General features: G+C 40.0%; 3 protein-coding genes across 3 annotated transcripts; all 3 read left to right on the top strand.

The window, feature by feature from the left end:
- Nucleotides 1-47,637: 47,637 nt before the first annotated feature.
- On the top strand, nt 47,638-52,972 carry fpr1 (formyl peptide receptor 1). The gene is made up of 2 exons (XM_036593573.1): nt 47,638-47,776; nt 50,572-52,972. The coding sequence occupies exon 2, from the start codon at nt 50,584-50,586 to the stop codon at nt 51,754-51,756; it is 1,173 nt and encodes a 390-aa protein (XP_036449466.1). The 5' UTR covers nt 47,638-47,776; nt 50,572-50,583; the 3' UTR covers nt 51,757-52,972.
- A 12,909-nt stretch (nt 52,973-65,881) lies between these two features.
- Nucleotides 65,882-96,255, top strand: si:dkeyp-84f3.5 (uncharacterized protein LOC334144 homolog). The gene is made up of 3 exons (XM_036593599.1): nt 65,882-66,086; nt 70,095-70,176; nt 89,872-96,255. The coding sequence occupies exon 3, from the start codon at nt 90,318-90,320 to the stop codon at nt 92,160-92,162; it is 1,845 nt and encodes a 614-aa protein (XP_036449492.1). The 5' UTR covers nt 65,882-66,086; nt 70,095-70,176; nt 89,872-90,317; the 3' UTR covers nt 92,163-96,255.
- Nucleotides 96,256-97,807: 1,552 nt separating this feature from the next.
- On the top strand, nt 97,808-121,268 carry znf1035 (zinc finger protein 1035). Its single transcript, XM_036593585.1, has 4 exons — nt 97,808-99,396; nt 100,796-100,875; nt 112,240-112,298; nt 112,388-121,268. The coding sequence occupies exon 4, from the start codon at nt 112,435-112,437 to the stop codon at nt 120,397-120,399; it is 7,965 nt and encodes a 2,654-aa protein (XP_036449478.1). The 5' UTR covers nt 97,808-99,396; nt 100,796-100,875; nt 112,240-112,298; nt 112,388-112,434; the 3' UTR covers nt 120,400-121,268.
- The last annotated feature ends 4,389 nt before the right edge of the window (nt 121,269-125,657 follow it).

Here is a 125,657-nt window from a genome sequence, read left to right on the forward strand (position 1 = left end):
GGCAACTCACAACTTGCAAGTAGTTGCATGAAAGTTTCACCGTGAAGCCAGTCTTAGATCTGTTGCTGTTAGTAAGGTCACAGCGAAGAATCTAATCCAATATCAGCACACAAACATTAAAAGGACTGGTCAATATGAGTCCTGGTTCTAATCAGATTCCTGGATTGAAGTCCCAGCAACGTCTAGTGAACATAAGGTGGGTAGAAAGGCACAGTTTGGGTGCTTCTGATCAGATTACTTTATATTTTGTTGATTTTCTTAGTGACTGTAAGTACACATCCTCTACAGTGAACACACTTTACTGTTTTACAATTACTGTTTATTTGCTGAGTTTAAAATATTGGGGGAGAAAAAATCCTGTATTGTGCAGAAGTTCTAGAACATCTAAATTGGTGAGCTCAGCAAATAAATAGAAATTGTCCACAAAAATGTCATATTTAAGTTTGTTCTCTGTATAGGACACAATGACAAAACACGTCATTGGAGCAGGGGTGTTCAAACTTTTGCGTGCTACACTGCAAAAAATGGTATCTTGTCAAGTGGAATGATCTTAAATCTAGTCGATATATCTTAACATTTCCCATTTTGAGATGGTTGTGCACTTATTATACGACTATCTAACTTATTACCAGATTTTTTACTTGTTTTAGGTCATTTTATTAAGTAAAATTATCTCACTATACTGGCAGATAACGTTGCTGGTTTCAAGATTATCAAGCAAGATTATCTGCCAATATAGTGAGATCATTTTATTTAATACAATCACTTAAAACAAGTAAAAAAAAAGTCTAGAAATAATACAAATTCTTTTAAATTAAGCTTACAACAAGGTTGGCAGGAGAAATGTTTGATTTTTTGCCTAAATTGAACATAATTTTGCTTGACAAGATACCATTTTTGCAGTGTACTGTATTTCTCAGGAGTTCAGTGATTTTTGGTTGCCTGATGTATGACGGTTAAGAATCCTTTATCTTTTTTTATTTCTCCACACGTTGATGGATCACTGTGGGTGCTTGTATTACGGCAGTTCTGCAACCTTGCCAGAGTTTCTTTGGCCTAGTCATGGTTAAACATTCTATATTTAGGGGAGGGGCTTGGTGAAAAGTGCACTATGATTGGTTTGAATTATTTGTGAAAGTCCATCATATTCTTTCGTATATTATGGAAGATCTACATTTGTTTTTTTTTACTTGCGGAAAGTAGTGGAGTAAAAAACAGGACATTTTACTGTGAAATGTAGTTGAGTGAAAGTATTTTACTTTCTTTCAAAAATGAAAATACTTTCTAAAAAATAAATTTACTTAAAAAGAAGAAACTACAGCAATTAAGTACATGATGTACACTACTGACTACGAATCACTATGTTTTCAGAACATTCCTGACACCAGCAGGGGTGCAAATTCATTCTGACAAGTTAGGGGGTGTGGGGGGGGGCAACATCAAGAGGTTAAAGCTTAAGTGCAGTACAGTAAGTACAGTATATAAATGTAATAACACACTTTTTTTCATTGTGTCACTAAAATTGTGACCTGAATATTACTGTATGTTACTATATACTACTAAATATTTCAGCAAAATACCCAATAACGATAAATATGATAGTAATCAGACACTCTCAGAAAAAAAAGCATGAAACTTTCACTGGGGCAGTCCCCCTCTTGTCAGTGGGGTGGTCACCTAAAGGGTACATCTCAGTACCTTTAGTCAGGGAACATAACTGTACCATAATCCATTGAAATGATATTTTGTAAGCTGTACTGACTGCACACACCCCGTCTCGTCTCCAGGCTTTTATTTTACTGTTCTGTTTTAAAACATTCGGTTATGAAAAGGAACAAACATATTTTTCACCTGGAAAAACTTATTTAAGGTACACAACTGGACCTTAAAACCACTGTTGTACCTTCGAGGGAACATTTACATTGTTTGTACCTTGATGAATGAAAAATGTACCAGCACAGAACCTTTATTTCTAACAGTGGAAAGAAATAAGAATGAACCATGTAGAACTGTAATGGAATAAGACAACAAAAAGTACAAAAAAGATGTGTTGAAAACAATTCCAGGACAAGTTAGTGCCGCCTTCTTTTGCTGCTAACTAAGCAAAACAACCATCTATTTCATAGTATAAACAGTTTTTGAATGTTATATTGACAGCTATATCATAGCTGATATCTGACAGCTCCTTTGCAACTCAGCCATGTACTTTTATCAACAAACGTCCCCAAATCTTACATAATTTCAAAAAGTGGAGGGGATATGCCCCCCCACCCCCCCATGCACTAGCACTAGTGGACACCTGGCCTAATTTTGTTTCACTTGTCCTTGGGTCATTTTGAATACTATACAAAAAATGTCTTCTTTCAACATTTCAGACCAGTCTGTCAGTCTAATTTTGATCCAAATAGTTAGCATTTATTGTGTCAATAAACAAAGAGTCCCGTCCATTTGGTGACAACATTATACTGATTGGCTGACTTTGTATTTGTAATGCCTTTCTGTGACGTCTTGAGTGTTTTAGGCTCTTTTGCACAGGTGATACAGTGTTGTGAGAAATGCTTCCACTGTGCTCATAATTAAATGACTGTTTTAGGCATCTAAGACCATGACAATGATCATCTACATGACCTACATGCTATTTTCGTGTATAGAGCTCCCCCTTCTGCTTGAACTGTGACGTTGCCACAGCACATATTAAAACCTACTCTCACTCTAGTATACAAAGATCATCCACAATGAAACGTGCATGCAGGAATACTAATGCTAGATCCTTGCCTTTTAAATATCAATTGCATATTAAATCTATACACCAAATCAGAATGTATGTAAACATGAAGGTTGGCTATACTTCCAGATGGCTAACTCACATCCAATTAGTGGAGGAAGCAACTTGAAACAGAACAGACTGAACCAAAACAGCAACAATAACAGTAAAATGTTGTGTTCGGTTCTTCAGATTGATGGAGATTGTGCTGTAGATGATTCTATATAGGAGCTTTCTAAAAAAGGGTTCTATATCGCACCAAAAAGGGTTCTTCTATTATTACAGGCTTGACATGGTAAAAGTAGAAGAACCCCTTTTGGAGCTATATAGAATCCATTTCAGTAAGGTACTATACACTCTTAAAAAGATGTTTCTTTAGTAAAGATCATGGTTCCATATAGAACCATAAACACTCGAAGAACCCGTTTGCATGACTAAAGAGTTCTTTCCATCATGAAAGCGTTCTTCAGATTGATTGAGAATGTGCTGGAGGTGGTTCTATACAGAAGCTTTTTTGAAAAGGGCTCTATTTAGCACCCAAAAGGGTTCTTCTATTGTTACAATGTCAAGCCTGCAACAATAGAACAACCCGTTTGGGTGCTATATAGAACCCTGTTCAAAAAGGTGTTGTACACTCCAGTCACCAGCTCATGTTTATAGTACAATTGTGTTGTGATGTCTCTAATCAGAACACAGCGGTCAGAACACAGTGTAGAGCTGCGGAGCGGTTTAAAATATAGACACCAGAACTTTTACTTTGTTTCATGTGCAGCCTCTCATTTCTTTTAGCACCCTGTAGGGGGAGTTTAGCACCCTGTAGGGGGGGTCAGCAATGGTGTAGTGAAGTACCATGAACAGACATCACTATCCTATGTGCTACATGAGTAAAGAAGCTAAATCTGATCTAAAGGTCACTGTAAACAAAGGTCAACATAAACATAATTCAGTATAATATTAACATTATACCCACGCGGTGGGTAGTACTCTGACCTCACCGCAAGAAGGGCCTGGGTTTGATTCTTCGGCCGGGCAACCAGGGTCCTTTTTGTGTGGGGTTTGCATGTTCTCCCCGTGTCTGTGTGGGTTTCCTCTGGGTGCTCTGGTTTCCTCCCACAGTCCAAAGACATGCCAACTGGACACGCTAAATTGCCCCTTGGTTTATGTCTGTGAGTTTGTCCGGCAATGGACTGGCGACCTGTCCAGGGTGTTTTTGCCTTCCTCCAGATGAATGCTGGGAGAGGATAAACAGAGTTGAAGATGGATGAATGGATATTATAAATGTATCTCTGGCCACATTTATGTGTGTATATGGTAAATCATATCAGTCTTCTGCATGCACTCACCACCATACTAGTGCTGGTCAATCCATCAGTCAGCTGACATCAGCATTTCCTACACTGCCAAAAATGAAAGTAAGCTCAACTTAAAGTTGTAAGGTAACCGATTACACTGCTTTTCTTGAGTTAACTTAAACTTGAGGATGCTAGAGTTTAACTAACACCGCTTAGTTTGGTTCTCTTAATTCTCATTTGTTCTGCGTCTCAGTTTGGTAAAGAATACAGAACGTATGTTTTTGAACAATTTTTGACATCAGACAGACAATCCTACCAGGTGTTCAATCCACTTGGGTGCCCAGTTGTGGATGGCGATGGCACCACTGGGGTTCAAACTCACAACCTCCTGGTGGGGATGGGTGCTTCGTCCTTTGTACCACTTGCAAGCTCCTGAAACTAATTTCTGTGTTCTTAAATGTTTAATAAACTGTTAAAAAAAAACTGTTAACATCGAAAAGCAATGTAGTAACAAAAACCAGACAAATTACATTAAAAACACCCAAAAAGTACAAATCAAAAACAATCTAAGGTCGTTCTAAATATATTAAGGAAAATACATCATGTAACCAACATGATTTCTATAATCAGATTCTGGGTACATTAATCCTTCATGTCTTGCTTTCCAAAATTTGCAGATGTGTTAAAGTTGTTTCTAGATGGCACTGATGGTCTTTTAAACAAATGTGTTTATCACTTTGAGCCACTGCTGGAATTATTGCACCACTCTTGGGCAATGGCATGGAAATTTCTCCACCTGCGCATTCTTTATCTTTTTAGTTCTTTTTTATTATTATATTATTATAGTTATTCTAAAACATGATTTAAGAAAAGCAACAATGAGTGTGTTTACATGCACTTAATAATCCGATAACTGCAGAAAATCAGATTTTGTCAGTAATCCGGTCAACGCATTTACATACACTTGAGTAATCAGGTAATGGGGAAACTCCAGGTCTACGTCAGTCCGGCAGTAATCAGATTTCTGCTTTGCAACCAGCCAATAAACTCACAGAAGAAGACGTGACGTAAACGTAATGTAAAACTCAAACTTCATGTCAAGGCTTTTTTTAAACATCACGCCCTTTACCTTAAAATATGAACAAACATCGTCTAGAAGATGAAGAATATTTAAATCCTTCATTTCGTCACGCACGTTTGGTTTCAGCGTCGCACCAAAAGCTGGTATCGCCGTCTGTTTCACACATGCACAGACTGAGAAATCCGAAAGAAATCAGAGTAAGAGTTTACATGCAGTGAAAAATCTGATTACTGAATCCAGCTCTCTTTATCAGATCTAAGAAATCAGAGTATACTGTTTACATAACCATTTGTATAATCAGATAACTGCATTCCAATTATGATTAGATTACTGAGTGCATGTAAACGCACGTAATGTTTAGTAATGCTCTGGCTCAAGAAAGTATTGACTCATTAAGGCCTGGTGTTATTAAAATTAGTTGTGCATTTTTGCACATGGCGTTCGTGGAAGGGGAATGCAGCTTTTGCTGGCATCGGGTTAAGTGGAGCTGCCGTAGCATGTTCATTTAGCTATGTTTCTGTTTCCATGCTTGTGTGATTTTAGAGCAAAAAACATTCAGGATTTACCAGCCTCCATAGGCATTATTTAAATTCCAGCTGCTGTGAGTGGGATTTAAATCCATACTGTGGATCCTGGTCGGTGTGTTTAGTTTGGCACTGCTCCAAGCCTGTTCCGAGGCAGAAAGACAACTGATGAACAAGGTCTGTTCATAGGCCTGTGTTTATATACGTGGATTTGGACCATTGTACCAAATGAGTTCAAACTGCAGTCCCACAGCAAAAAGATATACACCGATCAGGCATAACTTTATGACCACCTCCTTGTTTCTACGCTCATTGTCCATTTTATCAGCTCCACTTACTATATAGGTGCACTTTGTAGTTCTACAATTACAGACTGTAGTCCATCTGTTTCTCTGCATACTTTGTTAGCCCCCTTTTACCCTGTTCTTCAGTGGTCAGGACCCCCATGGACCCTCACAGAGCAGGTACTATTTGGGTGCAGTAACACTGACGTGGTGGTAGTGTATTAGTGTGTGTTGTGCTGGTCTGAGTGGATCAGACACAGTAGTTTTTAAACACTTCCGTTTCACTGCTGGACTGAGAATAGTCCACCAACCAAAAATATCCAGCCAACAACAGCATCCTGTTTGCAGCTTCCTGTGACCGCTGATGAGGAACTAGACGATGACCAACACAAACTGTGCAGCAGCAGATGAGCTATCGTCTCTGACTTTACATCTACAAGGTGGACTGACAAGGTAGGAGTGTCTAATAGAGTGGACAGTGAGTGGACACAGTGTTTAAAAACTCCAGCAGCACTGCTGTGTCTGATCCACTCGCACCAGCACAACACACACTAACACACCACCACCACGTCAGTGTTACTGCAGTGCTGAGAATGATCCACCACCCAAAAGTATAGTCCAGAGGCGGAGGCTTATTTTAAAGCAGGAAGTGAGACTGCATCCCTGTCCCTCATGGCCACATGGTGCAAGGTTAGAACCCATTTTCTTTTAATAAATGTGTCCCTAAGTCTGAAAATCAGTGTGTAACATAAAGTCTCTACCGAAACACATACAATTAAGAAAACTTTTTTTTTCAACACCGTGATCTGTGGGGCCCTATTCTTGCAATACGCGATGTGTATCAGTGAACACAAAATATAAGCAGAATATTGGTGCGAGTGGGCAGTTGAAAGGTCAGGTGTGTTTAGAGGCAAAGGGCAAAAAAATTGAAGCTGCCTTTGTGCACTGTTATTGTGGTGCTTGTATTAGTGTTATTAACTGTCTGAAAACTTTTTATGTTTCTTTTTTATTGTTAAGTCAATTCTTTTTGCCATCACAGGCCCACTACGGACCACTTGCCCCCTTCAGTATAGGTCCAAGGATCACCAAGGGGTGCTTGGCGGCCCACTTGTGGTCCTCGGCCCAGTGGTTGAGAAACCCCGGAACAGATCATAGTATAAGCCTTAAATGTCTAAGGTCTGAAAATGTAATTGTTTTAATAGTTTTTATTGTAGGAATGCAGTTTGAACTGGAAGAAACTTCTCCAAAAGAATAGAAATGTTTCAGCATAGGATGAAGGTGATCAGTCAGTATAATATTGTACTGATTTGCAGTGACCCTTCCCTCCTGGGCGATAAATGGACCCAGAGCATGCCATCTCACAGCATAACAGAGCGTCATAACCACCTCACTGTAGGGGTCAACCATTCAGGCCTGCACCATTCTCTTTGAATGCTGCAAATACACTGACCCAATTGTGGAGAACATGGTGAAGGATGACTCATTTGACAATCTCACTTCTTTCCACACCTCTTCTTAGTTATCTCTGTAGATCAGTGTCAGTGGTTTCTATACCACTGATAGAGCACTATGCATTTATCCTTGTAATGAGGGTTTTGTCATTTTGCTAAATTTTGCAACTTGTTGCGTTTCAAGGTACTACACGGATGATTCTATCAAACTGGTTCACAGATGGCTGAACAAGTGACCAAAGAAGCCCACAAATGTGTGTATTTTCTCTGTGAAAAACTATGGTAACCATCGTATTATCTTAGTTTGATTTCGTTTCAGTGTATTATACTCCTTTTCTTTATAAGTAGTAGTTTGCTGATGTCTCGGTAGCTAGCTAGCTAAATTTCCCGTTCCACCTTAAATGGCAGTTATATTCTGGCGCCTCAGGCTTCAGAACTGCTGCACCGTTTAAGATGGGACAGAAAAAATTGAACAGGAAGCTGGCGAATAGCTGACTTCAGCTTCATATCACTGAAGGTATATGACGCCCTAAATGTGCAGAGTCTGTAGCCTGTTAATGAAGCAATACTCTTTTTTATTTGAGGGTCCCATTTCATAGGGAAGATGTCAATCACTACCCCTTGTAAATCAGGTCTGAGGGGCAAGGTGACACTCAAAAACAGGGGATGGGGTAAAAATACGAAAATGGGATTGGTCCTTGGTGTATGCTGCAAATGCTCTCGCTCTGTTGTGGAGAACATGCTGAAAGGGTGTTTCATCTGATAAGATCACTTCTTTCCACATCTCTTGGTAAGTGCTAGTGGTTTTCACACCTCTGATGCACAGTACTTGACTTTGTGATGTGTTATGTGTTTATGCATGCAACCCCACTGTAATATCTGACACAGTCAGCACAGTTTAAGCTAAATGTGAACATACCTCAAAAACACTAGCCAGTACCTGACTAGCAAACACGGCTTTAAACAGGTGTGCACATATAAAGTCATGATATTATCATTAAAACACAAAAAAATTCATTAATGTAGCCATTTGAGGGCAGGGATGCAAGCTCACTTCCTGCTCTAAAAGGCAGGGATATGGCAAAAATCAAGCTCTGCCTACTGACTAAAACTCTACTAAAACACTTTGTGTTATGGTACTGACATAAACTGGATACATCAAAATCTACTTCACTTTTAAACAAAAAGACCCTTACAAATTTGAGTATCACCTTTAACACCTTGTAGTGGTTGAAATCTTCCCCTTTGAAACGGGACAAATAAAAAAGAACATTGCTTCATTAACAGCTATTAGTGCTGCTCTGTCTGCAGTGATAGCAGAGGAGGGTAAAGTTCAGCAACCTCACTGCTGGGCTTTAGTTACATTTAGGACATCATAGAACTTCAAAGAGGGGGGATGTGATAATTATTTATTATCGCCCACCTCTAATTCTTAGGGTCCCCAGAATCGCAGACGACCCTGTCCCCCCGCAACTTCTTCCAGCTCATTCCGGGGTACCCCAGGCTGCTCCCAGGCCAACTTCGAGATATAATCCCTCCAGTGGGTCCTAGGACGACCCCAGGGTCTCGTCCCAGTAGGCCGTGCCTGGAACACCCCCACCGGGAGGTGTCCAGGGGGCACCCTGATCAGATGCCCGAACCACCTCAACTGGCTCCTCTCAATGCGGAGGAGTAGTGGCTCTTCTCTGAGACCCAGAGATACTTAAACTCCTCCACCTGGGTCCTTTCCTCTTACCTGGAGTGGACATGCCATCCTTTTTCCGGGCTATCAGAACATGTTATATAAAAAGGAGAAGGAAAAAACATATTTTACCTTTAATGCAAGTAATTTTGGTTCGGTTTTTTTTTTTTGGTCCATTCATCATGAAGTTTAAACACACTATATAAAGAGCAACAGGTACTGCTGTAACTCATTTGGTAGAATGGTACATACAGCTTTTTGCTATACTTGCATTTTTATTTCTATGTCTAAGACACAGTATGCTCTACACCTGGACTTTACAATCTAGCTATTTGGTAGCCTAGTCCTGTAGTCCTGTGTTTTGTTTACCTCTGGAATTTGCCTGATTATATATCTCACATCATCATTATCTTGATGGAATGCTAGTCTTGTGTACAGTCAAAGCCTTTGCATCATACCACAGCACAATGTGTGCTTGAACTGATACTCCGACATGGTCGACGCACCTCATTCGATAATGCGTCTTAGTAATGGTGGTTGACTTACCGAGACGGCACTCTGTTAAGACGTGCGCTGTGTACGTCGCTCGCGCACTTGCTAGAATGAGGTGTTTATCAGACCCAGACAGAAAACACAGTCGAACGTAAGGGTACATTTAGCGTACCCTGTGATTATGTGTGCTTAAGAGTTATATATAACGCATTCCCATTGCGCATAAGGCCTCTTCTCTTCACTCCCTGTCGCAGTTGGCTGACTTTTATTTGTTGAACTTCAAAGTCAATGAAAAATAGCTTTTCCATCCAGGCATCATGAGGAAAATGAACACGATGCATGACTTTTTTTTTTCATGACTTTTGGTGCATAGTAACAGCTGAAACAGCTGAATTTCAAGCAGGGTTATTTGGAATTATTTTGGTCCAATGCAAAAAGAATGGTCCACTTAGTTCTGAGCGCATGAAGGCTAAACTCATGAAAGTTGCTACAGTTATGTGTTACTTTGCCCAGAATCCCCAAATAACAGGGTAACTGTAATGCTATTGACAAAATCTGCCTGCTTCTTCCTCAACAGCTTTCATTGTGCTATTTTGAGTCGCCCAGTTGTAGCTAGAAATGAATACACACCATCCATGTGACCCAACTTTTACACTGAAGATATGTGGCAATATTTTATGCAAAACGGAACCATGCTAAGAATACCTCTTCCTCTCACATATCATGTGAAAAAGTGTTATTTCTCTGAATTACTTAGCGTACTTCAATGCTGCAATGGCCCTTGAAGCTCACTAACACATTAAATGTAATGTGGAAACAAATGAAACTGATATACTTAAGTGAAATGAGCCAATTTTGGATTAACACAAAAGCACAAACAGATGTTTACAGTTCAGTTAATCCCACTGTAGGCAGCATTTTACAGGTCTGGCTTTGTGAAACCTTTGAAACTCTTGCTGCTCATAAATTCTATTGATTTTAAAGGGAATTCCGCCTATTTTTCTCAATTTCTGCAGAATTAAACTGTTTAGATGTAAACAAAGTCATTCAGAGTGATTTGATGTGAAATGGTTCACTGTAGAGAAACTTACTATCTCGGATTTCTTTACAGCAGTGGAGATAAAAGCCAAGAGTTATGATGTGTACAACACAATTACAGCCATTTTAGAGAACCTACACATGTCTTCTGAGTTTTTATATATAATGTTGATAGTGAAATAATGGTGAATCTGATATAATACGTTTTCTTTGGGGAATATTTTGGTTTACCACACCATGCGTGTACACTATATGGCCAAAAGTATATAATCACCTGACCTTCACACTTATATGAGCTTGTTGGACATTCCACTCGGCAGTAATATGGTGCAGGTTTTATAGCTTCCATTCTTCTGTCCACAAGATTTTGGAGTCTGTTTGTGGCAATTTGTGCCCATTCAGTCAAAATGGCATTGATGTTGGGTAAGAAGGCTTGGCTCATTCCAATTCCTTCCTAAGGTGTTCAGTGGGGTTGAGGTCCAGGCCACTGGAGTTCCTCCACACCAGACTCGTCGAACTTTATGGGCCTCGGTTTGTGCACAGGGACACAGTCGTGCTGGAGCATCCTTAAGTTCGTGCCACAAGGCTGGAAGCATATAATTGTCTAAAATGTCTTTGTATGCTGTGACAATAACATTACCTTTAGGGGAACTAAGGGGCCCAAACCCTGAAAAACAGCCCCAGATCATTATCCCTCCTCCACCAAACTTTACTGTTGGCACTAAGCATTCCAGGGGGTAGCATTCTCCTGGCATCTGCCAAGCCTAGATTCATCCATCAGACTGCCAGATAGTGAAATGTGATTCATAACTCCAGACAACATTTCCACTGCTCCAGAGTCCAGTGGCAGCGTGCATTACACCACTCCAGCCGACACTTGGCATTGCGCATAGTGATCTTAGGCTTGTGCGCAGGTGTTCAGCCATGGAAACCCGTTTCATGAAGCTTCCGACGCACAGTTCTTGGGCTGATGTAGCAGTGAGTGATGCAACAGAGGACGGTTTCTATAAAGAATGCATGGCTATATGCTTAATTTTATACACCTGTTAGCAATAAGTATGGCTAAAAACCCTGAACTCGATAATTAGGAGGGGTGTCCACATAGGTCATGCATGTGTTTTAAAAAACAGGTTTTAGGCCAAAATCGTATCTCGAAATATCACAAAGCAATGCCTCAGGCATCAGGGAGTGTATTTTTAACCATTTTTAATAGCAATAGTTTTCTGTGATATAGCTTTAAGGGGCATTAAATCCCTCAGACGTCTGGTTCCTATCACCACCAGTGTGAACAATTCTGAAGTGTTTCACTTGTCTGGAGTGTCTGGAGTGTTTCACTTCAAGAAGATTTGAAAAATTGGTGGAATTCTTGTTTTACCCTCATTGTTTCTCTTAAGGAAGTGCTGGAAAATTGCTGTTGTCTTAATGCAGTTCAAAGTGACTTTGTGGTGAGGGTTTGTATTTTTCGTTTAAGTATGTTACAGATATACAGAAGTATGTTTGTCCCTCCTAACATGTGCTGTTTGTCAGAGCCCAGTCTTAGCCTTGCAGATGTCTCTGTGTAAAAGTCTATTTTAAACATGTGAAGTGGAAATGGAGCTCAGTCCTAGAAACTGCACCATGTGCCTAGCAGATGCCTGCTCCCTCAAAGATGATGAAATAGTGTTTGGGTAAATGTGGTCATGCAGGGAAAAAAAATAAAGTGGGAAGACAGAAGTTTCAGGCTTCTCTTCTGAGCACTGTAAGGGATATTGACCTTGTCTGTGTGCCAATCTAGACACCCACCTACCCCCAACAGTGCACATGTTCAGATCTTCTGTGGTTTCTTCACTGACAAAACAATGACTCCTTATTCTTCCCTCCAGGTTCACTACAAGAGTCCCCTGTCTCCTGCACCTCTCCCAAGATGCACCGCTGTGCTAAGCAGAACCCCTCACATCTTTTCTTCCTGTAAGCAGTACAAGCAGTCACATTGGGCACCAGGGGGCCCCATGAGTATATCGTCTTTTAGGGGTGTGAAGCAGCTTGTAACTCACTCACTCACTCATGTTTAGCAGGCTGAAGGCTCTCCACAAGAGGGTGCGCTCAAGCAAACTTTGGTGTTTCACATCAAAGACACCGAGTAAACCCTTATGTGCCTGCTTGCACTCACCGCTGGTGGGTGTGTCTATGTCATTATGGAAATAAAGAAACTGTATTGAACAGATCTGAGGCAGTAAACAATCTGATATGCTGTTTGCTGTTGCACTGAGGTTTACAAAATGTATGCTTTTATCATTTTTAGAATGAATCGGTTTTCAACACAAGCAAAAAAAGTTAGCTCGCTCAATATCAGTAGCAAGCTAGCTACCTTAGCAAGTTATTTACAAGCTCCGGTTTAAATCTTGCCTTCCCACTTAACCATGTAAACTACGCCCAAACAAACGTCTTTCCTTCAAATCCTCATTGTCAAAAGTTACCAGGTATTTCCTTTATCATGTAAAACTGTCATGGATTCAAAGAAAAGAAAGAGAGCCACAGCTATCCGTGGCCAGGCTTTATTGGCCTTGCTCTCTCTGGGTGGGTAGGATAGCCTGTGTTGGCTAATGTAACATTAGTACTCATAGGAAGCTCATGCTAACCTTCATTCTCCATTCTCAGAAAACCTTGTATCTCTATTTTTGTCGTTTTCAGTTTTTGGCGTTGGCGTTTACATCGTGTGTACATTTCATGATGAATTTACCAAAAGAAACATCCCAAAATGACGAGGAAAAAAAATCTGGTTCCTTTGACTTACATTAAACGTAAAGTAGTTTTTTTCCTTTTCCTGTTAAGTTACCATTTTGGAGATACGAGTTTTTTTCCAACAACAGCAATATGCTAGTTTTGCTGGTGACCAGCATTTTAACTTCCATTGCTGCTGACCAGTATACCAGCATCCAAAACACAACATACGCTGGTTTTGCTGGTGACCAGCCATGCTGGTCTGCACTGGTCTTTCTAGCAGGACAGGAGAAATAGGTCCAAAAGCACAGGTAAAAAAAAAAAAAACTAGCTACATTTAATATTTTTGTCCATTTTCTTGCTCCTAAGCTTTGTTGTAGTTCAAAGGAAAAACTTGGCTAGTATCTTGGCTCAGTAAGTTGCTAGCTAGCTAACTAGCAACTTTCTGTGAAAACTCGTAGCTTAATGTTCAGGTGTATCATGTCTGTTTGATCAAACAGTGAAATTTGCCTTTTTGCACTCTAGGGTGTAAATCTTGTCCTGACAGTTTAACCATTTCCTGACGTTCACTGTTGAATTTTAAGTAAACAGCCGAGTCAATGCTATGATCTTTTGTTAGTGAGGTAACTGTAGTGAGGGAGGTAATTCCACTCTTTTTTCAGGTGCTATATGGACAGATTTGGGGTATCTTTAGAGCCAACTGAAGGGAATTCAGGTACAGTTTCCTTTTAAATAGCCAAATTCTTCTCAGTCATGTCTACATAATTTTAGAAAGGTTTACAGCTAGCTAATATGCTAGCATTACTGCCGTACAGTATTTTAATGCTGTAAAGTCCTATGAACGTCACATGATTATATAGGTTCTAGTTAAAAGTAGATAAAAGTTTTATTACATCAACTTAAGTTTTTCCAAAACTCTTTCTCTGATCAAAATGAATCAATGAAGCATTCATTTTTGTGCATTCATGCATACAAAATAATATGACTGGTGTGGGTGGGGGGGGGCCCAAGTAGGATGTCGCTAATGGCCCCAAATGTCCAGAAATAGTCTTTTTTGCTGGTATTTTGCATTTATTTATCCGGCAAGACTTTGCGGTTGAGGCTGAGTAGAGAGGAAGTGGGTATAGCTGTGAGCCCCAGCTTTATGTTGGTGTTGTGGTGGACTTGCTTTAGCAGCGTTCGGAGAAGGGGGGGGGTGAGTTTTGACTCAGTAACAAAATTCCTGACCTCTCCACAGCCGTGACACATCAGAGTGTAACTCTGCCATCTGCACGGCCACAACCTGATCAACAAAACTCCCGAGGTTAGCACGGATGGGAGATTTCCTCTCTTCCAGTCAGCTCTGGCGCATTACCCCTTTACAGTGGTTACAGTGGGTTCACGATCACGTCTTTATCTTTAGTATTTTCCTGCTTGTTTGCTGGGCTCCTTCTGTCAGAGTTTAATCACCATCACACTTGATTTAGCTGCTAAATGGACAGACTGTTGTTCATCTGTTTTTAAAAACACTTCTCAGAGTAAACTAATAAAATGTTCAGAAGCCTAAGAAGCCTTTGGGAGAGTCTAGTCTCAAGATCAGATGCTCCACCAGAAACATTATAAAGGAGGAGACAGTTCACTGGTTGACAAAAGGAATGGAAAGGTTGTATCGCTCAGCATTAACATCTGTTAACGAGGAAAATCTCGACCTTCAATAAAATGAGCCAATCGGCTTGCTGGTAAAGCCGCAAGTGGAAAGAGCTCCCCCTCATTGTGGAGGTCTGTATATGCACAGTAGCCAAAACAACCCCCAAAAAACTTTTTTGTGCATTATTTGAGCCAAACACTAAAAACCATTTATGAGAAATTCGTTGGATTTGAAATGTTTGAAATGAGCAATTTGAAATGTTTCTGAAACAGTAATGTGGCATTAGGTTTTAAGTTTTTAGGCCTCTCAAAATTACCAGAGATGGAAGCTTGGTCTTGTATGACTGGAAAATAAATATCTAGCGACGTTGGTAAAATGGCCGCAGAGTGGACAGACCTTCCTATAAGGACTTTGGCTCCACCCTTAATGCCAAAATGGCCCCAAACTAGCCACTGTCTAACTTTCAGAATCTTGTTTACTATACTGCTTTTATGATTAATTGGGAACTCAAACTTTTCCAACTCGAAACTTCTTACTTCCCACTTCAGTGCATTTACACAACCTGTTTTGAAAAAGTAACCTAGCACTTGTTTGTTGCAGCTTGATCAAGAGTCTTCTATGGAAAGGGGGTGCAGATTTGGTCTGACAAGAGTGGAAGACCAATGTCAGGAGGCTATAGCTTACATCACAATTCAAACCTAAAACTGGGTAAACAAATTATGTCTATAATAGCAAGTATGCTTTATATATTAATATTAAAACACAAATACAAAAAATGGTAGTTTTTACTCTGATCTGCACATTTTATATATATTTTTGCAAAATACACCATTAACAATAAAAAAGTGATAACTGAGAAAAAAGTAAGGACCATTAACAACTGTTATCACAATACCAGGGTAGAATTCTTTCTTTTTGCCATTACTGACTATAACTAAACAAAAAAAACAACTTATTTTGGGTGGGAATTACGAGTTGGTGGACCGTTCAAGTAGATTTTTCCTATGCATGTGTACACAGTACTGTGCACCAGTTTTCACAGACATATAAAGGTAAATGCTATCCAGTCACCAGTAGCAAGCATTTGCCTGCTCTGCACATGGTGAGCCTTTTAAGAGCAGGATATAGTCTCTGGTTTGAAGAAAGTTCAAGTTCAAGTCATCCTTTCAGTTCTTAATTTGGTGTCACCAACACAGCATGACACAGTGACCACTTTGTTTCTTAAAAGTCTATTGTAGTTGTAGCAGAGTTTTGAAATCATCTGCCCCTATGGGGCTCAAAATGGTCTGTGGTTGGCCATTTTGCATGTCAGTAAAATTTAAATTAGGCAGTTTTTGGTCACATTGAGCTATGAAACCATATGTGACCCAAGCCAGGCTTCTGGTTTGTGAGACGAGAAAGACTCAAAAAAGTTCATTTTAGAAATTAAAAAACGAGATTACACAGAAAACAGAGAGGAACCCTCAAAGCCTTCAGAGAAGGCCTAATGATTTCTAGGAACTGAAAAAATACATCTTTGTCATTTTTAGTTCATTTGTATTCAGCAGAATCGTGGTTATATTTAAACTCTGGAAGTAATATAGCACGACTCTTGTTTCTTTGTTAAATTTTGGATGGAAACCAAAATGTTAAGTTCTTGGACAGGCCAGCACAAAATTGACCAATCAGCAATTGTTGTTCTCTGTGGATTCCTGGTAGATGCTAAGAACTAAAAGCTAATAAGCAGCTGTAACTTGTTAGATTATCCATCAGCATAATGGTGAAGTGACAGACAAGTCAACCAACTGTATTTTGAATTACCATAGGTGGGACCAGTGTCGTGAGATACAACATTCCTCTAGGCCTTCTGGAAGTTTCAGTTACATCACTGACTGTGAATACAAGCGGCAGCCCGAGTTGTTAGATATGGAAAACAGCCCTATAAGAGGCCACTCTACTGAAAGTGTCACTGTGAAAGTGCTGCAAGGTAAAACATATGTTAATAAGTCTTTTAGAAGCTTCAAATGTTTGTGTTTAATTTGGAATAGCCATTAACTTAGTGCTGAAAAGCTACTAGAGTCCCATTGGGCCACTAGCAGAAACATGCATTATCCTAGAGGTGGGTTTTTCTCTTTTTTTTTTTTTGACCAAGTTTTGACATGTATGGCTCGGATCGAAGGCCTAGCTTTAACATATGTGGTTCACCACAATGAGTACATGAGGCCTGTCAGCCCCCCTGTCCTCATTCGTGATGCTGTTGTGATGTTTTTGCTGTCCCGGTAAAGGCAAAGAGGAGAAAAACAAGCTGGTGCCGCTTGTTCCTCAACAGCTAGGAAAACACCGGGTGGGTTTTTCAGTGTAGTGTGTTATTAGATTTTTTTTCACTAGCCAGAAACGAGAGCAGGTTCATGAGTGCTTAAAAATTTGGCCTCACTCTTTTCACTACCACACCCATCTGCGCAAAAGAATCCATCCCAACCGAGTCTCTGTCCCTGACTCAAACCTTCTCTCAGTGCCACAGTCCCACTGGTTGTTTTACACACCCAAATTGGTATTTATGTTGGACGGCCAAATTGCAAGTTGGGCTTGGCAATCAAGAAGTGCGGTGAAAACTCGGGTCTGTTGAAACTGCCCTCAAACTATAACCTTGAATCATCTATTAATATCCTTCCCAGACACCATTATTTTGAATGACTCATAACAACTTCACGGCACAACTCTTGGGCAATTAAAACAGCAAAAAACTAATGTGAACGAGTTGAATTAAATGAGAGTTTTAATGCGGCACGCACTGTTAACATAACTGTCATGCCTGGCAGTATATTTGAGCAGAATTCCAGGACAGTTTTGTGTCAGCAGGTAATTGCAAAGATAAACCTAAGTATGGGCTAAGTGAAATGTGGTTATGCTCAAAATGCTCAACACAATATTTATGGTTGAATCATCCACTTGAGGGGATCACTTGGGATTTTGCCTTTGACTTCCTCCCTGGGGGAAACATAACTTTCAAGTCTCTCCACCTCCCCAAAATGTGAATATTAACAATTTATTTCAAACAAAAGCATAGTGGGTGAGGAAATCCTGCCACATACGTGCTGGGATGCAGCTATGTGAGTAACGGCTGCACTCACTTACTCTGGCTTCTGCTTCTTTTTCCTTTCCAACCCCCCTCCACCCCCCCCACCCCTTCTTCCTGTTTCCACTCCCCTCATTGACTTTTATTTCTCCACACATCTGCCTGGTTCACAGCGTACAGTGCACTGAGACTGAACTGCGTACTGCTTTATTCTCCTCCTCTGCTTTGCAGAACCCATATCCTACGTTTGATTTTGTTCCCTTGAGATCCACTTACATCTGCGCACAAAAACAGTCATAATTCATTTTAAGATTTTTACTATTTTCAAGCCTCTCTATACACCGATCAGGCATAACATTATGACCACCTGCTTGTTTCTACACTCATTGTCCATTTTATCAGCTCCACTTACTATATAGGTGCACTTTGTAGTTCTACAATTACAGACTGTAGTCCATCTGTTTCTCTGCATACTTTGTTACCCTGTTCTTCAATGCTCAGGACCCCCATGGACCCTCACAGAGCAGGTACTATTTGGGTGGTGGATCATTCTCAGCACTGCAGTAAACAACTTTTAGTCCACCAACCAAAAATATCCAGCCAACAGCATCCTGTGGGCAGCGTCCTGTGACCACTGATGAAGGACTAGAGGATGGCCAACACAAACTGTGCAGCAGCAGATGAGCTATCGTCTCTGACTTTACATCTACAAGGTGGACTGACAAGGTAGGAGTGTCTAATAGAGTGGACAGTGAGTGGACACAGTGTTTAAAAACTCCAGCAGCACTGCTGTGTCTGATCCACCCATACCAGCACAACACACACTAACACATCACCACCACGTCAGTGTTACTGCAGTGCTGAGAATGATCCACCACCCAAATAGTACCTGCTCTGTGAGGGTCCATGGGGGTCCTGACCACTGAAGAACAGGATAAAAGGGGGCTAACAAAGTATGCAGAGAAACAGATGGACTACAGTCTGTAATTGTAGAACTACAAAGTGCACCTATATAGTAAGTGGAGCTGATAAAATGGACAATGAGTGTAGAAACGAGGAGGTGGTCATAATGTTATGTCTGATCGGTGTATACTCTAGAATTAAACATGCTGTGCATCCTACCAAATTCATTCTACCAAACAGGTTCAAAGTCAGTGTTAAAAACCCATCACAGACTTTACACTAAAATCGTTTTGCTTTGAGTCGATCATAACACTACCGAAACTTTATTAAATGTTTCGGTGGTGACTGCTTTCTGAACCAAACAACATGCAATGTGCTCGTCAGTATATGGAGCTTTGAACAAGCCGGGATGCCCCTGCATTGGTGCGATGAGGTAGGCGCCAGACAACCATCATGGCATTTAACCTCCATTTGCAACTTTCCGGTGCATAGCCCCGTACCCCTTCATGGCAGAAAACGGACATCACTTCCAGCATTGCATGTAATGCAATCGACTACACATACGTCAAAGGTATGTAGCATATTTTTTTGCTTTAGATTGCTTCATCATAACAGGAGTTATCTGCCCCATATATATATATATATATGTGTGTGTGTATATAAGCGATCAGGTTTTTAAACTCACAAGGACTGATCTGAATAGCCCCTCACACACATACTCTACACTCACACACACACACCTCTTTTGGAGGTGGAACATTGCTGCTAACACTGTGTTTACACTATTTACTCTAGTACTACCTCAGTAACTGCTGTGTTTATGTATGTTATCTGTTAAACTCACAGATCACAACATGTTAAATATGTCTGCACCTTATTCCACCACCTCATGTCCAGAAATGAGTGCTGTGTCGGTGCTGCACTGTCCTGTCTGTTTACTGTCTGTTTAATTTATCGTATTTATTGTATTGTTTCTAGTTTGATTTTTTGTTTGCACACTTTTGTCTGCACATGTACATGTACATAGATAGAATGACAATAAAAGCCTCTTGACTTGACACTGCCCACAGGACACTTTTGGGTGTTTATGTTAGGTTGGTATGCGATACTCTGAGCAGCAGTGACACTTAGGTGTTTAAAACTCTGTGTCTGATCCACTCAGACCTGCGCAACACACACTAACACACCACCACCACATCAGTGTTACTGTAGTGCTGAGAATGATCCACCACCCAAATAATGCTCTGTGAGGGGATTCTGACCATTGAGGAACAACATAAAAGGGGCTAACAAAGTATGCAGAGAAACAGATGGACTACAGTCTGTAACTGTAGAACTACAAAGTGCTCCTATGTAGTAAGTGGAGCTGATAAAATGGACAATGAGTGTAGAAACAAGGAGATACATTTATTGATGTGGTTGGACGTAAAAGCACAGACAAGGAAGCATAAACAAACTGTAAATCAGAAGCCTCATCATAAAGGGGTACAAAAGACAGTGCTCTACAGAATGTATGGCTTACCATTATCCAGTAAAAACCAGCCAAGACTACCATGGCTGGTCACCTGGCTGGTCGCAAAACAAGCATATTTTGTGTGTTGAATGCTGGTGTGCTGGTCAGCAGCAATGAAAGCTGATATATTGATCACCAGCAAAACGAGCATATGTTGTATTTTGGATGCTGGCATGCTGGTCAACCAGCATGACTATACCAGGTGACCAGCTAAACCAGCACCAGCACTAGGCCAGCATTAACCAGCATAGACCTTGGCTAACAAACATTAATTTGTAGCATATAAACTCTCATGATTATGTCACAGTAGACAAAATCTGTCTCCAGTTTTCATTGTATCACTGCTAGTGAGTCAGTTTGATTATCTCACAACAGCAAATGAGAAATTAGGTTTTCAGGATTTCAGAAAGACCTCTTAGCTTAGCTAACACAGTGGTTAACTAGCAGTAATCTGCTACTCTGATTAATTATTTGTTAGATAGTAAAAATACAAACAAAATAGAACCAGTTAGGGTTATCTACACATTTACATACAGTTTACTCAGTGGTGAACCCTGACTGTTAGAGCTAGGCCTCCAATTTGAGCTATAAATGTCAAAACTTGATCAAACAATCAAAAAAAACACCTCTATTAAAATGCTATTTTTTGCATCGGTATGGGATTCTGGTAAAGGGGTTCTAAAGGATTCAAGGTACATTTTTGGCCGTTCAAGATTAAACACAGACACTTGAAGACTGTAAAAGACATTCCATGTTTTACTTGAAGGTTGTGACAGACATATTCACATGCATTTTGCCTTGTATCAGTTTCACAGTAACTCTTTCAGTCGTGAGCTCTAGTATAGAGCTGCTGCTGCTGTTTTCCATTTCTAACAGCCCACTGATTAGGCAGTTGTTCGTATTCACAGTCAGTGATGTATTTGGGTCGTTCTACAGAAACGTCCACTTTTCTGTCTGTCCATAGGAGTCACTGGTGTTACTGATCCTCATTGGTGTTACACATAAGAAAAGTAACACCAGAGACATTTTTAATGAAAAATGCATTTTACAAAATGGCTGCTAAAGAGCATCAAACCACAAGTTGTCAGTCATGGAATATCCACTAAAATATGTCATTTTATTCATTTGTATTCTATTTTTCCACAATTACCTAAGAATAAAGTCGGTCACACCAGTGACTTCAGCTAAAAGCTTCATATGAAATCATGAGCTAAATGAGAAAATGTCTGATAACTGAAAGACACAGTGGACTCACCATGTGCTTTTCTTCATAGATCCTCAGAAAACAGGTAAAAGGAAGTCAAGTGACGTTATCAGTGTGATTTTTATTTAAAAAAAAAGATTTTTTTTGTTACGCGGTAACACCAGTGACACGATTCCTGGGACCACGACTTTCATTATATATTTTATAATATTTATTTGGCATTTATTTTTTTTATGCCATTCCATAGTCATGTATAGATTATTGCAGTTAACATTGCAGAAAAAAATGTTTTTTACCTTAATATTAATATGGCACTTTACACATGACTGTGGGGATGAGCACTTCTGTGGTGCTTGGAATTCTAGACAATTGATTTAAAAAACAATATTGCTAAATTGAGGCTCAAGAAGGTGGAATTGTTAAAATAATATACAGTTTTATTTAAAAATATAAATAAATTTTTACCCTAACGTTTGTTATAAGTGTAAACCAGTGTAATATATCTGTACATGCTAGGGACACAAAAATGGACATTTCTGTAGAATGACCCATAGAGGACTTCCAGAAGGCCTGCAGTGATGTTTTTTCTCACAAAATTGATCCCACCTATTGGAAATCAAAATGTGAATTGTTGATTATTCTGTCACTTTGCAATTTTGCTGATAGTTATTGTAACACGTTTGACCTGCTCAGTCCTGTTCCTGGAGCTCTACCACCCTGCCAAGTTGGACTCCAACCCTAATCTTGCACACTTGATCCAGATAATGAAGGCCTTCATCCGAATATTAGAGCCAGGTATGTTGGATCTGAACTCCCAGGTGGTAGAGCTCTAGGACAAGGATTAGCCCCCCCATCCTAAACAATAGAAGAGCTCACTTAACTATATCTACCTAGATACCACAGTCAAAACAATAGATGGGCCAATTTTCTGCTTGGAGTTAATTCCAGAACTTAACAATTAAACAAGCATAGTGCAATACTTGCAGAGTTTAACAAAAAGGACTCTGTTGAAGACAAATGAACTAAGATGTAATGATGTGTATTTTTAAGCTCCTGGATACCACAAGGCCTTCTCTGAGGGTCTAGAAGGCCCTGGAAGTCCCCACTGTGGTTTTACTATATCAGTGTGATGACAATTTGCATACTCTTAAAATGAGAAGTGCCAACAATATTTGGTCAGTGCAGTGCCATAGAAGAAACACTTTAAGCTCCCCAAAGAACCTGTCAGTGCATGGTTCTTTTCAAGAAACTTGTGTAAATTAGATGTGCAAGTGTGAAGAACCATTAAAGAACCTCCATATAATGTAAAGGTTTTTCCTAAAACTCTGTATTCAAGCCAAGAACAATTAAGGAACTTTCTTTTTAAGAGTGCTTGCTTGCATTCAAGCAAAGGTTGCTATCATCTTATAAACTGTAGATGACCACCAGAGAGATACTTTGGCCAGCTGTGTTACTTCTGTGTCCTAGATTTCCTCCAAAACCACTTCACTATGTTCCTTTCTCACAGCTCCTTTCGCCAGTTCTTGATTGTTCACTTTGAACTTGCAGTTTGGAGCTAATGGAAAGATCGCTAAGCCTTTTTGCCAATTTTAACAACCCACTGCCCTAAAATATGCGTGTCTCTGCTTTGTGGGTGTATAATAAATGAAAGTAGATGTGTGTGGGGGCGGGGTGCACGTAGGCGGAACTGGGCGCAGTGTTGGTCCTTCCCTTTCCCTGCTGGTTTGGTGGGGCTGTGGGACAAATATCTGTTCAGCTGTTCCGAGCAACAGGCAAAGGAGAACTATAAGAAAGACAAGAAAACTCTAAATCTCCAAAGCTTTTAGCCACCCACACAATCCACTTACACAGCTTGGACTGATTAGAGCTTTCCCAAGAGCTTCGCCTCCATAGCCACAGCTTTCAGGTTTTGGCAGAATGGACACATGTATGTTCAGAGTCCTAAGGCAAGCTTTTTGTGCTCAAATTTATCTTGTATTTGAATGAACGTTTGTTTGACAAATGTTTTGAAATGTTATCATTAACCCAATGTCTTTCATTGTATTGTAATACTTGGAATATGCATAAAGCATTTGCTAATGAATGCATCTCTCTGGCATGCCAGCCATTGCATTCTACAATGGCTGACCCTGATAAATGATGTGTGATTTTGCTATGAATAAATATTTATTTTGTTTCATTAAAGGTTTAATAGTCAGATCCAACGTTTCTATTGATGGGTCAATGAATGCTGTTGTTGAATATGGGAAAACGAATCAAATTCATCTTGTAACCATGCCCACAAGATCAGTAGTAGGCAGTTTAGATGGCTCAGTAACTTCATTATTATGGCTTGCAAGTCAGTGAAATTTGCAATTAAAAGAAATTCTTAACAACTTAAAATGGATCAGTTTGCAGTACCTAGAATTAATATGTGACCTGAAGTTTGTCAGCCAGTTAGCTAACTAAGTGAAATATCATATCTCAAAAGAGAGAACTACACCAATCAGGCTAACATTATGACCACCTCTTTATTCCTACGCTCATTGTCCATTTTATCAGCTCCACTTACTATATAGGTGCACTTTGTAGTTCTACAGTTACAGACTGTAGTCCATCTGTTTCTCTGATACTTTGTTAGCCCCCTTTTACCTTGTTCTTCAGTGGTCAGGACACCCATGGACCCTCACAGAGCAGGTACTATTTGGTTGGTGGATTAGACTCAGCACTGCAGTAACACTGATGTGGTGGTGGTGTGTTAGTGGGTGTTGTGCTGGTACGAGTGGATCAGACACAGCAGTGCTGCTGGAGTTTTTAAACACTGTGTCCACTCACTGTCCACTCTATTAGACACTCCTACCTTGTCAGTCCACCTTGTAGATGTAAAGTCAGAGACGATAGCTCATCTGCTGCTGCACAGTTTGTGTTGGTCATCCTCTAGTCCTTCATCAGTGGTCACAGGACGCTGCCCACAGGACGCTGTTGGCTGGATGTTTTTGGTTGGTGGACTATTCTCAGTCCAGCAGCGACACTGAGGTGTTTAAAAACTCCAGCAGCACTGCTGTGTCTGATCCACTCGTACCAGCGCAACACACACTAACACACCACCACCACATCAGTGTCACTGCAGTGCTGAGAATGATCCACCACCCAAATAGTACCTGCTCTGTGAGGGTTCATGGGGGTCCTGACCACTAAGGAAAGGGGGCTAACAAAGTATACAGAGAAACAGATGGACTACAGTCTGTAACTGTAGAACTACAAAGTGCACCTATATAGTAAGTGGAGCTGATAAAATGGACAATGAGCGTAGAAACAAGGAGGTGGTCATAATGTTATGCCTGATCGGTGTAACTAGGTTGCTAGCAAACGTAAAAAAGCTAAGTTGAAGGTTTAGGATCAGTGAGTCACTGATTACCTAATACTGTCATCTTCGGAGTTTAGTTTAGCAGAAAATCAAATACTAAAGTTAGCCAGCTAATATCAAGGACTTCGTAACATCCAGCTTAATAAACTACCTAGCAGGATGTTAGCTACCAGAATAACAATGTAACTTAGCTAAAGCGTCACTCTGCAAATGCAGCAATCTCACAAATTGAAAGTATCTTAGTAAGATCTTGGGCCACCACAAACCACCGGAACAGTTTCAATGCACCAAGGCATAGATTAGACATGTCTCTGGAACTGTACTGGAGGGCTGGAACAAAAGATATTCCCTCCAATCCTTGATGATGGTGGTGAAGAGTGCTGTCTCACACTTCAGTCCAAAATCTCCCACAGCCGTTCATTTGAGTTGTGCTCTGGTGATTGTAAAGGCCATATCATATGATTTATATGATTTTCATACTCATAAAACCATTCAGTGACCTCTCGTTCCCTGTGGACGGGGACATTGTCATCCTGAGAGACCACTCCCATCAGGACAGAAATGTTTCATCATAGGATAAAGGTGATCAGTCAGAATAACTTTCTAATGATTTGCAGTGACCCTTTCCTCTTATAGGACAAGTGGACCTAAAACACACCAGAAAAATGCCCAGTAGCATAATAGAGCCACCAGACCCCTTCACTGAAGGGGTCAAGGAGTCAGGCCTGTACTGTTATGTTGGTTTACACCACACGTGCACTCGCCCACTTGCGGAGAACATGGAGAAGGATGTCTCATCTGACCATATGACTTTTTTCCACGTCTCTGTAGACCAGTGCTTTTGGTTTTTCACCACTGAACTCCCAAATGGTCATTCATCTTTGTAATAAGCAGTTTATGCACTGCAACCTTATTATAATATCCCTCTCTATGTAGTTGTGGACGGACTCTTCTTCTCTTCCGCTCTTTTGTTTTTTTTCTTTACATTGCACTCTCATGCACGAGCATCCACGGTCAGTGAATATGCACTTTTGACCACAGTTGCCAACCTTATTTACTGATTTCTCTCCCACAGATCTAAATGCAGATGTCACTTTGGCTATGTTCACATTACAAGCCTCATTCCTCAAATCCGATTTTTTGCTCAAATCCGATCTCTCTGACACGATGGTTCACACACGTTTAGGTAAGTGATTCAAATCTGTCATTAATGTGAACGAACCAGCGTCCTGAAATGACCCTCATGCGCACATCCTACTTAGTAACGTCACGTGAATGAACCACATGTATCATCAGCAGACTAACGGTCAGAACGAGCTTCGCTGTGAAGATAATTAACTCTGATCAGCTCTCAGCTGTTCTTTATTAGAGCGAGACGAAGGTGAAAAAGGTGAGATGTGCTGCATTTCCACCATTTACAGGCTTTAACTTCTGTTTGGCGCTGCTGCCATGGTAGCACTGAATGATGGTGCATGTGCAGTGGAAAAAAAGCACATGAATTCCCGTCTCATGGCCACAAATTGGATACGTATCCTATCTAAGACCACATATGAAAGTGGCTCAGGTCGGATTTGAAAAGATCAGATTTGTGTGTCCACACAGCCCTGAAAACATCAGATCTGAGTCACATTAGGGCAAAAAATCAGATTTGTGCCACTTCAACCTGGTAATGTGAACGTAATCTTTAGTTACTTTTCCTACTGAAACAATCACCTGTTGAGCAACCTTTGTGATGAGTTCTTGCCAATCTGTACCCCAGTAATGAACCCACTTTCGGAGTCACTTAGATCTTTTTTTTTCTTGGCTTGTTGATCCAAAATCGAGGTCATCTGGGGCTGTTCAGCATTTTTGTGTATATGTCGTGGAAATGTATAATTGCACTAAATGTGTGGAAGAACATTTTGTAACATGGGTTGTGCTCTGGAACCCTTCCCCAAGGAGATGAATCTGATCATTGCAAGCGCGTTGAAAGAGTATTTAAAGAGAACTCAGTCAAAACTTGGCAAACGTGTAAGTGAATTATCTACTATTGTCATCATATTGTCATCAGTGTAATGCTGATTTTGTGTGAGGTTAATATGCAAAAAATGTATGATGTTGCCTGAACTCCCACCATATGATGTCATTGCAGGCTTTACAGGGCAGATCATAGCATACACACTATATTTTAGCAGCTTAGAAGTTTTGAAAGTGAAATCTTAAATACTCAATGACTCAAAACCACACTGAACACAAATGCCAATTCTGATCTCATGATAGAGGAAGTGATGGCATCCACAGAGCTTAGTCATTTTCATCCGTGACAAACAAAGAATTCCTACAGCTCAAACAAGAGCATTTCAGAGACTTCATTTCAGACTAGAATTTGATTACATCATTAAGAATGCCCTTCCGCCATTTTGGTAGGTAAGCTGTAACTCGGACTGTGCTCTGATGGAGCTTGTTTCATCACCATTGCTGCAGCTGCAACCCATAAGAGGATGAAGAGCAAACAAAATAGACCAGAATGACCGTGAAAAATATGTGGATGCTTAGGTGCAGATCCAGAAAATGCAAAATGAACAGATTAGCTTGACTGGTAGACTGGATCTGTACAACCTGCACAAGTCAAGAACATTCCAATGTATGAGATTCAACAGAAACCAATAAAAATCCCTACTAAAGCCCAATTAAGTTATGGTTGGACCCAATCCCATTTCACCTTTCGCCCTTATCACTTAGCCCTTACCCCTCTGTTCTGCGATGTCACGCCTAGGGCGTCCCGATTTTTGTTGAAATAGAGGGGTAGGGCGAAGTGTTAGGGCTACATGGCCCTCCAAACGGAGGTTTTTCAGAGATACACCCCAAACAGTGTTGTGAGAAAAAAAGAAAAACCTGCAAGATGGCTGCACAAGCGACCAAACAAACCCACAAATGTGAGAATTTTCTCCATTAAAAATCACAATAATAATAATAATAATATTAATAATATCTTAGTTTAATGTTGTTTCAATATATTATGCTCTTTTTCTTCATAACAAGCACAAAAATCGCTACTAGTATTCTGACGTCTTGGTAGCTTGCTAGCTAAATTTTCCGTTCCACCTTTAATGACACTCTTGACACCTCAGGTGTCAGAACTGCTGCACCATTTAAGGTGGAATGGGAAACCTCAAACAAGAAGCTAGTGACTATCTGACTTCAGCTTAATCTCACCAAAGAATTAGGGGTGGGAGATAATAAATAATAGTCATCCCACCTCTATGAAGACATATGATGCCCTAACTGTAACTAAAGCCCTGCAGTGAGGTTGCTGAACTTTACCCTCCTCTGCTATCACTGCAGACCGGCAGGGTCGCCTACAGAGCACCGCAAGTAGCCTGTTAATGAAGTAATGCTCTTCTTTATTTGAGGGTCTCATTTCATAGGGAAAGTTTTTACCCACTAACTCAGTTCCAAGGGACATAGTGACACTCGAAAAAAAGGGGTGGGGGGATTTGGCCTTTGTGTCTTATTTGCCGACTAAGTGACTGAAACTAGCCCACCTCCACCCACCTCTGTTAATTACTAATTATATATTACAGTAGTGGTGGTGATTACTTGCTTTTGTGTTGGAGAAACCGTGGGCAACTTAGTTTAGCAACAGTACAATAGAAAAGGGCAATTATTGCTTCCCTCCGTACAAATATCAAAATATATCAATCTATCTAGTATGTCATAAACAGTCAGAAACCACCTAAGCACATCTATCTGAGAGTACTTAACAGCATGGTTTGAGGTGGATGATGATTTAGGCCTGCAGCTTGCACAATGCTAACCACAATGCTAAAAGCTTCCATTACTTGTTAGCTACATTAGCCTCGCATCTCCAGTGCAAAATGAACGCAGACAACAGAGAACACTGTGATTTTGCAAAGACACAGTTTGAGGATGTTGTCTAATAAAAAGCTGCTGAGGCAATCAAACTGCAGTACCGTGACATCGTCTTAGCCTGAGATGGCCACACTTGTGTGAGCTCAAACTGCTTTGTAGACCAGTGTATTCCTTGCATAGGTGCCAAAATAAGCAAAGAACAAAAATGTCTCTGTCTGGTCATGTCTGTGTTGAACTTGGCTGTTCTGATTTCAGTAATAGCCTGTTTTTTGTGCATGCTTAAGTGGCAATGAGGCTCCCTTTTGTGTAGCCTAGTTCCTCAAATATAAAGTGATGATGCAGACCAATTGCTAAATCTTTGTTCAGCAACTTTATGATCTTATAGTAGCCAAATCTCACACTAAACTTCCCCTTATGGACCAATTCTTGCTTTCAGTTAGCAGTGGACGCAGTGAGGGCGTCGCCCTGGTACTTAGCGCAGCTGTAACCACACTGGATTGCTGGCAGATGCTGTCACATATTGGCTTTTTGAGAGGAACATAAAATATATTTAAACAGTTGTGCAGGGCTTTGCATGTTAAATCCGGTGCTCATCAAGGAGCAAACGCTTTAAACTCAAGCAAACATGAGCCCTGTCACTGTCATGTAAAGCTATGTAACAAATCAAGTGGATAAGTGGAGTCAGAGGTTATGAGAGTCATTCACTACAAAGTTCATAGAGAAGCTTTTTTTTTGTTTAAACTTTACTGTAGGGCAGTGTTCATAAGGCTACATGACTCCTACATAAGCCCTTCAGAACAAATGTTATATATTCCCTCCAGAATTACTGGCAACCTTCATAAAAATTAGCCCTCCAGAATTACTGGCAACCTTCATAAAAATTAGCAAACATTAATATATCATCGCTGTAGTATCTCCAAAATGGTAACTTTACAGGAGAAGCCCAAAACATTCTCTCCTTTAATGTAAGTTAATATAAAGAGATTTTATTAATTTTTGAGCATTTCTGTCTGTCCATTCACCATGACATTTTCACACGGTGTAAACGTGCGCAAATTATGTTTAAAATTAATAATTGACAAAAATGGAGATACATGTGTTCTTTTGGAGGGCAATAATATAATAAACTACTCATGCTAAAATTGTTATTTCGGGCTTAAACAAATAGTAAGCTGCATATTTTGATACACATGTTTTGAAACCAAAAAAAAGTTTTCTTTAGTAACATAGGTTTCACAAATATTTGCATTCCTATTATCCATATGTGCTGAAGCCTCCCCAGGCAAGATTAACGGCACTGAGCTCCTCCTCCACAGGTTCTCCTCCATGTAGAACATTTCCATTTCCTCGATATTCTTAGGTCTTCTCGCTTGGACAAAGCTCTCTTTAATATACACCATAGACTTTCAGTTGGGTTCAAATCTGGAGACCGAGAGGGCAACTGCAAAACTCTAATTTTGTATTCCTGCAACCATTTCTGTGTGTATTTTAATGTGTGTTTGGGGTCATTATCTTTCTGAAAGATCCATTCACAGCCAAGTTTCAGCCTTCTGACTCATTCAGACAGACTTTGGGCTTAAATATTCTGGTTTTAGTGGAATTCATTGTGCACATTCAGTTTCTCAAGAGCAAGAGTTTTTATCTCATCTGACCACATTCCACAATTCTATCTGTAGTTCCAGTGACCTTTTGCAAAGTTCAGTTGCAGCATTCAGTGGCTTGTTCTTATGGCTTCTTTCGTATGGGGTTAATTTTGTGCCAAATGTTTCAAATAAAATTATAATGTCTACAAGCAAAATATTAAGTTTCAAAATTTGTTGCAGATACAAATAATTTTTGCATTTTGACAGTTTTTGCTTTATTTTTTTTTCTGATACACTTTTTGCCTCTGGAATCAATTTTTGCTTCTCCTTTTTGGTACTTTTTAATGGGGGGTGGGTCTTAGAAGAGGGCGTTCACCTGCACTCTCTATATACCACCTGCTTTAGAGTGACAGGTCTTCTGAACATGTAGCCATTCAGTATGAACTGCCCTCAACATAGTGGAACACGTTGTACTTAGCACTGCCATGGGTGCAGCGTTGTACCGGCATACCCAACATGAGCAATGTATGTCATATTTCTATCAAATTATCAATGTAACACATGTTTATGGGTCCTGTGAAAAACAATAAAACTTATTTTGGACGCAGAAGATAAACATATTTATAAATGAACAAAAATATACCACCTTTCGGGTTTGTAGATGCTAGTGCTAGCTAGCCTAGCAGTGTGTGCTAAAGAGCTAACTAGGCAAGCCATACTTGACGAACTAACCTGCTTAAATACGTAAAGTTAGTTCACTGTATTGATGTTAAAACACTGATTACAGTGACTGACACTAAGGTGCTGAATGTGAAGCTGAAGCTGGAAAATTTGAAGCTGAAATATTGTGTTTGTGTAATATTTTAACTGTTCAAGCGAGTGATGGCTTATGGGAAGAAGCTACACTGTAGCCTAGATGTCCTGATCCTCATCTGGCTGAAGCGCTGGCCTGAGGGAAGGAGCCAGAATAGGTGGTGTCCGGGGTGGGACAAGTCAGTGGAGATCTTCTCTGCACATTCTGGAGGCATGCAGTTCCAGCAATGTGGGCAACTTAACCCCAATTGTCCTCTCTGCAGTCTGTGGAGGTCATGCTTGGTGGCTAAACTGCCCCACACTGTGATGGACGTGGTGATGACAGACTGTATGATGGCTGTGTAGAACCGCACCATCAGCTCCTGAGGCAGGTTGAACTTCCTCAGCTGACAGCAGGAAGTACATCCTCTGCTGGGCTCTCTTGATGATAGAGCTGGTGTTGCTGTCCCACTTCAGGTCCCTGGTGATTGTTGTGCCCAGGAACTTGCAGGACTCTACTGCCACCACAGTTCTGTCCAGGGTGGTGAGTGCTGGCAGCCTTGGAGGGCTCCTCCTGAAGTCCACTGTCATCTCCACTGTTTTTGTTGTATTGAGCACCAGGTTGTTGTGGCTGTTGTTGTGACCACCTGATCAACCACCTGTCTGTAAGCAGACTCGTCACCGTCTCGGAAGAGACCAATGACTGTAGTGTCATTTGCATACTTTGACTGAGGGGTCTGTGAAGGTACAGTCGTTAGTGTACAGTGAGAAGAGCACTGGTGAGAGTACACAACCCTGTGGAGCGCCTGTACTGATGATCTGGGTGTTTGAGGTGAACTGCAGGAGGTCTAGCAGAGGATCTGTGATGTTCTTCAGATGGGAGAGCACCAGTCTGTCAAAGGATTTCATGACTACAGATGTCAAAGCAACGGGTCTGTAGCCATTCAATCCTGTGATGGTTGCTTTCTTGGGAACTGGTATTATGGTGAAATGTTTGAAGCAGGAAGGTATGACACACAGCTCCAGTGATTTGTTAAAGAGTGCTGTAAAGACTGCTGGTCGGCGCAGGCGCAGGCCCTCAGACAACCATGACAGGTCATCTTTATTCCCTTTGCAGTGACACAACCTTTTATCAGCTAACTTACGGCAGCAGTAATTCGTAGCTGCCAGTAGTATGTGGTGTTTTCCACTCTTAACTAAGTTTATGCCAGTGCTACATTATTTCCCTCGACCCACAGCACCTCAGATTCAACGATTTTCCTGACCCAGCACACCTGATCCAGCTCACGAATGGCTCAGTGATCAGTCAGTTGGATCAGTTTTAAGGTACAGAATAGTTAAAGGTACAGAATAGTTAGCCCTTTAGGCTAGTTAGCACTAGCAGTTGCAAACCCCGAAAGGTGATACAGCATTGTTCGACATCTGTGTTTACATATAATAATTCTGGGTGTATTTTAATGTGTGTTTGGGGTCATCTGAAAGATCCATTCACAGCCATGTTTCAGCCTTCTGAATCATTCATGCAGACTTTGGGCCTAAATCTTCTGGTTTTAGTGGAATTCATTGTGCACATTCAGTTTCTCAAGAGCCCCATGAGAGTTTTTATCTCATCTGACCACATCGTAAGATTTTGTCTGTAGTTCCAGTGACCTTTTGCAAAGTTCAGTTGCTTGTTTTTAGAAGTGGTTTCTTTCGTATGGGGTTAATTTTAGCTGGCAGTAGTCTGCAGTGTTTTCCACTCTTAACTGGGTTAAGAGCAGAGGAAGCTCCTCTGTAGCTCTGTAAAAATATGTATATTACGACACAGGACTCTGAGTGTGTGTTATATTAATAAATATGACAAACATTGCTGATAAGGTCGGGCATGCCAGCGCAATCCTCTCTGGAAATACTACACTCAGTACGAAGTGTTCAGTAATGTTTGAGGCAGATCATAGCATGACATAACATGTGGGTGTGACCACATGTTCAGAAGTCCTGCCACTCCAAATCAGCTGGCCAATTGAAAGTGCATGTAAACATTTGTCCCTGTCAAAACTGTTCATTCAAAAGCAAAAGTAAAAATTCCGGAAGCAAAAAAATATATCAGCAAAATCAGCACATGAGTCATAAATTTATGTCTGAATGAGAGAAATTAGTTTTACATAACTCTCATTATTTGTATTTGCAATGTACACCGATCGGGCATAACATTAGGACCACCTCCTTGTTTCTACTATATAGGTGCACTTTGTAGTTCTACAATTACAGACTGTAGTCCATCTGTTTCTCTGCATACTTTGTTAGCCCCCTTTTAACCAGTTCTTCAGTGGTCAGGACCCCCATGGACCCTCACAGAGCAGGTACTATTTGGGTGGTGGATCATTCTCAGCACTGCAGTAACACTGACGTGGTGGTGGTGTGTTAGTGTGTGTTGTGCTGGTCTGAGTGGATCAGACACAGCAGTGCTGCTGGAGTTTTTAAACACTGTGTCCACTCACTGTCCACTCTATTAGACACTCCTACCTTGTCAGTCCACCTTGTAGATGTGAAGTCAGAGACGACAGCTCATCTGCTGCTGCACAGTTTGTGTTGGCCATCCTCTAGTCCTTCATCAGTGGTCACAGGACGCTGCCCACAGGACGCTGTTGGCTGGATATTTTTGGTTGGTGGACTATTCTCAGTCCAGCAGCGACACTGAGGTGTTTAAAAACTCCAGCAGCACTGCTGTGTCTGATCCACTCGTACCAGCGCAACACACACTAACACACCACCACCACATCAGTGTTACTGCAGTGCTGAGAATGATCCTCCTGTTCCTTGAGGGTCCATGGGGGGTCCTGACCACTGAAGAACAGGGTAAAAGGGGGCTATCAAAGTATGCAGAGAAACAGATGGACTACAGTCTGTAACTGTAGAACTACAAAGTGCACCTATATAAAATGGACAATGAGCGTAGAAACAAGGAGGTGGTCATAATGTTATGCCTGATCGGTGTATTTTGGACATTTTGATACCCAAAATTTTGCTTGTGGATTTTATTTTTCTTTATTTAGAACTAAACTCCAACACAACTTTCTCAGAACTCTTCCAAAAAGCTTCTAGACGTGGAGGTGACTTCTGACATTTGAAAACCTCAAGATTCTATGAAGTTGTGAAGCTCCGAAACTGTGGCTTCCTTTGGGTTCCTCTTTGTCTTTTCACTGAACGGGGTGGGAAGTGGGCTTACACAACCTCTTTCTGGCAAATTTTTAACTATTTCCTAATTTGTTTAGGTCTTCCACCTTCTGTCTCATTAGACTTGAAAGATCGTTGGTTTTAGAATGGCAACCTGTCCAGGGAGTTTCTTCTGCCTTCTGCCTGATGAACACTGGGATAGGCTCCACCACCCTCCGCAACCAAGAAGGATAAGCGGCTCAGAAGAAGATTAAAACCTTGGTTTTTATTCATGTTGATGGAAGACAAGAGGATTTTACATGTGTGTAATCACATATGTATGTTCCAGTGAAACAGGCAAATGATCATAGACAACATTGAGTTCCTGGAGACTAGTTTCCCCAAAGATGCACATTTCATTCATTGTTTCATTCAAAATATTCTTTAGGGTAGCAATAAATTTGCCCCATATATTCTTGAAAGAATACACTACTCTTAAAATAAAACAAGACTCTTGTAGTAGTGATTTCTATTATATACATAGTAAGCAATTTCTCCAAAGATATGTAAGAATCGTTTAAATCATTATATGGTCTGATTATTGAGTTTAGGTGTTTCAGCCACACCCAATGCAATCTGGTACATAAAATCAATCACATAGCCATGCAATCTTCACAGACAAACCATGGCAATATATTGGATCATACTGAAGAGCTCAGTGACTAACTGCCATAGGATGTTGCCACTAGTCAGCTTGTAAATTTTCTGCCTTGCTAGATCTGCCCTGGCCAACTGTAAGTGCTATTATTGTGAAATTGGAGCATCTAGGAGCAACAACAGCTCAGCCATGAAGCAGTAAACCATGAGAAGGGTAGAAATTGCCTATCCTAAGGAACATTGGCACAAGAAGTGTGCATCAGGGGCTTCATGAAATGAGTTTCCATGACCAGCTGCACACAAGCCTAAGGCTACGTTCACATTACCAGGTTGAAGTGGCACAAATCCGATTTTTTGCCCTAATGCGACTCAGATCTGATGTTTTCAGGGCTGTGTGGACAGGCAAATCTGATCTTTTCAAATCCGACCCGAGTCACTTTTATTCGTGGTCTTAGATTGGATACTTGTCCGATTTGTGGCCAGGCGACCTTAATGTGACGGAATTCATGTGCTTTTTTCCACTGCGTGTGCGCCATCATTCAGCGTTACCATGGCAGCAGTGCCGAACAGAAGTTAAGGCCTGTAAATGATGTAAAAGAAACACACTCACCTTTTTGACCTTCGTCTCGCTCTAATAATGAACAGCTGAGAGCTGATCACAGTTAATTATCTTCACAGTGAAGCTCGTTCTGCTTGTTAGTTTGTGCTGAAGATGCACGTGATTCATTCACGTGATGTTACTGAGTAGGATGTGCGCATGCGGGTCATTTCAGGACGCCGGCTCGTTCACATTAATGACAGATTTGAATCACTTCCCTAAATGAGTGTGAACCATCCTGTCAGAGAGATCGGATTAGAGAAAAAAATCTGATTTGAGCAATGAGGCTTGTAATGTGAACGTAGCTCAAGATCACATGTGCAATGCCCAGCGTCGACTGGAGTGGTGTAAAGCACACAGCCACTGGACTTTAGAGCGTAATGGTGTAATGAATAACGCTTCACTATCTGGTAGTATAAAGGACAAATGTGGATTTGGCGGATGCCAGGAGAATGCTGCCTACTGGAACGCATAGTGCCAACAGTAAAGTTTGGCGGAGGAGGGATAATGAGCTGGGGTTGTTTTTCAGGCCGCTTAGTTCCACTGAAGAGAAATGTTATTGCTACAGAACAGTAGACAGTTATATGCTTCTAACTTTGTGGTAGCAGTTTGGGGAAGGCCCTTTCCTCACCATCTCACTATGTGCGAAGAGAGGTCCATAAAGGCATGTTTTGATGAGTTTGGTATGGAGGAACCCCAGTGGCCTGCACAGAGTTCTGACCTCAGCCCCACTGAACATCTTTGGAATGAACTGGAATGTTGATTGTGAGCCAGGCCTTCTTGGCCAACATCAGTGCCTGACCTCACAAATGCTCTTTTGACTGAATGGACACAAATTCCCACAGACACACAAATTCTTGCAGAAAGCGTTTCCAGGAGAGTGAAGTGGGGCCAACTCCATACTCCAAATTCCAGCTGTTGGTGAAATTTGCGTCTGCTTATTTTATGATATACCAATAATTAAGGACCAATGTGTTTATTTTGATGTGTCCATTCAATGGACAGATTGTAATATCCATTTGATTTTTTATATATATATAATTTAAAATATGTGTAGTTAAAAAGGGGCCAGATCTGGTTTGATCTACATCATAGTCTAATGCAGTTCCTTCCTCTTAAGATTAAGTGGATATGCAATTGTGTAGATATTGAAATGCCTATTCTACTAGCAGTTTTGCATTGTTTTAGTGACACTTCTTTTCATACTTATGTGTTTGTTAGAAACAAACAACCATTTTCATATTACATTATTGCTTCATTAAATTTGCTGCGTTAATAAATCAGCCTCAGTCAACAAACCCATTCTCATCATTCGATTAATTTAGTTTACATGCTTTCCACAAACTTCAACCTCTTAGCCAGATGTCCAGAATGGAGGAAATTGTTGTCCTGCAATAAAGTCCTGTAGGTATTCTGATCAGTGCTTTCCTTGCCCTGTGTTTTTTAGTTATTTTTCCTAAGTAACATCTGGTCTTCTCTTAATTCTGTTGGTTGGAAGGTCACATTAAAGATAGACTGATACAAATGACTTAGACACTGCAACCTCAAGGATTTAAACATTTCACAGTTGCTGTTAGAATAAAAGGCCAACATTTCATTGCACTGAGATAACAGGTAAAGCACTGAGCCTCTAACAAGTCGAGCACCAACATTGTAAAGTGTGCAGGGCCTGACTATTTGCATACATTTGTATTAGGCCAACAGCAAAGCATTTAACAGAACACAAACCCATTTGAAGTTAAGACCAACCGCCCACCTTCTATTCAGAGTTGGCCCAGCCTGCAGGAACACATACTTGGATAATATGACATAGCTTGCCAAGTCAGACTGCTTGAACAAAAGCCAGGAGTTCTCAACCTTTTCTACCTCAAGGTTAGACCTGTCTTGCAGAGACAGCAAATCGAAAAAAGCTAATCATTTTGCATGATGTCATCATTCATATCACATATATGCTGCTTACAATTTTAGCACCCGCAACTTAAAAGACCTTCCTGCATCCCTCAATATAAGTTTGTTTCATACCAGTTTTCCGGCAGAAATGCTTGCAAAGTAAGCAACATTTTTCACTTACAAATGGGCGATTCAAAATGTGGGCAGGAGAGGTGTGGACTCACAAATTTGTCACAAATTTGATGACTTTAGACTTGACTCAAGAAAATCGAGAAAATCTTGCAACTCAACTTGGACTTAAACACCAATGACTTGGACTCGGACTTGAGCGTCATGACTCGGAAAGACTCGAGACTGGAGAGTCTGACTGCCGATTCTATTTCGTGTGAATGAATTCGTTTCCTGCTGTAAATTGAATAAATAGCTACATCATCAAATGTCTGTTACTGTGTTTATGCTCGGTTTATTTAATTTTGGAAGTTCGCCTCCAGCATCAATGCGCCCTTACTCAGTGCTTAAACTCTTACTCGAGAATCTCACCAGGCAAACTGACCATTATCTTCATGGTAGCAAAACAAAAGAAACACAGCTTTGTCTGTTTGACTGATTGTAACAGCTTCTGCAGGTAAAACAAGTGCAACATTCACCACGAGTCTGAAGTTGACCCTTTGTTCCCCAGCTTCATATTGGAATTTGTCGTTCCACCTTAAATGGTGCAGCAGTGAGGTGCTGAAATGTAACTGCTGCACCATTTAAGGTGGAACGAAAAATTCAAAATAAGAAGCTGCTGGCAAAAAAAGTCAGCTTCGTACATTCACCAACATTTTGCCGTCTTTTTTTCTGTAAACTTTGTTTAGCTTGGTCGTTTCGGTTTCTGTTGTCGTATAAATTCAATCTAAATTGTCTAAATTTAAACTTGCGATTGTTTTTAGTTGGCTGAGCTAGTTTTTATTTTAATCCTGTGCACCTAATGTTTCCAAAAATCATCAAAAATTATTGTCAAATATAACGTTTTTTTTTTTTAAGTTCAGTAGTACTTTTAAAATTATTTTCATATGTAGTGCACTATTCTTTGTGTATACCAGTATGCCTATCATGGTTATCTGTGTACCTTGGATTTGTATTTTAGTTGGAAGCGTTAAAAAAAAAACAATATTAAAAAATTCATATACAGCCATACAGTGCTAATGTGCAGTCATTAAAAGGCTATAGTACTGTTACCAGTATTCAGTGTTATTAGCTGAAAAATACAGACTGACTTGTTTAGGACTGGAAGAATAGGACTATTGAATTGGGACTTGACTTGAGATTGACTGAAACCGACTCGATGAATCAAGACTCGACTGTCTTGACTCGGGACTTGAGCGTTAAGACATGAGACTTACTTGCTGCTTGCACCTTAGTGACTTGTTCTCACCTCAGTGTTAAAAATAAATGAAGCTGCTTTGTGCACTATTGTTGCATGACTTGCAGTAATATTTACAGTTTGAAAACCTTTGGTATTTATTTCATCAGATATTTTTCACTGATTTATATGAAAAAGTGCCATCGCCGGCACACTACGGACCACTGGCTCCTCTTCAGAACTGGCCTGAGGACCACCAGAGGGTGCTTTGAAGCCCACTTGTGGTCCATGGCCCAGTGGTTGGGCACTACGCTACAAAGTCAGTTTTTATAATATGCTGTAATTTCGCCCAAATAACTGTCCTGACGCAACCCAATAGCAGAAAAAGATCACCTAGCTGTCACCTGACAAAGGTGTTACATCGAAGTTACAAAAGCAGCCTTTATGACAGAAAACACCTATTGGACAAATCCTATAGAAATGTTTACAAAGGTTTAAGTTGTCACAGTTGACTAAGGTAGGTGTCAAGCATCCTTATTAACACCATATATAGTATAATGTGGTTTTTCTTCGGCGAGCTTTTTTTAACAACTGGAAACAGAATAACAAACAAACGCATACCAAAAAAAGACAGTGTTTATTTTCATGCTGCATGGATGACATCAGTAACAGGTCCCCACCAAGTTCCTGCCAAAACCACTCGTGTAGAGCATAAACCTTATTCACAGATTGGTTCAAAGATTGCCACATACAAACCCAATTCCACAAGGTGGGGTCAGTAGGAAAAATGTAAATAAAAACAGACAGCATTGGTTTGAAAAGCCTTTTTGATCTGTATTGAATTGAAAACTGTACAAAGACAAGATATTTAATGTTTCAACTAATTAACTTTATTGTTTATATATATATATATATATATATATATATATATCCTTATATCTTAATTTGATGCATGCAATATTTTTAAAAAAAAGCATATTTATGGCAGTGTTGCATCACATTTCCTTTTAATAATGTTCAATAATAATTTGAACACCAATTGTTGTAGTTGTGAAAGTGAAATTGTTTCCCATCCTTGCTTGATATAACATATATTCTGTCTAGCACTTGCACTCTCCTACTATGAAGCTCTGCTGTTGTAACACGTGCAGAATATGGCTTGACACTGTCTTGCTAAAAAAAAGCAGGGACATCCATGAAAAAGATGTAGTCTAGATGACTACAATGTGGCAGTAAAATGTGCATGTGCTGCTCAACATTAATGAGGCCTTCACACATATGCAAGATGCCCATGCCATTGGCACTAACACACCCCCATACATACAGATGCTGGCTTTCGAACTTTGTTGGTTGGTCACCATTGGGATGAGAAAGGTAGACTCGTCAGGCCACAGCACACGCTTCCACTTTGTGTCAGTCCATCTCAGATGAACTTCAGCCCAGAGAAGTCGGCGGTGTTTCTGGATGTTGTATATGGCTTCGACTTTGCATAGTTATATTTTAACTTGCATTTGCAGATGCAGTGACAAAACGTCGCTTTACTGACCAGGGTTTTCTGAAGAAGCATCAGAAGCATCGTTTCTGAAGAAATCATTAGAGAAGGACGTCAGTTTTTGATGCAGTGCAGTCTAAGGGATCAAAGATCACAGGCACTCAATGTTGTAGGTTTGCTCTTTAAGCACAGAGATTTCTTTGGATTTTCTGAATCTTTTAATAATAGTAAATTTATTATAATTAAATAAAACAGTAGATGGTGAAATCCCTAAATTTCTTGCAATCGTGTGTTGAGTAACATTGTTGTTAAATATGTCACATAGTTTTGCAAAGTGGTGACAGAGCCTTCTGTTAATGCTTTTAAAGTACTCAATCATGATAGTATCACCTGTTACCAAGGAGGGTTATTTTAAAGTGCATTCCATTACAGATTACTGTTGAAAAATGTACTTGTAACCTAACCCAAAGGATTACTATATTAAAGTAATGTAATCTGATTACTTTCAATTAATTTTGGAATTACTTTTCCTTTTAAAGTCATATAATTAAAGAAAGAGAAAAATCATTTTCATAAGACTGTAGCTTAACACAAGCCAAGCACATAAACTGCACTGTTCTATGAAACAGGATGATAGATTTTGACATAAATTACATAAATGACATAAATATTGTGCCTCACAGAAATGGCCACTGAGCTCATATTTAGTGAAACAGCCAAATATAAGTGAAGAGTATACATGTGTAACCCAGGCTCCCTCACAGCCTCACTCTGCGTTGTGTTTAATGAAACAGGACCACGACGGAATCTGCGTCGGCTTATTCTGCACAAGAGTTTTTACAAAGAAAAGCAGACAGCATGAGATCAGCAATCGCCCCGCAGATCTACCTGCCGATTAAAGTCAATATGCTTTTCACTCTATATGCTCTGGTTACGGTATAAATGAACTTACAGTGTGCACAAAGGTTGCAAAATAACGTTTTGAACACTATACATGAAATAACAATAGGCATCACATATTGTCTAGCTAACATGACTTTCTGTTGCTGCCGCATGCAGGGCTGTATTGTACGCAGCCTCTAAGGAGTTCTAGTTAATGATATTGTGTTCCCTCGCAAAAGTTTTGCATTCCCTCGCAAATGTTTTGCGTTCCCTCGCAAAGGTTTTACGTTCCCTCGCAAATGTTTTGCGTTCTCTCACAAAAAAGTATGCGTTTCCTCGCAAATGTTTTGCATTACGATGCAAACAGTTTGCATTCACTTGCAAAAGCTGTGCTTTGCTTAAGCTCAGACATGGAGCAGCTCATTGAAATTTACGTTGATCTTGGATTGAAATATAAAGACGTGTCGCTTCTCAAAATCAAACATGATTATGCTGAAACGTTGAGATCGAGTGTCCTCGTACAGTAAAAGCTACATTAACAGAGATTGCAGAGAACAATTGCTGAATAAACTCAGCATAGACTGGTGAAACTGGAAAAACAGCTTTTAGCGTTAGCTATGCTAAAAACAAAGCTCTAATGTAGGTAATGTCATTGGGCACCTCTGGTCCTACATTTGCTTGCTGTCTGACGAGCATATATTTTGTGAGGGAATGCAAGGCGACCCTGCCAGTCTGCAGTGATAGCAGAGGAGGGTAAAACCACTAATTCTTCAGTGATATGAAGCTGAAGTCAGCTATTCACCAGCTTCTTGTCTAATTTTCCCATTCCACCTTAAATGGAGCAGCAGTTACATTCTGGCGCTTCAGGCGTCAATACTGCTGGACTATTTAAGGTGGAACGGGAAATTTAGCTAGCTATCTACCGAGACATTAGCATGCTATTAGCGATTTTTTATGCTTGTTATGAAGAAACGACCATAGTACATTGAAACGACATTAAACCAAGATAATACAATGGTTATCGTAATTTTTTAACAGAGAAAATCCTCACATTTATGGGTTTCTTTGGTTGCTCACTCAGCCATCTTGCCAGTGTTTCTTTTTTCTCATAACACTCTGTTTAGAGTGCTTCTGAAAAACCTCTGTGTGGAGGGCCACGTAGCCCTAACACTTTGCCCTACCCCTCTATCTCAACAGAAATTGGGACACCTAACCCTAGATGTGCAAAACAGAGGGCTAGGGCTAAGTGGTAGGGGCAGGGGGTGAAATGGGATTGGGCCTAAAACACAGGGAAATAAGTAAATGGTGTAAAATGATTCAGTACATTGGATCACATGCAACATGGTTAAATGGTAGGCTGCTCTCTTTATTTGCCTTATTTGTTAAAAATCTGTTGTTCATCATGTCAAAAGATCAGTCTAGAGGAAATCTTCTTTTGAGCTCCCTAATCAACAATGATCAAAAAACAGGCCATCCTAAGAAGTCAGACTGGCCATAATTTGTGTTCTATCTGCTAAAAAGTCTGTAGTTCCTAAAGTTTCTAATGTGTCATATTTATAGTATTCGATTATGTCATTAAGAACACCCCGCCATCATTTTCGTAGGCCATGAAAAAAGCTGAAACGATAAGTGAACACTTTAAATGTAGTCTCCAGAAAAAGCTAGGAGGAGAAGATTAAATTAATTGGTGGACTGGACCCGTATATGGGCAGGGAAGTGAATGGTACATTTTGAAACTTTAACTATTGCTGTGTATTACTTCAATATTCACTCCAAAAAAAAAGCAAAGGAAATTCGGTTTTCCGTTCTGGGACTCTTTAATAAATGGGGTGGGGGGACACAGTGGCATGTACTATCCACAGAGGGATGGGAGCCTTAAAAAGTTTGAGATCTGTTTGATTGATTTACACCAATATATAAAACATTGTTCTTTTTTGACTGAAAACAATGTTTTCCAGTGGCCTCCTGATCCTTGATTCAGTGTGGAACAGTATCATGGGGCACATCCTGGCTCTCAAACAAGCTGTCCAGACAGTTCTAATAGCTCAAAGGACCTTTATTACATCTCCACTGGATAATCATACCTGTCCTCAGAGCTACACACCCTACAGCTGTGCCATTTTCCAGATTCCTGGACGTCACCTTAACCCTAAGGGCCATTGCTAATGCTAGTGGGCAGTGCATATGTTTTTTCACTTGGCTGTGGTTCTTAAAGATGCAATTTGGCCGAAAGGAAAACTGTAACCATTGCTACATCTGTTGTAAACATGCTTCCTCGCCTCCTACGTGGATGCCTAAAGTAATTTTATCTGATTTAAAGACTAGGAAACCCCCTTCTGTCAGAGGCAGGCTGTTTAAAATGTGCTTCTCCTGCTAGCTGGCTAAAGGAGGAATCCAGCAAGGCTGCAACAACTAATCAACATTATCAATAATGCTGATAATCTGCAATTTCCCTTCGGGGTCAATAAAGTTCTATCTATCTATAACAAAAAATTATATTTGGTTATGGTATTGGGAAGTAAATACGGTTAGCAGACTCCATTTTTGTCTAAACTGAATAGCAATACAATACTTATTGCAGTTGCTCAAGTGCTAATGCACACAGACCTGCTTGTTCTCATGGAAATGGAATTTTTTTGAAAGCATACTTTTTTCTCACACTATTGATCTCCCGCTTGCATGAAAACAGTGTTTTAGGCCATTGAAAACCATACTGTTGGGAGACGCTCTACTTGGTGGTTATAAGCTCATTTTTCTGTGTTATTATGATGACAGATATTTTTGAACATGATAATATCACACACATATTTACTGCTGTTTGACCATTAACATACTTTATGGTCCTACATGTCATGGCTAATAACTGGGCGGCGACACACCTTCATTAATTTATCTTTGCATTATTGTTAAAGTAGAAATAATTTGAAAAGCAATGCATGATTCTTGTAGAATCAAATTTCCATAAAAGAACTTGGCCTGCCATGTAAGTTTTGTAGCTTTTTCATGTATTGTACCTTTCGTGTGTCTGCTCCTCTGAAATAGCATTTCTGAGGTCAAAGAAGAAGACCCCTTGATTTTAATAAAAGTAGAATACAAATATGATTTATATATTGATTTACAAGAGTAGATTTAGAGAATAAAATTACAGCTAGGAAGACTAATCTCACCTGTATTAGTATCTACAACAGTGACTATGCTAGCAGTCAGGATTTCTTCATCGCTAACAGAAGATGAATATAGATAGCTAACATTACTGCTAGGAAGACGAATCTCACCTCTATTAGTATCTAAAGCAGCAAGCTATACTAGCAGTCAGGATATCTTAATAATTAACATTACTGCTAGGAAGACAAATACAGATAACTAACATTACTGCTAGAAAGATGAACACAAATAGTCAACATTACTTCTAGGAAGACAAATCTTACCTGTATTAGTACCTAAAGCAGTGGCTATGCTAGCAGTCAAGACTTCTTCATCGCTAACATTACTGCTAGGAAGACGAATCTTACCTGTATTAGTATCTATAACAGCGGCTATGCTAGCAGTCAGGATATCTTAATAATTAACATTACTGCCAGAAATATGAACACAGATAGCTAACATTACTGCTAGGAAGACGAATCTCACCTTTATTAGTATCTACAACAGCAGCTATGCTGGCCATCAGGATTTCTTCATCGCTAACAGATGATGAACACAGATAGCTAACATTACTGCTAGGAAGACGAATCTCACCTGTATTAGTATCTAAAGCAGCAGCTATACTAGCAGTCAGGATATCTTAATAATTAACATTACTGCTAGGAAGACAAATTCAGATAGCTAACATTACTGCTAGAAAGATGAACACAAATAGTCAACATTACTTCTAGGAAGACAAATCTTACCTGTATTAGTACCTAAAGCAGTGGCTATGCTAGCAGTCAAGACTTCTTCATCGCTAACATTACTGCTAGGAAGACGAATCTTACCTGTATTAGTATCTATAACAGCGGCTATGCTAGCAGTCAGGATATCTTAATAATTAACATTACTGCCAGAAATATGAACACAGATAGCTAACATTACTGCTAGGAAGACAAATCTCACCTGTATTATTATCTATAACAGCGGCTATGCTAGCGGTCAGGATTTCTTCATCGCTAGCATTACTGCTAGGAAGGTGAATACAGATAGTCAACATTACTGCTAGGAAGACGAATCTCACCTGTATTAGTATCTATAACAGTGGCTATGCTAGCAGTCAGGATATCTTAATAATTAACATTACTGCTAGAAATTCAAACACAGATAGCTAACATTACTGCTAGAAAGATGAATCTCACCTTTATTAGTATCTACAACAGTGCAGTCAAGATTTCTTCATCGCTAACATTACTGCTAGGAAGATGAATCTCATCTGGATTAGTATCTACACCAGTGGCTGTGCTAGCAGTCAGGATATAGTTAACATTACTGCTAAAAAGATGAACACAAATAGTCAACATTACTTCTAGGAAGACAAATCTTACCTGTATTAGTATCTATAACAGCGGCTATGCTAGCAGTCAGGATATCTTAATAATTAACATTACTGCCAGAAATACGAACACAGATAGCTAACATTACTGCTAGAAAGATGAATCTCACCTTTATTAGTATCTACAACAGCAGCTATGCTGGCCATCAGGATTTCTTCATCGCTAACAGATGATGAACACAGATAGCTAACATTACTGCTAGGAAGACAAACACAGATAGCTAACATTACTGCTAGGAAGACGAACACAGATAGCTAACATTATGGCTACGAAGATGAATCTTTCCTGTGATAGTATCTACAACAGCGGCTTTGCTAGCAGTCAAGGATGTCTTCCAGGCTGTGGGGGGATTCCCAATGGTTATATACCATATTTGCGTAATGAATGCTGGGTATGGTAGTGAGAGAACACTGATGAATGAAAACACAAAAAGGATAAAAAATCATGAATGCTGTCAAAGCGATGAGGTTGAGCAATGCAGTGCCGCACTACAGAACGCTACATAACACAACAAATAACACTAACGCTAGTTTTAGGCCAAAATGCCCCTTTGACCGTTATTTGACTGAAAACGACTGATTGTAGATAAGCAGCTAGAATTTATCTAGATTTAGACTGTATTTAATTTTACAATACCCTGCTGTATTCTACAGTCTGCTGTTACCAGAAAGTAATGACTTCTCCTTTTGAGCCTTGGTTCCTCTCAAAGGTTCTCTTTCATGTTCTTGGAAAAACAAAAAAACCTTCTGCTTTCTGATTCAGTTGAAGTTGAATTAATGTTAAAATTAAAAAAAAAAAAACTCAAAATATTTATGCAAGATCTTTTACAGGACATTTAGGATATGGCATAAAAATCCAGTTAGAGCAACCACAACAAGATTGTATGTCTGATAAAGACCTTTGCATGCCCTTTCCTGTCTCCTTTCACCAAGAATGCCCAGAAGAAGGAAACTCACACGCTGCCATTCATTGTGCCTGTAAGGTTCATAAACATGCCACCACTTCACATGGCAGTTTCCTGAAAACCAGCCAAGGTGCAAAGATGGTGCAAATGTGGTGGTGATAGATTACCTTATATGGAGTAAGTGTACCAACCGCAGGGTATATGAAAAGAAATTACACTGATTTTTCATAATTAAATGGTTAAGATGTAAACAAAGAGTGGTTTAAAGTGACATGCTCTTTTCTAGAGAAGCTCAGAATTACGGAGCCCCTGAGGGACTATGGTAAGTTGATGACATTGCATTCCCTCGCAAATGTTTTGCGTTCCCTTGCAAATAAAATGCATTCCCTCACAAATGTTTTGCATTACAATGCAAACGGTTTGCAATCACTTGCAAAAGCTGTGCTTTGCTTAAGCTCAGACATGGAGCAGCTCGTGGAATTTTACGTTGATTGAAATATAAAGACATAATGTCGCTTCTCAAAACAAAACATGATTATGCTATTAGCGCAAACTGAAATGCTTTTTTAAGAACGAGTGTCCTCGTACAGTAAAAGCTACATTTACAGAGACTGCAGAGAACAACTGCTGAATAAACTCAGAATAGACTGACGAAACTGGGGAAACTGCTTTTAATGTTAGCTATGCTAAAAACAAAGCTCTAATGTAAGCAATGTCGTTGGGCACCTCTGGTCCTACGTCTGCTTGCTGTCTGACTATCATATATTTTGCAAAGGGAAGCATTTGTGTGGGAACTTTTTTTTGCGAGGGAACACAAACCATTTGCGAAAACAAAGTGAAGCAAAAAAGTAAAAAAAAAACAAAACCGTTGCCTAATTAAGTATGCGAAGATACGCGAACTGATTGGTTGGCCCGCTCGTGACGTCACACACGCGTGGAGACTCGGTGAAGTTCAGTAAGGAAAAACCATCTAACGTTTGGAGCGCCGCAGAGAGAAAGAGCGAGGATGTAGTTCGCTGCGCTCCTCTGTGTTCAGCACATTACCTTTAAAATGCACCCCTCTTTGAGAGCGCTGTGCTGAATGAGGCGTAGTTCTTCAGAGTCTTGAGCTGGACATCTGTGCAGGAGTTCTGAGGATTTATTAGACCTAAAACTGAAGACTGTAACGGTAAGATTAGACTTCTGTCATCACTTCTGTCCTGTGACTGAACGGAGGAAAGCGCTGTGTTGTGTTATTGACGTCTAACGGATCAAATGTTGCCTGCTAGTAAAAGTTGCACGTTTTAGCAAGACACTTTTCTGTTTCATCCCCAGCTATTTGATAAGATTAGATTCGCAAACGTAGCTGTTATATGAGTCGTTCATACAGTACAGTTCAAAAGTTTGGAACCAACGTTTCTCTCAAAAATATAACATCTATTTTGCTGAGAAAAATTGAAATGATGCCAATATGTTAGTCCTGTTCAGTTTCACAGGCTTCAAAGGAGGAGTACACACTTAAAAAGATGGTTCTTCCAGGGTGCTTTAGTAAAGCTAGCTAATGGTTCTATTTAGAACCATGAGGTCTATTTAGAACCATTTGCTTACTTAAATGGTTCTTTGTATGGTGAAATGGTTCTTTAGAGTGATGCAAAATGCACTATATATTTCTATATAGAATCTTTTTGAACATATTTCTATACACACTTAAAGATGGTTCTTCAAGGGCTCTTTAGTATAGAAAATAGTTCTATATAGAACCATGAACACACAAAGAACCCTTTGCATAACTAAAGGGTTCTTTGCATCATGAAACTGGTGGAGAATGTGTCATACATGGTTCTATTTCGCTGCTGTTGGAGCAAAACCTCATATCTCAAAAATGATAACTTTACAGGAGAAGGAAAAAACAGGCTTTACTTTTAATGTAAGTCAATGGAACCAGACTTATTTCCAAGTTATTCTTTTGGTCCGTTCATTTTCAAAAAGCAAAATAATTAATAAAATTCTAAAATGACTGTTAAGCTTTGAAGTTATAATAAAATGATCATCCATTCATCAAAACTGATAAAATCTGGAGGCAGCTAAATGGTAAATAGATAATAACATAATATATTATTAATTATTAATTAACATTGTTCACAGAATTCCTGAAATATTGAATAAATCATAAAAAATATTTTTGGTGAACGGTTTGGAACAGTTAAATCCACATTGCATAATTTATTACTGTATATAAAATTGTAAATGTGGGAAATGAGTGCAAACTTTTGTACGTCAACATAGAGTGAGCATTTTCATATGACTGAGGCTTTTATATATGCTTTACTTGGTGACAAATACCACTTGTTATTATTATTATTATTATTATTATTATTTGGGAAATATGTTTTGTTTTTGTTTGTTTGTTCTGTAAAAAACATTTAATCTTTTAATCAAATGTACAACAAAGAACATACATATCTGATGTAATAGGTTGAGAAGCAAACCAAATGACACCAAATATGTTGAATACAGTAACCAAATACATTTAATAAAGGCCGCAATGTGATTTTTCCATTATCTTTAAAATCTGTTTGGACGTATGAGTCCCACCCACGCTGCGGTAGGCATTTAAGGGGAAATCCAAATGCCTATGAGTTTCAGAAAACTCACTATGATTTAGGTCTGTGTCAAGGAGACCTTATGCATTATTGCTCAACCCTTGAGTGTTTGAGCTTGTGGTGCTACACCTGTGACCTCTAGTGGACAACAGTAGAATAGCGTGTTGAAGTATATTTACTTACTGTCTACTCACTCATTCGTCATCTAAGCTACTTATCCTCCTGGGTTGCAGGGGCTGCAGGAGCCTATCCCAGTGCTCTTTGGGTGGAAGGCAGGAAACAAACTTGACAGGTCGCCAGTCCATCACAGGGCAGATAAACAGACATGCACATTGCTTACTGTCTATCACTAAAAAAATCCAAAGAGGGTCATTCTACTCCAAGTTATCCAGGGTTTCCATGGGAAAATAAACAAAGCAAAAATGTCAAGTGAACTCATGTCAACATGGAGCATCTCAAAACTGTGCTTCAGTTACTTTTTAGCATAACAAACGTCTAAGAATTTCCCCATTTGGTTCTAAATTGTACCGTGAATCTAGAGTTTAGCCACTGCCAGAATCACTGAACTGACCTGAAATATTAATTGGGTATAAATACAACATTAAGAATAACATTTCACTTTAAATCAACTGCTAATATGTTAATAAATTCCAAAAATAGGTTCATTTATTGGAAGATTTGTGTATATTTTGTCTCAAATGTATGGTTTAGGTTAGAACTTTAGGTTTTAGGCTAGTTTTATGTAGTGTTTCTACATTTCTACACTGTTAGAAATAAAGGTTTTATGCAGGTATATTTTTCGTTCATCAAGGTACAAACAATGTAAATGTTCCCTCAAAGGCACCGTAGTGGTCTTCAGGCCCAATTGTGTAGCTTAAATAAGTTTTTCCAGGTGAAAAACACGTATTTGTACCTTTTCATAACCTAATGTTTTAAAACAGAACAGTAAAATAAAAAGCCTGCAGACGAGACGGGGTGCGTGGAGTCGACACAACTTTGTAAATATAATTTCAGTTGATTATGGTACAATTAAATTCTCTGACTGAAGGTACTGAGATGTACCACCCCATTGAAAAGTGACATTTTCATACCCTTATTTCTGAGAGTGTATGAAACCTGTGTTATTAAGTTCTTCATGCAATATATTTAAGGCTGCACCATGAATTTTTGATGTTTTTTTGAAAGGAACTTTCTTTAAAAATTATCCTGAAGTAAAACAGTGTGATTAGCATATGGAAAAATAAGATGTGCTATGACTTTGACATGAAGAAGTCCATGACGTAACTGTACTAAGTGAGTTTGCTTGACACTGTGATGCCTTGATCAAATCTGTATTATCAAGTTACAGTAACTTCTGCATATTATTTCTCTTCTATACTAGGTTTGAGGTACAATGACAGAGATTTCTGCACACACTCCCATGACATCGTATCTGGGCAACAGGACAGAGATGTCTCTTTATCACAACTCATCTGCCAGTAACTGGTCAGAGGAAGAATATTATGATGACTACGATGACGATGTCCATGCAGAGCTCAGGCAGTCCCTCAACATCATGTCACTCATAGTCTACTGCCTAGCCTTTGTGCTCGGGGTCGTTGGGAACGGCATTGTGATCTGGGTGTCTGGATTCAGGATGAAAAAGACGGTGAACACAGTCTGGTTCCTTAACCTGGCCGTGGCAGACTTCCTGTTCACCGCCTTCCTGCCTCTAAGCGTGGCCTACACCGCCATGGGCTTCCACTGGCCTTTTGGCCGCTTCATGTGCAAACTCAACAGCACCCTCAGCTTCCTCAACATGTTCGCGAGTGTGTACATCCTTGTGGTGATCAGCGTGGACCGTTGCATATCTGTGGTGCGCCCCATATGGGCACAGAACCATCGCAGCGTTGGTCGAGCATCTGTGCTGAGCTTCGGTGTCTGGGTGTTTGCTCTGATCTTGAGTTCACCCTACTTCGTCTTCAGGGACACTGCGCCGGACTACGACAACGAGAAGGTGATCAACTGCTTCAACAACTTCGCCTTCTCCGATGACTACGATTCAGTAGAGGTGGTGAACCTCCGCCTTCTACGACACCGCGCCATGATCATCACGCGATTCTTGCTGGGGTTCGTTGTGCCTTTTTCCATCATCGTCTCCTGCTATGCGGTCATCGTCCATCGGCTCAAAAGAAACCGTTCCATGTCTGGCCGCACTGGGCGCCCATTTAAGATTATCGCCGCCGTGATCACCGCCTTCTTCCTGTGTTGGGCTCCGTACCACATCCTGGTGCTGATCGAGATGGCTAACCACATGGCATCTAAATACAGCCCCACCCTGGAGCATGTCACCACCATTGGCATTCCCATAGCCACCAGCTTGGCTTTCCTCAACAGCTGCCTGAACCCGCTCTTGTATGTGTTCATCGGTCAGGATTTTAAAGACAAGGTGCGCAAGTCGGTCCTGAAGGTTCTGGAGACGGCTTTCACCGAGGAGGTGTCTCGCACCAACACCTGCACAAACTCCTTTAACGCCAGCCGCGGCAAGGAACAAGGGAGTAAATCTCTTTCCGATGCCGAGGTGTAAAGACTGATGCAAATGCCATCTTATAGGCGAGGACGTACTATAGGGCTGTTTGGTTTGTGTAATTCACCATCATAAGTAACCTCCTGGATAAGCCGTGCCTTGTACCAAATATCTGAGGTACAGTTTTATTTGGGCAGTGGCACAAAGACACTGCTTGGTGACTGCTTCTAAAGTCAAAGAAGATGAAGGTATAACTGGAAAATGAAGAAACATGACTGGATCCTCATAATGGAGCACAAGAGGTATAATATGCATGAGAGGTGTAATACATATGAAGGATGTATAAAGAACAGGGCTGTTGAAAAGTGGCACTGTTAGTTGCAAATATCCAAAGTGTTGGAATGTCTCACATTCTGGTTTGGTGAGCAGCATTTATAATAAATATAACACATGTTGACTAAATGTACCACAAATCTAGAATGTTTTTTTGTTTTTTTTTCGTGTCTGGTCATTTTTTCACAGTCTTAAAAAAATAACACAAAGGATTCTTTGAGTGACGCCACAGAAAAAACACTTTTAGTTCCCTAAAGAACATCATTCATTAAAGCATGCATACAACATGTTCTGTAGAACGTCTGTGTGTAGGAATCACCACTATGTACAAGCCTATTCATATTTATCAAACATGTTTATAGCAAAAATTTAATTCTTAATAGTCAAAATTTGATTTTACTAGTGATAATTCATGAGTTTCCCCATTCTTTTCAATGGGGGAAATCATTTTTTACTAGTGACAGTTTCATTTTCACATGTAGAAATTTAATTCTTGATATCAATTAGTAGAATTAAATTCTTGATATCAAAAATTAAATTTTCACTAGTGAAAATTCAGTTTGATATCAAGAATTGAATTCTTACTAATAAAAATAGAATTTTTACATGTAATAATTCAATATAAACTAGTATAACTGTATTTTGTATTAGTAAAAATGTACATTATTACTAGTAAAAATCAAATTTTCACAAGTAAAAATTTGTAGTTTGTATTTTTACTAGTTAAAATTTAATTCTTGTTATCAAAAATTACATTTCCATATTTGAAAATGAAATTTCCACCAATGAAATGTTAATTATTACTAGTACAACTGTTTTCCCCAGTAAAATGAATGGGGAAACTCATGACTTACCACTAGTGAAAATAAAATTTAGAATTTTGGAAATTAAATTTTCACGTGTGTAAATCGAATTCCTGATATCAAGAAAAAAAGGATTAAAAGCTAAAATGGCTTGCCATAATTCTTACTATGCTAATTGAGTTTTCACATGCTTAAACATTATTCCTACAAATAAAAATTTAATTTTGAATGTTTTTCACATTTCAAATTTCACTCCTACTAGTGTTGATAACACTTAACAATTAACTCTGAATTTCGGAAATTAAGCAGTTATGGATTAAAAGCCCAAATTAAGAAGCCAAATTTGTTCAGTGTTGTAAGAATATCGGCATTATGTTGCTTATCATGGCCAAGATCCGCCTATATTGACAGGAAAGAATCAGATGAGTTGCAAAATAATCGTGCTACCCATTGGGCCGATAAAACCCTCTGAATGCACAGACATGTGGATATCCCTTCAGTGTAGTACTGACAAAATCCCAATTGTTGTGATCATTTTAGGGTTCAATAAATATCAGACTTGCTGTCTGCATGTGGGTGGAGCATCTGAGGCGAAGGCTTGCATTTATTTGACTTCTTGTTATGACATTAAGTACAGTTTTTTGATTGAACTGACATTTTTTTCTATGACAGATGAGCACAATAATCGTCAGTCATTCATAAGTTACACTGAAATAGTTGATAATAATTGGAGTCTGCATTTATCATAATCAGTTCACCTGCAAGTACAGTTTTCTAACACTAGGGGCTTCTACATATGCATGGTTAAGAGCAGTTCTAACATCTAAATATATATATATATATATATATATATATATATATATGTCATGGTTTCATGAAGAATGGACAAATAGAAATGGTTCAAAATTACTTGGAATAAATACTTTCTACATGGATTTCCATTCAAACTTAAGAACTTCTTTTCTTTCACATGTAAAGATAGCATTTTGGAGATACATGGTTTTGTTCCGACAGCAATGATACGCACATTCTCACGTTTAATGAACGTTCTGTACCAATTTAAGGGTTCTTCCTCAAAACTTGACATTATTTAGAGGTTCTTTAAGCTCCACATTCATAACCCTTGTTAACACAAATGACTTTTTTTAGGGAACCAAAAGTGGTCCTTTTATGGCATCACACTAAGACACTTCCTTGGAACCTTTATTTTTAAGAGTGCAGATATCAGATTTCTTCGAAAGAGATGAGTAGGCAGACTCAGCCTTTTTTTCTTTTGTCACTACATGTTTAGCCAAGAGGATTTCATCTTTCTGCACTAGCTGTCAACACAGCCGAGCTATTAGGCTGTGCATTTTCCCTGCTGGATGAGTCCTTGTGGTAGAAATAAAAAAGGATTCATGCATCAAGGGTAGGCAGACATTTGTTTTAAAGCTGATATACTTTTAAAATAATATTTAAAAAGCATTCTTTGGAATGATGCATAGATAAACCACTAAAGAACATTTCAATGATGTTTTTAAAAGAACTAATTGAGTACATTTTAAAAAACTAGACAACAAGAACCATTTATGAATCTTAATCTTTCAGAATGTAGTAGTGATGGTGAAAATTACAAGGAAACATTTGATTCCCTAAAGAACCCTGTTCTAAGGTTCTTTAGGCTTTAAAAAAAAGTCTTTCACATTTACACTTTTTTTACAAAAATGATTCTCTACAGAACCGCCTATTCGATATTTTGAAGAACTACATTACATTATGTGGAGAACCATGTTTTAAAAAGAGAAGATGCAGAACCTTGTAACGGTTTAAAAAATGTAAAGATTTACAGCTCTTCGTTTACATTCACAAATCTAGAGAATGAATTCTAAAGAACTATCCATTCAAAGTTTTGAAGAACCTCGACATAACGTGAAGGTTCTGTACCACTTAAAGATTTTTTTCTAGAACTGTACATCCAAGATCCAAGAACCATTCAGGAACCTTTTATCATTGGACGTGTAGCAGTGATGCTGGAAATTACAAGCAACTGTTTAAACCAGAACTGTATTATTTTTGTGTGTGTGATGAACCATATAGGTTTTATTATTGGAGATTATATTATATATAATGTAGTATGTTATATACACTGATCATGACCACCTCCTTGTTTAAACGCTCATTGCCCATTTTATCAGCTCCATTTACTATATAGGTGCACTTTGTAGTGCAGCACTGCTGTGTCTGATCCACTTGTACCAGCACAACACACACTAACACACCACCGCCACGTCAGTGTTACAGCAGTGCTGAGAATGATCCACCACCCAAATAGTACCTGCTCTGTGAGGGTCCATGGGGGTCCTGACCACTGAAGAACAGGTTAAAAGGGGGGCTAACAAAGTATGCAGAGAAACAGATGGACTACAGTCTGTAATTGTAGACCTACAAAGTGCACCTATATAGTAAGTGGAGTCATTTGCTGAATTTAGCCTGTTCAGACTGTGTTGTACCACGTATCTCATAGTAATGCTGTATATTTCTTGCCTGTCTTGCCAGCCTATTATTTTTGTTTAATATATGTAACCATCCATTTTCATTACAGCATTTGTAAATGTCTTGCTTTGCATATGTTTTCTTGTACTTTGGAAATGTAAAAAAAAAAATCACTAATAACATTAAATGGACTATGTCAGAATACTTATGGTGTAAAAACATGATGCATCATTAACCATCTTTTCACATCTGGCTAACCACCGGCTACATGAAAGGATACAAACTGATGTCAAAGCCTCTTTCGGTACATTTTAACTTGCGTGTTTCCTCACCCACTTTTTATTCTAGTAAATCATACTTCCAGTGAAAATAACTGTGTGACATTTTATGTAATTTTATGAACCTCTTGTAAAACTGAAATTTTCTGCTGAAAGAAGTGTAGATAATAAAAACTAAAGTCTGAGAGAGCAAAAGTCAAGTAACTGATGTTGGAGTGACAGAAAGCCAATATCAAACCTATTCTGTGAGCTTTGGCACTGGAGCATTTTGGCTAAACTAATAATAGCTTAGTTAGCAGGCCAAATGAGTCACACACACCGTAACACAGGCTTTTTCCAGCTAACTGAGGCTAAATGACACCCATTTAGAAGATATCTGAGAAAAGTGACTGGTGTTAGAGTGAAAGCTGAACTTGAACATGTTCTATGGTTTCCATTTTTTCATTGAAAACACTGCTGTTTCACCCATCATAGTGGTTCGTGATTGACCGCTGACATGGTGACAGCATTACTGGCGAAAATGGATGGTTATCAGAGGAGAGCTTTAAAAGTGTAAATTGTTTATTTAAGGTGAGAAATGAAGCACAATGCTCTGTACTCTTTTATTTTGAGTTGAACAATACTAAGTTCATCTGGAATTCAACAATGAGACATTCAGCATCTATGGCTGCTAAAAAAGTCAACATCTGGTTTATTTCACCTCTGCACCCCTCCAACCTCAAAATTTGGGAAAACTGAACTCGACAGAATGTTCTGCTTACCACCACAGTCTGCGAACATTGTTGCTAGCAGTGGAAGTATTTTCCATTGCGGCTCCTTTGAAAACAATGGAACAATGGTTTGTTGTTATCCATCTACCACTGACATGTGAACACAGCATTAGCTGTCAGTGAGCCACTGTCATGCTTAGTTTTTCCTGGTTGTAATTTTCTCTGTTTTCTTTTACCACTACCCATTGGTGAACCTCCCACACCAATGTGTATATTTGGCCATTTTGACACAAAATCATTTTGAAATACCATCATCATTTTAAATATGGTATACCTTATTATCATAACACCTGCCCTACCCTAGTAATTAGTTAGATTTATTCGTGTACTTGGGTGATGTTTTGAGAGACCTGTACTCTAAGTGTTTTAAAGTGATAATATTTTTACCTCTCATGTATTTTGTGTTATACAACAGTTAGTTCCGGCCACGCAAGCTAGTTGGTTGAAAAGTGTTCTAACTGTGCTGGTATTTCGCCATAACATCACAGGTTTTTGAATGTTTTTACTTTTTACTTTGCGAACAAACAGAAAATGGACACTTTTAAGATCACATTTGACTGACAGCCGATTTGGTCATACTCTGAAGATGAGACCACCACTGAGCAAGCTTTTCAGTCGGCAGCTGTAACAGAAGAACAGCTAAACAACCTGGAATCAGCCAGAAATTAACCTAATACCATTCGCCAAACTGAATGGGCTGTAAGATGCTTTACAGACTGGCTGGAACAAAACAACATTAATATTGATCTGGCAAAAATTGACAAAACTGAGCTAAACTTGATTTTGCGACAGTTTTGTGGCTCAGTCTTCAAAAGGCGAGGCTTACAGCAGACTGTGCAGCGAGTGAGCGGAGTTCGTTACTCTGACGTAGCAACAAGCTGCTTGTTAAGGAACTATAATTTGGCAGAAGGAATTGCGAACATTAAAACATATTAAATGCCGCAATCACGGCCCAGTTTATTTATTTCTTACTTTATTTATTTAACTGTTGTATAAAAGCAACACAACACACTCCCTCTCATGTTCTATTGCTTAAATAAAGGGCTCTACTTTTTACTCTGTCCCACTTTAGCCATTCACATGTAGCTTCTAATTTTTGCTTTAATTTCATTCTGTTCTGCTTTGCTGCTTGCAACTCTCACTTTGAGGCTTTAGGATTTTCTTTTAGACCAAAAGTAACCAACAGTGTTTTCTTTTGAGTGTGGTTTTTCAAGGTTATGTATTTTTTTTGCACCACAGGAATGCACAAAGCACAAAACAAGAGTGCAGAGTGCTGAGCACAGAGTTTTAGAAAGAAACAAATCTTACCCCAAAAAAGCCACATAGAAAGCATTAGAGTATTATAAAAGCAGTGCAATCCAAAATGAAGAGTCAGACAGCAGTAGGATAAACTGCTAAATGTTTCACGACAGAAGAACATTTAGCAAAATTGTACTGAATGTTATTGTTAAAGGTCATCATGAAATGTTCACACAATGTAAAAAAAAAAAGATTTGATCATTAAGATGTAAACAAAGTCATTCAGGGTGGTCTGTTGTGAAAAGTTCCCATGTAGAGAAATTGTTTATAGTTGTGATGATAGGAACCAGAAGTGTTTAATGACATTGTTTTAAAGTAGTTTTGAGAAAAGCTTGTGGTCTTAACATAATTTTTTAAACACATTCATGATGGAGAAGTACATACAGGGCGCTGTAAGGCAAAGCAGTTCCCAAAGAAAACTTCTATTTTACTATTTTATTCAAAGCAAATCTGAAAATGCTAACTGAGCTGTGCATTTACAACTGCATTATTTACAACTGCATCATTGAAAATTCATGTAAAGCAGTAATAAACATGTGTTCTGAGTTTGTCACACCACAGAAAATGTGTTATTAACCAAACAGCCAAATTTGAATGATTAAAAAAATTACCAAGTATATAAATTTAGGTTTCAAAATCCTGAAAAAATAAGGAGTATTTTCAGCTCTGAAATGCTGAGGGCGTGTCCTCTGGACGTGCTGAAACCACGCCCGATCATAGGAAAGGTCTCAAGATTTCAACTTCTTATTCACCAGAACATAACTGCTGCACCATTTAAGGTGGAATGGGAAAATTCCAACTGAAAGTTGGCGAATAGAAAGCTGACTTCAGCTTCATGCTAATGTTAACATATCTGTTAGCTCGCTGGGGTAGGCAGCGAAGACTCTATTGGATTGAAATGAAGCCACTAGCAGCGATTCAGCTGAGACAAACACACAGAATTTGCTCCGTCTAGCAGCTTTTTTGGACTGTACCGCCATACATGTCTGAGCCACCAGAGCCAGAATCCAGTTCAGAGCCAGAGGACCCTGACCTAACTGTCAGGAATCAACCTCGTTCCTCTCCGTCTGCAAACGAATGGTATTTATGCAAGTTAGCAACAGGTATTAGTGACTAGTCTAATCTAGCTGAATAAAGTTAGGCTATCAATAATTATACAACAGTTAGTTTCAGCCACGCAAGCTGGAGAACCACTGACGCTAAAGGCTGAGTTATACCTGTGCAGCAGAGAGTTGTGCAAGACTCCGCAGACGACGTGCAAACCTGAAGCGGAAAATTTAGCACTTTCGTTGCTGCAGTTTTCTCTGTTATATATTATGATAGATGTATCACACGAGGGCCTCTAGAGGCAAACCTGCTCAGTAAACCTACCTTCAAAATCATTCATTTTGAATGAAGCAGGTGCACGCATACGCGCCATGACAGTGTGTGAGGCCAGTGTCTGGGAACAGAGGCACTGCGATTGCGTCATTTCCGCCACATGGCCCCTCCCGCCATTTACAACGGTCAAGTGTTAGCTTAATGCGCTGTAGTCTTTTATAATGTCATATTGTTAGGGGAGGGCTCATGCTAAGTATGGCACTAGTGCGTCATCAAGCCATGATATCAGGCCCAGCCAAACAATCTTGAACACAAAAATGATGAAAAACAGTTTAACGGTCTAAATTCAGTACCACATAGTTCACAGTCTTTCCCTATTTTCAGCACTTTTTTCTTATGTGTATAATGTGTAGAAACAAATTGTTGAATACCTATCATTCAGACTTTAAGATACAATCTCTGCATATTCCACTATTCAAATTCAAATGCAAAACATGAATTTTCTTTTGCATTTCTGTGTATAATGGCTGAAAAAAATTTATGTGGAAAAGCAAAAAGCTTTTGACATTTTCATTTTCATTGTCTTAATGGTGTGACTCTGTACGAGGGCATTTTAGGGCCACTGTAAAAGAAAAAAAAGAATAGACCTCAAGAATAAAGTCATATTACTACGAGATTAAAAAGTCGTATGGTATGACATTTAGAGAACAAAGTCGTAATATTTCGAGAATAAAGTCATAAAGTTGCAAGAATTAACTCGATATTTCGAGGATACAGTAGGCTATTTGTAGGGGAGCTGCCATAACACGTTGGGGTCTCGGTTGCCGTACTGGTGACAACAAAGGTACCGACCGTGCTGGATTTCTGTTCCTTCAGGATTGATCATTTTGATTAACATTCTCCTGTGAAACTACACGCCCTCTTCGAATGGCATGGCCGGTAGTTAGCTTTGTAGATGCCCACTGCCTGTGAGTTCTCCTTCAACAACCCAGACAATTTCTTCCGAGTCCATCTGGTTCTTTATTCTAAATAAACACAGTTTCTTGCACAGACGTTTCTTATACTAATAACAGGCTTACATTTACATTTACATTTACATTTACATCATTTAGCAGACGCTCTTATCCAGAGCGACTTACAAAAAGTGCTTTGTCTATCCAGAGAAAGAATCTTCGCTAGCTACCGATAGGTTAGAGAGAAAGTCAGTCCTAAGCTCAGATACTGGTAGAATCAGAAGGTCATTGACACCTAGTGAAAAAGGGACAGAGTTAAACACAGAACAGTGCAATACGATAAAATACATAAGTGCTGTACAATACATTACAATCAATACTTAATTTAGTGCTCATTTAAGTGCTGAATAAACAGGTGTGTCTTCAGTCTGCGTTTGAAGACAGCGAGAGACTCTGCTGTACGGACAGCCAGTGGGAGTTCGTTCCACCACCTGGGTGCCAGCACAGAGAACAGTCTAGTTGCTTGCCTTCCACGCGCCTTGAAGGATGGCGGGTCAAGCCGAGCTGTACTCGAAGCTCGAAGGGCTCGTGGTACAGTTCGAGATTTGACCATTGCCATCAAGTAGGGAGGGGCTGGTCCATTTTTGGCCTTGTAGGCAAGCATAAGGGTTTTAAATCTGATGCGTGCAGCTACAGGAAGCCAGTGAAGGGAGCGCAGCAGTGGGGTGACGTGGCTGAACTTTGGGAGATTGAAGATGAGTCTTGCTGCTGCATTCTGGATGAGTTGCAGAGGCCTGATGGCCTGCATCGGAAGACCAGCCAAGAGCGAGTTGCAGTAGTCAAGCCTTGAGATGACAAAAGACTGCACTAGCACCTGAGTGGCCTCTCTCGAGTGACTGATAGTCCGGCCCCTACAATTCACACCTTTAGCTAACCCGAAACTACACCTGAAGCTAGTAGTTACAATTAAGCACTAGGTTCTACAAGGCAGCCTTGTAACTAACAGAGTCTAAGCTAGGGAAAGTCTTAACTCAGAGCCTACCTTAACCAGCAGAAAGACTATATTTCAATTAGAAGACAAGCACACTGATTCTTCCGGGGAACACCTCCTCAATTTATCAGCCTTGTGACTGATAGTCCGGCCCCTACAATTCACACCTTTAGCTAACCCGAAACTACACCTGAAGCTAGTAGTTACAATTAAGCACTAGGTTCTACAAGGCAGCCTTGTAACTAACAGAGTCTAAGCTAGAGAAAGTCTTAACTCAGAGCCTACCTTAACCAGCAGAAAGACTATATTTCAATTAGAAGACAAGCACACTGGAGCTGGGCTGGAGCTGGGCTGGAGCTGATTTGCCTGGAGAGACTGGGAGACTGAGTATTTCTTTATTGGTGAAATTGATATGAAAGTATAACTCTACCAACTCCTCAAAGTCCCTTATTTTAACAGGAGGAAGTTACTACCTTCCTTTTGCAAACCCTTTGGCTACAATATTGCAACTTTTCCTGGTGATATCCTACTTTAATTTTGTAATACTACGACTTCGTTCTTGAAATATTATGACTTCATTCTCGAAATATTATGACTTTATTCTCGAAATATCATACCCTACAACTTTTTATCTCGAAATATTATGAAATCTCAAAATATTATGACTTTATTCTCAAAGTCTACAATGTTTGCCAGTGGCCCTAAAACAGCTTCATAGACTCTGACATTAAAAACTGAATAACAGTTCCAGATTTGAAATTTCGTGCTTCTGCTTGCCAAAATGAAAATGTATTTGCAATTCCGTTTGCAATTGCAGGGAGGCACTCACGTCAATCAAATGCTGTGGGTGGTGCTTTTTAGTGTGGAGCGTGTTTTACGGGCAAGTGAAGAAAAAAGTCAAAACTTTGGTGGCACTGGAGCGTTAGCCACCGCTGCTAGTGACTTTTCAACACTCCCCATCCAAGCCGAGAACAATTCTGTCCAAAGTGATTTCCTATTGTTTACTGTGAAAGTGATTCTTGACTGACTAGTAGAGCTCGTGGCTGAACAAGCACCAATGTTAGTGACATTGTCAGGCAAATGTCTTGGTTTTCAATACCAAAAACAATGGCTATAATCTAGTTGTGGACATCACAAACCCTAGTTCCTCTCGCCACCACTGTAAATAAATCTGAGTCAGTAAGTGTGTTTAAGTAAGTCTGAGTCAAAATCTGAGTCAGTAAGTATGTCCCCAGTCAATGACACACCATATAAATAATATCATGTTGAACTCGGAAATATGTCACTGAGTGAAAGAAAACATGATTGTTTCAGATTTCAGTTGAATTTAACACATACATTTTGCTTACATTTGCATGGCGGAGCATCCAGAAATTCTATTATATTGTTTATTAGATTTGAATTATGGCAGACAAGAGATTTTGCATCGCTATCTCTGTAATGCTACAGGTATAATATGGCACTGGCCAAAAATTTAACAGGTGAGTTCTGGGGTTGCAACTATCAAATATTTTCATTTTTGAATATTCTGTCTAATATAAGAATAAGAAAAAAAAAAAACACACAGAAAACTCAAGCTATGATTCACATTAGTGATTAAATGAAAAATGATTATTTTTTTAATCAGCTATTTATTTACTTATGGAAGTTGAAATACTAAATTACATCAATAATGTAATGAAAAAACATTGCTAATAAACAATTATTGACATTACAAAAACATAATTCATTCATTGATACAAACAATACAGTACAATGCAATACAACACAATAACTGTAAGGTAAGAAATACATGCAAATCATTCATCGAGTATTCGGCCGTGGGTGCCCTATGACAGTTTGCAGTTATGTTTTTGATATAATGGGAGAAATAGGAAGTGGCTCCCCTTAAACCAGCTCTGGAAAAAGTACCAGTTATTCAAACTGATTTTAGGTTTTTTACTATTTTGATTATTGAGTTTTATAGAATTTTTCTTGCAGCCAAATCAGTTCCTAAATCTTTGTAGAAACAATAAACCTCTCAGGCCAGTAGTACTGCCATTAATAAGTCACATAATTTGGTTTAAACTTCTTAAACTGCATCTTAAACTGAATTGAATTGCTGAGTCATTTAAAATCACACATCGGCCACTAGATGTCACTGTATATGAGCTTTAACTGAGGTTAACTGGTCACTTAAATGTGCACTTTTTGGAAGCTGAAGGTCGTTTTCGAAGTTATGTTATTGATTAGTTTTTTCCACAATGTGTTGATTTCTCCTGCATAATTTTATAATCTGATCGTTCTATAAATAATTTTATATTGCACAGTCGTATGCAAAGGTTTGGGCGGCCCTGGTCCAATTACATGTTTGATTTTTAGTGAAAATACATTCTGCACATTTTATTGGACAGTTATGGTGTATTTGCTGAATGTTACATATGGGAAAAAATAAAATATATTTATGGGGGAGGATGTGATCACTTATTTTCACCTAGAAAATCAACATAATTTGAAATTTAACCAGGAGTGTTCAAACTTTTGCATAAAACTGTATAATTCAATAACAATAATTTCTCTCGCAAGTGGTGGTCTCTGCACAGGCAACACACATCTAAATCCTCAGCTTGAGTTTTTGAATGGACTTTATACCGATGGCAACATTAAATCCGAGGGCTAACAACAAGCTTGTTGTTCACTGGACAATGCGAACTATTGTACTACTTTGAGCTTTGCCATCACAATACATCGGATTGGTTTAAATGTTTTCCACTTGGTTTATGGTCAGGACCCCATGGACCCTCACAGAGCAGGTACTATTTGGGTGGTGGATCATTCTCAGCACTGCAGTAACACTGACGTGGTGGTGGTGTGTTAGTGTGTGTTGCGCTGGTCTGAGTGGATCAGACACAGCAGTGCCACTGGAGTTTTGAAACAGCTCAGTGTCACTGCTGGACTGAGAATAGTCCACCAACCAAAAATATCCAGCCAACAGCGTCCTGTGGGCAGCGTCCTGTGACCACTGATAAAGGACTAGAGGATGACCAACACAAACTGTGCAGCAGAAGATGAGCTATCGTCTCTGACTTTACATCTACAAGGTAGGAGTGTCTAATAGAGTGGACAGTGAATGGACACAGTGTTTAAAAACTCCAGCAGCACTGCTGTGTCTGATCCACTCGTACCAGCACAACACACACTACAATCTGTAATTGTAGAACTACAAAGTGCACCTATATAGTAAGTGGAGCTGATAAAATGAACAATGAGCGTAGAAACAAGGAGGTGGTTATAATGTTATGCCTGATCGGTGAATTTGTTTTATGTGTTTTTATGCTATATATAAATAAAATTTACTTACTTACATACTAATTGACTATGCTTTAATACATATAATTCAGTAAGTTCTAATTTAACACATGTTTAACTTTAAAATTGTGAAATTCATGAATTCATTAAAGCACTTTAAATAGTTGAAGTGATGCAGAGTGCTCCTGCAGACAGTCTGTAGGACTGTGAGTTACTGGAATGGAACACATGGGGAGAAGATTAAACGTTGTGCTGTTTAATTTGTCATTTCAGCTTTCTAAAGAATCCAAACTTCTAAAAGGAGTGGTTGTTTTTTCCAGCATTCCTGAGGATTTCTGTCCACATTTCAACCCACACTGCTTGCTGAACAAAGCATAATACAGGGCAGCCAATCAGAACAGAGGTACTTTACATACATCAGTCTTAAAAGCACATTAACAAAAACAGCTTTTTGAATTCTAGATCTTAAAAAAATGTTGTCGAATACAAATGAATTATGACTGGAACATCAAGAGACCAAATTTTTAATTTGAGAAAAATGTAGAAAGTCAGCCAAGAAACTGAAGCAGAGGTTGACTTTTACAACAAGACAATGCCTCAAAAACGGGCTTTGAAATCCATCATGAACTACCTCAAGAAACACAAGCTGGAGCTTTTGGAGTGACCCTCCCAGTCCCCTGAATTAAATATCATTGAATACACACCAATCAGGCATAACATTATGACCACCTCCTTGTTTCTACGCTCATTGTCCATTTTATCAGCTCCACTTACTATATAGGTGCACTTTGTAGTTCTACAATTACAGGTACTATTTGGGTGGTGGATCATTCTCAGCAATGCAGTAACACTGACGTGGTGGTGGTGTGTTGGTGTGTGTTGTGCTGGTACGAGTGGATCAGACACAGCAGTGCTGCTGGAGTTTTTAAACACTGGGTCCACTCACTGTCCACTCTAATAGACACTCCTACCTTGTCAGTCCAACCTTGTAGATGTAAAGTCAGAGACGATAGCTCATCTGCTGCTGCACAGTTTGTGTTGGTCATCCTCTAGTCCTACATCAGTGGTCACAGGACGCTGCCCACAGGCTGGAATTTTGAAGACATTCAACCCCCTGTATTTTGCACTTTTTCCAAAATGTATATTTTTGAAAGCCATTCATGGCAGAGCTGTACATGTAGCAAGGGCATAGTGAGGAAGAACACTTCCCAAAGAAAACTTATTCTTCCAGATTTACCACTTTTTAGCATGATCAATATTCCACAATATTCCAAAAAAATCACGCTGGTCGTTTTGGATAGTACATAACATTCTTGAAGACAACAGGACCCCAAGTTGGCAAGTTTCTCCACAATGGACCATTTTACATCAAACCACCATGAATGACTTTTTACATCTCAGTGCCTGAATTACACATACATTTGGGAAAATCGGTGGAATTCCCCTTTAACATAGCTACATTTGTGGACATCAGGACTCCTGGTTCCCATCGCCACCGCTGTAGAGAAATGTGAGTTTCTCTATACTGCACAGTTTCACGTCGAAACACTCTGAATGACTTTGTTTGCATCTAAACGATTGAAATACATAGAAAAGTTTGGAAATTCGACGAAATTACATTTGAACACCTTTCCAAATAGTAGAGTAGAGTCGAGGGTGAGTAGTAGGTGGAGCGTCTGGGGCTGACTAGCGGGTGTAGCGGGTGGTTGGAAGACGCGTTAGGATTTACTGCTTTCACTTCCTCCACTGTTTTTATAAATTTGTGTTACCTACAGCGATTGGAAGGGCGTTTGTGGTGGCATGTGAACGGGAACCGTCCGACGAGGTGCAACAACACTGAAACCAAGGAGAATAAAGCGCTGAAAACGCCAAGGATCCACGCGGTTAGTTTTTCCTTACGACTTGAGTGTCAAAGCAAAGCACGCAGCTCGCTGAACACAGTAGTCGTGCACCGAGCTAGCTAACTCGGCGATTAGCTGACATGTCGATTAGCCTGGCTAGCCAGGGAAGTGGTTCGCAAATGTCCACGAAGGCTATGCATAAACTGAAATAATCCATTTATTTGTGTTGAGATTTGACTCCAGAAGGAATATAGGCTGACGAAGATTGTTTGAGCTTCCCTTGACTTAACCTTTTTTACTAACTAGTTAAGCAAGTTAGCGAACGGAAGCTAGTGTAACAATAGCCTAATTTTGGCTAGCTAACGTTAGCTAACTATCGTTGTGGATTTCCAGTCCGAGGACATTGTTTCAAACATGCATGTTGTATGTTAATTATAATGTCTCAAATATTGCCAGTCCTTGAAATGAAAGCGTTCGTGAATTTAGCGTTAACCTCCTTAGCTAGACAAGGCAACGAACGCAAGTTTGCTTAGTTAGCTAGCGGTTAGCTTTCATAGCTAGCTATAAAGTTAGCTGGGTGGAAATGTTCATTTTGGAAACCCAATATTTGTCCGTCACACACGGTTTGCAAGGTACAGATCCCAAATTATTAGCTAGCCTATATCTTACTGTCAAACTAAATCAACGGAGGGAAATATGCGAATTGTAGAGGTAACTGAAGCTGTATACTAGTGTGTGTATATATATGAAAACTGTTTTTATTACATTGAGTCTTAATGCAACACGAAAGCTACCAATCTATTAATGTTGAGAATCAGAAGGGTGATTTGACTCTCTAGGTAGTTATACCTCATACCTTCATTCACGTATGTCCTACCTATAAGCCTCACGAGTAGCCCTAAATGACCACTGGGACCTGGGTCCTACCATTATTAAAGGGACACGCTGCTCATAGTGAAAAATTTGGTCATCTGTTGTAAACATGCCCTCTCGCCTCTTACAGTGGTGCCACAGTAGTCTCTCAGACGAGATTTCCTAGGTTAAAGGCTAGGAAACCCCCTTCTGATGATGTATTTTGAAGGTGGAAGGAAGTTTTGAAAAAACAGAAGTGCTTTGGTTTGGATACTTGGGGGATGGGCTGTTTGAAGGGTGTTTACTAGCTGGCTGAATTATTCTTTTAACAAAGATTAAAAAATGAGGTTAGTGCTACATCACTAGTGCATGCTAGTAACTTATTTTTAATGTATATTTACTATTCTCCAAAACACACAGCCACAGGAATTCCCAATGATTTGTGTGAGGTATTTGCGTAATGCATGCTGGGTATTCATAGTATTCTGATGACGGCACACATCAAAACACTTTACTACCTTTGATGTGTGCCGCCATCAGAATACTGTGAATACCCAGCATGCCTTACGCAAAAACCTCACACAAATCATTGGGAATTACTATGGCGCTTAATGGAACATTAACTTTAAACTAATTAAAACTAAACTAGTTTTTTAAGTGATCGACATAATTTAACCAAAATATTTCAGAGTAATGCCAAGATTTGCTTTGATTTGTTGATAAAAGCTGAAATCTAAACGGCTGAGATTTTCCACTGTGTAACTTCTGCTTTGTACCAAACCGCATACTAAATAGAATGTAAAAACAGTGCAGTACCATAAGTGCACTCATTACTGTAGTAGGAAGAAGTAAAGAAGTGTGCACTTTGGGATGCAGCAATAGATTTCAGCTTTTATTTGTGATCGTTACAGCAACGAATCAGATCAAATCTAGGCATTACTCTCAAATATATTGGTTAAATGATATTGGTCACTTTAAAAATTAGAACGTGAGACACGTTTAACAGTCCAGCAGCTCCGATGACTGATTACAGCTCTGCTGTGCTGCTCAATTCAAAATCTCCAAGCAGATGTTGATCTTTCCTGATGAAGGCTGTGTTTATTGAGGTAAACCAATGCATTTATTGAGATAAGCTGATGTCTGTTTCATATTCACCAGCTTCTTTTTTGAAATTGATTCTATCTATTCAGGTTTCAATGTTCCATTCCACCTTAAATGGCACAGCCTGAATGTAACTGCTGCACCATTGAAACTTAAATTGAAAATTTGAATAATGCTAACCATACACTGGAAGAAAAGACTTAGAAAAGACTTATGAAAGTCTGACACCCTCTCACATCTAAAGTCAGTGTCAGAGTTTTCAGTCACAGACTATGATTTTGCAAAGACTTTTGCAAAGAAAAATCTTGCAGTGATCTTCCAGTATTTTTTAAATTAACGTGTAAAATGTGCAGTTTTTTTTTTATTTGACATAAAGATTTACGCGTCAACAAAACATGCAGCGATTCAGCGTTGTAGATTGCGTGTTATGAACTATACCGTAAAAAAACAAACAAAATAAGAAACCACTGTAACAGGAAGCATCACTGTTACAGGTTCAGTGAACCTGAAATATTAAAACAGCCAGTTTACATTTTAAGTGAACATGATTATTGTTTTTTATTTTTTTATTTTTATTATTATTTTTTAACAGATTTCAAGCACTCACGCATGCATTCTCTCTCTCTCCCTCTCTCTCTCTCTCTCTCTCTCTCTCTCTCTCTCTCTCTCTCTCTCTCTCTCTCTCTCTCCCTCTCGCACGCGCTTGCCTGCCCACTTACTCGCTCTCACGTGCGCCCTTGGCACGTCACTATTTGCATGAGCCAAGACTTAAAACTTACGATAATATTGAACAGGGTTGATTTTGTCACAGCATCAAGACGAAGCAAAGACTGACTTAAAACAGCCATCCTGACGCGAGTGCGACGCAACTCTTGCAAGACTCTCATGATTTTATTCAGACCTTGGAAATTTGTCTGCGACAGTGAAATTGCTTGAAAAGTCGTTTGGTGTAAGGCCAGCATAAGAAGCAGGCGAATAAGGAGCCGGCTTTAGCCTCGTATACCTGTGCGGTTTTATAATTTAAGAGCTTTGGCAGTTGATAGTCGTTTTAAATAGTTTGTGTAAGATCTCACACGTTGGAATGTTCTGAACTTGGAAGATGTGCAGGTTATACAGGTCCAGTCCACAAATAAAGCTAATCTTCCAGTCATAGCAGACTGTATCTGAAGTGTCCACATATAGTTTCATCTGTTTTGTCGTCATTCTGCTCTATTTTGCCTGCAGGGTTTAGCGTAAGCAGTGGCGACGCAATGTCTGAGTTGCAGCTTGCCTACCAAAATGGCGGCAGGGCGTTCTTAATGACACAGTCAAATGCTGTGAGTTGTTATGAGAGAGGCTGTATCAGTCACAGTATAGCATTGGTATATTGTGATGCACGTGTCGATATATCATTCAGAAAGTAAAGAAAATTAGTTATTAATGTTATGCATTTTGGAAAGGCTGTAATATTAACAGTAAACAAGTGGGTGATATTACAGCACTGTAGTATCATCTGTTCATCACGTTAACAGCACAACAACACAAAGCAGCCTTAAAACTTCTAGTTGCTAAGCACTGATCATAGCACGCTGCTAATAACGTGCTACTACTGCCAACTAGTTTACAGCTGTGAAAGTGAAACTAACTTGAATATGCTGATAACAATCAGCATGCATGCCTTTTCAGGAAGTGTACTTATATCATTCAAGGACAGCAAAAATTGCTAAAGCATTAGCAAAATAAAAGACCTCTAACGTTGAATTTGCCTACCATATTTTTTTGTTATTGCAGTAAACACTTTGAATCTGCTTGACAATAGTTCGGTTATATCGAAGTTTACATATCTCATAACTTGCTAATTATGGTTCTTCTGATTGGAAAAACACACTTTTAAGCCAAAATGAATGCATGAATATCAAGTTTTTTTATGTTGCTAAAATGACAGAAAAAAATGATTTTATTTTGATCACCCAGCCCTAGTGGTGTTGCATTTCTGTATACATGTGTCTTCTCTGAAACTCTGAGTCTGTTATCTGAAACATACAGTTGTCTATTTTAGTGCCAGTGCCTTCATTTTAATTATCTTAATAAAGTACTTCTGTTTTTTTGTCGCTGTAGAAATCTTCAGGAAGATCTATTGTGTGTCTTGATGTCAGTCAACTAAGTGGATCAAACTTCAGTACAAAAAATCAGAGAAATTGTAAGTAACTTGAATAATTATTATTATTATTATTGAATACAAAATTGATGCCTATGACAGCTTATAAATTACACTATATGCAGTGTTTTGTGTTAAAATCTAATCATCAGGTAGGTTTGCACATCTATACGTTTTAATGTTTTTCTCTGTTTAAGAAATTACAGTATTGTAAATTAATTTTATAGTGGCCCTAGCTAGAACTTCTTACATTGATAATGTAGGTTAGAGATGCATCGATACTGTTTTTTGTTTTTTTTTAAGTACATTTTTTAAAGTACTCACTGATACCAAGTCTGATACCATAACAAATTACCTGCTTAGAATAAAGTATTTGTTAGTGTAAATAAGTGCAACATACCTTAACAGTTAAATTATTTAAACCTACTGTCTGATTTGAAGTGACATGTATTAGCTAGCTATGCTACATTAGCTACCTTAAATCAAGTAGCATTGCGGCAGAGAAGAGTGTAGTTTGCTCCACATTGCTGGAGAAGGGGTTCCTCATTGGCGTCTGGCAGCGAGTAAACTACATTTCATAGTTTTGATGCTCCTTGTCTGTCACTTTCTAGAGTATTTTCTCCATTAAAAATTATGATAACCGTTGTATTATCTTAGTTTAATGTGGTTTCAGTGTATTATATAATGTCGTTTTCTTCATAACAAGCATAAAAAATGGCTAATAGCATGCTAATGTCTCAGTAGCTAGCTAGCTGACTTTCCCATTCCACCTTAAATAGTCCAGCAGTATTGACGCCTGAAGCGCCAGAATGTAACTGCTGCACCATTTAAGGTGGAATGGGAAAATTCAAACAAGAAGCTGGTGAATAGCTGACTTCAGCTTCGTATCACCAAAGAACTAGCGGTGGACAATTTATTTATTTTTTTTTTTATTTCAGGGTTGTCCCATTTTATAAGACAAGATTTCAACCACTAGGATGACACTTGAAAACAAGGGGTAGGGGTAAAAAGAAGAAATGGGATTGGGCCTAAGTTTAAACGGCCTGTCATTTACGGACAAAGCCTACGATTTATATACTCACACTGTATGAAAACGTTCAGTCCATGCTACGTGAATGCATCCCTTACAGACAACTGTGCACTGAAATGTACACAGTAGGGCAGTATGGTCTATCGACAGCCCATTTTCCAAAGATAGTTTGAAAAATTAATGTTTATACCTCACAATTCTAGTCAGTCAAAAAGAGTAAAGTTGGTATATACGAACTTTGGTAAGACATGTCAACCATTTCGTCTCCATTTTGTCTTCACCCGTATTGGGGAAGTGGTTGTGTTTGTGTATGTTTAAAAACACACAGTTGGAAATTTGCCCAGGCAGAATGTTTAAAGTGTCCAACCCTTATGGAGTCACTAACTCTGAGCAGACCCTTCTTCACTGCCCACTTGAGTCGTTTGTTCATTGGAGCAGCAGTGTACACTCTGCTTATGTCACATGGTATCAGTGAGTATTGTGTGTTAGTATCGGTTAATTTTTACGAGTTTGTGTATGAGCCAATACCTGTATCAATGCATTTATAATGAAGGTGCACTACCTACCGAAGAAGAACAGTTTATACTTATAAACTGCAATTATAAGATGATTCTTTATGCATTGTATTATCGTATCTTGACAAATAGTGTTATCTTATTTATTGTGTTAGCTAATTAGATAATATCTGGGCATACAGGCATACAGTCAGGTCCATAGGTATTTGGACAGTGACGCAATTTTTGTAATTTGGACGAAGACGCTGCGCGACAGAACCTGTGATTGGTCAGTAAAAAAAGAGGCATGCCATGAAACAAAGATGGACAACTTTGAGGAGCTTCGGCTTTGGCAGACACAATACTGTTTCACTGTGAAATGCGCATTTGTAAATAAACAGTGCATACCTATAGGATGTAAGATGTTAAGTCTGTTATTCGGTAGTACTAACTAGTACTTAGCACCAAAACATACAGGTTATCTTATATTTAGGTTCACAAGAGGACGAGGCTGAAGTTGGCTTTCTATTCAGCAGCTTCTTGTTTGAATATCCCCGTTCCACCTTAAATGGTGGCAGTATTCTGAACTCAAACGTTGCAATAGTTAGAACTATGAAAGAATCGCTTTCTACCAGTCATGAAACTTGTCATAAAATGTCATAGCATCACGTGAAGCATCCGCAACAAGCTACTCAAAACTGCAGCAAGTATGCGAGCTTGTAAGCGCTTGCGGCTTCTCACAACCCTCAAGAATTTCGTTTCGCAAGAAGTATGCCAAGGCCTCAAGTTACCTCACCTCATCCCTATCAAGCATACTTTTCACTTATTAACGACCAAACTGAAGACAGAAAGACCCACTAACAAGAAGCACAAAAAGGCGGCGGCAGTGAAAGCGTGGGCAAAGCATCTTAAGGGAGGACGCTCAGCATTTGATGATGTCCATGGGTTCCAGACTTCAGTCAGTATTATAAGTATAATAATCCTTGCATTTATAATTGTTTGTTTGTCCAATTACTTTTGAGCCTGTGAAAAAAGAAAGACTGTCTAATGATGGCTGTATTTCCTAAACAATTAATTATTTTTGTTACAGCTGCAAGTTTATACTTTTAATCACATTTTGATGGCTTTGTATCAAATCCATTGAGGTGGTGTACAGAGGCAAAATTACTAAAATTCTCGCTGTCCGAATACTTAGGGACCTGACTATGTTTCCCCATCTAATAGGTTTAAAGAAAATTAGATTTTTAAAAAAAATCTTTTTGTTCTTTGTCACATTATGAACAGTGTTGCCAGTAGTGTTTACATTTCATCAAAATTGTCGGGTACTTTTGGTTACGTTCACATTACAAGGCTCAAATCTGATTTTTTGCCCTAATGTGACTCAGATCTGATGTTTTCAGGGCTGTGTGGACGCGCAAATCTGATCTTTTCAAATCCAACCTGAGCCACTTTCATATGTGGTCCTAGATTGGATACGTGGCCATGCGACCTTAATGTGAGCGCTCAGATCGGAAATCATGTGCTTTTTTCCACTGCGCATGTGCCATCATTCAGTGTTACCATGGCAGCAGCATCAAACAGAAGTTGAAGCCTGTAAACGGTGGAAAAGAAACACATCTCGCCCTCGTCTTGCTCTAATAATGAACAGCTGAGAGATGTTCAGAGTTAATTATGTTCAGCGAAGCTCGTTCTGCTCGTTAGTTTGTTTGCTGATGATGCACGTAATTCATTCACGTGACATTACTGAGTAGGATGTGCTCATGTGGGTCATTTCAGGATGCTGGTTCGTTCACATTAATGACAGATTTGAGTCACTTACCTAAACGAGTGTCAACCATCCTGTCAGAGAGATCAGATTTGAGCAAAAAATCGGATTTGAGCAATGAGGCTTGTAATGTGAACGTAGCCTTTGACTAGGGATGTGCATCGTATGTGTCTCTAAGTGTTCACGAACAGATATCTGATGAACTGCAGTAAAGGAAAAACAAACAGTATTACATCACTACTGTTAACTACTTAAAAAAAGCATGTCTATGCATAAGCCTACAACTTGTTTTCTAGAGTTGTTTAGTCATGAATGCAGTAGACTGCACATTCATGAAACGATTTTGAGATTAAATTTTGCTGTGAACTTTTGCTAAAGTGCATTTGCATATATGATGAGCTCGTATTGTATGTGCATATCAGTTTAAAAATGATACTTTTTCACATAAACCCCACTCAGGACACCAACAACCTGGACTACTTTACCATGCATTCCCACGCCATAACAATGCCTCCACCATGCTTTATAGATGAGCTGGTATGCTTGGGATCATTAGCAGTTCTTTCCTTTCTCAATATTCTTCTTTTCTGATCATTCTGGTACAAGTTGATCTTTGTCTCGTCTCTCCATAACATATTGTTCCAGAACTGCAAAATGTTTTTTTAAAACATGTTTTTGGCAAACTCTAATGTGGTCTACTTGTTTTTGAGGCTTAAAACAGTGGTTTACATTTTGTGGTAGACTCTCTTTATTTATTTTGGTGAAGTTTTTTTTAATTGTTACCTTTGACAAAAGATCTCCTGGGATGCGTTCTCGATGTGGCTATTTGTTGTAAAGCGTTTTTTTTTTCACCAGGGAAGGAATTTTCTGCCATCCACCGCAGTGGTTTCTGTGGTTTTCTTGGCCTTTTGGTGTCTTATAGCTCACCAGTGCATTCTTTCTTTTTAAGAACGTACCAGATAGTTGACTTGGCCACAATAATGGCTTGTTTCACTGGTAGCAACAGTTCTTTGGACTCCATATTGAGAGTTGACAGCAACAGCTGTTTAGCTGAATGTAGCTGTGGGACATCATGAAGTATTTTATTTGATTCCTGAATAATGGGGGACACTTGGAGCCGTATTGAACTGATTATCAGCCAACAAGGATCAAGGATCAAGACAAGGTTTACTTGTCTTTTATTACTGATAAATGATTACGTCACCCTATTGCGAAACCTTGATCTCAGTCCAGCTCTACTATATCCTGCCAAGAGTCATAAAGGGTTTTCTTTGTTTAGAGAGGCTAAGGGGTATTTAGCATCCCAGCATTTTAGGATATCCTTGACTATCTGACATTCTTAGGTGCTCTTTAATGCTGCTTGATAACTGCTATCAAGGTGCCTTTATTGACTGGTCAACTTTGTACTTCTGTTTTTGCCCAAGTCAGACAGTTAACATAGATTTTACTTGCTACATTGTTTACACTAACACAGTGGGGCTTAATAATTTTATTTTACAGTGTTCTGTTTAAACCTTTAGCCAGCACTTGGGCATATGTGTAATAGTGTATTTTTGGATTTTATTATTCGTTACAGGCCATGAGCCTTACATTATAAAGCAAGATCATTTGTTTTCTGAGCCATTGCCAGTGATTTGGTGCTCTGCTATTTTGGCAGCCTTCTCAGGACATGAATCAGCCTGCTCGCAAAGAAGACTGTAACTGTACCTTAGGTGGATAAATTGCATTTACCAGTTGCGTGGAACCTCCTCTGCTTTTACTGTGGTTTCTGTTTATGGCTGCAGCAGAACAACTTAGAAAATAACCTTTGACCAAAGTGCAAAAAAAACCTCAATGAAATGTAACTACATACAGAACAACTGCAGACATATTTTGTGCATTGTAAGGCTGTTGGAAAAACAAAGCATTCCCTGACCAGCTTTTCAATATACAAAATTTTAATTAGTTGTGCAAACATTTCTTTTGTAATAGGCCTACAGCATTAAAAAACCTGCCTCATTATCCCACTGTTTGACTTTTCCATGGTTCTTCAACCCTATGGGGTCTAAGGACTCAATTTTTGCACATCTTTTTAAATTTGCGTTTAAAGGCACTTGCATATAACATAATACCCATATGTTTCATATCAAAAAGCTCTGGTATCTTTGTCTCTACTTTACAAAATCTATTTAGACAAAGACACCAGTTACACACGGTGAGAGGCATATGACGTGTTTCTCAACCCCTCTTCATAGCCTCATAACTCATGATGTGAGTCACGTACCATCTTACGATAAGATGAGCATTCCTTACAGTAATATTCAACATCATTGCTTTTTTGTAGAAATGTGAGGCTGACAACTCTGTACCAACTCTGCAATGTCATTAAAAACAAACAAAATGAAAATTATAATCTCTGCAATGTGAATTCATGTTCCACATTTTACTTCATTCCTCTTGACATCTACCTAAAATTTTCTGTCTTCTCATAATATTTTCTTTCAATATCAACTTCTTTTATAAACCTTTCAGGTTTTTGGACAAGAAAGCCAGTACCATGTACTTTAGTTTTAAATGTGACCACTGACAGGTCACTACATTCTCACAGACACTGAAGTCTTTCACAAGGTATGGTGGTGGCAAGCACACAAATATACTTCCTGACTGGCTTACCTAAAAGGGGAGCACAAATCCAGTGCACCGTGAGAGTGTAGCTTTTCTGAGCTTTTCTACTTCTACAGCAGCTTCATAGGGGTCACAGAGGGGGCTGCATTTGCTGAGGTGTTGTCTTGAACATGGGATCCAGGAAAGTCTAGTAGAGACTGTTGCATTGTCCTCATATACTCCCTGTAGTATGGAGTTTTGGTTTTATTTGAACAGTTCAGCTTATAGTTACTCTTCAAGAGTTTTTGCCTTTAACAGATAAACGGGTTGTTAATCCAAGTAAAAGTAAATTTCTAAGAGTGTACATTCGCAGATTGGGTACAAGTTACGTACACCATGTAAGAGCACTGTCCATTTAGGCCACTGAACCTGTGAAACAAATTGGAATAAAACTATTTGTACGTTCAGTATATGCAACTCAAAGTTCCTGACTGCTGACCATGTTTCATCTTCACAAAACCCAAACAATGCAACCACGATTAACTTGTTTTATAGCAGCAGTTAACACGTTTCTCGAACCATAACGTTGTTTAACCCAGGTTTAGATACATAAGCTTTGATTAATCTTTATGCGTGTGCATATGAAAATGTGATGTTAATGATGAACAGCCAATCATGTGAAACGTGAGGAGGAGCCAAGCAACTTATTTTTCAAAGTGGAAAATACAAATCGCTGAGTTAGCCATGTAACTACAGTAGTAGTTGCTTCTTGATCTACGCTCCCCATTTCCGGAAAAGTTGGGACATTTTTAAAATACAATAAAAACAAGAATATGTGATTCTCTTGAACCTTTGTTTAGCTGACAAAAGTATTGGGTAGTAGTGGGTAACACCTCTGCCTTCTATGCTGTAGACTGGGGTTCGACCCCCACCTGGGTCAGCTCCCTACACTATACCAATAAGAGTTCTGGGGCAAGAATCGTAATACTACCTTCGCCTACCTGTGTAAAATCATCAAATTGTAAGTCGTGCTGGATAAGAGCGTCTGCCAAATGCTGTAAATGTAAATGATGCCTGCTAACACTCAAGAAAAATTGGCACAAAACTATATTTACCACTGTGTTACATCATTTTTTTTCTTTTAATGACTCTTTTTAATCATTTGGGAACTGAGGACACTAATTGATGCAGTTTTGCAAGTGGCATTTTGCCTATTCTTGCATCATACAAGACTCCAGCTGCTCAACAGTCCGTGGTAGTCATTGTCTGATTCCCCTCTTCATGATGTGCCATGCATTAACAGTAGGAGACAGATCTGGACTGCACGCAGGCCAGTCAAGTACATGCACTCTGTGTCTGTAAGCCATGCTGTTGTAGCACATGCAGAATGAGGCCTGGCATTGTCTTGTTGAAGCAAGCAGGGATGTCCTAGAAAAATATGTTGATGCAGATGTCTCTCTAAAATCCCAATATAAGCCTCCGTGTCAGTGGTACCCTCAGACATATGCAAGTCACCCATGCCATGGGCACTGATGCCCCTCCATGAGAGATGTTGGCTTTTGCACCTTTCGCTGATAAAAGTCTGGATGGTCCCTTTCGTCTTTGGCACGGAAGAACTCGATGTTCCTTTTTCCATAAAATGAACTGAAACCTGGGCTCCTCTGACCACAGCACACATTTCCATTCTTCTAGTTTTTTGGACCATCCAAGATGATCACGGGATCAGACAACTCGGCAGCATTTCTGTATATTCTGTGAATTGATGTATGGCTTTCTTCTTGCAAAATAGTTTCAAGTTGCATTTCTTGATGCAGGGGTGGACTGTATTGAGTGACAGTGGTTTACTCCTGAGCCCTTGTGGCTATATTTAACACAGTAGCATTACAGTTTCTCATGCAGTGCCGTCTGAGGACTGGAAAGTCGCACACATTCAGCAGTGATATTCAGCCTTGCCCTACATGGACTGTAATTTCTCTGGATTCCCTGAATGTTCTCACAATGTTATGTAGGGTAGATGGTGAAAGACCTAAATTTTTTAACTGTTTGGCACAAAGTGGTGAGCCACAACCCATCTTTGCTTGTAAAGACTGAGCTTTTGGTAGATGCTCATTTTATACCCAGTCATGTTACCCTCACCTGCTTGCTGTGGAATTTTTCAGAATGGTGTAAGTTGAATATTCTGTAAACTTTTCACTTTTATGTTGTCCTTGTCCCAGCTTTTCTTGATTGTGTTGCAGGGATCAAATTCAAAATTTGTTTATATTTACAAATTATGATCAAGTTGGTCAGCCAGAACATTGTAATTTCTTTGTACTTTTGTTGGATAAATAAAGGTTCAAAAGAAAATAAGCAAGTCACAGATTATTGCATTCAACAAAACGCTCCATGTTCTGCTACATAGATAATTAAGTGTCCAGAAAATGACATGGTTAGAAGCTCATCCTGATGTGTCCAATAGCTGTTTATGATTTGAAATCCTGAACCTAACCTGTCCTGGATCAGGCTAGGTTTGCATCATAAGTTTGCCATAGTGATGTATCCTAGTAAAAAGTGATCCACCATTGTGAGACAGAAAATCCTGATTTGGATCGAACTGTGCTTAAAGTTATCTGACTAAGTATGAAATCCTGCTTTGTGAGGTAATGATGTTTTGCGGTAATGCAGTTATGCTTGGGTAATAAAAAGACCATTCAAGAAAGGCCTAGTCCTTTAAGGGCAAGGATGGGTCAAGACTTGGCACTGTGTCAGTGAATAATCTGGCAGTTTAAGAATAAGGTTCATCAATGAGCAATTTTCCTGAAAAGTGAGTATTTCCACCATCTGTGACATGTAATATCATCAAAGTATTCAGGGAATTTGGAGAAATCGTCCGTGTAAACAGAAGGCACTGCACCTAAAATCAGCATCTGCTAATGTAATTTAAGACTGTAATATGCACAGCGGAAGCCGAATGCCAAGAACGTCCAGAAACTTTTCTAGGATGGAGCTCATCACTGGACTGAAACACAGTGGAAATACTATGGTCTGATGAGTCAGCCTTTCGGAAACATTGCATTATGTGTTTTCTGGACCAAAGAATGAAGGGCCATTCAAATTGTTACCAGTGTAAAGTTGCCAGGAATTATCATGGTATGGAGGCGTATTGGTGCACATGACATGGGTAACTTGCAGTAACATACATTTGTAAAGGCACGGTAAACTGTGAAAACTATACACACATTTTGGAGCAAATATGCTGCCTTCTAGAATACGTCTTTCTCAGGAACATCCATGCTTGTTTCAACATGACGCCAAGCCACGTTCCGCACAAGTTACAACAACATGACTGCATAATCAGAATGTGGGTGCTAGACTGTCCTGCCTGCCTACAGTTCAGACCTGTCTCCCATTGAAAACATGTGGAGTGCTTGCGACACTGATCCTTTCTGGAATTGCAAATTGTGATTAATTTGTTTGAGATGGAATCTGGTATCATTTATTTTTCTAATTTAATTAAGTATCTGTACAAATTCCTCTTTGGTAACTGTGTTATTAGCACCATATCAATAGTATGTAATAGCCTCTGTTGTCCTCTGTGGCATGAAAGAATTCACACTGGTGCTGTATGTGACCTTAACAGTTTGCAGTGTGCATAATGGAAACTTGTTATGTGGATAAAAATGACTCACACATTGCAAATTACCACCACAATGCTTCGGAGATGACTAATGGTGGAAAACATCCCTAGATCTCTTGGAATTTCAAGGGAATTGATGGGGTTACCAGACATAATAAGCTAATGGAATACTACACCTCGTTTTCTTTGGAAATATGTGTCCAGGCTTTAAACCTCTCTAATCCACTTAGGGTTTTCTTAAGAGGGGCAGATCTCGTACACAACAAGATTTTGTTTTTGAAGCAGCAATTACTGTTTTATACCCCAGCGGTTCTGTTGCTGTCTTGTACAGGCTGCAAGATGTCCTTGTGGTTCTGGCTTGAATATACACTGTGTTCAAAAGCAGTGGAACTGCGTTCTCCAAAGTGATGGAGCACCAACCAATACCTTTGTGATGAGTTGGAGTGGCGTTTGTGATCCAGAACTAATCATCCAACATCAGTACCTGATCTCACTAGTGCTCCCGCTGCTGAATGCAATCAGATCCTCATAGCAACGTTCCAGCATTAAGTGTAAAGCCTTCACCGAGGAGTAGAGACAGTTACTGCATCTGAGGGGGACAAACTCCTTTTTAATACTCTTGATTTTGGAAGAAGCATCGAATGAGCAGGTGTACCAAATTGGGATAGTTCTTTCTTGTTTCCTTTCTCTTCAGTACTGGCTATTGGTCTTTTTCAGGAACACTCACCTTGTCCAACTCAGCCAAAGTAGTAAAGTGCAAATCAGTTCAGAGATCAAAATCTAAGTAAAGCCTTCTCATTTGTCTCATATGTTTTGCTTTTGGATATACAAATGGGTGTCTTAGTGTGATGTTTGGCCAACATGAACCACCAGAACACTGTCCCTGTGTCTTGGCATAGGTTATACACTTGAACTGTACCAGAGGGGTTTGCACGCCATTCTTCCAAAAGATATTCCTTCAGCTCTTATTTTGATGACTTGTGTCCAGAATTTGTCTGACGTGTCAGTCCCAGATCTCCCATAGGTGCTCAACTAGGTTGAGATCTGGTGACTGTGAAAGCCATGAGTCAAAGCACTCATTGACCCCTTGTTCCCTGGGGAGGGGGGCATTGTCATCCTGGAAGACACCACTCCCATCAGAATAGAAATATTTTATTAAAAGATAAAGATGATCAGCAAAAATAACTTATTATTGCATTGACCATTCCCTCTAACAGGATAAATTAACCTAAACCATGCCATCAAGATGCAATCCCACATCATAACAGAGACAGTGGATGGTGGTGGTGGTTGAGCATTCAGGCCTATACTGCTCTGTTGGTGTACACCACATATTCACTAGCCCTCTTATGAAAATGGTGATGTATGACTCATCCGAATGTAATTTTTTTCCACATCTGTGTAGACCAGTGCCTAAGAATTTTGCACCACTGAACTCTTAAATGGTTTATGCAGTGCAGCTGTACTACAGTATCCCTCTCTATATTGTTGTGGATGGATTGTTCTTGCTGCCACAGCCTGATCGTGCCCTGCATTGACATTTTCAGTCACCTGAGGAATCACACTAATGCACAAGCATCTCAGTCATTGGATGTGTGCTTTCATCCATAATTTACCACCTGTTGTTACTGATGTCTTCCCCATAGATCTAAATGTAAATATTGACTTTGTTCATTGTTCCTAACTAAACACTTTGTAACTGAAGGTTCTACCATTTATGCCTCAATTATTGATTTTTTCCAAAAGTCACTTAGTTCTTTTCCTCTTGCCATCATGATCCAAAATCAAGGTCATCAAGGCCTGGGTTATAACTAGGTTATGTAGGCAATATATCTCAAAAGGAATTGAGCTTGCCAACAACTTGGGTGAACCTATATCGGTCTTAGAAATGCAGGAGGTGAGGTCTCTGCAGAGCGTCAGATCTCATTTCCCTGACATTTATGGTGGAGCTTTCTAGAAAATTTTAGGCGTAGAGCCAGTCTTAGCAAGTATAGTTGCTTTTCCAAGAGGCTTGCCGCCAACCTGGTCTGAGGCATTAAACATATCACTCAAAATTAGAAAAAAGGTCTCCTCCTCAGTAGTGGATACTGACCAGAAGTCTTCAACCAGTGATGACTACTTTAATCTGCCTTAACCAACCATGTTTTATGTAAGGGCAGCAGTTTTTCTACAATACCAAAAAACTTGGTAACATTCTTTCCTCACCTAGTTCCGACTCCTTTAAAGTTCTGGCATCTCTGGTTGCTGAAAAGGTACTAGAAGAGAAAATGGGAGTATTTTGTTGTTACATATGACAGATTTACACACTAACAGTGTACAATCAGTCCTTTTCCTGTTCTTCAGTGGTGCATGCCAGTACTGCCTTCTGACTCATTTACTATTTTCCCCAACATTAATCCCCTGGCTGTTTGGCTTCACAAAGAGTTTGTCTGAGGGTATCCCGCTTGTTTAGTTCAACCCCAAAATTCTCATTCTCCCTTTATGCAGATGACCTGCTTCTATACATCTCCAACCCCACATTCTTTCTCCTTGCTATCCTTAATGTGCTTTATGGCCAAAAATGGACAAAAGTATTAGGACACCTACACATTAAATCTACAGGAGCTTTTATGACATCCCATTCTAAATCTATAAGCACTAATAAGAAATTGGTCCACCCCCTTTGCAGTTATAACAGCTTTCACTCTTCTGGGGAGGCTTTCTTCAAGATTTTGGAATGTGTCTTTTGAAATTTTTGCTTATTCATCCAGAAGAGCATTTTTGTAAGGTCAGATACTGATGTTGGATGAGAGGGCCTGGCTCGCAATTTTTGTTCTACTTCATCCAAAGGTGTGTGATGGAGCACAGTCATGCTGGAACAGAAAAGGGCCCTCCCCAGACGGTTCTCACAAAGTTGGAAGCATCCATCCATCCATCCATCCATCATCTAAACTGCTTATCCTTCTGGGTCGCGGTGGGGTGCTGGAGCCTATCCCAGCTGTCATTGGGCGGCTGGACAGGTCGCCAGTCCATCGCAGGGCAGACAGACAGACATACACATTCACACCTAGGGCCTGACTGCATGTTTTTGGACTGTGGGAGGAAACCGGAGTACCCGGAGGAAACCCATGCAGACACGGGGAGAACAGGCAAACTCCACACAGAAACGGCCGGGAATCGAACCCAGGCCCTTCTTGCTGTGAGGCGACAGCGCTACCCACTGCGCCACCGTGCCGCCCTGGAAGCATACAATTGTCCAGAATTTACATTCACTGGAAGGGGCCTAGGCCATCCCCTGATAAACAACCTCATTGCATTATCCCTCCTCCACCAAACTGTACACTTGGCAAAATGAGGTCAGACAGGTAACGTTCTCCTGGCATTTGCCAAAGGCTACCAGATAGAGAAGCATGATTGGTCACCCCACAGAATACACTTCCACTGCTCCATAGTCCAGTGGTGGCATGCTTCATACCACTTCATCCAACGGTTGGCATTGTGCTAGGTGATGTAAGACTTGCATGCAGCTGCTCAGCCATGGAAACCCATATGCACATGCACTCTGTAACTTTACATGGTCTGACACTTTGTGGCTGAGTTGCTGTGGTTCCTAAATGCACTTTTCAGTAATACCACTCACAGTTGATCAGGACATGTCTAGGAGGGAAGAATTTTTCCAAACTGACTTGTTGCAACGGTGGCTTCCTATTACAGTACCATGCTTGAATTCAGTGAGCTCTTTAGACTGACCCATTCTTTCACAAATCTTTGTAAAGACAGATTGCATGGCTGGGTGATTTTATACACATGTGGCAATGGGAATGAATGAAACACCTGAATTGTGATTGAGAGGTGTGTCCCAATGCTTTTGTCCATATAGTGTATGTGGACGCTTGACCATCTTTATGAAATTCAAAACCATTGGCATTAATATGGAATTGCCCCTCCCTTTGCAGCTGTAACAGCCTCTATTCATCTGAAAAGGCTTTTCACAAGATGTTGGAGTGTGTCTCTGGGAATTTGCACCCACTCAGTCAAAAGACTGTGAGGTCAGGCAGTAGTGATGAACGGGAAGGCCTGACTCACAGTCAGCTTTCTAATTCATCTCAAAGTTTTTCAGTGGAGTTGAGGTCCAGACTCTGTGCAGGCCACTGGAGTTCCTCCACATCACACTCACCAAACCATGTCTTGATGGGCCTTGCTTTATGAACGTGGGCACAGTCATGCTTGAACAGGAACGGGCCTTCCCCAAACTGCTGCTGTTGGAAGCATATAATTGTCTAAAATGTCTTTCCGTGCTGTAGCATTAACATTACCCTTCACTGGAACTAAGGAGCCTAGCCCAAACCCTGGATAACAGCTCTAGACCATTATTCCTCCGCATATGTAGCGTTCCGGTGGCATCTGCAAAACCCAGATTTGTCTATCAGACTGCCAGATAATCACTCCACAGAACATGTTTCCACTCCTCCAGGGTCCAGTGATGGCATGCTTTATATCTCTCTGGTTGATGCTTAGCATTGCGTATAGTGATCAAAAGCTTGTGTGCAGTTGCTTGGCCATGGAAACTCATTTTATGAAGCCCTCAGTGCACAGTTCATGTGTTGATGTTGCTTCCAGAATCAGTTTGGAACTCTGTAGTAAGTGATGCAACAGAGGGGAGGCGATTTGTAGCATGCTGTGAAGTTCAGTGCTTTGCTCAGTGAGTGGACTGCCACTTCTTTACTGAACTCTTGTTGCTCCTGAATGCTTTCATTTCACAATAATAGCACTTACAGTTGACTGGGGCAGATCTAGCAGGGCAGAAATTTCACAGGCTGACTTGTGGCAAAGGTGGCATCCTGTGACCGTACAACACAGCCAATGTTGTCTAAGGAGATAGCTATGTGCTAGATTTCATGTGTCCTGTTAGCAGTGGGTGTGGATCAAACGCCTGAACTTGACACCCCTCCTAGTTGTTCACATAATTTTGGCCATATAATGTGTTTTAGAATTTTGCTCTGGGTACGAATTAAATCTTTAACTTTGCTCCATCTTGTAGCCAAAAACTTTCCCCAGTTTCTGTTTTAAATCCAAATTGTAGTTACCTTAATACCTTTTCAAACACACAATTCTGGTCTCATTAATAATTCCTTTTTCTATAACCTATGTCAAGTAATTCATTATCAGGCAATATGCCATCATGTATTAGGAGGCTAATCCTCCAGTGCCTGCCTTAAGGCTAAGGGAGGCCTTGTATTGCTTGAAGACAACATGGCTAAGCCTGTCATGTCCGTAAACTCCTCTGTTGGGTTTACTACAAAACATGGGTTGATCAGCTTCATTGGGCATTTGTGGAAATGTCCTCTGCACAAGGCTCAGTCTACTCAGCTGCCTTTCATTGACAAATACACCAACACAATATGGACTTAGTACAGAAAGCATTTTAGCTTGCATAGATGCCTGACTTGATTCCATTTCTACGTTATTTCTGACATGTTGCACAGAACTAGTATCCTCTTTCTGGTGTAATAAAGGCCTTAATGACCCCTGAAATAAAGGGGTTTTCTTCTTTGCTCTCTTGCTAGTTAAATTGTGGATTCTTATTACACAACTTATTTGCTCTTTAAATAGATTCCATACAAAACTAGTTCTTCCAATTCCTCAATATTTTTCCTGACTCAAAAACTGATTGTCCTCTTCATTGATCCCACTGTACCCCTCAAAAGCTCAAAAAGCCGGTATTACAAGGGATCCATATGCTCTTCTATGCCTATTAGGAATGGTCTGTTACAGTGTAATATCTTGCAGAGATCTCGGTAATTCCAGGCTGGCAAAGATATACCTGAACAGGAGTGACACATGTAACAGGTGCAGTGATTTGCCTGTAGAATCATATTCATATGTTTTTGTCCAGCTAAGGACTGTCAGAATTCTGGTGTATTGATAAGTGTTTGATGCCAGGTGGTGTAGCGTAGTGGGTAATACTGCAACCCTTCAAGTACCAGATTGGGGTTGGATTACCACCATGCTACACCAATAAGAGTCTTTGGGCAAGACCTATAATGCTACATTGGCCTACCTCTGTAACCTGATTGTTTGTTTGTTTTAATTCGCTCTGGATAGGAGCGTCTGCCAAATGTGTAAATGTATTTGAGCATTGTATTTGACTCATTCTTCCCAAAACTGTGGTTGATATGTTTCAGTGGTTTTGAAAAGGAATACCGTTGCCCATTTGGACTGTTTCCCCATCTTGTTTGCAATGACTCCCCAAGTAATATTGTTGCCTGGATATTGAGATGGGACTGCCACAGCTGAAAGGGATACTGTTCTATACATCGGTTCTTTACTCCTGAGGCAAGAGACTCTTTCTGCTTTGTGCCATTTTGTTTATGTCTGACAAAGGACTGTGGCAAGGTTTGTTACTGCTCTGGAAGCCTGTTAGATGTCCGCTGGTTTACTTCTGCCCGACAAACATCATCTGTACAGGTGCTTTTCTTCCTTTTCTCTTTCACTTATGGACTCTTTGTTAAATAGCCTTATGAATACTGGTTAGCAGGGTAACCTAGCCAAAATTACACCAAGTTCAAGGCAGGTACTATACCAAAATTACACCAAGTTCAAAACAACTGTTTTGTATTTTAGATACGCTACATTTGCTTGTAGCACACCATGAGTACAATAATTTAAGACAGTTTCTAATATACACTTTTTGTATAGCACTTTTCACAGATGTGTATCTTCACTAAGAAACTTTAGAGATCTAACCTAATGAGTGAATCAAGCGTTAAAGAATTTATCAAAAAACCTTTGTTAAAACTAGATGTATTTATACAATACTGTGTATATTTCTTTAAATACTCGACAATGAAAACATTTTTTAACCTAGTTTTCCTCCCAGTTTAGACATCGCCCATTTCCCAACCTTTAGACTCCTCCCAACCCCCCGTCCCCTGTTGCAGCTTGAACAGGCTCCACTGTTCTGGGAAGGTTTTCCACAAGATTTTGATACACACCTGTGGGAATTTGTGCCTAACTTCAGTCAAAAGAGCATTTGTGAGGTCAAGCACTGATGTTGGACGAGAAGGACTGCCTCGCAGTCATCATTCCGGTTAATCCCGAAGGTGTTCAGTGAGGTTGAGGTCAGGGCTCTGTGTAGGTCACTGGAGTTCCTCTACACCAGACTTGTCAAACCATGTTTTTATGGACCTTGCTTTGTGGACAGGGGCACAGTCTTGCTGGAGCAGGGTGAAGCCTTCTCCAAACAGTTGCCCTAAAGATGGAAGCATGTCATTGCCTAAAATGTATTTGTATGCTGAAGCTTTAACATCATGCTTCACTGGAAACAAAGGGCCTTACCGAAACCCTGAAAAACAGCCCCAGATCATTGTTCCTCTTTAACCAAACTTTACTGTTGGCACTATGCTTTCTGGTAGGTAGTATTCTCCTGTCATCCGACTACCAGATAATCAAGCATGATTCCAGAGTCCAGTGGTGGCTTGCTTTACACACCACTTCATCGGACACTTGGCATTGCACATAGTGATCTTATGCTTGTGTGCAGTTGCTTGGCCATGGAAATCCAGTTCATGAAGCTTCAGACACACAATTCTTGTACTGATGTTGGAGTGCAGTTTGGATCTCTGTAGTGACTGATGCACCAGAGGATCAGCGGTTTTTACATGCTGTGTGTTTCAGCTCTCATAGAGAAGAGGGACACTGAGTTATGTGGTCTTCTCTTCATGGCTGAGCCATTGTTGCTCCTAGATGATTCTATTTCACAATAATAGAACTTACAGTTGACTGGGGCAGATCTAGCAGAGAAGAAATTTCACAAACTGAATTGTGCAAAGGAGGTATCTTCTGGAAGTGCCACATTTCTAGCACTGAGCTCTTTAGTATGACCTGTTCTACTGCCAGTGTTTTTCTGTGGAGATTGTGTGGCTATGTGCATGATGTTATACATCAGTAGCAATGGGATGGCTGAAACACCCGGGGTGTCCACATACTTTTGTCCATATAGAGAATGTCCTCCAAGACACTTGAAGCCAGTCACCATATCTTTTCGAGCTTCCACTCCTGTAACATCACTAAAATCTTGAATGAGGGCACTAACTGCCAAGTTCTGATGTGTGAACTAATAGGGCATCACACTAAACAATAGAGGGATAGGGGAAACAATAATTCATCCTTTGCATCCAAAAAGCAGGGCCAGTTATTCTCTCCTGGACTATTGGCCATGGATGGCTGAATTACCAGGATCACCAGGATTAGATCTACCAATTATAAAGTGAATCCTTACAGAATGATACCACTCAGGAGCCCATTACAGTATAACCTTAACATCTAACAAGGTCTTCTGTAGCAATTCCCAGAGATGTAAGATACTTGAGGGCTGCTTTTCTTTTGTCTCATTTGTCTCATTGAAATTGCGTAGGGTTAAGGTCTGGTGATTGAGCAGGCCAGGTCGATAGTTTGGATTGTCCACATCAATTATCCTACATTTTTTGGTTTTGACAGACTACATTGCGATGTGTTTTGAGTCTATGTTGCTTTGAATAGCATGTCTCTAAAATCTGCTGTGATGGTTTTTCTATCATATGATAGTTGCTATGTGATTGTCAAGGATCACCAAGTCTGTCACCAGGAAGGAAACCCCAGCGTAAAGGCCATGGGATACATCTTGCGGAGACAACGTTTGCCTTGCTTTGGTGAACAATATCATGTAATTGTGGAGAAAACAAAACACCTGCTGACATCATGTAGAGGCACAGACAAACACACTATGCAACAAAGCCTGTGGTTGGTCCATGCAAAAGAGGCATGCTGTCATTCAAAGATGGATGAGCCAAAACAAAACCACAGAAAGTAAGAGAGCTTCATGAATCCCTCACAAGTTTAATTTCACTTAAAGTATTGCAGAGGCCTTAACTCCCTCCAAGCTTCACAGGGGGAGGTCTCTAATCTTTTGGTGGGTCTTTTCCATTTAGGCCAGCTTTACACAGTCCACTGTGAACAGTGGAAGGTCAGACATCTGTCTGTCATTTAACTGATTTTGGGCAGATTCTCAGGTTTCTGTTATTGTTTGGTCGAAATCACATCAGTTACAGGCGCTTGCAAAGTTCTTGGTATTTGCTAGCTGTGAGTTTAGCCAACTGTGTGATTTGTTCCAAATGGAAAGGGAGAGCCAGCAAACCTAGATGAAGTGGTCTGCAAGATTTGCCTAAAAATAGTAGTAGCCAGAGAGAGAAACGCGTCCAAAATTCCCATCTGAAAATTAAGCTGCCTTTAATTGCTTCAGAGATACTGTCCATCTCAGAAGACTCTCTTCCACAGAGCAGCTTATTTCTTTATGGCTGCATTGTGCTGGTTGTGGTTTCTTTTTCCATCTGATGTGTTGCTAAATCAGGACCAGGAAATACCTAAGAAAAAACTGTACACTGCAGAGGCTCATAGATGGCTAACAGCTGCTAAATCAGAAACCACTGAATATCTAAGAAAAACTATGCATGACAGAGGCTCAGAGTCAACTTATAGCTATATCCCACAAAATGTGTACGAACTGTCACTCTAACACCAGTCACTCAACTATATGCCTTTATTTTCTAAATGTGTGTTACTTGAAAATCAGCAAGAACACAGTTGCTGTATTTATAAGCGGTTAATAGTCCATTTTCCACCGATGAGCTAGACATTTCTCATGGCCATATCATGCTTTTCTGTGCTGACCATGGACATTTGTTCTCAGATTTGAGTCTTTATTCTCTAAACATATGTTAGTGCAGCATTGGTTAGCAAAAATTGGACCTGTACTGTGGTGTGTGGTGCTGCTAGCTAATGCAGCACTAAGCCTGCTAGCTAATGCAGTGCTAGCACCATTCTACTATTTAGCACTAGTGCAAACTTAGCTTGCAGGCTGCATCCTCAAACTCCAGAGTACACACTTGATTTTGGCTACCTATGCATGTACAATGAGGAGAGAGGTGTGGTGAAACAGCTGATTGTCTTGAGTTGCTGTTGACACTCTTGGGCATGTAACATTCTTTTGCAGAAAGTAGTTCTCAGTATTGGTAGATGTGAAGGTGAGATGTGTAAGATATTTCTGTAATGTGAAAATTTTCTTTGCCTTTGAATAATCTTGCAGTCTGTCTTAAGAGAAATGATACAGAAATTCCTTTGACAATGATATTTTAATTAAAGGTTTATCCAAGAAAAGATTTAAAATTTTTGTAAATGTTTTCTGCATGCAGGTCATTACATACATCTCATTTTCCTCTTCTTCTATTTTTAGATGCTGACATTGTAACTGAAGACAAGAAGCTGGAGAAAGGAGGCCCTACCTTGTATGGTTTGGGTCCATTATTTTATGCACAGATTCCATCTTTTTCATCTGCACTTCGGGGATTAAAGACACTTGACATGCTTTCTTCCCAGTTTCATTTTAGTGGATTGAGTTGACAAAGAGAAGAACCTCTGGCAACTGAAAATAATCATGGAACAGATTATTTTACAAAGAATCAAATGAAAGGGTTAGATGTTGAAAGGATTTGCATATGTACAAATTATGTTTGTCAAATTTTGCATTCAGGAGGAAATCACTTGCTGCAGTATTTCCCATAATCAATGTTTTTCCCCTCACCTGATTTTATTTAATTATCCTCTAGTGTAGTAGTCTATCTATCAGTTTCCTAGTTAGAAATTCAATTTGCATTCTGAGCAAGCTTTTGGTCAGTGGACATGGCGTACCCTTTACTTGATTTTTCTTCCCAACCCTCAACTGGGGATGATTTTATCTGCACAGAATGTGGTGAAGGATTTGGTCAGTATCCAAAACTGATCAATCACATGGCTATTCATGGACCCATTGACCCTTTATCTTCAAATGATGAAAGTGGCGTTAAGGGTTGTGATACACCCATCGAATTTGCCCTCCATGAAAATGGAACACTTACAGTAGTTGATAAATCTGCAGTATCTAACTTCTCATTCTTATTTGGAAAACCCACATCAAACTCATCATGGAATCAGACACCTTTTCAAGAATCGTTGCCTTCAAACAAAATGACAGAAAGGGAGCATACTCAGTGTAGATGTGAAAGATGTGGTCAAGTGTTCAGGAGCCAGAGAAGTTTACAGCAGCATCAGCGATACCGCCCCCTTGAGCAAGGTTTCAAATGTACCCTATGCTGCAAGGTTTTTTATGATCGAGAGAGTCTTCGGGGCCACCTTCAGAGCCATGATCATGAACGTTTTTACAGCTGTGGACACTGCGGAAAACGATTCTTAAAACAAGAGACTTTGTTCTTGCACCAAAAAGAATGGCACAAGTCTCTTGGATCCAAGAGTTCAAGTAAATTTGAAGACGACCGTGAAAATGGTATGGATAAATCTTACCCTTGCAAGATTTGCGGCTTGCGTTTCTTTTGGTTGTCCGACTTGCAGAGCCATCTAATTAATCATTCTCATGTGAACAAATCAACTACTGATGCCAAACAAAAAGAGAACTTGCAGGACCAGGAGGAAAGTAGCCATAAGAAAAATGTCTTGCCCTCTGCTGATGATTCTGTTGATCGCTCATATCGCTGTGGCTTGTGCGGGGGACGTTTCAATTCCTTGTCAGATTTGAAAGCACATCATGCTTCGGAACATCCAGATGAGGAGCGTGATGAGGACTCTTCTGAATCAGCGTCTCAGATTAAACGACAGCCTGTTAACTATTTTGGTATAATGCGTCAAATGGTTTCAAAGCACCAAATGCAACGCATGGATCCGTTGAGGTCAAGAATGAGAGGTAGACCTAGAGGAGGTGCTAACAGAAGTCTCAACTCTAAAGTGTTCCCTTGCAAACAATGCCATCGTGTATTTGTTCACTCTAGCAGTCTATCTCGCCACATGCGTTACCATAAGGGTACTCTTCATACATGTGTTTATTGTGGCAGACACTTTCCACAAAGATGCGATGTCACAAGGCATGTTGCTATGTATCATAGTTCAGATGTAAAGGTCAAAGTTGAAAGTGAACTTTTGGACGGCGAAGATGAAAATGGTATGCAAGAGTTATCAAAAAGGCAGACAAGCAACGATTCTGATGATCATGAGAATCAGGAAAATGAAGACCAGCAGTCACCAAAGCCAACAGATACGGAGAAGTCACAAGATACTCAAGAGGTGTCTCCTGTCAAGCCACGGATGACCTACAAATGCAAAGAATGTGGTAGAGTTTTTGGGCTGCTGAGTGTATATCAGCGACATGTGCGTTATCACAGAAGAGACCCTTCCCGAGTACTGCTAAGCTGTCCTCGTTGTCCATGTCGCTTTACTTTCCGCTCTGCTCTTGATCGCCACCTAGAGAATCATGATAAGGAAGGATCTGAGAAAAGTGGTAAGGAAGGATCTCCAACTCCAGAGGCTCATACAGATTATTTAGAAAATGAAGATGAAGATTTAGGTTTTGAAAGGAGTGAGTCAGAAGTAAAGTCAAAAGAGAATACAGCAACAGATGTGTTGTATGAATGCACTGAATGTACCCAGACATTCTCGGACCTGCAGAAGTTCCTTCAACATCAAAGTGCACATGGTTGAAAAAATGTCTAATCGGATATGATACCAGGGATCTGATAGTAATACAATGTCAGTGAAGACAAATGCATTCCATATGTTGAATTGTGAGAGCAAATCGAGCACTACCTGATCTTATCCGATTTTTTTATGTATGTACATTTTTTTCTACTGCTGAATTTGTTTCTTGATTTGTAATAGCACCAGGTTGACATGCCTTCCTGTACTTTCTCCTCTTGAATAATAGCATATTGCTAAGATGTCGTGTGGAATCTTCAAGAATGCTCTAATAGGTACCTCAAGGTGTTTTAAGTCATTATTTCTCATTATGCAAATTGTTGACTGTCAAATTTTGTCATCTTTGTATTTCCCTTTTTGCTCATTAACTGTGGAACAGGCAAATATTGTACTGTACAGAGTCTTAGAACATCTCATAACTGCCTTCCGAGTGTATTTCCAGTCGATGGCATCAGAGAGCATAATTGACATAATAAACCATATTTCGAGGCAAGCCCAGTTACTGACCTTGACTTCAGCAAGTCTTATCTGGGTTTATCTTGATCGATTTGAAGTTGCACCCCTAGTGGGAACTAGATTTAGGCACATAGCATTGAATGGTGAGTGAGATTTTATAACTTCGGAGTATGTGAGTGTTGGTCTACTTTGCATGGATTTGTCTGGGGCTGTTAGTATTTGATGTTTGAGGGTACAGGGGTCATACAAATAAGTGCTGTGATGTCTGAACATCAATAAAAAACAAGTTTTCAGTAAAAAAAAATCTTGAAAAAAACGCTATGCATGATATGAAACTGCTGTCTTTTTTGTTTTATATGTTTTGTTTACCTACACATACATCTTAAGCTGTGTCACAACTCTTATTTAGTTTTGAGCTTCCATGCTTCCCAACACAGATTGCCTGTAAATCAACATTCTAAACCAGAACTGTGGTCCTGATGGGCCAGATTCCTGTAGTTTGGCGATTTTCTTGCTCAAGCACAGCTGGTTCAACTTATCCGTTAATTGCCTGGTTACTTGATGTGCTAGAGCAGGGATATCGCCAATTTGTGCTAGACTCTGGCCCTCAGTTCCCCACCTCTGGTCTGAACAGTCCTTCGTTTGTCTTTTTCAACAGGTTTTCTTGCACATCCAAAAGACCAAAAAAATTCTAACACTATAACTGTCACTCAGAAACAACTCTCCAATAAAGAGTCCTTTTTGGTGCAGCATTTGGTTTAGTCATAGTGTTGCAAAAAAAGCACAGATCATTTGAAACAGTGCAGTCCAGAGTGTAGTAGTTTTAGATCAGCAGTTCTCAGACTGGTCCACAGGGACCCCTGGAAAGTCCACCATTTTGTTTTATTTCTCTGTTTCAAGTTATGTTGAAACAAAAATCTGGACTGTCTGGGGGTCACTGAGGACCGGTTTAAGAAGATTTAAAGAGCAAGGCTACCAGTTGCCTGCTTCAAGGTTTGTTTCAACCCAGAGCATAACAGTCCCGTCTTTGTTTTAGTTCTGAGGCTTGGGTCTACTGGACTGGCTCCTAGAGAGCTAAACAAAATGCATAGCCTACGTACTCTATCGTTCAATTGTTCATGTACAAAGTACTTGAATCCCAGGCTTTACCTACTATAGGCCCTGTCCACACTTGATATTAGCATTTGTCTTGAGTGATGGGATCCGGAGTGGACAGCAAGACCTGACATTTCCATGTGTTTACACTACAAATTGTGGTCATATGCACCCTGACCACCCTCAGTGAGAATTGGAACCCCCATGTTAATGCAAAGCGTAAATGGGGCCATCACCCAATTTTTTCCTCATCAAACAGATAGGGTCACGGGGTTTCCGATGTTCGTTAAATTGATTGGTTGCCAAAAAAGGCTTAAAACTTAATTCAGACCACAGGTAGCAACCATGCCGATCCTGCACCGCACTTTGAAAAAGACTCCTGTGTTAATCAGTGTTGCGGTTTGTGGTGGACACGCAGCAAGCAGGCACAAGAAGGGTGGTTTCATGTCTGTTTTTTGCCACTTGCTGCAAGCTGGATGCTAGTGGTTCTAGCTATATAATACTACGAAATGCAACATGTTGCATTGTGCATTCATGTTATACAGATAAAGCTGTTGTGGTCCATAATCAAAGCAGCACATATATTTCAACATGTTATCCTACTGCAGCAGCAGTGCCCTTGGAGGGCCGTGTAGGCCAGGCTAGCGATAGTCATGACAAGTGCCCCCTCCCAAAGTCAACAACCAATAATAAAGTTTATTTTAGGGGAACGTTTCAATCAGGGGACATTGTCTACAAATATAGACAAGTATACCCATGTCCCCAGGGTAAGAACAGGTTATGAGCAGAATATGAGTTCTTGTAATCAAATAGTCCAACATAAATTATTACTACAGTGGTCTAGCACTTCCGCTCAGTGTGACTTTTGCCATCTGGTATTGATATTTTAAAAAGTTACTAATTGACAATTTATAAGTCACCAATTAGCTGGCGAGATGTACCAGCACTACCATTCTGTTAGTATTGTGGTCAGCCACCAGTAGCCATTTGAGCACAAGTTAGCCATCTCAATTTTCCTCAAACTTTATCCTGCACAGCATGTGTATGGGTAGTGTACCCAAAGCATTTCTCAAGTATACTAACTTTTGGATTTGTAACTAAACATGCTCTTTAGTGATTTTAGGACATTCTTATCTGGCCTTCATTGGAAAATGTTTTCTGGGCTATGGAACAGCTTTGTGCCATCATGCTAAACTCACCATGTGTGCAGTATCCTTGGGATTTATGGACATCAGCAGATAGGAATGTAGTTATACAGCAATCTGTGTCCAAAACCACAGCCTATGTTTGTCAACACCATGGTTTAGAGTTAAGGCAATACTTGCTTTGCGCTTGGACTGCTTTGTGAATTCTGGCCACAAGTTTTTTACTACAAGATTGCCAATGTTCTGTTCTGTTTTTTTCTGTGCTTTTATTTAATGGATCCTGAAACACGACCAGAAGAATTCTTGTGTTATACAGTTACACACTCATGTGAAGTGTACTTATTTTATGATCTAGAAAGGACAACCAGAGACAAAATGTTTTGGTAGCGAGTGCCTTAAAAACAATTACATAAGTTTGCAGTGAATAAAATCTCTAAAATGAAAGGTAAAGATAGCTTAACTAACACAAATATACCATATTCCTCTAAGCTTTGTGTTTACAAATGTATATGTTTGTTGAGAATGGAAACAGTGTGACATTACTTAAAGCCATTGGTACATGACAGTGTACTAGCCAACCTCTGTACAACAGCACCTGATTTCACCGATTAACTTTTCTTCATACCAAAGGGGTACAGTGGTACATGAGCACAGTCTTTCAGTAGATTCAGTCAAGTACCCATTGTTAAAAGTTAATTGTAGACAAAGAGTAATCTGGTAATTTAGGGTGCCTTGACAGTCAAGTATTTAACAAGTCACCTATGGCGGAACTTAGTAGCAATCTTTATGCGAGTCTTTCACTATTACATCCTGTGTTCCAGAGTCCATTACCTTTGGTTCACAGTCTTTCTGGGGCAACTACTCATACTCCAGATTCCCACACCCCATAGGCATGATCAGACCACTTTGCTCTCAGAATTCGGTTTGGGCATACGATGTAAAGCCTTATCCAATTGTTCACTTAATCCTATTGTATCGTTTCCTCTTGTTGGCAAAGAACTGTTTGGGATCAATCCAATTCTGTGAGTTAAGCTGTCCTTGGTTCTAGCCTTGTATATTTAAGAAGTTGACCTTTGTTCTCAAAATGTGTTCTCAACCAGTGATAATCTGCTATAACAGCTATTGATTTGAATTGTTGCTAATTGGCAAAACACACTAACACTATACTATTATAAAAGTTATAGAAAAATAAATCCAGAGCATTGTAATCCAATCCAGTCCTCCTGGCTTCTAATGTACATGACAAGCAGTCAAGAACACTAAGAACCTAAGCAATAGGGTCTGTGGTTGCTTATGGTTAGATTGGGAAACTCAGGGCCTGTTCCAAATGGCACCCTAAGCCAGGGGCACCTAATGCATGTTAGACTAGAAGAATTAACTGCACTGCTGCTGCACTGCTTGCAATACCAATAAAGCATATAATACCAACCACACCTGGCAAGTGTTGCAGCAACATTCTTGCGAGCACAAAGTGCAGTTTTATGCTTTGGGTCTATGCACAGCACAAGGCATGCCAATGGTTTCTGGCTAAAAAACTACAAAATACAGCATTCATGCTATATTGTGCAGCCTAGACTTGCAATCAAAACAGCACATGCACTATAAATAACTTGTAGTCCTTTTAGTCTGCAACAGCAAAAGGATTGGCCTTGAGACTCAAGGAGATGTCTTAGGACACCGAGATTTAAAAATCTCATTCCTTTGTAGTTGGTTTAAATAGATTGACAACTACATTACAAAAAAAAAAATAATAATAAAACCCTTTTTAAAAGGTTTGAAAGATTTCCCAGATTGCTGTCAGACAGTGTTGGCAACCCTACCCAGGAGAGTCATGCAGGGTAGGATTGTGTCACAGTAGGTTTGTGCAGGTAATGGTTGTGCTTACACATTGAAATATATTTTATTGGGTACAAGTGGTGGCATGCTTCTACTGATTTGACGCTCAGTAAAGGCATTTAGATGTTATTTATTACAAAAAGAGATGCTCACACATTGAGCAAGCACCACAAAGCAGTTCTGGCTTACTGTTCATGCAGCGTCGCCCCTGGTTCCGACTCCAGTCCTGTAGGATCACTGCGCTGCAGAGTTTAGCACTGTACTTCATTTAGTATGCCTCACTCAAGCTATTAGCTAGTTAGCAAGACCTTCCTGAGATGAAGTTTGAGCATTAGCAGTTGCCCTCTTGGGAGTTTCGACACAAAGCCACAGACCAAGCCCAAGTGAAATTTGCCTAAGGTGCTAACCTACAGAGTGATCCAGCTAATCCATGAGGTTTTCAACAATAGCTGCAATCCAAGACAACGTGAGCACAGCAGTCCTTTAGTATATCCATGTATATTTTGTGTTTTTCCAAGCCCTGACACTAATAGAAGGAGGATCAGCTAGGTTACTTGGAGTAACGGTAGAACTCTGACAGCCTTTGATGAAGATTTCAGGAAATTGATGACTCAAATGAAACAGCAGTAATCTCAAAATGAGATCGCTGGGTTATAAATAGTTAAAGTAGTGCTTTCAATCACTGAAAGTTGCAGGACAGGCTAAAGGATTGTAGAGTAAGATTCCTTTGAAACACTTAAGATAATCTAAACCTTACAATGCTTTTGGGAATGTGAATCCTATACTTCTGGTAGTTTTGGAACCACACCAAGTGTACTTCAAATACCCTTTGCTCATTTCCTTCTCTTTTTTAAAGCTGGTTTCCCTTCAACATTCTGGCAGGAAAAAAAAAATCCCCTAGTAATAAAAAAAAGCCTGAGGCAAAAATGCTTGCTTTCACCATCAAGGGTTTCAAAGAAGCAATCTTCCCTTCAGAGTTCACATGTTAGATTGTGAACGCCTTCCTGGCACCTTTTGGGGCAAGAACTTGAGTAGTGTGTTCTTCTGAGTATTATTACAAGGTCTCATAGACATGTACCTTGTGCATCTCTGTCAAATGTGTTATGATCTGGTCTAGGGTCAGGTCATAACCAAAAGAGGTATATACCCATATCAAGTTATCTGTAGGTACACAATTTAAAGCTGTATTCTGCAATACCTGGTGCCAACATTAGCTTGCACTGGTCCAGACCACTATCACTTCTTTCACACCTTTCTATACTTGTCTTGGTTCTAAGAGGCCATGATTTACATTTTAAAGAACAGGACCTTAAATGTGCTAGATTCCTTGATTTGTTAGCAGCATACTACAGTCTGGCTTCCCAATGGTTAAAAGCAATACCTTACACTAGTAGCCATCAGGTACATAATAAAAACCTAGAAAGGTGTTTCCCAACAGAGTCCTAGAGGTCCATGTTCTCTATGCAGTAGACCAGTTCAAGGATGACTTGCTTAACAGATAAATCTGACCATGGAGGAGCGGAAACATGAAACACTGCAATGAAGGTGGACGTCTAGGACGGGAGCTGGGAAACACTGACCTACTGTACCTCTTACTAGAAAACGTTGTTTTAAAATCTGTTTAGCTATTGAGTCTATTGGGCAAGCATAGTTGCCCTGGCTAATGTGCTTCTTAGGGTCTCCTATCATTTGTGGAGCAGCTTAGGGTTAGTAGTGGTCAATGGAGGGGGCAGGACTGTTAGAACTTAAAGCCTGCCTTTAAAAATCTGATGGTCTTTTCTATGATTTCAATCAGCAATCCTAGTGTGGAAACCTTACTTAGTGAACCACTCCCTTGCCTGGACAGCTGACTGGACCCCTGGCTCAAATTTTCCTGTTTAACTGCCAAGACATTTAGGCATTAGAATCAAACACATAACTTAATATTGGTAAGGTTAATTTGATGATAATAGTCAAATCAACAGCAAGTGCATGAATTGTTAACCTCCCTGCTAGAAAAACCAACATAGACCAGCATGCCTGGTCACCAGCAAAACCAGCATATGCTGTGTTTTGTATGCTGGTCAACCAGGATGACCATGCTAGGTGACCAACTAAACCAGGACCAGACATATACCAGGTAAGACCAGCATGGAATGCATGCTGTTTTTTTTTTTCCTTTCTTTTTCAGCTGTGCTACCACAGAACAAACAGGAGGGGAATGTGAAGACTGCTGGGACAAACTCTCTTAAACTGTTAAACTGCAGCAGAACACCCTTAAACAAGCTCTCCAGACGTGCAAAGAGGCACAAAAAGTCACTGCCACTGTTGCCCATGGTGGCCAAACCCTGTACCAAACCAGCAGCCATCTTACGGTACCTTACTCAGGAACCATGCGCAAAGGCAGCACCGTTTGCGCATAATGGACGTCGATATGGAAGCCCCGTAGAACTTGGGGCGGGTCCTTTCACGTTCTTACTGTGCACTGATTGGTCCAAGCGGTGGTGTCACGAACTGTCCCGGGCTTCTGCACATTGTTTGGAGATTGTGCTATGAGAAGGAGACGAACGACACATTATCGGCGATTCTACGAGCGCAACGTTATACCCACATGTCGCTTTGGACGTCGAGGACCTGACCACGTTCTCAGCACCCATCGGCGGACTGCAGGTTGCTGGTGGCGCGCTGAGGGAGAGCAAGGAGAAAACAACACCTTCCTGAGGACGACGGTGAGTAGCTAGCCACGGGGTGCGCTCTGACAAGGAATGTGCTCTTGCGGAAAACGGAGGCGTGCTTTGCTGCATTCAAAATGAAGAACGTCCAAAACCAAGCACCCGGGACTTAGGTTTCCCGTGGTGGTAATGCTGTTTAATATAATTTGCGATTCTGTTTAGTTGAATGGTTTTTAAGGAAGGTCACATCGCTCTAGTTAGCGGGGGTTTTAGGTTTAAGCCCAGCCCTGTGGTCCATTTCTGGACTGGAAGCTATGTTGCTAGCTACTCAGTTAGCTAGCTAGCTGGCTAGTAAGTAGGTGATTTGGCTGCTAGTTGCCTGCTAGCTTGTTTATGATTAGTGATGCTAATGTGGCTAATGTTGCTATGGCGGGCTGTGTTGTAAACAGTGGTATAACTAATGTTAACAGATTAAATGTGCTGTACAAAGCAACGGAAATACGACTTGCACAAAATATACCTGTGCGAACTCACATTGGTGACTCTGTACCTCCAAAACAATTCATTTAAACTAGGAAGTTGAATCGGTTTCTTATTCGCCAGCTTGTTGTTCGAATTCTGCCGTTCCACCTTAAATAGTGCAGCAGTTGGGTTCTGGTGCCCGAGCCGCCAGAATGAAACTGCTGCACCATTTAAGGTGGAACGGGAAATTCGAACAACATGCTGGCGAAGAGGAAGCTAACTTCTTCAGCCTTGTACTTGAACTGCATTAGTTAACTGGTGATGTAGCCTTGCTGGCTGCCTGGCGGTGAACTTTTCCTTGTCGTTTGTCAGCTGGCTAACTACTCTTATCATAGCTTATTAATTTTCTGGCCGCTGGACACGATACGTGGTCACTTGCTTACACATAGGACACATTCTGTCTTTAAAGTAGCGGTGGTCAACTTATCAATACTTGTGGCTGGCTGTACAACAGGAATGTAAACCCAGTGAATGCCTCATTGTAAGCCAATAGATAGATAGAACTTATGATCCCGAAGGGAAATTGCAGTGTTTGAGTAGCAAGACGTATAATTGCACATAAACCTATGTATACTATGCAGAAAAATAGAAATAAATCTAGAAATAAGTTAAAGTACAAGAGAAATAAAAAAGTATATTTATTTGCATATTTACATGGCATATGAGACAGATTTGATGTATTTACATGACAGCAGGCACTGAGTGGTATGAGAAACTAAAAGCACAGATTAGACAAAGTTCTGAAACAACTAACTCAGAATATTACAGTGCAAAGAGCATAGTGAAAGTGTAATTACAGTAGTAGTTATGATATTATTATGATCTATGCTGCATTTGTTTCCCTAGCTTTTGTTATTTTTTTTAAGTGTTACAGATGTCAGACTAATTGTCCCCCTATTTAACAAGTCGTGTAATGTTCATTGTGTTTTTACAGAGACCCTCAGAGTTCTATGGCAGTAGCGTGGAGATCACTGTGGTGAAATGGATCATGGAGCTGTAGGCATACCCAGCATGGTACGTTGCTTAACTAGTTTATTTTGTAGTCTGTATCATTTTGTGTCTGAATCTGCTGCTCATTTTTTCCATGAACAGTGGTAATATAGCGGTAAGTACATTGTTTAACATGAAAGATCCCTGATATCAGCTCCCACCAAAACTGGGTTAAGGATGCAACCATCACATTTTTTACTCCTGTTGGCAGTATATATCTGTCTCATGTGACCTCACTGTAAGACTTTGCCGCTATTTCTGTGACTCTGAGAATCAAGTGTTTTCTGTATGCTGTACCGTTTGATGTGAGAACAGCCATCAGAAAAGAGAAAGTGAAAGTATTACTGTATTCCTGAGAAAGCAGACTGATATGACAGTGCTTAATCACTTTAGTGGTCTTCAATACAAGTAATGTTAATGATTGTTTATAAAACATCATCAGAACTAATCAGATTGATCGATGCATTTGGCACGCAAAACCCTGCAGCAAATCCACATGGTTTACCGGCTAATCTTCCAAACATTAGTAAACTTTAGGTAATGCCAACAGCTTTAAATTCTTTTATAGAAAGCATCGCAGCCTCCACCCCGTTCACATACAGCTTTGTTTTCATCTTTAAATCAATACCGCTGGTCTGTCCAGCAAAACATGGTTTCTCAGCTGTTACTACCAGTGTAGTATGATGGCAAGCATAGGACGAAACCATTTAAAACTGGCAACGAAACGTCTGCGTCATAAGAGAAGAAGACTTTGCCTTTAGGTTGCTGTTACTTCTGCTGTGGTGGTCAGCGCCAGCGGACACGAGAGAGACTTATGAAATTGTATGCCAATTTAGAAAATGCATACACAAAAGTAAATGGCTTTTCATGCGGTCAAGTGAAATTAGCCCCCATGAGTGTAATTCTCAAAGCTGTAACTATTTTTTGGTTTTGTTTCTTCAGTGTTGCACTGGTACAGAATATAATTGGTTCCAGTGTATTAAACATACTGTGCAGTGTGTTGGCAGGCCAACATTAGATGAGTGAACAGTCAAGATCACTATCTATGATTGTTCAGCTGTAGGCAGCTCTGTAACTTTCATGTCATGTTCCCGTAAAATGATTGGAGTTTATTAATTGGCAGTGTAATGCATATATTCATGTGAACTCACCTCAGTCACTGTAGCTTCTAATCAGCTCTAAACCACAGTAGCTAGCTGGTTATGTGGCCTGGCAGGCTCCCTGGCTATGAACTTTTGTTTGTTGTTAGTTGACACTTGGATGCTGTTTAGTCACTCTGATTTATGCCTTGAAATGAGCCTATTGATAGTTGTGGCTGGCTTTACTACGAATTTGAAACTCAACTCTAGTTTAACTTTCACATGCTCCCCTTGACAGTAGTAATGAAGTTCTCATTTATGCATATATTTTGGGTAATTTACTGCAGCATCAAAAATGATAATGCATTTTATTTGCCTGATCGCTTGTGATTTTAGCCATGCTCATGTTAATGCTTGTACAATAGACGTTTTTATATTTCATAAACTTGAAAGTGAAGAAACGCAAGAAAACAGCACAACGTTGACAAGAAAAGCAGTTTTTTGGGAGTTACTTTGCTGTACAACTGAGTGGTTCAGAGTGCAGACAGCAGCATCAAAATAATCAAACGAAAGGGCAAAATGCCCATATAGTCAACATTCTTGCCTCTTAAAAACGTCTGTATGTACATCTAAATGTAATAAACCAATGTTGGTTCACCTTTAAATGCAAAAAGTTTAAAAAGTTTAATGTCATGCACACTAATAAAGCACTTTGCATGTCCCTTAATATGCTCACACTAAACCCAGTGTGAGTAGCAGAGCAACGTTTTAGCGTTGGGAGTGTGCATTTTAAACATCTTTGCTGTTCAATTGTCCAAATATTTAAACCAATGTTATGTAATTAATCCCAACAAGAAATAAATGTATATTGCTATGAATGAATATGAATGCACAAGAGCGCTGAAGGTGCTCTGATCGCAAATTAACATAAAATATAGAGGGATACTCACTTGTTTCATTAACATATATACTTTTTGTCATAATTATGAATGTGCGATCATGCATTTTAATTCGCTCTTTAATGTACAAACCTTTTTACCCACCCAGCGAAGCTAACGTTGGTTTACTTCCACAATCTAGGTTCAGTTTAAACGTGGACATTTGAAGCTTGTAAGACATCTAAAGAATATATTAACTTTGTACACTGCAGTTTTACAGTTTTAGGCTATTGCCAACTCCTGCAGTAGAGTTGCTCTCTTTCTCAGAGTTGCATTAACTGTGCATGTCCACCGTCAGCTGTCTTGTTCACAGTGTGTTCGCAGGAAGTGAGAGGCGACGGTGAGCTGAAAGAAGGCAATCAGTTATACATAGTTGATGCTAATTCTGAAACGTTCGGCTTGATGAGTCGTGAGCCTTAGATCTTTTTTTTTTTATTTCCAGGCAATTTTGTTGGCCTTTTGAAGCTACCCGTTTTGTGGTGCATGCTTCACACTTATAATGGTAAAGTAGTGATAATTTTCTTCTTACAGTAACTTGCATATACCAGTTTCCCTTCAATGTGTTTGTAAAAGCTACCTTACAGACTACTGTTGTGCAAAACGGTTACAGATGCACTGCCTGGTGCCTAAGAAGACGATGATAGTTTTTTTAGAATAGTTTGGGCCTAAAACATTTTTAAATATCCTTTCATGGCGAGAAGTACTTGCAGGGTGTCGTAAAGCAAAATAGTTTTTCAGACTTACCACTGTTACCTGTTGTAAACTCGGAAGAGAAATGCTAGTTTACCTAAGTTTTTGTTAGTAAATAAAATGGCACTGTTTATGTTGTAGGCGTTGTGATCCCTAGTTCCTGTCACCTCCGCTGTAAGGAAATTAAGCTTCTCTGCCTTTCCACTCCTCTACTTTCTCAACTCTTTCACATTAAACTGCTCTGAATTACTTTATTTACATCTCAACAATTGAATTACACAGAAATATTTTCCTTTTTACTGTTTTTATTCGTGCCCTGATTGGTGGGGTTAGTGTTTTCTATTTTACACTAGTCACAGCCCTGTCACGGTAATGTGTTATTGAAGTGTAATACCCATGCATTCACATTTTATATGCAACTAATTTACCCGTGTAACTTCTGACCTTTCTTTGATTACAGCACATATTTAACCACCTGTTTTCCATTCTCCTCACTAGTTATAGTTGCTTTTAAGTGGCTGAAATGAAATGATTGAATCTGATTCTTTGGCTAATATTCACATGGGGCACTAGCTGAAATTATCGTTGAACTTGTGGCAATTAGAAAGCAAACTCTACTTATAAAGGCAATCAAAGTTCTGAAAGTTTATCAGAGGAGTCGCTGTGTAACTGCAGCATATTAGGAATGTCACCTGAATGCTTGTCATAGTCAGTAGATGTCTGTATTTTAGCTAGAGTAGCTATAAAATGTTTATATGCACCTCTGCCAGGTTGGTGTTAACATAAAAGTGGTGATTCAACTCATTAGCCGATAACCCAATCAGACTATTGCCTGTTGGGGTGGGAAATAGTTAAAACTGTACATGTATTTATTTAGTAAGAAGTGTAATGTTTTTTTTTATTGTCACTTTTTAAGGTTTCCAATGTGCATTATTAGTCTGTTAAAAAAACAATAGCTGGACTTTAAATAGTAACATGACTTAGGCTTATAGTTGTATTATTTCTAAGCTATTTAAGTGGTTGTTTTTTTATTGCTGACCAAAAGTTATTCTTTGTTCTGTTTTACTGATGCAAAAGCACCATACAGCCTTCATAATTTTGTAGTGCAAAATGTTTGTAATGTCAGTGTTAAATTGATATTCTGGTATAAAATTGGCCTTAGTCATGTAGTATTTCCTTGCACACATTATTCCTCTGCCTAATTGGTGGGGTATTGATAAAAATAATCTATAGATTAATCCATTATGGAGTACTATGAACAGCAGCCCTACAACAATTACATTCGCAGTGCTAGCAAGCATTTGAGATATTGCATTACTTACTAGTAACATGCATTAATTGGTCAGTAAACAATTATTAAAGGAATGATTCAGTTGAAGAATGACCTGTACAATGCAGCATATTTGGATATGAAAAATTTTGAAAAGGCTAATTCTGAAGCAGAGGTGGTTGGCAGGGGTAGTGCATAATGGCAGCTTCTGGGGCTCCCGAGTGGCGCAACCGTCTAAGCGTTGGCCCTATCATCAGGAGATCGCGAGTTCGATCCCTGGTGATGCTACAGCCATCCGTAGCCGGGAGTCCAAGAGAGCACAATTGGCCTCGCTCTCTCTGGGTGGGTGAGATGGCTGCCTTTCTCTCCCCATCACTCACTAAGCGCGATGCTAGTCAGCGCAGGCGTCTGTTAGCTGACGTAACAGATCTGGCGGTTGGCGCTTTCCTCCGAGCGCGTTCAGCTGTCCAAAGACGTTGCGTGAGCGGCAGTTCGAAAAGATGCGGTGGTTGGCTTCACAGGTCTTGGAGGAAGCCTGCGTTAGCCTCGCCCTCCTAGCGTTGATAGAGTCGTGTGTGTTTGGGGGAGTCCCAACTAACGGGTGGAATTGGCAAAGACTAAATTGGGGAGAAAACCAGATAAAAAATAAATAAATAAATAAAAAAATAATGGCAGCTTCTTGCATGTGGAAAACCAGGTTTCAGTTCCCTGTTCAGACAGGAATGGTATTGACTACATTCTCTCTACTACTACATTCTTATTGTATGTGAAGATGGTGTTTGTCTCTGTTTCTCTGGAGATAAAAAAAAAAATCTGTCAACTTTCGCAAAAAGTGGTTGATGACTACTGGAAAGGATGTTAACCACATAAAAAACAAAATCTTACATTTACAAGTGTGTAGCCAGCAAAGTAGATTTTAAAGGAGCTACAGTATTCAACACAGTTTTAGCTTGACTCCAAATATCCTATTTAATTATTTAAGTATTTGTAGTTCTTCACAATGGTATTTTGCCTTTAGTAAGGGTATGTAAATATGTGATGTAGTTATGTAGTCACTATCTAGGCTTTTCTGACAGAACTTTTGGAAAGGGTTTCTTGCATTGGTATGCAGGGTTTTGTTTCATTGTTGCAGAACAGCTTTTACTTGGATGATTCTCCAAGAATTTTTGTTACTTGGTGGCTTTTCTAGCATTTCTTTGCACAGATTTTTTTGTAAAACCGTTTCTACAGGGGAGAGCACCTATGGTGCTAAATTTCTTCCATTTGTAAATGGCAAGGACGTTTACACCCAAACATCACATCCCTATGTGTTATTTGAACATGTCATTCCAAAATCATGGGCACTGATATGGAGTTGGCCAACCTTTGCTATTGCAACAGCCTCTCCCTTTGTAGCAGGGGTGTGGGGGGGTTGCTTCCATCTAGCCACCGGAGTATCATTGAGGTTATTCACTGATGTTGAGCAATAAGGCATGACTCATCACTGTTCCAGGGACGTGTCCGATGGCTGGGTTGAAAGCACACCTGCGGCTTCTTCCACTGTAAAATCCAAATCTCCAGACTAGCTGCTTGGCACTCATAGTGCGTCTTTGCTTCGTCTACCAGGCCCGCTAGCCTCTCTTGGCAATGGGCTCGAGGGTAATAGCACAGTGCATGTACGGGTTAACCAGTGCTTCACGGAGGTGGTCTAACTCGAGGTACGAAGGGTATATATTGTTAGCAAGCATTAGAGCAAGCATTAGAGATATTAGAGATATTGCATTACTTACTAGTAACATGCATTAATTGGTCAGTAAACAATTATTAAAGGAATGATTTAGTTGAAGAAAGACCTGTACAATGCAGCATATTTGGATATGAAACATTTCGAAAAGGCTAATTCTGAAGCAGAGGTGGTTGGCAGGGGTAGTGCATAATGGCAGCTTCTGGGGCTCCCGAGTGGTGCAACCGTCTAAGCGTTGACCTTATCATCAGGAGATCGCGAGTTCGATCCCTGGTGATGCTACAGCCATCCGTAGCCGGGAGTCCAAGAGAGCACAATTGGCCTCGCTCTCTCTGGGTGGGTGGGATGGCTGCCTTTCTCCCCCCATCACTCACTAAGCGCAATGCTAGTCAGCGCAGGCGTCTGTTAGCTGACGTAACAGATCTGGCGGTTGGCGCTTTCCTCCGAGCGCGTTCAGCTGTCCAAAGACGTTGCGTGAGCGGCAGTTCGAAAAGATGCGGTGGTTGGCTTCACAGGTCTCGGAGGAAGCCTGCGTTAGCCTCGCCCTCCTAGCGTTGATAGCGTCATGTGTGATTGGGCGAGTCCTAACTAACGGGTGGAATTGGCAAAGACTAAATTGGGGAGAAAACCAGATAAAAAAATAATGGCAGCTTCTTGCATGTGGAAAACCAGGTTTCAGTTCCCTGTTCAGACAGGAATGGTATTGACTACATTCTCTCTACTACTACATTCTTATTGTATGTGAAGATGGTGTTTGTCTCTGTTTCTCTGGAGATAAAAAAAAAACTGTCAACTTTCGCAAAAAGTGGTTGATGACTACCGGAAAGGATGTTAACCACATAAAAAACAAAATCTTACATTTACAAGTGTGTAGCCAGCAAAGTAGATTTTAAAGGAACTACAGTATTCAACACAGTTTTAGCCTGACTCCAAATATTCTATTTAATTATTTAAGTACTTGTAGTTCTTCACAATGGTATTTTGCCTTTAGTGAGGGTATGTAAATATGTGATGTAGTTATGTAGTCACTATCTAGGCTTTTCTGACAGAACATTTGGAAAGGGTTTCTTGCATTGGTATGCAGGGTTTTGTTTCATTGTTGCAGAACAGCTTTTACTTGGATGATTCTCCAAGAATTTTTGTTACTTGGTGGCTTTTCTAGCATTTCTTTGCACAGATTTTTTTGTAAAACCGTTTCTGCAGGGGAGAGCACCTATGGTGCTAAATTTCTTCCATTTGTAAATGGCAAGGACGTTTACACCCAAACATCACATCCCTATGTGTTATTTGAACATGTCATTCCAAAATCATGGGCACTGATATGGAGTTGGCCAACCTTTGCTATTGCAACAGCCTCTCCCTTTGTAGCAGGGGTGTGGGGGGGTTGCTTCCATCTAGCCACCGGAGTATCATTGAGGTTATTCACTGATGTTGAGCAATAAGGCATGACTCATCACTGTTCCAGGGACGTGTCCGATGGCTGGGTTGAAAGCACACCTGCGGCTTCTTCCACTGTAAAATCCAAATCTCCAGACTAGCTGCTTGGCACTCATAGTGCGTCTTTGCTCCGTCTACCAGGCTCGCTAGCCTCTCTTGGCAATGGGCTCGAGGGTAATAGCACAGTGCATGTATGAGTTAACCAGTGCTTCACGGAGGTGGTCTAACTCGAGGTACGAAGGACATATATTGCGGCCCTAGTAGGATCCAGTATGCCGGGGCACTGTTAGCAGCCGTGCTGAGAATAAATGCAGTGTTACCATGACGTTCACTGCTTTGAGTGACCAGCATCCAGGTGCTCAAAATGAAATGGTATATATTTCTACATTTTAACAGTGCGGATAAAAAGTATTAATTTAGTACAAGAATGTGCTGACGAAATGTATTGTGACATCGCCACACGAAATTGTAAGTAGTTCTTTTTTTAAAGAGAAGAAATGTTTGATCATTTGTTTAAGATTAAGATGACCCTTGTTAGTCCCATAATGGGGAAATTTCACCTCTGCATTTAACCCATCCGTGCAGTGAAACATCACATACACACTTGTGAGCGCACACACACACTAGGGACAGTGAGTACACTTGCCGGGAGCAGTGGGCAGCCCTGTCCACAGCGCTCGGGGAGCAGTTGGGGGTTAGGTGCCTTGCTTAAGGGCACTTCAGTCACGTACTGTCGGCTCAGGGGGTCAAACCGGCAACCTTCTCGTCACAGGGCTTGTTCCCTAACCTCCAGCCCACGACTGCCCTAAGGACTTTCATATTGAAGAGCCTGAATATGAGTGGAGTGGTGGGTTTTCTGGAGTAGAGCAGGGGGCTGTATTTAGAGCTGTATAGCTGTTGGCACTGAAGAGGCTGGGTTTCTTCTCACCATGTTTGGCATTGTTTTCAGCAAATCAAAAATAATGCTGCATTATGAACCCTAACCTCAAGTCATCTTAATTTCCTTTTTTGCAGTGCACATTTCATAGCCCATATTTAGCAAAGGAAAAATAAATATCAGAATCCCAAAAATGAAAAACCGAATAGCTACTCAATGAATGAATATACATATAGTCTCTTATTCAAGTGCAACCCTACCTTTCACCAAACTTTAGAGTTCATGCTATGTTTTGAGGCAGGCAGTGTTCTTCTGGCATCCATATCCATAATCAGACGGCCAGATGGTGAAGCATGATTCATCTCTCCAGAGAATTGGTTTCAGCTGCTCCGAGGTGTGCTTTACGCTACTACACCTGACTGACACTTGGTATTGCACATGGGGAACATAGGGTTGTGTGAGGTTGCTTGGTCATGGAAACCTGATCTGTGACGCTACCAACAAACAGTTCTTGGCCGACGTTTCTTCCAGAGACAGTTTGGAAGTGTTGCAACCTAGGACAGACATTTAAGTACTATGCGCTTCAGTATGCTTGGGCAGTATCTATCGTTTTCATACTTCCATACCTTCCTGATATTTCACCGGGGTACAGGGTATATGTCAGTATCTGAGTAAAAAAAAAAAAAGCTGCTGGCGATAGAAGGCATTATAGCATGTATGACACCGTCTAGCCTAAAATACAATATATCTAATAGGCAATTAGCCTACACAGACAAGTCGTTCTTGGTTTAAATATTTATGGCCTATGGAATAATGAATAGATAGAAAATTAGCACCCTTCATCCATAGATTTAGAATACTTTGCTGGAGAGACTGCCACACAAAAAGTGCCACCCATCACAGTACAGGCTTAATTCAGAAAATTAGGCTACGTTTACACAGCAGGTAAACGTGGCCCAGATCTGATCTTTTTCTCTGTATGTGACACAGATGTGTCATCTGTGTGTCAGTGTGAACAGCAAAAAATGCATTGAATCTGATATGTTTAATTCCGATTTGAGACGCTTTCATATGTGGTACTGAAATCCGATACGTATCCTATATGCGGCAGTGCAACTCAGAATTGGAATTCATGCGACTTTTACGCCAGTCCAACTCATTATTCGTCATAATTTTGCGCTGCTGAGACTCATAAACTCATTTAAATGCTGATGTTTCTGTTTTAAAAAAATAGAAGAGACTTATCGCAACCCCTCTGTGTTCAGAGAGATTTCGAACAAAACGGCTGAACGCAGCCGGAGGAGACCGAGGCTGCGGTGTCAAAAAAAAGTTCAAAGAATCTGAGGACACGAACCAACGAAGTGGCATTGGCAGAATAACGTGCACTTTTTACGAACTCAAACACATTGTGGGTGATAAGCCTAGCTGTCTACTTTTGAAACTTCATAATCGCTCCTGTGATGCTGGCGAAGATGAAACTGAAAGCTCCGGGAGTGACTGCCATGATTGTTTACCTCTGGATGAGCCACGTGAAGCAACGTGACGCGTTGTTCTTTTGCGCTTGCCGGTCGGTTTAGGAACATGATCTGTTCAGACTGATGTCGAATATAGGTCACATTTAAAACATAATCTGAACAGCCAAACAAAAAAATCGGATTTGGTGAGAAGATCAGATTTGGCCCACTTTTACCTGCTGTGTAAACATAGCCCTAGTATTCTGTTAACACACATTATTGTCTCAATGTTTGAGAGTGCAAAAGTAGAGTGACTTATCGAACGTGTTCTTTGGTGTGTGCAGAGAATGTGCACTTCTAATTCATGCAGCTCTTTGCTGTGGCTGTTATGCTCAGTTTTTCTTTATCCTTGGCTCTGATTTCTCTCCTCTTTTTATCAGCAGAAAGAAAGAGTAGAGAAAAACATTTACATACCAGCCCACATTATAGCAGGTATTGTTAAGAACAAAATGACAATGGAGCAGCAGCAGTGAAAATGGCAGACTGTGTGCAGAAATGTACTGTTCCAGGCTGTGAAGGGGATGTTGGCACTTTTCATAGGCTAAAGTTGGCTTCCTTCTTAATCAAATGAATTCCACCTTAAATGCTACAGCTTGTACAGGCACCAGAGTATAACTGTGGCACCATTTAAGGTGGAACAGAAAATTCGCAAAACAAGCTGGCGAATAGGAATCCAACTTAAGCTCCCACATCAACAGGATCCCGATCATTTTTAGTTCAGAGTTGTTGGTTTGCTCTGCACTTTTTGCTCGGGACAGTTTCTCAAACCTTGGACAATATTGGGTATGCTTCAGTCAGTGTTTGACACTGATGAGAGGGGCAGCATCACAACCACAACAGCAACCTTTAAGTAGCTAGTCATGCTGTGAGATTTTATCCACTTTTTGACAGTTGAAGCCAGATCATCTTAAATTAAAAGCATGTGTAAACCTGCACTTAGGCATTTTTTGCCCCGACCAAAGTCATATACCTTCTGTGTAAACATTAGAGAACAATTTTAAATTACTGAATTAATGCATTTTGTGGTGTATTTAAATGTTTCAACTTCACAGTAAGGGTGAAAATTTCTTCATTGTGACCCTTTCTACTGCTAAAGTTTGTCTGTGGAGATCACATTGATGTATGCTTGATTTTACACATCTGTAAGCAGTGCGTGTGGCTGCAATAGCTGAATCGACTAATTAGAAAGGGACTGCACATACATCTGCCCATAAAGTGATTCTGTTTATCTGTAAACTAATGGAGGACCAAGACTGTAGGAATCCTTTTGTAACCCACTACAGACAGTGTCATTCAAACTTATTGTAGGCTTTGGTAAATATGAGGGGAAAAAAAGCCTTGAAAAATGTCTTTAAGCTTGATGCTTCTTTGAACATGAGTGAAATCTAATCTCTGATTGCATTAAAATTTCAAAAACAAGTTTAGAAATGCTTGATTTTATTATTATTTTATAGTGGTATTGTTGTCTGTATTATTAACTGCATATGTAAACAATACAAATTAATGCCAGAGTTTTGGTGTTAAATCGGACCAGTCCATAGAGTTCAAAACCACACCCATTTCATAAACATGAGTACCAGATGTACCAAATTAACCAGACAACCACCTAATACATTACTCTCAGCAAAAAACAAACATTGGATGCAGTAAGGCACACTAAAAATAGATTTATTACAAATGAAATTATCCAGTCATTGAAAAACTGTATCGACTAGGGTCATGTTGACTTTCCAATAAATAACTACTTCCCAGTATTCAGAAGATAAGATCTAGTAGCCTTTTTTGCCATTGCTATGACTAAGCATTGTTTTGAAAGATTTTAAAATGCTTAATCAGATTTTTTTTTTTCTCCTTACGCAGTCCTTCAAACAAGTGAATTACATCCTTCCTTCCCACTGCTGTGCACCGGATACAGTTGGGTGAGTACACTGTTCTTTAAACTGTTGTTGTGGTAATAATAATAATAATAATAATAATAATAATAATAATAATAAAAAACATCTTTCAGGACTTAAAAAGATCAGCTGATCCTTACTGAACACCTAACTCCTAAGGATGGCCCATGGATCCAGTACATGTCACCACATAACTCCATCTGATTCAGAGACTTTGACAGTGTCCTTGGAATCTGAGGAGAACTTCGAACATCATATTGAGCAGCTTACTGGAGAAGATAAACTTTCAGGCATGATGGTTTCTGAAGAGGTCCCCACATCAGACCTAAACTGTTTGAATTCAGAGGCAGATTCTCTGCAGGACACATGCCATGAACCACCATGCCCAGAGGACAGGAAATCAGATGAGTCTGCAGGAGGTCAGTCAACAGATATCAAAATAAATCTGGTTACTATCACAAACGACCCATCTGTTTTGGATACAGATTCATGTAGGACAGGATTAAATCCTAGTTTGTTGAGTATGGCTGGTCTTGAGGGTTACTCAGATGTTAGCAGCTGCTCTGAAGTAGACCTTGACTGCACTTCAAATGCCTTCATCGAAGAAAATCCTGATCAGTCTTTAGAATGTCAAAGTAAAAGTACAAAAGAAGCAGATAAAGTGGAAAAAGATCCTAGTACATTGTTCCATTCTGGTGATTTGAGTTGTGCGTTAGCAGCAAGTGGCAAAGAAGCAACAATGGAAGAGAAAGATTATGACAACTGGGAACCTAATGAATCAGAGTGTGAAAGAGGAAGTGATCACTTAAATAATGCAATGAATGATGGTAGCCATGGGGAGAGGTCCCTCTTAAATCTCCAGAATAAGTGTTTGAATGGTGAAAGTGAGTGTGCTTTGAAAAATGAGGAACAATTGGAGAAGAGAGCATGTGTTTTTCAGAACTCAGACTGCTGTGTTGAAGACCTGAACAAGGATTGCAAAGATACTCCAACTACTCTAACTAATTCTGTTTGTGCCTTGGAGTTGAATAGTGTGAAGGAGATAGAAGACAAAAATAATAGTGACATAAATGGTGGTAATGATGCTTACACCCAAAGTGGTTGTCAGATAGAAGCAATCAGCAACCTGTGTGAATCCAAGCTTGTTGGTCCAGAACGTGAATCAAACCCTGACTATGAAAAACCACCCACTGACAATGAACTGCAGTCTGACAAAACAGAAAGTAAATGTTCTGTCAGTAGAGAGGTTGAACGCAGCAGTTTTGAATTCCTACAGTCTTGTTTGGGCTTTAAAAATCCAGAGCACAGCTCACCTTTCTTGAGTAGTCTGGTTTGTGCAAAATTAGACCAACATGAGACCACTTCAGTATGTGACAATATGAATGAAACCTCAGAGAATAGTGACATTAGTAACACACAGCCCCCAGTTCTCATGAGAGCTACTTTTGAACCTGTTACTGGAGATCAGATGGAAGAAGCAGTAGATGGTGCGCAGGAGCCTCCTATACTGAGTGCTTTCTACAAGGCTCTGGGATCTTCAGAAACTGGGCAGCAAAATGATTGCATAGAGGGGCAAATGATTAGGGACTTGGCAAGAACTGAAAGTGGAATTGAGACCAGGATCACCAGAGAAGTTTCCTTGGTGTCATCTCAGAAATTAACAAAGAAACTGCAGCCTGTTGTGCTTGTAAAGACAACTGAGCAGAAAGCTGATGGTGGAAACGAATACCATTGTTCTGCATGCAAAAGGAGCTTCCAAAGTGTAGATGAGCTTATTGAACATTTCCACTGTGAACACTCTCAGTGTAACTTTCAGTGTTGTCTCACCTGTGAATGTTATTTTTCCAGTGGAGCATTGGCAGAGCAACATTTGTGTGAGCAAGTTAAGCCAAATCACATGCACCTGCCTGGTTCTTTACACACTAAGGAGCAGGCCAAGAAGGTTGTTGCAAAATATGTGTGCATGTACTGTCTCAAACCTTTTGTCAAGAAGGCTTATTATCTTGATCACGAGCAAAGGCATAGAGTCATCACACAATATAGATGTGCTTGCTGTGGTTTGTACTTTCCACATATAAGTAAACTGAAGGCTCACAAACGAAAGGTCAGGTGCACACCCTTGATACTAGAGCCCCAGGAGCAGGCTAAAGAAAATTTAGAAATTGATCTGAAAAAAGCAGGTAAGCCCACTGCCGTACTTGGAACTGATGGCTGTAAGATCAAGCTCAATGAATGTTTTGTGAAAATGGTGGACATAAACAATGGAGACCATTTGCCTCAGAAAATATTTTGCCCAGTTTGTGGAAAGATCTTCAGACTGAGAGCACAACTGAAAGCACACCTCAGATCACACTCTGATGAGAAGCCCTTTAAGTGTGACGTTTGTAAGAAGGATTTCAAATATTCCTGGAACCTTAACAAGCACAGAAGGGAGCAATGTTCTCAAAAAGTTGTGCGTCATGAATCACCCGAGCCAGACAGCAGATCTTCTTTGAGATTCAAGTGCCCCATTTGTCCACGAGTATTTAAATACTCCTACAACAGATCCCGGCATTTGCGTGAGCAGTGTGTAAAAGAATATACTCGGGCAGGAAAAGGAAAAGTTGGAAACGGGTACAAATGCCCATTGTGTAGTAAAACATTTACCTTGTCTTCCAATCGTATTAGACATATTAAAAACACTTGCTTTCAGAGGTATAAACTCAAAGGGATTGTGATCAAAAGGAAACAGACCAAGGCCATCAAGGAACAGGTAAAAGAAGAAAAAGAAGAGAAACCACTGTTGCCAGTGCCCTCCCAGAATTTGCCACCTTATAAGTGTAAACTGTGCCCAGCTGTATTTACATACAGGTCTGGAGTGTGGAGACACATGAAAAGACACAAGTTGCTTCAAAATACCATAACGCCAACTGGCAAAGATGACAACCTTAGTGATCCGAAACAACTGAACTCTGATAACCAAACAACTCAAAACCAGGGGTCTTCTGGCATGGTCTCTAGTCCACCCTTATCTTGTCGCTTCTGTGAAAAATGTTTCAGTTCGACTTCCTCACTGAAGAAACATTTGCGACTACATGTAGGAAACAAACCATTCCGCTGCTTGGACTGTGGTAAAAACTTTGCGAGGCGTGGGCATTTAATAGGTCACAAAAATGTTCACAGGCGAAAGATACAGTGTTCTGTCTGCAAAAAAATTCTTCCCACCATTGGAGATTTGTTGAAACACCGACAGTCCCATATAAAAAAGGGAACGCTTCAGTGCCCAGATTGCCCAATGCAGTTCAAGTTTCCTGTGTACTTGCTCCGCCATGTTGCAACGCATGAAAACAAAAGTAAACATAAACCAGCCCAGTCTCCACCTGAAAACCAACTTCAACCAAATGAAGCAACAGATCAAAAGATGGAGGAAATTCATGAAGACTTCATATGTGGAGTGTGTAAGAAGGAATTTGTTAATTCCAAAGCGCTGAGTGAGCACTGTTTAACTCACATGCCTAAACCATCTGTTTCCAGATGTCAGTTTTGTAAACGTAATTTTCAGAGTCGAGCGATATTGATTCGGCACATCCGTCTTCACACTGGTGAAAAGCCTTTCCCTTGCCAGAGGTGTGGAAGGCATTTTTCCCGAAAGGAATATCTCAAAGCTCATAAAGAGAAATGTGCAGACCCACAAGAAAAATCTGTAACATCAAACTCTGTTCAAATACAGGAGAAATCCAAAATAAGTACAGTATCGAATGAAGTTCGAAATGTTTTCAAGTGCTCATACTGCCCTCATGTCTTTGCCATCTCAAGCAGTTTGACACTTCACGAAAGAGCTCATGTGGCTAAGACCCTTTTGCCATGTTCAAAGTGTGGAAAGTACTACAGAAAAAAGAAAATAAAGGAACACCTGAACAACTGCAGGGGCAAGGAATCACAACATGCCTGCAGAAATTGTGGAGCTACATTCAGTGGGAAAAAGAAAAGGAATGCGCATGAGAGGAAGTGCAAAGGCACCGATTCAGTTGTCGAAAATAAAACATGCAAAACATTGAAGACAATTGGGGCAAGCCTCAAGGACAAGTTTAAGGAGCGGTGTCCACATTGCCCTAAACGTTTCAGATTTAGAAGTTACCTCCTGAGACACATTCGTTCTCACTTAAGGAAACAAAAGTTTGCATGTATGCACTGTGGGCAGAAATATGACAGTCAGCAGCAGTATCTACAGCATGAGGCCTTTTGTGATGGTGTGTTCAAGGACTCTAAAACAAAAATATTGAATGAATCTGCAAAATCCAAAGCTGTGTCAGAAGATGCATCAAATCTGAAGGATACCAGAGTAACTATCAAAGAAAATGATGGGGAGTTTAAGTGCAGTTTTTGTACTAAAACCTTCACAAAACCACGAAATCTGAGGCGCCACATCCTTACACACACAGATGTCAAGCCTTATCGTTGTAAGGCATGCGAGAGTAGTTTCTCCCGATACGATCATCTGAAGCTGCACCAAGCACACTGTAAAGGCAAGAGACAGCGACTTGAAGTGCGAATTGAAAAGATCAGTGTTGACCTCTCTGGCACAGGCTGGCAAACTAAAGTGCAGCAAGCAAGCGATGTATTTGAATGTAATGTTTGCTCTAAGCAGTTCTCTGCCCGCAGCAATTTAACACGACACATTTCCATGTTGCATTCTACTTTCAAACCTTTCACCTGTAAAAGGTGTGGCAACAAGTATAGCTCTAAAAAGACTTTAAGAACACACCTCCTCAGGGTAAACTGCGAACCGTCTTCACAAGAGAGCTTGAAGCCACCTCAGTCAAGTGCTCCAATGCAGCCATGCAGAGAAACATCTAAACTCTTGCAACGCATACATGGACACTACTCAAGTAAATTTAAGTTCCACTGTGAGTACTGCCCCCGCCGCTTTCAAAACCAATCACAGTTGAAGATGCATATTCGTCTTCATACAGGGGAAAAACCTTTTGGATGTGCCAGTTGTGGTGAGCGTTTCATCAGAAGAGACTATTTGCAGCGACACTTGATTAAATGCCACGAAAAAGGAGAAAATTTTGATAAAGTGCTTTGCGATAGGTGTGGTGGTTTGTTTACTAAAGATGCACTTTATATACACCAGAGGATTTGCATCATTAACAAGTTACATGACTCCCCCCAAGCAACCAGAACTGGCAGCCCTTCAAAGATCAAGGGATTTTCCTGTGTTAATTGTAGTGCCCGTTTTTTGTTGTTCTCCCAGCTTCAGCAGCATTTTCTGACGAAACACAGATCTGATGGACAACAGCAGTCAAACAGCTTAGAGTACCAGCAGTTATCAAGTACCTTTAACATAAAGGAGGAACCAACAGATGAAGGGTATATTGAGAACCTGCAAAGCAGCAGCCAAAAGCATAGACATGAGAATACAAATGGGGAAAAGAAAAAACCATATGAGTGCCATCAGTGCAAAATGAGGTTCATCAGCAGCAGTGGCCTAGGAATGCATATGCGCACTCATACAGCAGATTACCCTCTTTCTTGCAATAGATGTTCCAAAGGATTTTGGAGCAAAAATGTACTGCAAAAACACAAGAGAAGGTGTAAGGGCCTAGAAGAAGTTCCAAAAAAAGAATCTAACCTGGAAGGCGCAACGTTATCAGAATCAGAACTTAATGATACGGTCCTTTTATTTAATAAAGGCTCCAATACCACAGGGACTGGTGTACTGCAAACAAAGTTTTCATGTAAGGATCAGGATCAAGGAAACATGGACAAAGGAGACGCAGTTGTCCACAAGTATCAGTGTTCAGAATGTGATCAAAGTTTCACAGATGGCCTCAGGTTAATAAGTCATCTTGAGGATCATGGCCGTGAAGATCTGGAGCGTAGGTTAGGCAGTAAGCATCGATGCCACCTGTGTGGCAAGACCTTTGAACAAGCTGGGACACTACAGAGACACGTGAAGATTCAGCATCAGGAAACAGTTTCTAATACGTGTCCTGAATGCTTCAGAAACTTTCGCTGTCCCTCTGATTTGGACATTCATAGGTCTTGTCATGATCCTAATCGGCCATTTGTCTGTAACACATGCAACTTGAGGTTTTGGACACCTAAAGCCTTGAGAATTCATCAAAGTCATGCTCACCCAGGTATTCAGCCACCTAACGCAAGTGAGTCTAGCACAGGAGGGTCTTCAAAAATGTTTACATGCCTTCCCTGTAATAGAGCCTACGCGACAAGGAAGTCATACATGAGGCACTGCAAAGGTAAACATAAAGGGAATTTGCAAAATCCAGAACTTACAAGTGCTCCCTTGGACAAAAATGAATCTGAACTTGCAAATGATGCAGGGAACGAAGATGCAAGTGATAATGATTCTGACTCCGCACCCTATTTTCCTTGTCATGTCTGCGGTAAAACATTTCTGACATCAGAAAATCTTGAGGATCATCAAAGATGCCATCTTGGAGAAAAACCGTATGAATGTGAAGAATGTGGCAAATGCTTTTTTCAGCTTGTAAACCTGCAGCAGCATCAGCGTAGCCACAAAACTGAGTTTCAGTGTCCTATGTGTGGTAAAGGTTTTATTTCACTCTTTGCCCTGCGCAAGCATAAGCACACTCATGTTACTAAACGGCCCCATCGCTGCACCAAGTGTCATCTAAGTTTCACAGGATCTTCACAGCTGGCAGAACACATGATCACTCATCGTGATGAAAATTTCCCCTGTGACCTTTGCGATGAAACATTTTCCTGCAAATTGAGCAGAGCAGAACACCGTAAGATCCACACTGAGCAAGAGGAGGAGCTCCCTCCTTTGATTCCACCTGCAAAGCAGACTTCACCTCCGCGTAGGACTAGTGACAGTCCTTCATTAAACAATGCACAGCAATACAAGTATCGCTGTGGAATTTGCCAGGTGCGATTTCAAGATCCAGAACAGCTCTCGGAGCATGGTTGCAGTCCAGCAAAAGAGCGCCCATATTCATGTCCTGAATGTAATATGCATTTTTTGCACGGTTCTCATCTGAAGAAGCATCAGCTCAGTCATCAGTTATCTGGGCCACATTCTTTTCAGTGCAAGAGTTGCCACATGAGCTTCAGTCAGCGCAATCAATACTTAATCCATATGCGAAGACATGGTGATGAGCCTTCAGACTCTCAGATCAGTGAAAAAGTGAAGTTGTTAAATGCCAGTGATCTGAATGAGGACAAAATCTACAAATGCCCAATTTGTCCAGAGAGCTTTGCTCAAGCCTTAGAGCTTGCAAGTCATCTTTCTGTTCACTCATACATGTGCAATGTTTGTAAAAAGACTTTTGCAACTAAGCCACAGCTTGAGGAGCATGAGCAATGCCATTTATCTGCCGCTACACAGTACGAGTGCACAGAATGTGGAGACAGCTTTCTTGGGAGTGATGCCTTTCGTCAGCATAATTGTGCTCGCCAGAAACACTTTGGGCACTCATCCAAGTCACCCCCTCGCAAAAAGAGATCTACAGGAACTTCGCTGAAAGTCATCAGTATTGATGAAGAGGAAGAGGAGGAGGTTGACGTTGGGGAAGACTTCTATAATTGTCCTGTCTGCAACAAGCGGTTCTCTTCCAGTAGCAGTTTACAGGAGCACCAGAAGGTGCATGAAGATGGACGTCCCTTCAAGTGTCTGGTTTGTGGGAAAGGCTTTGCGAAGAAGAAATATCTCACACAGCACCAGCAAATACACAGTGAGCGTCCATACAAATGTAATTTTTGCTCGGAATCCTTTAAGACTGAGCCAATGCTTTTGTCCCACCATAGAACCCATGACTCAACAAGGAAACATCAGTGCTCAGTGTGTAACAAATCATATCGTACAATGTCTGAACTCTCAAAACATGAACAGAAACATCCAGAATTGCAGAGTTTGAAGGAAGGAAGTGGTGACCATAGATGTGATATGTGTTATAAATCTTTTAATTTGCTTTCTCAGTTGCAAAAGCACCAGGAGACTCATGTCGGCCAGGTTGTCTATGAATGCACAGAGTGTGACAAAGCATTTGCTTTTCTAAATCTTTTAGAAGAACACCAGCTGACTCATGCAACTTCTGCAGCTTCTTCGCAGCCTCAGTCACCATCCCCCATTCTCTTTGAAAACCCAGTCGATGAGTAGAGCATACTGTAGAGTATTTCCTGCAATGCAGGTGATTTTTAGTCATTCAGTTTTCTGAAAAAATTATGACTGTACAGTTTCTTGACACGTTTTGGAATATTGTGCTTTACCATGTTGCATCATATACACAAAAGATAGATTTCTCATTGTATTTTAATGCCTCCTGTTATGTGTATATATGTACGCAGTTCTTACTTTAGTTTTGTCTATTGCAGTTCTGAGAATTCAAAACTTTAAGGAAAAAATATGGTTTTGGTGGCAAGATGAACTTTGCATGCCAGGTAAAACTAACAAAAAATGCTGTTCAGATATGTTCTCCCCATTTGTGGGGCTTATGTGGCATAAATATCAATCATCATTATGTCTACATTTCTTGTCCTTTTGGTACATGTTCACCTTGCAGTGTACTTCATCTTTTGGAAACAGTTTTTGTTGTTTAAAATTAAGGAGAATTTTTTTTCCCCTTTCGTTCTTTCTTTTAAGTTCTGACTTCTTCTGTAATTTCCTGATAACTTGTTTTAGCCATGCCTTTAATACCTCAGTTTGCAAAGATTTGAATAAAACTGTTAAGGGTTACTATGAATATTATAAATATGCCTTTGTATGTTTAAGTTTCTTTGTATCTGCTGTTTCATAATGAATGTTTTATTTTGTTCCTCTTGATAGAGATTCCATACTATAACTAGCTTTTGCTTAACAGGTGGTTATGAGCACCTTTCAAGCACTTCATGATTTGGTGTAGTCACTTGTTATGGAGATTGACTACCTTTGTATTAAAGTGTATACTTTATGCATATATTTTTTTTTAAATACACATGTCCGTGTATGAAATTTTCAGACTGAGACAATAAACCCATTTTAATACTGTTGTCATTGGTGGTCTGCAACTCTGTTTTAACACATTCAGTGACTACCTGGAAAGTTACTAGGCAATGTTTTAGAGAAGGAGTTTCCATTTCTTGAGTCAATAAAAGGGGGGGGGCATAAAAATAAAGCTTTTGTACTTATGTACAAGTTCTAGTCCTGGTCAAAAGCTGTATGTAGACTAAAATCTCAGACATTTGATAGTCTTGGACCAATATTGAACCACTGGTACTCATGTAAACATGACTCTCCAGCATGTTTGGCTGCAACAGTGATATTGACTCCTATTCTGGTAGTTTTCTGGCTGTGTTTTGCCAGCTCTATGTTATGGGGAGGAATATAGAGTTGTAATGCATTGGTATAGAGTTTTCTTTACATCTGACTGAATAAAATGCTTTTTTTGTCTGGACCAGAAGTAACTGCTCATTCACTGGTAGTTACATTGAATGGCACATTGGTTACAGTGCTCAAAAGTAGTCTTGGGACACTTCTATCGTCCATGTGTTATGTATTACGAAAATTGTGCTTTATTATTTTCAAAAGTGACCTGTCCAGGGTGTATCCTGCCTTTCGCCCAAAGACAGCTGCGATAGGCTGCAGCACCCCCTGTGACCCAGAGGGATAAGTGGTTTAGAGAATTGTGAAGTGTCTAAATCTGTCAAAAATTGTTGTATTGTGGTTACAAAATGTCTGATACAAAGATTATGGATACATTGTGGATTGCAAAGTCAAGCATAAAAATGTACTTAAGTGGTGGAAAGAGAAAAGAGAAAATCCATTAAACCTGGTTGAGCATGAACCCTGCGATGGACTGGCGACCTGTCCAGGGTGTATCCTGCCTTCTGCCCAATGATCACTGGGATAGGCTCCAGCACCCCCCACGACTCAGAAGGAAAAGCGGCTTAGAAACTGTGTGTGTGTGTGCTTGAGCATGAGTTATGCAATATGGATGTGAATGTTATGAATGATTTAAAGAAAACTCCTAAACCTCATCATGAAATATTTTTCTCCAACCAATTTGTGCCACAAGTGTTGGCATCCCTACATATTTTGCAAGTGAAATCTAAGGTATATTCCTATTTATATATTTTAAAGTTCACCTGAGTAATTAAACACTTAAATGGGCAGCCTTGATGTTCTGTTTCACTGGGGTATAAATATGAGGTAACATACAGGCCAAATTCACTTAGGCTGTATCCTGAAACTTTTGCTACTTCTCCTGTCTTGCCCCCTACATTCCTACGGCTGCTCTCCTACCGTGGAAGAAAGCAGAGGTCTTCTCTGGGTGTGCATGCAGTGATGTCACTTTAAAATCTGGGTAGAATACACATGTGTATGCTCCACTGGAAGCTGCTTTGGCAGATGTTTGAAGGGGCTTCTCCTGTCTCAACCAGTATTCAGATCAACATTGGTTTCGGGGTCACAGAGGAGAGGAGTAGGATTGCCAGAGAAATCTTTCAGGGTTTCAGGATGCAGCCTCTGTCATCCATCACTATGAAAAAAAACAGGGAGTTCAGCAATGATGTGCAACAAAAAGTTGATGAACTGTACAAATTAGAAAATGCTGAGGAGAAAATACCTAGAGTTGAAAATGACCATTTCCACAAGGCAATAATTAAGAAGCTTAAAGCAAAAGGAGATGTTAAGTATCTGCCCGGAAGAAGGTGTATGTGAATATTGACCCCTTGCACAGTGAGGAGAATGGTTCAACTGGCCAAAGAATCTCCAAGGATCACAGCTGGGGAATTGAAGACAATAGCTTGATCTTGTCAGAACATCACACAAACTACAATCAGATGCCACCTACATAACTATAAGTTGTTTGGGGGGGTTGCCAGAAAAAAGCATCTGCTGTAAAGGACCAACAAACTCAAGCACCTACAGGCTGCCAGATGTTACTGGAACTTTCAGTAGGACCATGTTCGATGGTCAGATGGGATCAAAATAGAGTTTTTTGGAAACAAATACCAGAGGTGGGTTTGGGGTAGGCACAAAGATAGTCATGAGGAAAAGTACCTCATTCCCACTGTGAAGTATAGTGGTGGATCTGTGATGTTATGGGGTTATTTTTCTTTCAGAGGCCTTGGTCAACTTGTTCAGATACATGGTATCATGGCTCCATCAAAACCTGACTGCCTCAGCAAGGAAACTTAAGCTGGGCTATGGTTAGATCTTCCAGCAGGACAGGGATCCAAAACACCTCAACATCACAACAATGGTTCACTGACCACAGAATCAAGGTTTTGCCATAGCCAACCTATTCCCTTGATTAAACCCCAGAGAAAACCTGCGGGATGAGCTATCAGTACCAGGACAAAAGATTGTTTTCAAAGGCTGGAGTTAGGACTAATCAAGATCAATCTGGTTAACCAGCCCCACAACTACCCTGTCTTCCTAAGGTCTGATAAACTGTTTTTTCTCTTGAGTACATACATGTACTCAGAGCCAAAACAAGCTCACAAACCTCATGTTTGAAGTTAATAAGAAAATCTCATTGAAAGGCATCTGTGTGTCCCAGTGATTCTGCCCCTTGGTCCTGACATACCCTTGCACATTTTAGTGTGTTTCCTGCTCTTCTGAGGATGTTATAATGTCTTCATAAGCATAAAGTTGATCTTGCATTCATCACTTACTCATCACTAATGATTTAGACCACTTATCCTCCTGTGTTGCAAGGGATGCAGGCTGAAGCATATCCCAGCGCTCATTGGCTGGGAGGCAGGAAACACGCTTGACAGGTCACCAGTCCATCACAGGGCAGACACACACTCACACCTAGGGGCAATTTAGTATCTCCCACTGCATGTCTTTAGACTGTGGGAGGAGCCAGAGCACCTGGAGCAAACCCACACAGACATGGGAAGGACCCTGGTCATCTGGCCAGGGAATCAAACCCAGGCCCTCACTTGCTGTGAGGCAACAGGGCTACCCACTGCGCCTAATTTTGTGTTTGTGTCCTAAATATCGAGCTGGATCTTCTTTTTGAGCCTGTGTTTTTGATGGTAATATGTAATGCCCAAACATATGCCACTGCCAGAAAAAACAGTGAAATCTGATCCAACACCTCTTTCTTTTAAACAGTTTTCTCAGGATTTACAGAGACAGCAGTAGATTGACATATTTTTTTGCTGCGTCAGTAATATTACTTCTTTCAATTTTAATAAAATGTTATATAGTGCAGCGTTACTAAGCTGTGTAGTTGGATCAGGTGTGCTCGGAGCAGGGAAACCACCACAAAAACACAACATTATGCAGAGTAGGAGTACTCCAAGAGCAAGACTGAAAACCACTGATCCTCATTCCATACAAGGACCCTACCTCAATATTATGTGAAGGAGTAAGGAAAGACAAAGCGTCTGTTCAGAACATTTTAGTCCAACGTATGAAGGAGTAATTAAACCATAATTTAAACTGAATGGGACATTGTTAGAAAAATAAATAAATAACCCCTATTTTATCAACCATTTGGCTCAGTATGGCCATAATCTTTCCCATCAAAGCTGCTGCCTCCACCTTAGTCTCATGGAGACAGACTTAATCTCATACAGAAAATACACATCTGGGGACAACTTGTTAAACTTTGCAGCGAAATCTGCTGCTAGCAAGGCTTATGCCCTCTAACTCTAATGCATCTGATTCAGCCAATCAAGGACTGAGGAAGTGAACTGGCTGGAGCAGGTGTGGCAGATTGTGGTTGGACCCAGACTTTGCAGGACGGTAGATCTCCAGAACCAGGGTTGGTGACCACTGCTGTATTCCGTACACTTTTAAAATAAACAACACAAGCAAAACAAGCTAGCTAGTAAAATGCTGATTTTGGTTAACAAGCTAATTAGCTGTTTTCCCTTTGCAAGAGCTAATAGTTATGTTTACCACGTCATTTGTTCTCTGCTTATGCAATACACATCTGCAGGCCTCTGGGGTACTTTTCAGTCATGCTAACTTCCAGTGCATCCATGGACTAACAAAAGTCTTGTTGTCCGTTAGAAAATGTTGTCAAGTACCCTACCTTCCCACTCTAAAAAGTTACTGACCAAATCAAAGTTTTAGGATTCTTTCCCCATGGCCTCCAGTCTCACAGACTTCGGACCTACAGTCTGTGACACTCTACATCTGAAGTGCTCATTGTCATCATGTTGGATTTGTGATATTGCTGGGCGCTAATGAGAAGGCACATCAGCTCAACTCACTTCCATGGTTGACATTGTAGCATTGGCATAGAAAAAGACAAAACTTTGTGCATTCGGGCAAATGCTCTTTTACTTTGAACAGGCACTTCAACAGGCAACAAGAAATGCCCAAACCAGTGTTAACCCCAGCACAAAACGCTGGAAGTGGGTAACGTGGGAGGACACAACAATTGAGGAGGGCAGACACTTCCTTAGAAGCTTTAC

Source organism: Colossoma macropomum, unplaced genomic scaffold (assembly GCF_904425465.1).
Source record: "Colossoma macropomum unplaced genomic scaffold, Colossoma_macropomum, whole genome shotgun sequence".
In the NCBI taxonomy this organism is placed as follows: Eukaryota; Metazoa; Chordata; class Actinopteri; order Characiformes; family Serrasalmidae; genus Colossoma; species Colossoma macropomum.

Bases quoted from the DNA above. Each gene is read 5' to 3' on its own strand.
- fpr1 (XM_036593573.1), top strand. From the start codon at position 50,584: ATGACAGAGATTTCTGCACACACTCCCATGACATCGTATCTGGGCAAC.
- si:dkeyp-84f3.5 (XM_036593599.1), top strand. From the start codon at position 90,318: ATGGCGTACCCTTTACTTGATTTTTCTTCCCAACCCTCAACTGGGGAT.
- znf1035 (XM_036593585.1), top strand. From the start codon at position 112,435: ATGGCCCATGGATCCAGTACATGTCACCACATAACTCCATCTGATTCA.